This window comes from Tachysurus vachellii, chromosome 22 (genome assembly GCF_030014155.1).
Source record: "Tachysurus vachellii isolate PV-2020 chromosome 22, HZAU_Pvac_v1, whole genome shotgun sequence".
Classification (NCBI taxonomy): Eukaryota; Metazoa; Chordata; class Actinopteri; order Siluriformes; family Bagridae; genus Tachysurus; species Tachysurus vachellii.
Window position 1 is genome coordinate 15,396,659 of NC_083481.1, and position 144,179 is coordinate 15,540,837.

At 39.9% G+C, this 144,179-nt stretch overlaps 8 protein-coding genes and 1 long non-coding RNA gene across 14 annotated transcripts; 6 read left to right on the plus strand and 3 right to left on the minus strand.

Moving 5' to 3' along the window:
• Positions 1-6,902: 6,902 nt before the first annotated feature.
• camk1b (calcium/calmodulin-dependent protein kinase Ib) lies at positions 6,903-41,679 on the minus strand. The gene is made up of 12 exons (XM_060857745.1): positions 41,556-41,679; positions 33,922-34,032; positions 20,939-21,070; positions 16,161-16,235; positions 12,206-12,344; positions 11,642-11,768; positions 11,331-11,406; positions 10,921-11,033; positions 10,537-10,615; positions 9,707-9,794; positions 9,321-9,474; positions 6,903-8,923 (listed from the first exon to the last, which is right to left on the minus strand). Exons 2-12 carry the CDS (start codon positions 34,005-34,007, stop codon positions 8,817-8,819), a joined length of 1,176 nt encoding a protein of 391 aa, XP_060713728.1. The 5' UTR covers positions 34,008-34,032; positions 41,556-41,679; the 3' UTR covers positions 6,903-8,816.
• On the plus strand, positions 22,014-31,757 carry LOC132837842 (uncharacterized). The gene is made up of 3 exons (XR_009647586.1): positions 22,014-22,224; positions 28,337-28,430; positions 30,532-31,757. It is a non-coding gene; the product is annotated as an uncharacterized LOC132837842 (long non-coding RNA).
• A 1,127-nt stretch (positions 41,680-42,806) lies between the features above and the next one.
• On the plus strand, positions 42,807-51,590 carry nek4 (NIMA-related kinase 4). 4 transcript variants are annotated; one of them, XM_060858341.1, is made up of 17 exons: positions 42,808-43,042; positions 43,693-43,959; positions 44,234-44,431; positions 44,826-44,933; positions 45,179-45,333; positions 45,413-45,536; positions 46,764-47,090; positions 47,124-47,297; positions 47,370-47,426; positions 48,886-49,026; positions 49,104-49,250; positions 49,383-49,449; positions 49,777-49,886; positions 50,280-50,371; positions 50,453-50,670; positions 50,906-51,045; positions 51,360-51,590. In XM_060858341.1, the coding sequence occupies exons 1-17, from the start codon at positions 42,956-42,958 to the stop codon at positions 51,456-51,458; spliced, it is 2,511 nt and encodes an 836-aa protein (XP_060714324.1). In that variant the 5' UTR covers positions 42,808-42,955; the 3' UTR covers positions 51,459-51,590. The 4 variants fall into 4 exon arrangements, with proteins under 4 accessions (XP_060714325.1, XP_060714324.1, XP_060714322.1 ...); XM_060858339.1 differs by having other exon boundaries at positions 46,764-47,297; XM_060858340.1 differs by having other exon boundaries at positions 46,764-47,297; positions 49,780-49,886.
• A 38-nt stretch (positions 51,591-51,628) lies between these two features.
• spcs1 (signal peptidase complex subunit 1) lies at positions 51,629-54,107 on the minus strand. Its single transcript, XM_060858343.1, has 4 exons — positions 53,960-54,107; positions 52,651-52,710; positions 52,429-52,515; positions 51,629-51,898 (listed from the first exon to the last, which is right to left on the minus strand). Exons 1-4 carry the CDS (start codon positions 53,993-53,995, stop codon positions 51,776-51,778), a joined length of 306 nt encoding a protein of 101 aa, XP_060714326.1. The 5' UTR covers positions 53,996-54,107; the 3' UTR covers positions 51,629-51,775.
• A 270-nt stretch (positions 54,108-54,377) lies between these two features.
• On the plus strand, positions 54,378-60,473 carry glt8d1 (glycosyltransferase 8 domain containing 1). Its single transcript, XM_060858576.1, has 10 exons — positions 54,378-54,542; positions 56,197-56,278; positions 57,085-57,183; positions 57,277-57,484; positions 57,557-57,665; positions 57,759-57,843; positions 57,947-58,059; positions 58,475-58,641; positions 58,862-58,974; positions 59,209-60,473. Exons 2-10 carry the CDS (start codon positions 56,263-56,265, stop codon positions 59,391-59,393), a joined length of 1,095 nt encoding a protein of 364 aa, XP_060714559.1. The 5' UTR covers positions 54,378-54,542; positions 56,197-56,262; the 3' UTR covers positions 59,394-60,473.
• Positions 60,474-60,924: 451 nt separating this feature from the next.
• gnl3 (G protein nucleolar 3) lies at positions 60,925-66,265 on the minus strand. The gene is made up of 15 exons (XM_060857536.1): positions 66,149-66,265; positions 65,838-65,896; positions 64,911-65,051; positions 64,697-64,816; positions 64,237-64,326; positions 63,974-64,109; positions 63,772-63,875; positions 63,537-63,681; positions 63,340-63,427; positions 62,752-62,929; positions 62,320-62,462; positions 62,049-62,185; positions 61,690-61,880; positions 61,271-61,313; positions 60,925-61,177 (listed from the first exon to the last, which is right to left on the minus strand). The coding sequence occupies exons 1-15, from the start codon at positions 66,159-66,161 to the stop codon at positions 61,068-61,070; spliced, it is 1,698 nt and encodes a 565-aa protein (XP_060713519.1). The 5' UTR covers positions 66,162-66,265; the 3' UTR covers positions 60,925-61,067.
• Positions 66,266-66,953: 688 nt separating this feature from the next.
• pbrm1 (polybromo 1) lies at positions 66,954-82,347 on the plus strand. The gene is made up of 30 exons (XM_060857535.1): positions 66,954-67,072; positions 67,992-68,152; positions 68,750-68,847; positions 69,074-69,221; positions 69,750-69,899; positions 70,002-70,112; positions 70,193-70,261; positions 70,346-70,444; positions 70,749-70,834; positions 70,928-71,019; positions 71,143-71,359; positions 73,034-73,175; positions 73,290-73,384; positions 73,481-73,760; positions 74,239-74,344; positions 74,647-75,286; positions 75,390-75,601; positions 76,194-76,379; positions 76,520-76,677; positions 76,797-77,051; positions 77,241-77,386; positions 77,512-77,669; positions 77,795-77,978; positions 78,316-78,520; positions 78,611-78,812; positions 79,057-79,212; positions 79,611-79,766; positions 80,142-80,191; positions 81,004-81,217; positions 81,562-82,347. The coding sequence occupies exons 2-30, from the start codon at positions 68,015-68,017 to the stop codon at positions 81,732-81,734; spliced, it is 4,926 nt and encodes a 1,641-aa protein (XP_060713518.1). The 5' UTR covers positions 66,954-67,072; positions 67,992-68,014; the 3' UTR covers positions 81,735-82,347.
• A 405-nt stretch (positions 82,348-82,752) lies between these two features.
• Positions 82,753-87,704, plus strand: rpn1 (ribophorin I). Its single transcript, XM_060858026.1, has 10 exons — positions 82,753-83,131; positions 83,978-84,042; positions 84,300-84,606; positions 84,920-85,129; positions 85,252-85,444; positions 85,668-85,767; positions 85,858-85,996; positions 86,248-86,367; positions 86,558-86,803; positions 86,922-87,704. The coding sequence occupies exons 1-10, from the start codon at positions 82,886-82,888 to the stop codon at positions 87,102-87,104; spliced, it is 1,809 nt and encodes a 602-aa protein (XP_060714009.1). The 5' UTR covers positions 82,753-82,885; the 3' UTR covers positions 87,105-87,704.
• Positions 87,705-100,966: 13,262 nt separating this feature from the next.
• Positions 100,967-116,638, plus strand: gata2a (GATA binding protein 2a). Of its 3 annotated transcripts, none has more exons than XM_060857803.1 (6): positions 100,967-101,228; positions 106,082-106,590; positions 107,712-108,283; positions 110,940-111,098; positions 113,851-113,976; positions 115,605-116,638. In XM_060857803.1, the coding sequence occupies exons 2-6, from the start codon at positions 106,365-106,367 to the stop codon at positions 115,905-115,907; spliced, it is 1,386 nt and encodes a 461-aa protein (XP_060713786.1). In that variant the 5' UTR covers positions 100,967-101,228; positions 106,082-106,364; the 3' UTR covers positions 115,908-116,638. The 3 variants fall into 3 exon arrangements, with proteins under 3 accessions (XP_060713786.1, XP_060713787.1, XP_060713785.1); XM_060857804.1 differs by lacking the exon at positions 100,967-101,228 and adding an exon at positions 105,641-105,876 and having other exon boundaries at positions 107,712-108,284; positions 110,953-111,098; XM_060857802.1 differs by lacking the exon at positions 100,967-101,228 and adding an exon at positions 105,641-105,876.
• The last annotated feature ends 27,541 nt before the right edge of the window (positions 116,639-144,179 follow it).

The window sequence follows — 144,179 nt, forward strand, 5'->3', positions numbered from 1 at the left end:
TTTTTTTTTCAGCAGGGAGCTGCACACAAAAACAGTGTACAAAAATCGTTTATGTAAACACCCTCAAACATGCTTTGCAAATCACTTTCTAAAACAGAGCTTATTTTCCATTTAAAAAACCTCTTTTGTTGGTTTTGGAAGAGCTTTTGTTCGGTTTTAATTGAGACTCGGTGAAGCCACAACATTTGTGACTGTATCCCCACTCAGATCATTGATCTGTGTAAAAACCACAACTCCCACTCAGCTGGATTGCAAAACTCCCAACGGTCTCAATAATAGAAAGTGAGTTTGCTATATTTTGAGTTTTGCCTTCACTTTAGCCAAAAAATTCTGGGAAACTCAAATATTCCTTGGTGTTAAAAAAACATTAATTTATTCATTCAATATACATATGCAAGCACACAATAGTATTATCTTCATATGGATTTTCATTTATACAGTTTTTTAATTAAAATATATTTTTAATATAATGTCAGCTAATGGCACTGGAGACTGCTTGTACTTTTGTTTATACATGTATGGTCAGTCTGTGTGTCATGTGATTGGTTTATTTCTCTATGGTGTTTACCAGTTCTTTGTTTGCCCTTGATTATTTTGTCTACTTATACCCTGGTGTTATGTCTTATTGCAAAGTAAGACATAACAAGACAGAACTTAAGTTTGTTTATGGATATGTCTGAGATTACCCTGTCTGCCTGTGCCCCCCGATTCTGCTTTGAACTCTGAATACAAATCTTACGTTGCCCAGACTCAAACTAACACCAGTGGTGCACATTTGTATTCTGAATCTCTCTCCTGCACATTTTTAGCATCTATTATAATTATATAGTACACAGACTCAGGGTAACATGGCTGTTGTTAACCACAGAGAATTAGGTCTTTTGTCCTCGGGGTCATGCGGTTCAGCAAGAGAGTGAAACTATTGCTAAAAAGGAATAAAACTCACTGCATACATTTTGAGATTTGGCAGTCTGATCTCTCTGAAGACTGTTGAAACAAGACGAAACACGTGTTCAGAAAGGAAAATTTTACATAATCATATTGTTACTCAGTAGAGATTAAGTGAGAGCATGAACAAATCAGAGATGAACAGAAAGAAGAAGAGGAGAAATGTCTAACAACTTGACCGAATTAGTTTGTATGAAACGTTATGATGGTTGAGGTAAGATTACTGTGGGAGGGTTGTATCTGAAACCCTATGCTTGTGGGATTCTGATATACTTCAGAATTGTTTTTCTAATTTAACATGGAGGAAACAGACAAATTTTGCTTGGCACTGTGTGTTTTAGAGCAATTCCTCTGTGATGTGAAAATTTCCTGAGAATACAGGATGATCCTGGTGTTTCCCATCTTTATCTCTGGAATCTGGTAAACCGTACTGGGTTACTGCAGAGCTAAAACCACAGCATGTTCTCTCTCTCTCTCTCTCTCTCTCTCTCTCTCTCTTTCTCTCAAACAAAAATGCCTTTATGCTTCAAACCATATAGCATACAGTAGTTAGCATTTGTCTTCATTTTCTAACTTTTAGAACATTGTTCAACATTTAAAAATTAAGTAATGAGAAAGCATTTAGGAAAAATTCATTCTTTATACGCAAGTTTCAGTAACAAAATTAACCATGTCCAGGAAGAAATAACAGCCAATGTTTAATTAAAATACGATATTCGCTTTCTTCTTCATTTGGCATGCTTTCAAGCTCCTGCTTCTACAGTATTGTTGATAACATTGTAGACAACCCTGTTAATAAGTCTTAACAATGCTGTGAATTAGATGTATTTCTAGTAAGAAACAAAGCTTATTTCACACGAACAGTGTGTAACTTCTGAAGTGGACAACAACACAGCCAAGCTGTTTCACCTACAAAAAAAACCGTCTTCAGCTCTGAGACAAAGCAAAAAAGAGAACAGACCACAATCCAACTATACATTAAGTGAAGCACAGAATGATGGGCGGATGAGGAAGAAGAATACAGAAGCTAGAGCCATGTGCAGGGAAATGTATTCATTATTTCTAAAGGCTCTTCCAAAGGACCCTCAAGAAGTTATAATCAGTATGACTTTGCTTTGGATTTAGTTGTAGGATGATGGAAACTCTTTATGCAAAGGAAGACAAGCATAATAAGGGGCAAAGTTTTCCTCTCTTAATACGCCAATGCCAAAGAAAACTGCAGAATTAGCATTATGAATCAGAAAAACTATAATTTGAGTAGCCCTCAATATACCATTTGTTTCCCTTTGGGAAACTCTATGACTATAGAGAGGCAATGAGCAACAATGTGCCAAGTGAGGTCTACCAAAACAGAGTAGAGAATGTCATTTCTTATTTGAAATGTTTGACATCATCCTTTCATCCTTCATGCCTAGTGATTTCATTTCAAGAGTTTTCATGGTAGACAAGCCCATAACTAGAAGAAAGGTGTTACATGGTATTGTTTACCCATTACCAATAAGTCCTAAACCATCAAAAATGGCTATGTATCTATACAGTAAGAGTTAATTGTTTTTAAAACATTTTATACTACAGCACTGATAAATTCTTGATTCTGACATTGGAAGGAGTCTCCAGTATCAGCACTTTGTAAAACTAACGAATTTTCTGCTTTGAGAAAGCAACATGACAAACTGACAACAACAAAACTTGTCTTGTGAATAAAAGTACTGACATGAGCACAGGATAGTCCTTACGATTACAGCAGCAGTACTTTATACAGATACCATATGAAAATGTCTGTGCCATTTCTGTCACACTTCTGTGTCTTCCCTTTCTCACTTTTTTGGAGTAAACAGATTTTAAAAAAAAGCTTTAGTGGTTGAAATGCGTGCAAAAGAGAAAAATATTTCAAATCAGGGAACTCCACCTATATCCCATTGTCAGCACCCTGGCGAGAAGCGTCAAATTCATCTTGCCAGTGGAAATAGTGACAAAATATGTATCATGCATCAGCTGATTATCCCTTGTTTTTCTCTTCGTCTCATCAGGACATTTTCTCCCTGTCAGTGTTTTCAGTGACTCATCTCACTGAATGAGTCATTCAGTTTTTGTTGGCCTGGAGAATGTCCTGTGCAATGGTCTTATTGGACACCCGTATAATACCTGAAGACATAAACACATATTTCACTGTAGCTTAAAGCTTTATTTTTTTGTGAATAGTTGCTTGGTGAAAAGAGTCAGCTTAACAGAGAAAGAGAAAACAGGTTGATTAATCAAACATGGCAGCTAAGACACGCTCAGACAGATCTGACACCTCTGACCTAAAATACAGGTGAACAGTCTAGACAATATCAGAAGCACTCACAAAGCTCTAAATCTTAAAATGTCTGAATGGAAGAGTTCTGCCAAAAGTGATTCCCTTTCCCGCAAATGTAGTCAATCAGCCAAGACATTTTTTATTCAAGCTTCAAGGCTAAAATATCTGACATGTAATTAAAGTTGATAGTTGAAAGGTTTTAGTTAACATTGTGCCAAATGCATGACCAAACCGCACTCACTTCAAAGCATCTCGGTGTACGATGTAATCTCAAATAGATTAGAATGTCTTTTCTGATGCTGTTATCCAGAAAAAAACAAACATTCGTACAGTTGGCATGGTGCAGAAAATGAGGAGCCTGTTAAATCAGAGGTCTTTAACCCTGACTTTACTGCCACTTAACTGACTTTAAATGAAATCCTTTCTGCATCAGTGGCCAAACTGTCATCATTCTTCATGAACGGCACCAGTAAAAGATCAGGCTGGAAATCATCGAAGAACAATTTGCATCAACATTCCTTATAAAAACAAATGATATGCCACACAAGTAGGGACTGCACACTCAAACATAGAAGAACATGAAAAGAAGAGAAAGGATGAGAATTTGCTCTTGGTAAAGAAAAATGAACTATGTAATAAAAGAAATAATGATATTGGCTAATCAATGCTCCACCATTGAACAAGTGTTATAGTGCAGTACGGTACAGTAAGGTTACTATCAGATAACCACAGCGACAGGAGTTGCATGATGATGGCAAGCATTTCCTTTGCAATGCTAGCGTTAATAGTAAACACTAACTCTTAATCCTTAGTCTTAGAGGAACCGTGTTACACTTTTTCCTTCACAGCACCATCTGAAGACGTAGAGAAAAGACTTGTTATACCTTCTTTCTTTCGTATGCAGGATCTGCTCCTCAGACCACACACTGATGACGTTCTCATTTACTTAGCAAACTTTCTGGAACTTCCATTGGATTACCAAGTGAAGTAGGAATATTAACAGATTGTTGATGAATATCACTGCTGTGCAGTCTTCAAAAGGAGATATTTGTGTGTGTGTGTGTGACAAAATAATGGTTGTCTGAATATTCTGTACTACATCTAGCACCACCTACTTCCCTGATTGGTATTCTTAGCATGATTAGGGAACCAATTTACTTGCTTAGAAATGAAAATAACCGTCAAATACAGTACTGTGACCATGGATAATTGTAGCATGACATATTGTAGTGCTCAATGGAAACATTTTTTTAGTTATGTGATTAATAATATTTGTAATGTTGTACTATAGCTCAGCTTCCAAGAAGCCCATTTCTCTACAGAGGTTCAACTATTCCCTGCTCTCAAACACACCTAATCCAAGTAAAATGCTTGACAATTAGATTTTTAAACTGAAACTGGTGTGTTGCCATTACAACTAATTACATCCAAAATACCCCAGCCAGTGATTCTTACCCCAGTGTTACATCATCCACTTTACTGTAGGTGTCACATCACGTATACAACAGACGCACACGGCATAGACAAGGAGTTTTTAATACACTTTTACGTTTACAAATTTTCCAAAAGTACAAATCGTTAGCTTAAATACCAAGTGTTACTTTATTACGTACGAGAATATCCAGCACTTACCCATGATGCATTGCATCCATACAAATAAACAGCTTTTTTGTTTGTTTTTTTGTTTACAAGTCTTACAAAATGTTAACATACAGCTTTGCTATGGTAATAGATATTATTATACAGTACAGTATAATATGCTGCCAGTAGTTACAACTAATTTAGAAACAGGAAGGCGTTTATACACAATTTGAACACAATTCTCAAACTGGCTGATTATAATCATCATAAAATGAAAAGATTAATGGCCATTTTTGTTCATCCTTGCAGCACTCATCTTAACAAGGCCTCATCATCAAGCCCTTCTGCTTTTCTCGTTTTAAATAGAGAACGAAGACTAACTTCTGCCAATAAAAGTGTGCATTCTGTGCTGATTTGTACCGAGGTTGATTCTTGTACAACATCAGTATGGATTCGCAGACAGTCCTGAGTTGCTAATAAAGAACCTCCTATGTTAAGTAATATTCATATATCATAAGTTTACATCTAGTCTTTTCACAAACAGGAAATTCTTAGAAATTGCAGCAAGTCTACAGGGAAATGGTAGGAAAAAAGTCAGAATTAACATTGAAATAAAATAAGTCCAAATTACATGGCAGTTGAATTAGTCTTGAGTGGAATAAAATCTCCAGAAAATATTACACAACCGCTTTTTACAGTTAAAGTTTGTTACTTATAGCATGTGGAAATTTGTAAAAGTTGTGGAAACATTAAGACATCATTTTTAATATTGTACTCGAGTACTCGAGTCCTGAGCCTATTTGACTGGTCGAATTAATTAAAATAAATAACGTCGACTCAGGTGTTCATACTGTAAATAGGCAGAAAAGTTCTGGACACTTTTAAATAATCAAGTCATGTCTGAATAACTCATAAGTGAAGGTTTGGATTTTTTTGTTCATGTATTCCTGGCAAAAAAAAAAACCTACATTAGATCATATCTGCAAATAATCATGTTGATTATAATAGGAAAAGGAAAAAAAAATGCATCATATATAGCAAAGCCTTGAACAACTTTTACATCCAAGCATATCAGAAAGCATACAGAGGACCACACACACACACACACACACAGCATCGCTTTCACCATGTCCATGTCACTGTTGCTGTTTCAGATTTAACCTTTTACCTTCCTGGCTTTAGTAACAATAAACACTCCTTTTTTGTGTGTGTGTGCGAACACTCTAGACATGATCGAGCTCACCATTATTCAGCACGGTATATAAGAAGGTTTTCTGGAAAATACCAGTGTACAGCGCAGTAACTACAAAAGCGCTCAGTCCCTTAGACGTCGTTCTCTTTTTAACCTTTAAATCCGGTGGAAGTTTGGATCGATACGTTAAAAAAGGTTTGAAAAGCAACAGTGCAAGTTACACCTCAATTATACCTCTTCATTTCTCACAAACCCCGAAACACAAGCGAACGATTTCACACAACATAAAATCGATTTTTTGTTTAAGCCCTAGTAAAAATACAGACTAAGCAAAAATAAATCAACTTTGTCACTCTGTAATCAACAAAACTAAACACCTTACATTTCAATATAAGTCTCTCTTTCTCTTTTTTTTTTTTTTTTTGAAACCCTTACATATATATATATTTTTATATATTTGACATATGGATACATGCAGAGAGGTTCTAGTGGACCCAGTCTGACCCAGAATAAAGAGCCAAGGTTATGGCTCAGATTCAATATGGAAATGTGGTTTAAACTGCTTGGACATCTGAATGTTAGACCTTTTAAAAAAATAATCATGATGCATGAAAGAAATTCTAAAAAGACAGAATGATAGACTTTCCCTGTTGTCCCTTTGTTCCAGATATAGACCTTGTGGTTTTTATTAGTTTTGCATCTCAGTTGAATTTCATAAACTGTAATCGTAATAGAATATGATCTTGATATGAATAATGCAAAACAGGGCAAGCTTGTAAAGCATGAAATAAAAAAAAAAATAAAATGTCCTGTACACACTAAAATGTCACACAAATCACAAAAAAATGGTGTATGGGAACAAATCAAATGGGACACATGAGGTACAATAAAAAGTTCTTTAATGCCTTTTTTTTATATGTTTTTTTTTTGGATTGGTTCAATGGTGCAGTACCAAAGTTAGAAATATTACAACGGACCCCCATGTCAAGGAAAAAGATCCTTTCTTCTGTCTAAATATACATGTGGTAGCCTGGGATAATTTTACACACTATACAGTATCTAGCTCTGAAGACTTCATAGAAATAGGTTACTGAGTTGGGGTTTAGGGATTAGGAGGGTTTGAAACAAAAAAAAAAAAAAACGGATACTGATTAAACGGATTAAGACGGATACTGTATGTATTTATCATGTTGTAGTTACTTAGATTGAGGGTGTAGATATAAATATTTAAAAAAAAAAAAAAAAAAAAAACGTGTGACACTAACAACCCTAGTCTCAATCAGAAGTAAAGTTAGAACGGTTATAGAGTCTGGATACATTAAAAAAAAGTGTAAAAGGGGCGCAGAAGCATTTTAACAGCTGTTTACAAACCAGATTAATTGGACGATCTACAACCCTTCAGTTTGGGAAGCAACATCGCTTACATTTCTATAGGAAAAATGAATGCATTTGTTCTCTCTTTACAGAACGTAAAGATCTTTGCAAGATGACAACCATGAAAGTTTTAGTGAAGCCACGGTGACAGATTTTCCCAGGCCACCACATTAACTCTGTATTCAATTTATATGTCAGATAATAAATCCTCTATCATGTATTTAAAACCCCAAATCCTTAGCACAGCGTCATCCCCTGAGTAAAACCATCAGTAAAAGAAACAGGTTTCTATAAAAACGTTTACATGAGTGGTAACAGACATTAAATACACACACAGACATACAAACACACAGACACACACACACGCACGCACGCACACACAGACAGAGCCCTGCTGCAGTGTTTACATTTAAAGCATCCGACACCCAGACAGATCATAATGGCATTGAACAGAGTTAAACACGAGGCGTTAATAACTCGAACATCTGCAACCATGAAGGCACTGAAGACTGTGTCTGACGCGTGAAAAAAGAAAAGTTCCATGAAACAACGAGACTTGGTGTGTTGCAGCACAATAATACATAAAGTCCTATATGGACACAATGTGTACAAGTAAAATTCTGTACAAATGTTTGAAATAATGTCAATTAGACTGTGTGTGTGTGTGTGTGTGTGTGTGTGTGTGTGTGTGTGTGTGTGTGTGTGTGTGTGTGTGAGTGAGTAATATATGCTTCTAAATATGTCCATGTCCTAGTGGGAATTTTTGGCTACACCAAGAAATATTTTATAGACTTTTTCTAAAATCTTTTATAGACTAGATTTTATAGAAATGTCCCACGAGGAAAGGAATATCTGCTGATTTCTATTTTTGTGGATACATTTAGGTGGTTTATTAAAGAAAAAAACACAACTTTTGCTTGCTGAAGTTGAGACTCAGGGTAGATTTAGGTGCAGCACGGCATTAATAAACCGAATTAGATAAATGTGCGTGTTCGTGTGTGTGTTTGCCGATCACACATGAAGCTGTGTTTAGCGTGCAAGCTTAAAAAGATCGGAGGACCCATTTCACAACTAAAAACACACCTAAAACCACTTTTCCAAGACAGAAAGATGAAACATCATGTAGTTTGTAAAACAGAAGATAAAACACTGTCCAATCTCGATCCGTTACTCATAATGCAACTGCGGCATGCATATCTCTCTCTGTCTCCTTCCTCTTGCAGAGCTCACCTCTCTGTAAACAGAAACCCTCTGTTGGCATAGCGACCCCCTTTCCCACCTCAAATTCTTTACACTACGGCGCCACCTAGTGGCCAAGCGCTGGAGTTACTCAATATTCCTGGCCAGACTGGGGGTGAGGCAGGACTCCAGTAGAAACATGGGACAGTCAAGTCATTGGTTGCAGCAGGATGATTGACGGGTTCAGACCCGGCTGGTCGGGTGGACGCAGAAGGCGCAGTTCTGGATGCCGTCGCGCGCTTCCCCTTCGCCGGCGCTTTCTGAGCAGCCGTTATTGTCCCTCTGAGAGGCTACAGACATGGAGACAGACAACAAACACCCCATAACTATTACGATTCCTAAATTACCCACAACATTTTATTACTTTACACTTTAATCTGTTCTAAACTGCTCATTCTTCAATCGACGTGTAGGAAAAAAAAAAAAAAAGTACAAAAGTAGAATTATTTTATATTTAAATTTAAAATAGAAGCCACCCAGACTATTTTACTGAGATTACCATACGTTTCTGTATAGAAATGTAGAGATATAAAAAAAAAAAAAAAACATCTTAGGATGCAGGATCACTTCTTAGCTACACGAAAGTCGCTCCCGTATAAAACTAAAGAAGCAAACAGACATCATCTTGGCAGACTGACTAGATTTGTGTAAGTATATGTGGATGTGCGTTTTTATGGAGGAACTGACTGCTTTGCTCGTCCTCTTCCTCCTCGGTTCCTTCAGGCAGCAGGAGGCGCTCGCTGCAGGGGCTGTGGGGCGACAGCTGACTCTGCCCCTCTTGACTGGTGCCCAGCTGAAGGCGGCGCATGTGCCGGACTACCGCTGTGGCATTAAACGCTTGCTAAGAGAGAGACAGACGAGAGAGAGCTTAAAAATATAAGCTTGTGCTTAGACAGGAAATCTTCAGATCAGCCATGTTTGTCTTCTTAATCTAAGAGGATTATGTTCAAACATGATTCATATGATTATTTGGTTATATTCAAAATCGAGCTCTATTTTGGTCAAAAGTGTCGTGTAGCTTTCCAGGGATACGGTACATAAAAAAATCGGTATATAAACTGTACTGCACCGACCTTCCATTTGCTCTTGGCGAAGTTCTTCTTGATCTGAGCGCTCACAGATTCGTGGATGTTCTTGTCCAGTGCAGTATCACCAGCAATCCTGAAATGAAACAAAAAAAAATCTAAATACTTCAGTTCTTTCCATTGAGATCCAAGTTAGTCATCTGGCTGTGTTCCTGCCAAGGAAAGCGAAAGCTTTAAAGCCACTTGGACGGAGCCAAAACAGAACTGGATCGAGCCGGATTAACCACGCAATCTGTTGGGAGAAAACGTTCAACTCGTTCAAGCAGAACTATTATTTTGTGAAAAGATGTAAGTGTAATTTATAACGTTTTGATCTGGAAGTTGAACTGAAAGGGGATGTGGTAGCTTAGTGGTTAAGGTGTTGGGCTACCAATCGGAACCTTGACCCTCAATTGCTCAGGAGCTTGGAGTTGGATAAAAAATGTAAGTCGCTCTGGATAAGATCGTCTGCTAAATAATGTAAATGTAATGTAAATGAAACAAAAACGGAACTTTTCTTGTTGAAAGCCGAGTGTGTGATCATTCCAAAACAGTTCATTTATTCAGGAATAATCTCTATCCCTTCTCCCTCTATTTGAATATTTACATTTAAACAATGCCCAAGTTCTTTTTGTGCTCCATTTGGACGCTTGTTTATGTTCACTTGGGAAGCAAAGATCACTAAACGTCAAACTGAATTCTGACACAATTATTTCATGATTTTATGCATTTAGTGCTGGGTTTAAATCTGAAATATGAACACGATTATCTTCAAAATGAAATAACTACACGAATAACGGTGACGCTCGAATATATACGGAGTAACATGCATTTCATACCAGGGATGCTGCAGTGCTTGTTCACACGTGTAGCGCCTTTTCGGGTCTCTCTCCATCAGGTTCACGATGAAGTCCTTAGCTGAGAATAAAAATCACAATTCCAGCTCAGTCTACGATGTTAGTGTCTGAAGCTTTTCCATTCTGTCAGCTCTAGTAACACAGAACAGGCTCAGGAAGGAGAAAAAAAATTTGATTAGCTCTTCTCCCAAGGCCTGGTGTAGTAATAAATTGGGGAGTTTGAGAGCTTGTTATTTTTATTATTATTCTTATTATTATTAACGAGCAGTCTGGCAGGTGTTCAGAGGAACAGAGCAAAGTCTGGACAGGAATAACACGGGCTTGATGTAAAGCAGAGGAATCGTGAGAAGATGGAAAAGGTGCTACCTGAATCAGAGATGTCGTCCCAGTACGGCGAGTCGAACTCGTACTCGGCTTTCAGGATCTGCTCGAAGAGCTTGGCATCGTTCTCGTCGTAAAATGGCGGATAGCCGCACAAGCTGACGGAGACAGGGAGAGATGTGAGGATTTAAGAACTTGGATCTTACTGAACAGGACCAGAGACTGAGGGACAGCATGTGATGGATAAAATAAAATAATAATAATAATGATAATAAGAATAAGCCTGATTTATATTTCCAACTAAATTTGTATCATGACTGATTTGGGATGTTCCAGGAGATTAATTTTAATTCTAAACAGTAAACAGATGACAGATTCTTCGATGTGAGTGTTTTCTGTGCTGGTCACAACTAAGCTAGCTGCCACTCAGGATATCAGTCGTATTTAACGCTTACAGTATGTACGCGATGACGCCGATAGACCAGCAGTCCACTGCTTTACTGTACGGCTTCTGCGCCAAAACCTCTGGAGCTGAAGAAAAAAGAAAAAAGAAAAAAAAAACACCTATTAACACTTCACACGTGCACGAGCTCGTCTTGCCGTCTCTGTTTCTATAGTAACAACTTACAAAGGGACTTGAATAGTAGACACAGGGTCCACGTAACCAGATAATACGGATTACGACACGTTCCTGTTTCTATTCTATTCAATTCTAGTAAGTATACGATGAGAGAACAGATACGACGTATGCTAGTGTGCGGCTTACCGACATATCCAGGAGTGCCGCATGCCGTGCTCATGACTATACCCGAGCCCTCGATCTTCGACAAGCCAAAATCGCTGATCATGATCTTCGAGTCCTCGTCCATGCTGTAATATAGCAGGTTCTCTGGCTGGAAAATAAAAAAAAACTGCATAATGATGCATACAAACACATAGTCTCTCTCTCTTACTCTCTCTCTCTCTCTCTCTCGATCTCATTGATCTGAATCATGTTCATGTAGAAGCTTAATTAGTTTATCCATGCACGAGAATTAATCTGTATGTCCTTCACTTTACTTCACTTCATGTAAACAAATGAGCTTGTTAAGCCCACAGACTAACAAGACTAATAACTGTGACCTCCGAAACCAGAGAGGAACATAATCATGTTAATTAGTCACAGTACGCACAGGCTTCTCAGATTTGAGCAGCAAAGGAAGGGGAAGATGGGATCGCCAAATAAAATAGGGAATTTTTACACGTTCAGATCAGACTGTTTGGCTTATTTTCACTCACACACACACACACACATATATATATATATATACACACTTCCTTTTAGTCCCACCTTCAGGTCTCGATGCACTATGCCCATGTCATGAAGATACTTCACGGCGTCCAGGATCTGCTGGATGAGCTTGCTGGCGTCTTTCTCCGTGTAAAAACCTTTTTCAACAATCCTGTCAAAGAGCTCGCCGCCAGACACCCTGCAAAGAGAGAAATATGCTGTGGAAACTGTATGAAACACACACACACACACACAGTTACACTTCAGACAGACTGCATCACAGCATGGACCATTGTGACCAGCTGGTGGTGCTGCTGCCGTCCTTCTCCACTAGGAGGAGCTCTTGTGCTCGTTTTCCACCTCCTACTCTCCACTCACGCAGGTTAAAGTCGACTCGTGTGTGAATCAGAGAAACATTTTATTTCTCTGTAAATCAAGCGTCATTATGTGTGCAATCTGTTTCCCCCGTTTCAATCTGCTTTGGTGAAGCTACTGAGAAATAGAAACACAACCCAACACGCAGTGAGTGTTGCGAGGACACACACACACACACACACACACACACACACACACACACACACACACACACACACACACACACACACACACACACACACACACACACACACACACACACACACACACACACACACACACACACACACACACACACACACACACACACACACACACACACACACACACACACACACACACACACACACACACACACACACACACACACACTTGAACCCTAGCTGAGATAAAAGACCTGGCAGACTCAGCACTTTCCAGCTCGTATGTTAATCCCTTCTCTTCTCCGCCACTAAACTCCATCCGCCTCTCCATCCATCCTTACACACCTTTCCAGCAATCTCTCTACCGTCACCAACGTTTCCATCCATCTTATCTCCACCCCTTTTTCCATCTTGACTGCTCTCTTCATCCCTCTCATTACCCCTTCTCCTTCTCCCCAGCCCCCGAGCAATATCTTCACTGTTCTCTCCATCTCTTGTCCATCTCTCTTCTTATCCCTTGACTGATCTATGTCTCATGCATAACTTTAGCCAAATCTTTCTTTATCCCACCATTCCATAACCTCTCTTTTTTTATCCATCCATCCGTCTGTCCATCCGTCTGTCCAAACCTATCCCCATTTATTAACCCCTTCCTTTCGTTATCCATCTCCTCATCTCATTAATCTCCTTCTACCCTCTGTTCATTGCTCTTGCTATCTCTTTTCCGTTTACCTGCCCCTCATCTTATTCTCTCCGTTTTCTTCATCCACATTTCCCGTCATCATCTCTCCCTTTCATCACCCCTTTTTTATCCATCACCGTCTCCCTCCGTGTCATTTTTCTTCCTTTGCTGCATCTATTCCTCCCTCCATTCTCTCTCCCTCTTCCTCCTTTTATTTAGCTATCCATCCTTGTCTTCCTTCCTCCGTCCATCCCTCGCTTTTCACTGACCTCCTTTTCCCATAAGTTCTAATTATCCTCCTCTCTGCTCTCTATTGTAATCTAAACCTTCACACACCATGTCCACGTGCTGGTTAGTTCTCCCTTTCTCTTCACTCGTTTTTCTCTCCCCTGTTCCTCTTTTGTGACATTTCAGCTGACAGGTGGGAGGACACAGGTGTGGGCACATGCTCCCAGGGCTGCTCAGTGGGCGGGTAATGTGTGCGTGTGTGTGTGTGCGCGCGTGCATGTGATCTGGTGTGTTTGTCAGCCTTTACATTGATTTCTCAGTGGATGAGACAATAGAGAGTCTCCAAGGCACATGTGTAATTAAAGGGCTTTGACATCACACGTAAAAGAGAGAGAGAGAGAGAGAGAGAGAGAGAGAGAGAGAGAGAGAGAGAGAGAGAGAGAGAGAGAGAGAGAGAGAGAGAGAGAGAGAGAGAGAGAGAGAGAGAACTACCATAATTGGTTAACAGGACATGATTATGGCTCTCAGACACACATCCGGCTAGACACACTGTACTTTGCCTACACACACAAAATTTCATACTGATCACACTGTGTGTGTTAAACAAACAAATACAGTCACAAGGCTCACAAACTACACATACACCATCATCATCATCATCATCATCTAAAAAACAATAATATTTTGCACATAGCAACCTCCAATTAGTGTGATCATTACGAGGACGTAATAGCTGCTTTATTTTACTCACCTAAACACTCTCTCTACTTTTTTGGCATTTTTTTTGTGTGTAAGAAGGTATGTATAACAATAATAGGTGTAGTATTAATAGTTAGTATTAAAAATAAACATTTGAGGGCACATTCACACCTAGGGGCAGATCGAAAGCCCAAACCCTGGAGCTGTGATGCAGAAAAACACCTTTATATACAATCCATATGTAATCGGTATCATTCTTCCTGGAGATGATCTTCAGTGGATTTTCTCTCTCATGACTAACTTCTCTACAACTTTATCTGGATGAACAAAGATGGAGAAATACAGAATCCTGCGTTATCAAACGACGACTGGAAAAAGAAAGCTCGAGTCGGAAAGGAGGATTCGTATCCAGCGAGCCTGCTTGCAGGAGAAATCCCAGCTGGAACGTGCTGAATGATGCCACATGGTTTTGTAATGTGTTTTCTTTCGAGATGAAAGCGCTGGCTGGGAGAGTCTTGCTCTTGCTAATGTACAGCTCTGAACTTGACCTTTAGAAAGCCAGAAACAGACAAGCAACACCTTCCTTATTGGTGCTGAGCTATGTGAAGAATATTTACTTGGTTTACATACACTACGTTTACGGCACGATATCACGTGTAACCGAGCTATTATATTAAACAAATATAGCTGTACAACTGACAACAACAACAAAACAACCAACAAAATTAAAGAAAACCAAACAACAAAACAAAAAGGAGACAAAACGCAAAACAAACCCTTCCAAAAGAATCAAAACAACAGAATGCAACAGACTCAAAATAACCAACTAAACAAAACTCACTAACAGGATCATGCTTTCTTTCTTAAAAAAGACAAATAAAGAACTAGAAGTTGCACTGAGGAAAAAAAAAACTGTGTAACCAAAAAGCATTTATCTTATTTTAGGGTATTGTATTGTGTTGTCCATTTCAGCAACCACAAACACTCTGACACACACACACACACACACACACACACACACACACACACACAGTCTTTAGTGATAAATTCTTCCATTCTGTCTTTAGTGATAAATGCAGTCAAGGATCAAAACATAAATATTGTCTGAAATAGGGAGCTAAAAGAAGCAGCTGAACTAGATCATGAGTGGCTTCTTTATAAGTCAGGCTCGCACTCGCTGTCACTCTGGCACTCGCACACACACACTGGCACTCGCTGTCACTCTCGCACACGCACACACTCGCACACACACACACACACACACACACACACACACACACACTCGCGCGCGCGCACACACACACACACACACACACACACACACTCGCGCGCACACACACACACACACACTCGCGCGCACACACACACACTCGCGCGCACACACACACACACACACACTCGCGCGCACACACACACACACACTCGCGCGCACACACACACTCGCGCGCACACACACACTCGCGCGCACACACACACTCGCGCGCACACACACACACACTCGCGCGCGCGCACACACACACTCGCGCGCGCGCACACACACACACACTCGCGCGCGCGCGCGCACACACACACACACACACTCGCGCGCGCGCGCACACACACACACACACACTCGCGCGCGCGCGCACACACACACACACACACACTCGCGCGCACACACACACACACACACTCGCGCGCACACACACACACACACACACACTCGCGCGCACACACACACACACACACACACTCGCGCGCACACACACACACACACACACTCGCGCGCACACACACACACACACACACACACACACACTCGCGCGCACACACACACACTCGCGCGCACACACACACACACACACTCGCGCGCACACACTCCATTAGCCCAAAGACAGACTTCACTTACAGCTGCATGACGAGGTAGAGGTACGATTTGTTCTCATAGATGTCCTCCAAAGAAACAATGTTGGCGTGTTTAATCCTATAGGAAAGAGTAAGAAAGTGGGACAGAGATAAATAATTAACCACGATACACACACCACAAACTGAAATATTTAAGAGTCGTTATGTAAAAAAAAAAAAAACACAACAACAAAAAATTATTTCTGCAACTAAGCCAGGTCTTGTTCCTGTTCGGAATTTAAGGACAAAATAATTCAGGACATGTTCCTCAGCTTGTACACTTCATAACGATCCATTGGACATTTGCAGTTAAACAACAGACTGTGAGGTTAAAATATAGATTTCAGTTATTTCTATGAAAATGAAACACGGCACACAACATTTTAGGTTATTTATTCACAGCTCACTTGGTTTTTTTTTCCCACCACCTGTGAATCAGTGCTTTATTTGTTTAGAGTCAACAGATGATTCATCCGATGTAGATGCAAATTCTCTCAAGCTGAAGATGACATAATTGCTGAAACTGTCCAAATAAAATCCCCACGAGGTTAGACAACTCTCATGAGTCTTGTCCTAGTTCAGACTGAAAAGAATGACTGACTGTATACAGCTAAGACAGCGCTGAAACCTTTAACACTGGATCTCTAATCCACCACAAGACAAAACAATACATAAGGAACAATAACAGCAGCTGGAGTTCTGTAACTGAAATATTTAATCAGATACTCTACAAATCTCAGTAAAATCCCCCCCCTCGCACCGGCTCTCTCGCACCGGCTCTCCATTAGCCCAAAGACAGAAATATTTAATCACATACTCTACAAAGGTTTTGACCGCCGATATTCATATTGAGTCGTCTGTTACAATAACGACATCCTTACAATTAATCTCTGATTAAAACATCTCAGTAAAATTTCATACTTTTATTAATTATGCATAATAATGGATAAAATCTGATCTCTGGTTACTAAATTGACTGATTCCGCAACCAGGATGTATCTACACCACGAGGTAAGTGATCATGAGATATGTTCTGGATTAACAGTGATCCTGATCTGTTATCTGTTGTTTAGTTTCACTCCAATTCTTCAGTCTAAGCGTTTCAGCTAATTACCGTCCTTCGCAAGCCGCTATCTTTCTTGACGTGTTTCTATTATAAATGTTTTTATTAATGATCTACAGAGGTGTTGGCATCACAGTCCACCTCTTCGTTCCTTTCTCTCTCACTTCAGCTCCAGTCAATAATAATTCTCTTTTGCTTTCTCTATACCTGCTGGGTTAAAAGTGAAAGAGAGAGAGAGAAAGAGAGAGAGAGAGAGAGAGAGAGAGAGAGAGCGCACTATGTGTGGGTTCTCACCGGGTTGCCTTGTGGATTCCCACACACGCCTGAGGCACATAACACGACCGACACATGCAGGTGAGTCACCAGCCCACTGAGCCTTTCATTCCTTTCTCTTTCTCACACACACACACACTCGCACTCATTCTCTAACTTTTCCTCCCCCCAGGCACCGGTCACGTCCTGTACATGCTGTCAGTTCGCCCTGTCTTTCTCTCTCGATTGCTCGTTGACTCTCCACCCCCTCTGTGCGTGGGGTCCGGGTCGACTCCACAGGTGGTGGGTGGTTTGAGGCACGGCACTAAGGAACTCAAACAATATTCCTTTATAATACATGCAGAGGCTTCTTTTCTGAGGTGACAAAAATGAAAGAAAGACAGATATAAAGATAGACAGAGGCAAAAAAGGAAAGCGAGACAGACCGACAAACTAAAAGAGAGAGAAAAAAGAAGGTGGCCAAAAGACAGAAAGACTGACAGGGGAAAAAAGAAAGACAGACGAACTACAGAAAAAAAACAACAGACTGGGATAAAAAAGAAGGAACGGTAAGAAGGCAAATAGAGCAAATTTATGCATAAAAATATAAAGGAAAGGTAGAAAGACAGAGAGATCATCTGAGAAACAAAAAAAACAAGAAAGACAAAGAAAGAAAGGCAGAAAAAATAAGAGACAGGTAGACACGAACAGACAGACAAAGACATACAAGGAAAAATTGAGGAAAAACAAAAGTGAGTCAGAAGTAAGAAAGAAGAAAGATAAAAAAAGAAATATTAAGACTGACATTAAAAAAGAAATGGGAAAAAAAAGGAGGAAAGACAGACAAAGCTTTGTGGATAATGAGCTCTAACTAAATAAAAGGCTTAACATAATTATTCATATTCTGTGTTAATTCTTTCAAATCCAAGTGAATCTTCTGGAAATGTTGTATAAAAGCTTCAGGCCAGAACAACACTAACATGTTTTTACAAACTGTCAAAAGGTTTAAGGCTGGTCAGTCTGTTTTGTTGGAGATAAAAGCCTACGTTTTTCCAAGCAGAATAAGAATTCTGTAGTAATGGTGATTCATGTAATCACACTGCACATTTTCTTTAAGGCACAAGGTGACAAACAATTCTCTAAACACACGAAGAAACAGGACAGAATTAAACCCAAATAAAACGTGAATCTAAAATAAGAAATTAAAAGCAACAATTTATGGCTTATGGCTAATATTTACTTTTGCTTCATTGATTTATTTTACTAAATTATTAGAAATATCAAAGATGCACTTTTGTGTGTCAGAGAGTCACATTCTGACAAACCTGAGATTTCAGACTTTTTAGTAGTCTAACACAATGCACTAGTGTAGTTCAACAAAAAATATTGACAAACATCGCATCCACCTACCTTCACTAAAGAGTACTATACTATACTGTGCCGTACCATAAGACAATATTTTATTATACCATACCGTTCTTCACTGTATTACACTACACTGTGCTAGACCATTACAGACTATACCACACTACACCTGAGTATACTATATCCATACCATACTACACCTGAGTATACTATATCCATACCATACTACACTATAATACAATACCAGACTACACAGTATTACACTACACTGTACTAGACCATAACATACTATACTACACCTGAGTATACTATATCCATACCATACTACAGTATACAATAACACAATATACTGCATTATACTATACCAGACTACATTAATACAAGACTAACATACTATACAACACTACATTATACCATACTACACTATACTATAATATAATAGACCATAACATACTATACAACACTACATTATACCATACTACACTATACAACACTACCTTATACCATACTACACTATACTATAAACCACAACACTACATTATACCATACTACACTATACTATAAACCATAACATACTATACAACACTACCTTATACCATACTACACTATACTATAACCCATAACATAGTATACAACACTACGTTATACCATACTACACTATACTATAGTATAATAGACCATAACATACTATACAACACTACCTTATACCATACTACACTATACTATAGTATAATAGACCATAACATACTATACAACACTACCTTATACCATACTACACTATACTATAAACCACAACACTACTTTATACCATACTACACTATACTATAACCCATAACATACCATACAACACTACCTTATACCATACTACACTATACTATAAACCACAACACTACTTTATACCATACTACACTATACTATAACCCATAACATACCATACAACACTACCTTATACCATACTACACTATACTATAAACCACAACACTACCTTATACCATACTACACTATACTATAACCCATAACATACTACACTATACTATATTACTATACTACACTGTCTCGTGCAATGTCAATGTACAATGTCACGATCACCTGATGGTATGTTTAAGCATGTGGTGCTGAAAACTAGAATAAGACAGAGGTCTCAAACTTGTTTTATCAATTGGTCTTTATACATCTTATTAGATTAGATTAGATTATTCTTTCTTGATTGATTAATTTCACCCCCGACAAGAGTATGGACATAAATGTGAATATCAGATGTGACTGTGTCACTATGAGGTTCCACACAATCACCTCAAGAGATGCTGCAATCTGGAGAGTTGATGCTATAAACATGAGAGACTAATTTAAAAAAAAAAAAAAAGGAACAGAAAACAAGGAAGCAATAAGACCGAACTATGAAGCATGTCCTTGTATAAATGTGCAGACGAAAGGAAGGTGTTCCTCTATCACACGTTCGTTCACATCCCTCTCTGATCTCCAGGTCAGTGTAGCGGCAGTAACCCAGGCAACGCGTGCACACGCGTCCTAAAAATAGCTTTAGCACCTTCAGAGCAAGTCTTTTTCCAGAGTGCCTGGTGAATCCAGCGGTTCATATGGGAGATCCTTAAACCACCGTGACTTCAGCAAGTGTGGGCGCGGCAGTGTGTATATATAGGTGAAATTGTTTTCAAATTTTTTAACATGTATTTTATGTGTGCTGAGTGATAAATACACGCACATAAAAATGTACCTTTGAACACCGTCCATAAAATCCCCTAAATTATATTTATACTCATAACTGGTTAACTGAATTTTATTATACCCATCATTATTAATGTTTGTTTTGGCCTGTGAATGATGCAAGACGTTTCAGTTTTCAGATGGTTGGACTACAAGCAAGTCTGGTGATGCATCACGGTATTGACAGACGTGACCTCTTTTTAACATTGCCTTTCCACCGTGATCTCCCAGGATGCAATGCAACTACCTGAACTGTAATTTCATTGCATAAAACTATTTATTTTTTTTTTTATCTAAACTGACATGTTTGGCATTGGGGTGCGTGCGTGCATGTATATATATATAAATATATAAAAGAGTAGTATAATGAAAATAGTTACTTGTGAAGAACGGCGATTTCGTTTTCAATGCTGTTCTCTTTCCCTTCTAGAGCTTTCTTCGGAATACACTTTATTGCCACCAACTTCAATGTTTGCTTTTCCTCGGCTAGGACGACCTCGGAGAACGCACCACTGCACCACGCACATCCAGAGAGAGAGAGAGAGAGAGAGAGAGAGAGAGAGAGAGATTCAGAGTTAATAAACAAATCATCACACTTATGAAATATGAATATATGAATATGAAATACTGCAAGTTTATTAAAACAGTTTTACTCTCAAAAATAAAGATGATCGTTACCCTGATCTGCAAACGCTCCTGTTTCTAAAGACAAGAGTTCTTTCAGTCTGTTTAAATAAAATTAAATCTTGCTTTTCTTGCAACTTTCTACAAATGTATAGCAATAAAACAGAAGTCCTTCTCGTTGGCTCCAAGTCCACCTTAGCCAGTGTTGATAGTTTTTCAGTAATATTGATAATCCCACTGTTTTTCCTTCCCCTAAGGTAAAGAGTTTGGTTGTCATTATAGATAGAACTCTATCCTTAAAGGCTCATTTTAATAATGTTACTCGATCTGCATACTTTTCACCTCCGCAATATTAATTGCCTCCGCCCAATCTTGACACAACACAGTACTTCCATGAATGCTTAGAGCATTCAGTTTCCCTGCTGACATCAGAAGTACAGACTCTTTAACAACCTTTAAATCCAGACTCGAAACCTCACATGTTTAGAAATGCATTTTCCATTTAAACTTTTTTCTTTGCTTTTATTATTCTGTTGTTTATTTGTACGTTTTATATTATGCTGTGTGTTTTAAATGTATTTTGTAAGGTGACCTTGAGAGTTTGGAAGGCGCCCGTAAATAAAACGTATTATTATTATTACTACAATTAAATCAAATTGATGCAGATTGCGAGCGATTATGGGAAAGCACGGACCCTGACCTGACAGCTCAAACTATTTCCTGGAATTTGCTGCTTCTGTTTACACACGTCTGAGGATTTCCAGTGAAACGATAGATCTTGCATAACATGTTTTTTTCCCTGTGTCGTTTCCCCCCAAAGGGTTTGTCACAACATAATGGACCCTTTAAAGACGGGAGAAAGAGGGTGGTGGTGGTTGTTAAACAAACCAATACAGTCACAAGGCTCGCAAACTATATTTGAAATGAACAAAAAAAAAAAAAAAAAAAGAGAGGAAGAAGAAGATGTGTGAAAGGTAATGGTCGCAGTACAGGTCTGGACAAGCATCATCTGTGGATGGACAGAAGACAGGTTGAATCACAGGTAACATATGATGATTCTCACCTGTGGTTTATTACCACAAGCCTACTTAATTGTGTCTCTATGTCTTTAGTGAGAGAGAGAGAGAGAGAGAGAGAATTACAGATGGAGCTCAAGACACACACACACACACACACAAGAGCGTAAACTTAAACCTGATGAAGCGAAACTGCATCCTGAAACCGTTTCCTGTCTTTGTCCTGTTTAATTTTTTTTCTTATTTGTTTGCGATATCTGTTTTGAGGTTTAGTACTCTAGTTAATATGGTAAAAGAGTAGCTGAGTTTCGGGGCCAGGTTGAAGGTCGTGGTGTTATTTTTGGTGTCTGTTTTTTATAGATAAGTTTTTGTGTATGTGTGTGTGTGTGATCCTTGAGAAGGCCACTGAGAAGAGAACTCGTACTGACAGTTCGGCAAATACTGAGAATACATTACGAGCTCATGGCGCTCCGATACTGATAAACTGAATCAGCCGGGTCAGATTTATTTTATTATTTTATTTTTGAGTCACACACAGTTTCACAAGAGGTCTTTGGCAGCTATAGAGCAAAAGCATGCTACAGCAAATAAGTGAATTAATGCGTGCCCTAACGTGTGCATTCAGCTGCAGAGAAACCTAGAGAATGTGTGTGGTCTCTCGAGTGTCATGGTGGACTCTCTAGAGAGACCTGATTCAGCCAAACATAGCCAGATGTGCTGGCTCGAGAAGGCTCTGAAACACAAACAAGGAGAAGAAAAATGTGTAGAGGAGCTGAAGAAAAACACTTTCATTTTAAAAAGGTTAATGCCTATTTTTGTGCAGAGTTGGTGTCCAGACCCTGTTGCTAACGGCAACCTCCGGCAAACACGATGCACTCTTATTACCTCTTAAACGAGCTGCTCTCCATCACCAAGCATTTCATATACACACACACAATAATGCACATTGAGAGAGACGTGGAATGACAATGATATACATTTAACCCTACAAACAATAATGACCTTTATTTCTATGACAAGATGATATGATTTCTATGACGATATGACTGCACACGATCCTCCGTCAGCAGGAATGCCCGGAGTCTCTCAGGATGCACAAACACCCGGGATTAGTCCTCGCGTATACCTCTTAACACGAACATCTGCGACTGGTCAGGTCTTTCCAACAAGGACATCGATATTCAAAGTAATCATGTGAATGTCAGAAATTAGTTTAAAGCCGCAGCCACACTACCGTTCATCACTGACAGCATTATATATGAAAAAAAGCTGACTGATGCAGCTCCTGAGACTGAAACGAGCCAGGAGATGAACTCCACAGAGGTTGCAAGACGAAAGAAAGAGGCATAGAAACTGGAGAGAGCTAGAAAAAGCAGAGAAACTGGACATACAGGACCGTCTTACCGGCTGGGGGTGTCGACATTTTCCTACATTTACCAGAGACTCTTAATGCCAAAGATAACCAAACTGATTGACAACACTGCTTTTGTATTTGATTGGGCAGAAGAAGTTCGGATGATTACGTTTCTAGAACAATACTGAAAGACCAGCTGATAAAGCTCTCGTCCTGATAAATCTTTATTGTTTCTATACTAACGTCTCACATGGTGATTTTTACATCTGACACTCCGCATAGTCTGGATATAAACAATTTTCAAAATAAGAACTTATATTGTTTATATTGGAAATACTGGAGTTTCTCATATTATAAACGTCAGTTGGAACTCTGTAGATCTTGTATCGTTGCCGAGGCCAAGTCAAGACGTCTTAACGGAAACTACTTCCAAATTAGAAAGTTAATACTTTGGATCAGCGTTTGTCGGAAGAAATGGAAAAAAATAAGGTCCATCAGTTCCATCGAATGTAAAAAGGATCAACAACTTGTAGACTAAATTAAAAGCAGTGAAGGGAATAAATTCTGTCCTTGATGTCCACAGCCAGCATGTTGATGTTGTAGGAGCCAAAAACTAGCCATAAGCGAGATAAATTTAGTTTCCTTTGCAAACATTCTGATACGCTCTTTCCATCAGGATAGTGGAGCTGAGCCGTCGGTTTGTTTCTCGGCTCTCTTGCAAACCGAGACGCATTTTTTTCCAACCCACGAAGAGTGAGAAAGCCAACATCAGCTCAGTTTTTCCATCAGGAAACCTCCTGATCTCAACATTGGAAGACGTTTGAGGGCCGTTGTATTAGTAAAATCAGAATCTTCTCCAAAAACTCTAACGCAAATCCCTCTGTCATTTCCTTCCCTTTCATCTCTGTGCATCTTTCTCAATCTGGTTATTCTCCTCTACACTGAACAAGATTAGCATGCTTATTTAATCTCTCATCTTCTATTCATTATTCTTTTAACAGCTGTAACACTTTCAATGCCTGGAAGCATGCAAGCTGAAGCTTGAACAGCGTTTTGTGCCAGACAGGAATTTATGAAACTCAAATGAAACAAGCAAATGACAAAGACACAAAGGCATTCTGTTTTTTGCATTTCTGAATTCTTATCTGATCGGATCTGGTTGCTGAAGCACACGATCATAGGCAAGTAATTCAGTAAACAAAAACAAAAAAAAGGGTGTATGGTCACTTCTTCCAAATCACAAATCACCTAGACAAAAACAACGCTCATAGAAGCCATGGACAAGAAACACATGGTTCGTTGCAAAAATAGCAATCGACCTGAGATCAATTCACCAAGACATCCAAGAAACTCCCCCTCATCCACACTATGTGCCTGCCGAAGAGCCTCCGCTGCTCCTCCTCCACTTCCTCCAAGTTTCCTGCCCAGAAAAACTTCCACCACATTCAAGTTTTAGCCCCTCGAACTCCCCCAACTCCGCCCCAGCTTCTCAAATGCCACCAGCCCTCAGCCTTTGGCTTACTAAATTCCCTCTATTTTTATTCACGCCTCTCCCGGTATATACCAGACTCTGTATATATCCCAGCACCCCCTTTCACAACCACAGAGCTGAGCAGCATTATCCACTCCCCCCTCCGCCTATATGACCTCCATAAAGAACAATCATTCAGAACGCACTTCCTAGACATGCGTACACTCAGTAACATCTCAGTCCAGGTAATTCACCTCACGCCTTCATAAATGTGATTTATTCCATTCTTCAAATGTATTTAACAGCTGTATGCCTGCTGACCTGGGACCAGTTAATAGGAGGCAGTATTACGGAGGCATTCCAGATTCCACCCACAGGAAACCCACGATCCGATGTGTACGTTGTTTCTTCAAAGGATTAGCAATAGTAATTCCTACATATATACGGTCACCAATCCAAAGCAAGAGTACAAACTTCACTTTAGCCAGTTGATGAAATAAAGGAAGCGGTTAGCCGCATTACACCAGGGCAAGGTGCCTTTCTAATTTTTCACCAGACAAGAACCATCGACTTCACAGCAAAGAAAAGGAAACGTTCGCTTGAAGAACACAATTGACTGTGGCAGCTTTTTGCCCTAAAAATACTGCACTGTGCAACAAAGGAATCATTCATGGGATGTGAGATGGGATGTGAGATTTGTACATTCTCGCTCACTGCTTTTTCCACCACTATCTCACCCCAATCTTTCAGAGCACGAGGGAAGGCAATCTGGCTTTATGGGAAATGATAAAACATCTAATTGAGAACCCTTTTTGATAAGACTTAAAAGAATTCCCAGACACACAGCACACTTAGCCCAGTAGTCATCAGTCACAAAGATAAATTCTATCAGATGCTGGAAAAAAAATACTTGTTAAAAGCAAATCTCTGCATTAAAATCTCAGGACTTGGACTGTAATTCATCAAGTACACAGTTATGCATCATCCATATAATACAAGCGTCTTTGTACAGTAAGAAAAAAAAATGTGACAAGAAGAGTAAACAAGTTTGAGTTAGCCAACACGTATATATAGAGTATTTGGTACATAAAACCTGCGTATTTTTGGCAGTTTTGAATAAGGAAATTACATCAGCTTGCAACATTAAGTTCTCTCGAAGTCTTCAGCAAATCCCTCTACTAAGCAAGAGCTCACGAATGTAACACACTTCTATTTAAGAGACAGTGAAAACCTGTCACCATTTGAAGGGCTGCTCCAAAATTAGATAGTAAATTTGGTCAATACAGAAGGCATTAAAAAAAAAAAAAAAAAAAAAAAAAACACTCCTAGCGCAGAAGCACCAAGCTACCATTGGGCAAAATGTCAAAAAAATGACACAATCAAAGTGACTGACTACTAAAATGAATTTTAAGTATTAAAATACAACTACTGCTACCACCAACCAACCAAACAACCAACCAACAAAAAACAAACATCACCTCCATATAACAAACACCAAAATACAAAAAAATACAATGCAACATTAAAAAAAATTCTAATACTATTTGTATCTTTTTTAATCCAATAAAATCATTTTAGAATCTAAAATGTTGGTCTTACAATAATAAACACTGTGTTTTCCCCCCCACCAACAAAGCCAGTATCAAACCCCAGTGCATCATAGATTACTTATCACTTGGACATTTCCTCATCATGTCAGAGGGAAATTAACTACAGACTTTTATAAGTAAGACTCCAAGAGTGGTAATTATCTAATAGTAATAAATTAGCATGGCATATAAAATAACATGATACCTCAAGGACACATATAGCAAAAAAAGACATACCATAATGGGATCCTGAGGTTTATCATGAGGTCATATAAAGGCCTGATGACCTTCACGGCAACTCTCACCTCAGTGAGGTCAAAATATTCCAGTTTTAACTGTATATCAGACAAGACGCCAAGCTATGGAAAAACAGAAGGACAACATACTACAGGCTACAATCAGCTCAATGCAAATGACTTGTGTTACATCGCTACAGGCAAATAATAGTCAGACCAGATACCGATGTGGTATCAAGCTGTTGGGTGGTGCAGTGGTACAACATGAAGTGCTTCACAGCTCCAGACCCTGAGCAAAGTTTATTGTCTGTCTAAAGCTTTGCATGTGTTTTATTGGGTTTCATTCAGGTTTGTTGGTTTCATACCAACCGTCAAAAAAAATCACCAGAAGATGAAATGACATTTAGATTTGATTTCATTTAAAATCAAGAAAGCACATAAAATTGTAATGCATGATTACAACTTTTTAGTTCATGTTCTTTAAATTTCAGTGTACAGTTTAACTGCATTACATTATCCTTTCATTTCTTTGGATTTCACCTAACTGTTAGACATCAACCTCACTGCCAATGCAATCTTTGTGCATGAAGCAATTACTAAATACACAATCGACCCCAATGCTACAACCAAACCCACAACTTGATCATCAATATGCACTCTGGCTTCAACCCATCATCCAATCAGCACACAGGATAATCACAATACTACATTACTTGCCTCAAGGAAAAAAACAATATCATACTTTTCATATGCAAATTACCCAAACACTTGCCTCTTAAAAGCACTATTAAAAGCACTTTATAATAAGCTCTTTCAAAATAGCAAAAATTCTGACACAGCTAATCGAAAAATCAAGACTCGGCACAATATTAGATATTATTCTATGTAGTGCACTACAAGTATAATAAAAAAAAATATACGTTACACTTTAACGTAGTGCACTACATCTTCAGTCAAGGGCCATTTAAAATTCAACCCATTCTCTTGTCTAGCTGGGGTCAAGTAATCTCATGCACTACAAATCTCATGTGCTACAAATTACAGTATGTGTGTGCGTGTGTGTGTTACATGTTTACTGGACAAAACTGCTTCTTACACCACGCTTCCACCCACAAAATTAGATCCCCAAAAGGACTGCAGGCGTTTCAACAGAAAAAAAACCCTAAAAAAAAAAAAAAACTCAAATTTCAAAATCAATGTCTGTTCTAAAACCAAGAAAACATTAAAGGTTACAAAATCTCCTCAGCATTGATTGAATTTGTACCTAGAAAGCACACATATGTTGCTTTAAAATGTATTATAGAAAAATCTCAGATAAATAAATAAATAAATAAATAACAAAAAGGACCGGTATTTCACTGGTTCCGTGTTTCCCAACAAGTTGTAGGTTTAAAACCCCGGATAAAATAGCAAGACACAAATGTAAGTAAGAAGTCAGGTGTTTTTGTGTTTGAGAAGTGTTTCATTTGTTTTAATTTGTTGTTCTAGGTGAGGTGTGAGCAGGAGGAAGGTGTGTGCATGCATGTGCAGACGTGAGTGAGGAGGGAGCAGGTGTCTTTAGCAGCCTGGTAAACACAGGAAGGTGTCTATGTATAATTTAACCATCTATCCATACAACCCCACACACACGCTAGAACTTACCTTGTGCTTACACAAGCACTTATAAAACAAATGCCTTATTATATACACGGTGCAGCTAAATGGAAATTTATTTCCAACTCTAAACACTTCTCTATAAACACATATATATATATTTTTAATAGTCTGTTTAATAAAGCATCCCATATTGTTCTTTTAATATTCATGAGCCGGGACTGTATGCACATCTATCATCCTGTCCAGCCCACATAGCGCTGTGAAATAAGAGCTAGAGTAATATAATACTCCTCTGTGCTTCCCCTTTCCACAATACTGACACTAACAGGCTCAGAAACTTTAACCGAGAGACGGACTTTCACAGCCAAGCAGATCCGTACTGTTTAACTACAACACTGGTTAAGTGACAGCTTAGAAATGAGTGTTTTTCAGGAAAGTTGAAACTGGAATTTGTAACAACGACAAAACATCTGGCATAAAACACGACTAGACGTGTAAGAGAAAAATAATCAATGACAGTGACGTCGTGCGGCTGACATGAAGCAAGCTTACTGTTACCACCCTGGGGTTAGTTATTCTCTCACACATTTTGTAGTTACTTCTGAAACAAATTAGTTCCTGTTATCACTTACAGGTTAAATTTTTTTATAGTTTTCTTTTTTTAAATCCTCTCATGTAAACAAGACCATTTCATAATGTTACAAAAAGTGTTGACACTTAAGATTTCCTCCATCAATACTTTTATTGTATCCCAAAAGGTAAATATATAACTTATTTAAAAAAAAATTTATTATTAAAAATATACTATACTAATATTACTAAAAATATATTTTCATTTTATTTTAAACAGTTTCTTTTGTGAACCTCTACAATGTACAGTATTTCTTTTTCAAACTGTTAACTGTTAATAAGAAGACTAATAAATAGTAAATAAAAATATAAATTGCTTACTTAAATTAAACATATTCAATTTTACATCTCTAGGTTTTTAAGGTTCATTTTGAATTTGTGCATTAAGTAGATTCATCATAAAGAGGTGGATTAAATCGATTTAAGTCTGTATTATAAATTAGATTTGTTAACAATTAATCACATGGACAAAATATTCTCGTTTATTTAATATATATATATATATATATATATATATATATATATATATATATATATATATATATATATATATATATATATATATATATATATATATATAAATAAAAGTTTAATTTCATATTATTGTAACTTATAATAAAAAGACACAAAGGTGGGTTGTTTTTAAGCTGGGGATTCAGGATATGGTACCAAGAGACTATATTTAAAGCAAAATATAAAATACCACTCTTAGCTTTGTGAAGTGAAAAACAGGTCACAGCACAATAAAGAGCAACAGCCACGCAGAAAGGAAAAGATCCATACTCCATATTGATTTTCAAATAATTCTAGTCCTGACTCTCGCCAACCCTCATCTGCAACGCATGCTGGGAATAGTTATAGATCATGCCACATCGCTGTGTTACTATAGGGAGTTCATTAGTCGATCCAGAGTGGTGTGGCCCAGCGAAGAAAAGCAATCTTCTGATCACACTAGCAAAAATCAATACTTTAGATCGTAGCGGTGTGGTTGGCAAATCAAACTGGTTCCTAAACGACATTCTTTCAGTCGCATTTCGATTCATTTTGAGAAGACTACATGAGAAATCTCAGATATTTTGAGGTAGTTAAGCAGCAGCGGTTTTGCAGCAGCTTTTCAAGCAAGTCTTCAAGTCTTACACAATCTTACATCATGATTACAGTCAAACCGAAAAAACCATGGAAACAAATTGTCATTCATGGGTCATAACCGCATAATAGAAAACTCTTTTTGTCTGCAAAGACGTGATTCGATTCAATGCTATAATGCCATCTTTCTAAGGATTTGTACATAAAAAAAGGCATATGCATTTCCACATTGGATCAGTAGCTGCGTTTTTTTAAATGATGCTAAGGAAGACCAGACCAGCATCTATAACTGACAGAGAGAGAAAACAGATATATTTGCTACTCTGAAGCAGTGCTGGAACTCATTAATTATTTTTCTGTTTTAATTACAGAAGCTGGGAGTCAAGAAACCCAGAAACAGAGCCACACAGCCCACTGCCTTTGGATACTGCTGCCCCTAAAGGACAAAAGCACATTTGTTAAGTCATCTCTAAGCAACACTGGGGGCGAAAATAAAAAAAGAAAGTCTGCTTGACTCAAGATCATCCACGATCGTTTTACATGTCTTACTCAAACATTTACACAATGGAGTCATTATGATGGTGATAAATTTGTTTAATGATGGTGTCATAACTCTAGCAAGGAGTTGGGAGGATTTTGTAGCTACAGTATAAGACACTTATCAAATACGAGTTTACGTTCTGCGGTCGAGCAAAGTTTATCCATGGTATACAGAAGCCACCTACAAACTAAACATTAATGTCATGAGAACAACCAGGTCATGTGAAGTGGGATTTTTCTTGCCATCTTTTCACACGCAAGCACACATGCATTTTTCCTTTAAAGATATTTGCATACTGCATGACGGTCCACTTTTTCGTGCTCCAAGCAAAGTGTTGTTTTTTTTTGGAGAAATGGAAAGTCATGTGCAGCCAGTCACCAAAAAGCCAATCCTTGTTTCTGTGATGAAAGCGGTGTGGGATGAACAAGAGACTCCATTTGAAATTTAATGAATGTGTCGAGGGATCGCGCTGCACATTAATATGAATTAGAGATGAACAGAGGAAACCTGGAACCTCACAACACTGTTAAGGACCATTGAGTTATCTATTGTTGTGGAGATGAGTAGACATAAGAGGACAGACTTTGGTTTAAATCTGGTTTGGTTTAAGTCAGGAAATAAAAGGTATGAGACATGTACATTTTACTGTAGTTCCCAAAGTTCAAGTCCCATTGTGTCTTTTAACTAAATGTACAAAAATGACCTTGTACCTTGAAAGCACAGTGTTTTGGATTTTATGTAGAGTGTACTTTGCAAGAAATTGAGATGAAGAGGTCAGTTTTCACTAAGGTCAACGGTTCATTTACATTTATTCATTTAGTCAATGTTTTATCCGAACAAAAGAACTCGGGATTTGAGCTCAACCTTCTGTAAGGTCATACCACTGAAATCCCACTTTTATCATTTGCTCCATATCATACAATAAACCTAAGTAAAGAAGTGCAAGTAAATGATGAACCTGGAACTATAAAGGTTCCTGTAAATGTGAAACTAAATTAGAGTGTGTAAAATGTCAGAGGGGGTTCCTGGAAACTGCCCCTATTTGAACAAAAATTATGACCAAAAAAAAAAAAAAAAAAAAAAAACTCATTTCAACGAGATTAAACCGAGCCTCGCAAATGCTCACACATTTGTCGGCGAGATTATTAATAGAAAATAAAACTTTGTTTCCATAGCAACTGTTTTAGTCCATATGGAAAGTGTCTGCTCCAGTTGCCAAGACAACCAGCCCACGATGAACTCGGAGCTAAGCGAGGCGGGGAGAGCTGGCGATGCTTTCCTCACTGTGCATGGAAGACAGGAGGGTCGGAAAATTCAAGCGTGGTGCGTGTTGGGCTTGTGAGGTTGTAAGGATGAACGCATGCCTAGGCTTGCACTCTGACATGGAACTGAGGTGTTGGACTGAAAAGTAAAAAAAAAAAACCATTTTGTGAACAATGGTACAAAGTTCATTGGAAATATCTTTCACCAACAACTATGTAGTCATGTGTAGAAAGGTTCTTGGTGATTAGAACTGTAAAGATATTACAAAGCATAACTAAAAGTTATGGCCCAGTGTTGGTACAGTTCAAGAACCCAGAAGGTGACAGGTTAACTCCCAGAACCTTTGTTGTTTTTTTTAGCAAGGCCATTAACTCCTCAACTCTATGGATGAATTATTCTCACATTCTATATCCACATACATATGCATCTGGAATGAAATATTGTGACCCCAGTGCCATGGTGGAAGCTGTTATTTTGGACAACTCTTTAGCTTGATCTCTCCCAGGACCTTCCAGTAGAGCATGCCTCAACATTACTGCCTGATAACTGCACGAGAGTGGCTCCTCTGTTCTGGGAATGTCGGCTTGGGAATACTAGAAATTCCTCACAGAGGTCAGCTTGCTTTTCTAGATACCAGAGGAGTTAACAAAGACTGGCCACATATGGCTGCCATTAAAATAAAAACAATTACAAACTCCAGAGTGATCTCAGGGTCTGGTTGTTTCTGTATTAATGCTTAAGACTGTTGTTGTGTCTTTAATAAGAAGGGGATTCTTTTTCTCTTCTCCACATTTGAGTGTCTGTTGCAGATAATAAATAGGCAACTAACGTCAGCAAAGAATATACGAACATACAAACCGGAAGCGAAACATATTCAACCAAGACCTGCAAGGTTTGGTAGCATGTTATCACAATATGGACCAACTGTGCTGACCAAAACAGATGAGAAAACTGTTAAAATCAATAGACTCCTCATTACACGTCACTGAATAATTCATTCAAGCTGCATCAAAAGGGATATGCTAATATTCTATACAGTTGATCTAAATCACTATGCTCCTCTAGATTATTAACATATGACTATGAACTATGACTTTACTTTGGTGCTGTAACTATAAATTTTGTGCTTTTCACCTGAGAAAGGAAAACACAATAAGCTCACAGTTCATGCGATTTAAGTTACGAGAACACTGTTGCTAAGCAACTGGCCAAGCAAATGCTAGCTAATGACAGAGGTTCAATTTAACTAACTAGCACTTCTTTATACAAACAAAGGAATGGATGAACGACACTGGAAATAAGACAAAAATATTGGGAATGTCAACATTTTCCTCAGATGTGTTGGTAAATTACCAAAAAATAGCCTGTCTGTCTAAAATTACACTAATCATCCTTAGCATGGGCGCTGCTGTATTGAAAACATAAATGCTGTGTCATAACTCTGTCAGAATTCACTGACAGAAGATTTCGACTTCAGATGTGATTAATACCACAATAAAGGAGTAATTACGGTACAATAATCTAAAAAAAAAAAAAACACAGTATATGTTTATAACATGTAACCATTACACAGGTATTATTTAATGCTCTGCTTTTGCTGTGGTGGTCATACTCTTGGACTGGATTTTACCACAGATTTAAAAAAAAAAAAAAAAAAAACCTATGAAAAGAAATATCATAATTACAGTGTAATGACATATTGAAAACCGTGGACATCTTTTGCACCAAAAGTCCACGGTTAATTTTCATAACAGGATTTGTGTACGCAAATCAAGTAAATTAAATGTCCAACGGTAGGAATTTTTAAAGTGCTTATATCTCTCATCACCATGTTGGCTACAAGCTGATTAAGTGTGAAACTAAGTGCGGCAGAAATCAGGTGGAAATCCCTAGTAACAACCACTCACATTATACATCCATAACTTAACAAGACTGCATTAAGAACGAGAAAACTTACGTCCCCAGCACATCCTTGAAGTCGTAGATCTCCTTGATGTCAGATGTCTTTTTCTTCCACGAGTGTCCATCTTCACCCAGGGGCATCTTGTTACGGTCAAATATCGCGTAGCTGTAAGATAGAAAGCAAAGTTATTGAATGCGTTATTGTGTCTTATTAACTTACTTTGTGAGGGAACTAATTATTACAGCTATTATACTTTGTACTATTAAATTTTATACCAAGATTTTTGGTAATCTTTAAACCGGTGGGGGATTGGGGGGCTAGTCAGTCACATTATTCCACCACATGCATGAGGAACTGCAGGAGTACAGAGGTTAAAAGTTTAAAACTCAAATGCATTTTGACAATTCCATAGAATCAAAAGGTGGCAGAATCTGGGCATTTTTATGGCGCCAGCACACGGGTTAAAGTGCACACTGGAGAGGATTTATATTAAGCATATGGGGTTTTTTTGGCTTAGCCAAGTGCTTAAGGTTTCATAAGTGAGAGAGAGGCCCTGTTCAGCTCTTAAGCATAAATAAACAAGATCTAACAAATGTAAACTGATGTTACCTGAAATAATTCTTTGCAGTCGTTTTAAATTTAAATTTCTCTCAAAAACAAAACACAAGATTATGACAATTTTTAAAAAGAAGCTCAGGCAATCCTATGATAATGTTACCTTTATGAGCATTCACACTTACTTTTTTTTGTTATATCTGTTATATTTAAAGAACACCGATCATTCAAATATGGTACACATTCCAAATGATTCCAATCTTAAGGATTGCTTAAGAATTATTATTATTTAGGGCCTGAGCACCGAATGGTGCGAAGCCCTATTGTTTTTCCTCGGGAGTATTATTTAATTATTTATTTATTCCCACACATGGGCCAATCGGGGTCAGAGACGTGCGACGCCAGGCTCGGGCAAAGGCTGGAATACGGGCGTGGCAGGGGGGCTCTGTAGCGCCCACTGTAATGCAAAAACAAACATTGGTACACAGATCGGGCAATGATGTACGCACATGTACGAGAGTTGGTACGCATATAGATCTCATCGACCCGAACAACTTTCGCGCTCTAAACCATGAGCTCCGCCCAACATTAGGTCGGCCATTTTGGATTGTTTTATAAGTGCATGCGGTGAACTTTTAAATACTCCTCCTAGGGAATTCATGCGATTGACATCAAATGTGGTGAACATGAGGCCGAGACATTGCACTTGCTAAATTGCGAAGGGATTTTTGATATCTCGAACGGTGCTGCCATGGCGAGGCGACAAAGTTATGGCGGAATCAGAGAAACAGGAAGTGTCTAATATCTAAAGCAAAAAATGTCTTATTGTGATGACACGCGGTGTGTATGTTCGGCCAAGGATTCCGATCGCATCGATGTGCTTATTGTGAGTCCCGGGTATAGCGCCACCAACAGGCCCCAGGAAGTGTGTCAGTCACAAAGGTGGATTTTTTGACAGCTGCATGCGGTAAACTTTTAAATACTCCTCCTAGGGGATTCATGCAATTGGGACCAGACTTGGCCACCATGACGCAGAGATATTGCAGATGCGAAATTGTGAACGAATTTGAGATATCTCAAAACACTGTTGCCATGGCATCGTGTCAAAGTTTACTTTTATTTCAGGCATATTTAAGGCTTTTGGCGTGCTTAGATTAACTTGAAATTTGACGCATACATCACATTTGTCGGCTGTTAAGTGTGGACAAAAAGGTCAGACAAAGGTGTGTCTCTTAAGTGGCTCACTAGCACCCCCATTTGTCTAAAATGTGGGGTTTCATTTACCTACAGTCCCCAAATGGGTCAGTAACAACATAAAATAGTCCACTGATATTTACCCACTTGATGCACTTGCCCACCGTGCATTATTTTCTGGGAGGCACCGTATAGCGATAAAAAAACGTGCGAGGGCCCGTCGTCGCTGCTTGCAGCTATATTATTCTTCTTCTTATTATTATTATTATTAATATTATTAATATTAATGCTTTAAAAGTATTTCTAAAATATTTCTTTGGTTATTAACATCAGTCGCTACATCGATGCGTAGCTTGTGAATGCTACTTGTGAAAGTGTAAAAGCAATTTGAATATTTGTGTTTTGGCATTTACAAGATCCAGAATGTTGTACATGAATTTGACACGTGAAAATCCTATAGCCAATAATAATGATATAATAATAACAAGGGCAAGGTTATAGCTGGGTTGAAAGGAATCCTTTTCTTCAGTCTTAGTTAACTTGGTTAATTTGCACAAGTATTTTATTAATTCAAGACTTGTACTGTGGCGTTCAATGATTTTAAAAACTTCCCAAACACTGTCCTGATGAGAGATAAATTGCTCTAATATATATAAGCACTTCCTTTTAAATATCAGTCTGTGTTTTCCCTAAAATTTCAGGACACATGATATGCAAATGGTTGGTCAAGGCTTATTATTTTCATGTAATCAAATGTTTCACAGTTTAATAGAAACCCTGGATTTGCTAAGCTATAATTATAACTTGCTAATTATAATTTTGTGTTTTTGACAACCATCACCTGTTCAGAAATTCTCAAGAATAGGCAGTACCACTTCAAATGCCTTCCTGAGAAACCTCATTAGCAGACGCCATCAGCCAACCTCATTACAACTATTACCAAGCGTAACTCGACCTCAGATTTGCTATCAAAATATCTGCAAAGATGGAATATACGGGCCATCACGTAATACAGTTAGGATCAATGAGCAGTCGATCAATGAGCTGAATGACTGAGCTCCTCTTCACGATAGTCTCGCCTCCACACACTTTCCCCACCAGAGCTTCCCTATGAGTTCATCACCCATTTAAAAAATGCATTAACTCCAGGATCAGAGAGAGACTCACAGGCCACTGAAACTTATTACAGATATAAAAATGACTGCATGCTCAGAGACTACTCACATACCAAGAATATACATGATGGTGTTGGTGAAATAGTGAAATTTATTATGCCATTCTAGGTCTACTTCACTCCCTGACCTCCCATACACACCAAACCTAATGAAATCACAAATGCCTTACAGAAAAATCTTGTACATGTCATTATATTTTCCATCTAATCACTAATACGGGGGGGGGTGGAGTTGTGCTGTGTAGAATATGCGCATTGCCTATTTTTAGGGCATTACGATGGCACAAATAGTGGGCGCATCAGTCATCACGCACACACAACCTTTCAAAGGCAATAATGGGAGGGCTTCTCAGACCAAAATAACCAGCTTAATAACAGTCTGCTTTTCAGGACTCTGGAGATAGATGCTGTGGGAGATGTGCCAAAGTCTGCTTCTTCAGGCCTACACTTGCAGACCCAGGATGTAGTTCATGAAGATCTCCTGTTAGCGATGATCTACAGTTAATGATGATCAAAGTCTTGCATGGCTTTGATTGCCTCGCTAAACACAGTATTATGAAGATGCAAAGGAATTTGTAAAGGTCTTCTTTTCTTATCTTAGACACAGCAGCACGTTATCTCCTCTTATGCTTCTTTATTATCTTACAGGAGACACTTTTAATCTTGTAGTGAACTTAAAATGGAAACGAAGGTCAAGCTGAAGATGTTAACTGACAATTCCGGTCACATAATTACATTGTTTTGCAGGATCTCTTTGGGTTGTAATAGCCTTTATATTAATCTACATTAGGAAACCTTAGAGAAAATGAGTCCTTATTCTTACTTTCCAAAGGGAAAGACTTTGCCTCAGGCGTTCGAGCACCGCTCCAAATGATTCAGGGATGCACAAATCCCATCATTTTTTCTATTCTCATTGACACAAAACTCATACCAGATACAAAATTTTGTCTAAGGAAGCTGCTAAAATGATGTGCAAGGAAATAATGACTGATGTCTTTCCTTTTCTGTTCATGACAATGTGCCTTTGTAATTGCCTTCAGAGATTTAATTACAAAGGAACAATAATAAAAAAACAATCACGTTCATTGCATCCGTTTGACATTCATGCTGATCAACACGTTACTATTTAAAATAGTTGCCACCTGTTTCCTCCTACATCTAGATGCAATTTGCATCGCCATATGACAACTGAATACTGCTGCATGGATAAGATCCTGTTAAACACTATTATCTGGATCTGGAAGCCCGTTGCATTCATTTTCCTATAGCTCTCAGGTCTCAGATGTTCAGTAGGTAGAAATAGTGTCTTGGTGCAGAACAAAAAGTAAAATAGACATCTAGGGTTTCACAGCTGATAAAAAAAAATAGTGAGCCAGGAAGTCACAGACTAAAAAGGTTGAAGTTGACAAGCCGTTTCTGTCTTGGCTGACCGCATGATGTGAAGTTTCACTTCCCTAAAAAAAAAAGCACAGTGGTGCAAGCTAAAGGCATGCATCATCGAGTAATGTCTTACTAGATTTTATCATTTACTTTGTTAAAGGCAAGACGTAGTGAATGAGTAAAGAATGTTTAGTCTGCGGGGTAAAATCCATCAAGCAGTCCTGACAACTTGACTGAAAGTATGTAACTCGTCTTGCTGAACTAGAATGCAGTGAACATTATCCTTCTGTCATATCAGGACGATATAAGACTCGATAAAGTCTGATTTTTATGTGCTGCTTCAGTAACGACTAAGATCAATTCATCGTAATTCGTTCTTCTATTAGTGCGGACGTCCACCGGAAGTTTAGGGAATTGGGGTCACTGGATCATCATTATTATTTTACTGTTTCATATATGGATATAAAGACAGCAAAGAAAATAGATTAAAAAATAAGCAGGAATGCCATGCTTTCTATTCCAAAGAAGTTGGAAGTTCATTTCCATCGAATCATAAAATGGTTGTTTTTAACACCCCAAAAGCCAAACTCACAAAACCTGATTAAAGGAAATAAACTTCCTTGAAACTATCTTCTTTCTGGAATGTTGGCAAGCCAAAGACGCTTATTTTAACAGCCAAACACAACAAAGAATGTAACACATGATCAAATTTCGAACACACCTGAACATGCAAGATGATGCCAAAGATATTCGCCGTCATCGTAGTCGTTCTTTACAAAATTATAAACGCTCCTTTGGATGTTTTCGAGCTAAACTGAGATCGATGCAACAACCTGATCCTTTAACAGGCACGTAGACATTTGATACACTCAAAAACATGTAGACAGGTCAAAATGCTTTGGCATGGCTCACATTGGGTTTATCCAAGGAAGAAAAAAAAAAAAAAAAGCGTGAGTGCATAGTGTGCATGCACGGTGAAAGGTCATAAGGGAATAGATGGGCACCGGTCAGTGTGGACTTAAGGAGGATATAAAAGGAGAGCAGTAATTAACCACCCAAATTCGGACAAATGGGGAAAGTCGTACCCAGCATGCAGCATTCAGTATAGTTGGAGCTCATCATAAAGAGAAGATACTCACTGGTGTCCCATGGCTGCTCGAAAGACACAAGAGACACAGAAATCACACCTCAAACCTGGGTGGATATATCTTTATATAAATCTATATATTTTTTATTTTTTTTTTACTAAAAGGTGGAACGCTATTGAAGTCCAAGTTGGGTCAATTTAAAGTATATTACAGAGATTACACCCAAGTCATTAGGCTGAGATGCTATCATGCAGAGATGCTAACAGGAAAAACCTAGCAAGTAGAAAAAAAAATTACCACAAAACCATGAGAGGGTAATTGTTTCCCCCCCAGCTGTGTGCCAAGCAACCTTAGAAAACAGCAAACAGACCAAAATACATATAGGGGATTTCTACTGCCTCAAAAACATTCCCATGTCAACGTTCACTTAAAGTTAGCGTGACGTAAAAAAATCCGCTACCAGATGCAATCGTGTCTTTGTCACGATGTCCCAAGCCCTTTCCCCTTCACTGAATTTCCTTTTCTGCTGTGTGTATTTTATTCACATTTAATCTGAAAGTTGTTTTATCTAAGAAAGTAGATGTCGTTATAGCACGAGACCATGTAATACAGTATGTACATATTGACACCTCTGTCATTGTGACCCGAGAGCGAGAAGAAAAAGAAAAAAAAAAACAACAGTAATTGTATCCCCTGTGTAATTTTCAGTAGTGAAGAGTGTCTGTCTGGTCTTTATTAATATCGGCTCTACCGCTAAATTCAGAATAAACCTTTGCCATATTTTGTAAAACCTCCTCAAATACAGAGGACATTCTTTCTTAAAACAGATACCGTGCATGACCCAGCAGTAATAACTGCTTAGGGTCTTCATGTTCATCCAGAAAATCTTTTACCACACCACCTGTGTGAAATATGCTGACATTTCCCTTGGGTTATGTAAATTGAGTTTGTTATTCTATCCATGTTTCACATCCATTTCCCTGAACTGCAACCAGACTATTGTTTATTAACAGCCTCATAAACATAGCAACCAAATACACCACATGCTCATTAGCAGTACATCATTTCCTACATATTATATAGAGCATGGGAAGGTGATGCACATGTGTGTGTGTGTGTGTGTGTGTGTGTGTGTGTGTGTGTGCATGTAAACCCACCCCCACAGCATTTTGCCCAGCTTCCACTTTCAGGTCCAAAGTGCACGATAATGACCCTTTTGCGGCACTAATGAGATGGTGAACGGCTGCCACAACAGTACAACTTTTATGACTGTTGCATCCGATAACAATCTCTTCCCGCTCATGTGACATTTGCAAAACACTTTGCATTAAAGCAAGATTAAAAGTACGCTTAGATGAGAGATGTTTTATATCAACTAGGCAGAAAAGGAAGTCCAGCTTCTGTCATGTCAATTATGCAACCGGACAAAAAAAAGCTTAATTCATTTCCTTGATTACGTTACTGAATTCAACAATGAGCTTCTTTAACGTGTCCTTTTACATGACACGAATGTTATGCATGCCAGACCAGTCTATACAAAATCTGATAATAGCTGGAGGTCTAGTTGCAAGCATTTGGGACAGACTGACAGAGTGACAGCTCAAGATAAAATGCAGACAGAAAACTGGAATGCATCCCTTCCACATCCCTTTTACCATTCTTCTTTCCAGAAGCACTGGCTTGCATTTATTTGACCTTTTAAGGAGTTGTCAAGTTTTAGGAAACTCCTGAATGCTTCATTTTTACCTGTTTTTCCTGAATGCTTCCACCAGCTGTCAGTGTTAACATGTGGCATTATATCGGTCATTTAAGTCATGCCTTTTGCTTAACAATCCGAGTAGACCATGTTAGGATTAACCGCTTCCCTTAGTGCATTCATAAATCTTTCTTCTTGATTGTAATGTAGCTGTGTTTCCTTTCATGAATGGCAGTTTAGAAGAGGATCAGCCTACATCAATAATCCTCATCTGCTACACGTCTGAATCGCTAAGCATTTCATATGAGCGCACAAACGCTGAGAAAAACCCCGTGCACGGGTTCTAAAAGCGATATAACGGGTTATAAAGCATGCTTATTGATTATAAGCACTGCAGTGATCTGACTTTAGGCACATCCACACGGCGCGTGCGTCTCTCTTCCTCTATACATGGATCTGCACGGAAATTAATCCATTCAAAAACACCAGACTAAGATTCCCTTCCATATTTGCGTTTGATTTCACCCGTGTGTGTGTGTGTGTGTGTGTGTGTGTGTGTGTGTGTGTGTGTGTGTATATACCGGACAAAGCTGCTGCCTACCTGAACGGCGAAGATGAAATGAGTAGAACTGACGTGCACGCGCTCGGCCCGCTATGTGTGCAGTGCAGCGCCGCTTCCTCTCACAAGTCCTCCAAAAGCAGCGCACAGCTGACGTCACAGCGTTCGATATAAAGGGGAGAGGACGTGAGGCGTGGCTTATTGACTGTTAACCAATCACAAAAACGTCCTCAGGTAAATCAAGACGCGATTGTGATTGGCTGACATGCATGGGATTGGCTGCCGTTTTTAAACGAGTCTCTTAGCACTAATAAGAGTTGCCAGGTCTTAAAATGACTTGTCAGTTATTCGAGAATGTTTTTTGCTTTCTTTTTTGTTTTATCTGAAAATGACATAATAATAATAATAATAATAATAATAATAATAATAATAATAATAATAATAACAACAATAATAATAATAATAATAATAATAATAATAATAATAATAATAATAATAATAATAGTAATAACAGCTATTATTTTATTATAATAAAGCTAGAAAAGGAATAGAAACTGGGATCATTCATTTAAATAGCTTTGAATGCATCCCACACTATATCAATGCTTTATGTTTTATCAGTGTTTTCTGTAATATTCAGCTAACCATGTATGTGAGATGTGGTTATGAATAGAAATGTAATGTAATGGTGTCTCAGTGAAACAGAAAGAACAGTAAATATTTACAGCAGGTTGATGTAATGATCATAGTTTTGCTTTATATGTTTTTTTTTTATTTATTAACACAAGACCATTTTAAAACCTTTGGAATAGTGCAATTTAATTCCCTAAGGAGTATTATGTGCTATTGCAATTTATTTCACGACAACAATTGAAATCGTTAACTGTGAAAAAAAAAAATAATAATAATAAAAAGTTATGTTCGTGGTTATTCTGTTCATATATAGTTATCTTATCTTTATGGTTGTCAGATTTCACCTTAATCAAATAAATTGGGATTATCTATAAAGAATCAACTTTAACTGCTTTTTTTATTCCCCTTTTACCTGACTTTTTCATAGACGGTATTTGTGACGCTTGTATAAAACGTGTATTTATTTAGAAATTGCGTCACCTGGTGTTGAAAACGAGCTTTAACACCTTAATCGGTTTAAGTAGCCACTGTAAGCATGCTCCAAAACTAAAGAGGGTGCTGTGAAAAATCTCAACTACGGATTGATCCTATAGTTTTAATGCTCACGTGGTTACGTTGCTTGGTGACGAAAAAGCCTGGCTTTGACAATTTCCTTTAGCATCGCTGACACACACAAAAAAAAAAAAGTCAAAGTTTGAACTCGGGCACTATAAATAATAAATAATACTCGCTCGTGCATCAGTTGAAACTCGTGATTAGTCGATCGATCAGCTATGTAAACACTAGGATTAGAGACTTTACACAGAACTATGGAGAGCTATGTTTTTCTCCGAGTGGTGGGGAAGGGGAGTTATGGGGAGGTGAATCTGGTGCAACACAAATCTGATCGCAAACAGGTAAGATGAGATCGGATAGCTCGAGTCTAATCATCTCTGGTTGGTGTGTGTGTGTGTGTGTGTGTGTGTGTGTGTGTGTGTGTGTGTATGTATGTATGTATGTATGTATGTATGTGTGGGTGGGTGTGTGTGTATGTTTGTGTGTGTTTGGGGTGTGTGTATATATGTGGTAGGAATGCTTTGTGTTGTCATGGCTCTTTAACTTACCTGGTGCAGCTCAAATAAACATGTTGACAAGGTCCAGCTCACATCATGCAAAAGTCATTAGTTTAGAATTTGCATAATGCAGAAAAAGGGATCATCTGGATCTAATCTAAGATCATGTACAAATTTCATTTGCTTTTCAGGATGACAGAACAGTATTGCATACATTTTTGCTAGGATAGAAGTGTTTTTTTTTTTTTTTTGCTGAAACACAGAACAGCATGTGAAAGTTCTGTGTTTTGAGTCAGCTTTATACTCCATGGCATTAAAATCATCTGATTACTGGATAAAAATGATTCAAATCTGATTGAAGAATGATTTTCAGTACAGAGTAGATGTACTCAGTTCTGCTTAGGGAGATCCCTGTTTATACAAGCAAAAATGTTGTTGTCTTATGTTACTTATAGTGGATTATAATTTATGTGCGTTTTTTTTCTCTCTCTCAGTACGTCATCAAGAAGCTGAACCTAAGGACATCGTCGAAGCGAGAACGTCGGGCGGCTGAACAGGAAGCGCAGCTTCTCTCACAGCTTAAACATCCCAACATCGTCACCTACCGGGAATCATGGGAAGGAGAAGACTATCAGCTTTATATAGTTATGGGTTTCTGTGAGGGGGGAGACTTGTATCATAGGCTGAAGCAGCAGAAGGGTGAGCTGCTGCCTGAGAGACAGGTGGTGGAGTGGTTTGTCCAGATCGCCATGGCACTGCAGGTAGGCGAGCGTTGCTTTTAAGTTTATGCTGTTTAAATACACATAAAAATGTCTGTCTTGAAAAGGCTGAGGTCGCAGATTTAGAAATGATTGTATGCTTTTGATACTTGGTTTCTTTGGTCCAGAAACCAAGTCTCTGTGTTAATAACATAACGTTCAAACAACTTCTGACCAATCAGATTTAAGAATTCACCAGCATGCATTATACAGTCAGACCTACTCAGTTATTATCAGGTAACACAGTGATTTCTGATGTTCTTCTTCTTTCTCATAGTATTTACATGAGAAACACATCTTGCACCGAGATTTGAAAACGCAGAACATCTTCCTGACCAAGACCAACATCATCAAAGTGGGCGATCTGGGCATCGCACGGGTTCTGGAGAATCAGAACGACATGGCCAGCACCTTGATCGGAACGCCGTACTACATGAGTCCTGAGCTTTTCTCCAACAAGCCGTACAACTACAAGGTATCGCGTGTAACATGTACACCGAACGATTTGTTTGTATCAGTTAAACCTCCCATATTTCTGCACAGTTACTGACTGTAGCCTATTTATTCCTCCCTTGTTCCTGTCAATCAGCAGAAATGGACCACTGATAAGAAGCAGGTATTATATGAGCGGTGGTTCATTGCCAGGATAGATAAATCAACTAAAAATATCCAGCCGAGAGCAGAGATGTGGTTAGAATCTGACACTACTGAAGAGTAGATGATGATTAACAGACACAGTGCAAAGAAAAATAACTTATTTTCTAACCAACGAGGTAGAGCATTAAAACCTAAACAAGTTGTACAAATCCTAATTTATCAGGAAGCCGTTTCCTTTACGATTAAACGTTAAGCGGGTTCTCTTTGTGCAGTCGGATGTTTGGGCTCTGGGCTGCTGCGTGTACGAGATGGCGACTCTGAAACACGCCTTCAATGCAAAAGACATGAACTCGCTGGTGTATCGCATCGTAGAGGGAAAGGTAACTTCTGTACCATTCTAGAATAAATTTGTTTCTGATGATGGGACGTTTCCATGGCTGCTCTTTTTCTATTTATTCTTGTACTGAAAGAAATCTGTAACAAAAAATAAAATAATGTAGGAGTATAACCCTGTGGTTGTGTATTGTGCCTTTATTCTCTGTGGGAAGTTCAGGAGGCAGTAATTAATGCTGGGACTAATTACTGGTACCTCGATCCATCTCGGCTTCTTGTTCTTCTTCCCCAGTTGCCTCAGATGCCAGGTAAATATGATCCTCAGCTTGGAGAGCTGATCAAGCGAATGCTGTGTAAGAGGCCAGACGACAGACCCGACGTCAAACACATTCTACGACAGCCCTACATCAAGCAGCAGATCGCCGTCTTTTTAGAGGCCACCAAAGAGTAAATATGTTCATCATATTAATAAGCTTTCGAAAACTTTATGGAGTGTGTCCATTGCTTATAAATAGGTGTTTGACAGGAAAACTGCCAGATCCAGAAAGAAGGCGAACAGCAAGCCGAACAGAGAAACGCCCGCACTGCCTGTGGCTCACAAGCAGGAGCCTCAGTGTGTCAACTCTGAGCTGAAATGCAGAGGCAAAAAGGTAACACACACTCCAGAGGTTTGTATTTGGGTTTCGGTTATTGGTTTAGCTATAAATTATAGCTAGCTGATACAAATGATAGCACAGGCTTGTGTACTGGTCAACTGCTTCAGTCAAATAGCAAAGTTAAGTAAGGAATAAAACATTATCATTTTATTACAAAAGCATCTCCGGTGTGTTTTCTTCTTCTTATACAACAGTGATTTGTCAATGATTGCAATTTTGTTTTCTTATTAAAGAATATACACATGGTCATTTTTGTCCATTTATATATATATATATATATATATATATATATATATATATATATATATATATATATATATATATATAATAGATAAGATACTTTATTGATCCCAGAGGAAATTCAGTCATCCAGTAGAGAAATAAGATTATAACAAATACAGTAAACCCCCACCACACATGCACACAGCCAAAGACTCCCCCAAAACATGTGCAAATGAGGGCTGTTTGGTTTGTCTTTTTTTTTTTTTTTTTTTTTAAGTTGGTTGGAAAGAGGGAGCAAGGTGGCTTAGTGGTTAGCACGGTCGCCTCACACCTCCAGGTTTGGGGGTTCGATTGCATGTTCTTCCCATGCCTCGGGGGTTTCCTCCGGGTACTCCGGTTTCCTCCCCCGGTCCAAAGACATACATGGTAGGTTGATTGGCATCTCTGGAAAATTGTCCGTAGTGTGTGAGTGCGTGAGTGAATGAGAGTGTGTGTGCCCTGCGATGGGTTGGCACTCCGTCCAGGGTGTATCCTGCCTTGATGCCCAATGACGCCTGAGATAGGCACAGGCTCCCCGTGACCCGAGGTAGTTCGGCTAAGCCGTAGAAAATGAATGAATGAATGAATGAATGGTTGGAAAGAAATATGTCCAAAAATACCGTCCTGTGTCCTAAAGATGTTCCTATTGTGGAACAGTTTTAAGTCTGACTCCTACAAAGCGCTGACTCTGAAGACTCCTTCCTCCTTCTTTTACAGAAATCGTCACCATAATAACAATAGTATATATTATCTTTGTTAAATGACTATAGAATCAGCCTTTCGTGCAATCACTACTGTCAGAGCTGCTGTTATAGAATAAACATCCACATGAGAATTCAACAGAGCTGAGGTATAGGGGCAATAGATATGATGTGTGGATTGATATACATAGATTAGGGAAAAAGTGATGAATGGAAATCAATAATATTATAAGTATTAATGTGCAATTTTATTTTCCAGTCTGAGGAACACCACTACTCTCAATCCAAACATCACAACGGCATAAAGGACAATATTCTCCCAAACCCACCCCTCTCCCCAAAATCCCCAAGCAAGGACGTCCTAAACTCGACAGGCCAGAACCTAGTAACCATCAGCAACATTGACATTGACATCCAAACTCAGGAACACAGAGACAAGCTCCGGAAAGTGAAACCTCCTCGACCTGCAACTTCCGCGGTCAAACGGACAGACGAGAATAAGAACCAGGACTCTGCGGTTCCTCAGCCACACCCCAGAAAACAAGCTGTCGGAAAGGACGAACGCTCACTAGTTTCACAGACTTCGAGCGGAACGGTACCGCCGAACCTCGCGGAAAGAAGCGAACCTGTAAAAGACAGTCGAGCTCAGAACGTTAACACGTCTGTGGAGGAGGATACCATGAAGCTGCTGCAGCAGGCAGCGATGGAGGACGTAAAAACCGACAAGCGAGATACCCCAGAGGCCAGAGAGGAGCAAAAAACAAAGGCAGAGCACCGATCGGGAGACAAAGGGGTATGTTATACGCTGTAATGACATGAACAGTCGAACATTTATAATAAATCATTAACACTCTCTTTTCTTCAGACTAATTTGGAATCCACTGACAAGCTGCTTGAGCCATTTATTCCAGTGGAGCTGCTGGTAAGAAGAGATTTTGGTCTATTTTCTGAAAAATAAATGTTACTCAGATCACACTTAAAGATTATTTTCTTTTATATTTTATCCTTTTCTAATCTAGCCACAGGGGTAACAAGCCAGCGACTTCTAGGCCGGTCCCAAGCCCGGAAGAATAGAGAGGGTTGTGTCAGGAAGGGCATCGGTCGTAAAACTTGCCAAATTTAAACATGCAAGACGTCCATGAGAATTTCTGCTATAGACTGTAGCAGTGATGAAAAGACATGAGGCAGAGATGGAGGTAGCAGAGATGAAGATGTTGAGGTTCTCTTTAGGAGTGAGATTGAGATGGTTTGGACATGGACAGAGGAGGGAGATGGTTATATTGGTAGAAGGATGTTGGAGATGGAGCTGCCAGGTAAGAACTCAAGAGAAAGGACAAATAAGAGATATATAGATGTGTTAAATGAGGACATGAAGGTAACTGGTGTGAGAGTAGAGGATGCTGAGGATAGAGTAAGGTGGGAACTGATGATACGCTGTGGTGGCCCCTAATGGGAAAAGCCCAAAGTAGAAGAGCTAGCTCTTAAGGAAGTTTATCGCAGCAGTCCATTATGATTTATCTTAAAGCCAAATTGTGATCATAGCATCTTGTCACAGATTTTAATCCATTCATCGTTATTCTAGCTGATGTGGAGGGTCTGCCATGCAAGTCCCTGTATGTGCAACAATTTATAAATGAGTTAATAAGAATGATCATTTTATCACTTTATTATTGCTGAATATGAAGGAATTTTATTTATTTATTTATTTATTTATTTTGGGGGGGGGGGGGGAGGAATGGGGCACGGTGGCATAGTGGTTATCACGTTCGCCTCACACCTCCAGGGTTGGGGATTCGATTCCCGCCTCCACCTTGTCTGTGTGGAGTTTGCATGTTCTCCCCGTGCCTCGGGGGTTTCCTCCGGGTACTCCGGTTTCCTCCCCCGGTCCAAAGACATGCATGGTAGGTTGATTGGCATCTCTGGAAAATTGTCCGTAGTGTGTGATTGCGTGAGTGAATGAGTGTGTGTGTGTGTGTGTGTGCCCTGTGATGGGTTGTCACTCCGTCCAGGGTGTATCCTGCCTTGATGCCCACTGACGCCTGAGATAGGCACAGGCTCCCCGTGACCCGAGGTAGTTCGGATAAGCGGTAGAAAATGAATGAATGAAGGATTGGATTGTCATTTAACATGAATTTCAGTAGCCGTGGAAACACCGGGGTTTGATTGACTAGAGAAAACATTCAATGTACAAGCAGTTGATTTATACCTGTGTAGGTCGATTCCTTGCTTCTCACCCTTCCTGTATTGCTGCATTTATTCCACTGCATCATTTATAGCACTGTAAGACTAACACATGCTGCTTTAGCTTGATTATTTTCTAGTCCAGTCTATAAACACTGTTCATTCATGTGACAAATAAAGAAATTCTGATTGTATAACAGCAGCTTCACAACCCAGAGCCTCTGACAGCTCCTTCAGAAAACACCAAGCCTCCTCTTCAACCTCCTTCCTCTTCTTCTGAACCGTCCATATCCCGTCAGCGCAGACAGAGGAGGACAGAAGCGGACCATAGTGAGAGCAAAGTAAGTGACGAACGTGGAAGCCACAATCGTTTCCGTTTATTGATTAGTTTTTAACGTAGTTTTTCAACATTTTTTAGATTAAACCTGCCGATTCCAGGCCTCTGCCTCCACTTCCGGAAAACTCTCCATCCTCAGGCATAAAAAAGAGGGAAGGAAGTGAAGCTGAGATGGTTAAACACGCTATACGCTCCCAGTCTGGTCACCAACAGGAACCTGCACCACAGGTAGGACTCGTGTCAAGGAGGAAAAGAAGAAAGATTGACCTAGGAGGACACAATAAGGGAATTAAGATTAAGGGAAGTTAAGGGAATTGGTATTGGATTTTTTTTCTTCAGCCTGCCGTGTTTCATTTGTAGAATCGGCTATTATCAGCCCGAGAGAGGAGGCGGCTGAGGCAGTCACGAGACAACCAGAGTGAATCAGGTATATAAACATTTCGGGGCAGTTTGTAAACTGAATTCAAATAATCACATCTATGCACACAGTCTATTAGCAGACTTGTGACTTTAGCTGAAAGTGAAACCACAGAACTGCTGAATTCTCAATTCTGATTGGCCACAGCGTGTTGTTGAGTTTTCTATTACAGCAGCTCAGACAGTAGTTTTAAGACAAATCACAGGTTTGTATTAGTCTCCTTGTTCTTATATCAGTTCGAAAGCAGCAACTTAAGCAGGGTCGTACAGTGGAGTCTCTTGTGCGGATGTTTTGCAAAAGATGACCTCTCGTTAAAGATTCTCGTCTCAAATACAGCAGCTCCAGCCATAAGAAGGGCGTCGTGTGACGTCGCCTCGTTAAACGCCAAGCACGCCGACCAGTCTGACTGCCCGAGATCTGCCAGCGTAGCTGCTCTCACACAAAAGGTGGGTTGTTGAAACAATTCTAACTTCCTGTATTTGCGAATTCCTGTATTTTTTGAATTTTTTACACTGCCTTCGCACAAAAAATGTGAATTCCTTTTTTTTGTTTTATGTAAAGTGACACCGAAGATAAATTTGTAATTTGAGAAAAGTGACAAATGCAAAGTGAGCAAAACTATCTACCAGCACAAGACCATGTTATAATATAAATATTATAATGCATACATGAATTATATATATTTTTTTTGTTTGGCTCCATTGTAATTGTTAGTTCCATGTGGCTGCTATGTACAGTTAAGACAATGGGAATTTCAATAATCTGATATTGGATATAAATAGTTAAATTAGCTCTAGCTTTGTTACCGGGACCCATTCATGATCTCTGTCCTGAACCAGGAGAGAAAATCTTCATGGCGCCACTCGGATGAGGAGGAGTGCAGCTCATCGACCAGCTCCACCGAGCGCTCTGAGGGAGACTACAGAGAGAAGTGAGATGGGAATCTCTGACATGATTTCAAACAATATATAAATCATCTCGCTCGAGCTCTGAATCAGCTCTCGTTCCACAGCAAAAGCGAAACCAACGAGATGCAGGACCTGGTCCAGATGATGACGCAGACGTTACGAATGGATGCCAGAGACATCACGTGCGAGCAGGAAAGCTCGAAGTGCAACTCGGCCGTGCTGCCTGAGTTCAAACTGAACAGGAAGTACAGAGACACGCTGATGCTTCATGGGAAAAGCAGAGAGCAAGAACGCAGCCTTCATCTCAGTGACTTCCGCTCAGGTTTGGTGCATGACATGATGACTAAAAGAGAACTGATCACTTCTCAGGTTAGACTTCTAGCTGTATTCTAGCTTTCCTGCCGTTCCTTTCTGAGTAAACAGCGGATCATCTTCAAAAACATTTATCACAAAAAAAAACAGAATATCAAGTTTACGTCTCTGCTGATGTACAAACTTTAGAAAGATTAATTCTCCTCTCTATGTGTAGCTCAGGCATCCAATCCCTCTGTCTTTAGATGACTCTTTAGGCCCGGCTAAGATCAGGAGAGCCGTGGAGCACTTGCGTACAGACGTGGTTAAAGGACTCGGAGTGAAACTCCTGGACAAAGTCCTGGACATCATGCAGGAAGAGGACGAGGACGAGGACAAGCGTGAGGCAAGAAGCAGACACCTTTTCCCTTCTTTTACTCAAGAACCTTCAAACAGTTTTAATAAAACATCTCACACATTTTCTCTCTCACTCATTGTAGTGTCTGGGATTATTTTTCAATACGATTATATTCTAGACAACAAGTGAAGTAAACAGTCGTTATTTTTATACTGACTAAATTTGGATTTAAAGACTTGACCTAAAGGAATATATTCAGAATGATTACTGGTTTTCTTCATGCAGCTGTACCTCACTATTGGGGCTTAATATCTAGAAGACTAGAAAAGTTAAGGTTTGTTCGATTGTGGTTTCTCTCCCAGGTCTTGCTCCGGCAGCAGATGGGGGAGGACAAGTACAAGACGTATGCCGTTATGGTGCGACAACTAAAATTCTTCGAGGACGTCGCGTTCAAATGCTGATAAACCGACAGACGAGCGAACGCTGATCGTCATCTGTATTTATGCAACTGACCAGCATTTGATTTCTGTTGTATGATTTTACACGTCGAATCAGTTCTATATTTGAAAGTTGAACTTGTTCTTCTGACTGCACGATATATATTATGTTTCTAAAATTAGGATGATTTATATAATAAACACTTTTTTCATATAACACAAATAATCCTCTTTATTAAGCACGTGTGGAATTTTACATGAAAACGATGCTGAAACCGCAAGTCGTTTCCTCTTTCTGTAAGTTCACAGCGCGGACGCGTCGCACCGCAGCCGAAACGGTTCTACTTGTGTTTTTTCTTCTTTAAGTTCTCCTGAGGTTTCTCACGGATCTCAGGAGTCTCCGGGATGATCGGCTGCCACGTGAGAGGGTTTCGTCTGTACATGGGCCACGGAGGCAGTGTGAGCTGCAAACAAAAAACACCAAGAATAAAGGGGGGTGAGAGAGAGGGGGAGAGAGAGAGAGAGAGAGAGAGAGCACTAGATTAAATGAAACAAAACTCCCAAAACACATTAAAACCATTAGTTATCTTTTCATAACAAATATAAAAACTACATCTAAATCTCATCATGTTTCAACTAAACACACCAAGAAAAACAGTTGAATTTGTTCAACACGTGACACGACATTATACAGCTGGTTACAAAACTTTGTCCCCCCGTACGCTTTAGGAAATACCAAGACGTCGCTGTATCCTGCCATTACGCTTTTGAGATACATCTATCTACATTTACAGCAATTGAGGGTTAAGGACCTTGCTCAGGGGCCCAGCATCAGTGGCAACTTGGTGGACCTGAGATACGAACCAATGACCTTCCGATCAGTAGTCAGACACCTTAACCACTGAGCTACCACATCCCAGATCCTATCTCAGAATCTGAACAATTAGATTATATCTATGTACTAAAGGAAGAAAACTGACACAAAGCTGCTTACCAAACAGGAGACGGCGAATCCGGCTAACATTATATACACAGTCCAACCAAACTGCTCGATAATAAAACCGTAAATAAACCCAATGACCTGGAAATGGACAAAACATGTGAGACAAACTGATATTAACATTTATAATATATTTGTGTGTGTGTGTGTGTGTGTGTGTGTGTGTGTGTGTGTGTATATGTGTGTGTATGTAGAGAGAGAAGGATTGTTACTTACAGCTGAGACCAGGATGACACCTTGGAAAATCTGCTCTGCAAGTTTCTGACCTTTATAATCCTAAATAATCCACAAAGACAGAAAATTTAACGCATCTGGATGCATTTCCATATCAAATCAAACGTCAAACTATTGTCAGATTCCTGGATAAATCGGATCGATCGACCTATTTCTTTTCTAAACTGTAGTACTAGTGTTATTAGCGGTAATAAACAACTAATGAAGGTTTATTTCAGTTTTCTTTCCTTCATTCAGAACCACCAATTTATCTAGAACGCTAATATGCAAAGCTGAATCGCGTTTTAAAGCTCCAACCGCATGTAAAATCACATCACGACAGATTCCTAAGAAGATTTTGGTTTCCTGATATAAATCAGTATCTGTGTCATCACGATGAGACGCCAGACTCCTTTATAAACCACGCTAAGTAGAATGAAAAAACGTGAAATCGCACAAATTTGTACATTTTAAATTCAGATCCTAAAATAAATGTGTAAATTTGTAGATGATGCGTGTTCCTGAAATTTGACATTTTGATTTATTTACTTTATCTCACACCTTCTTATTGCCCAAAAGTCACTTTTCCAAATATATATTTCACATGCTATAGAATTTTTTTGTTTAATTATTTTTATTATTATTAATTATTATTATTATTGTTGTATATTTAACGTGCCAATGTTTTACTTAACAATATAAATGTATACGTAGATTTGTGGAAGACTTTCTGCACTTTTCTGTTCATTTTTTTCTCCTTCACAATAAAATTAATATTTTAATACCAACATGATGTTTTTGATTCATGTTATTTTGTTTATGCATCTTTTTTTTTTATCCCATATGGAAAGACACGCATCTTTAATTGACCGAATTTAATCTAAAAAAAATATATTTAAAGGCTGCAATACAAAAAAATAATTTCGAGAACATTAGCAAAACTGGTAAAGATTAACTTTGAAAATGATCGTTTTAATTAAAATTAAAAAAAATATATATATACCCGAATATTCACGGTGCAGGAGATACTTAAAAAAGAACGATTTGGCAACCATATGTTAGCATTAGATGTTTCTAAGACTAAAATTAAATACGTTTTTTTATATACATATATCGCATTTGGTAACATGCTGTAAAAGTCTGTAATCGATGTCACTTTGTTCAAATAACGATATAAATTTACGTAATAAAACATTTCGCGTCTCGGTTGCTAGCTAACGGCTACTAGCTAACGGCTGTTAAATATTAATGAAACGGTCAAGCATGATGAGCTAGAAAAGTAACAGATATGTCTAAACAAAGCAATGCTTACCATGTGAGTTGGAACAGAATTAAACATGGAAAACATTTTGAAATAGAAAAAGAAAAGAGGAAAATAGTCTAATAAACAGATCGAAATATGAAGGATTTCCGGTTACAAAGAAGGCGTACGTAGATTTGAGAAGGACCCGAGTAAAAGTGTTGAATGGGTTAAAACTGCGCCACGTTTACGCATAAACAGCGACAGGGTGTCTTTTTTTACATAAACTTTACTACAGTATTTCTATTTAAAATTCTGTTTAATTGCGATATTAATATTTTATTCACTCTGAAACAGAATTTAATACTGTATGTTTTAACTAAACAGTTCATCTCAAAAGCTTTTTAAATCTGGCAGTTAGATGGACACCTCATATGTATTAAGATCGGGTGAGGATTTGTAGATAATACGGATGGAACGGAAATCGTTGGTTTCACTGCTCGCGTGTCAGGAGATGATGTCATGATCTGGTGGAAGTTGTGTGCGGGATTTGCCTGTTTTCCAGAAGAAAAGTGTCTCGCGCCGCATCGGCTCAGGATTGCTGATGTTGAGTTGGCATTTTGGGTGAAAACCCCAGAAGACTCCTAAAACACAGGTAAAGCAACGAGCAGTGTCACAATTCTACGTGTAGGCTTATGTTTAAAACTAGTGCTTTTTAGATTAAGCGTGCATTTCGCATACTTCTGGCTCAACAACAACAATAATAATAATAATAATAATAATAATAATAATAATAATAATAATAGTCCCTGATTAATAAAATAATAAATAATACATTTAAGGTTCATTGGTTTTCATAAGAACCAGTCATCTTTTGCATTGATTCACAATAACTTCTTTTCTGTTGCTTATATTACTGTCATTCCGTCTATTAATTTATGCATAAAATAGCATTGGTGCTTCTGGTGCACTTATTTACTGTGCTACATAAACTATATGACACTTCAGAATTAACCCCATATATACATTATTATGTACTACGGCATGACACTGCAGCTGTGCACAAAGCGAGCTGCATGAAGACGTGGTGTGTTCAGGTCGGAGTCGGATCCCTGACTCTGTCTCGACCCCATTGAACACATTCAGCATGAACAGGAGCCTTTTAAAGTCTCTTTAACACCCTACAATCAGTGTCTGATCTCACTAACGCTCTTGTTATCTTTTGGCAAGTCTTCAAGTCAAGTCAAGAAGCTTTTATTGTCATTTTAGCCACATATAGCTGTTGCAGTACACAGTGAAATGAGACGACGTTTCTCCAGGATTGTGGTGCTACATAGAACAAAGACAGGGCTAGGACTTAGTAAATTAGTCCTAGATACATAAGGTGCATCTGTGCAACCTGGTGCAAACAGTGCAGGACAAAAGACAATAAGACAGTGCAGGGCAAAAGACAATAAGACAGAAAGACAGTGCAGGGCAAAAGACAATAAGACAGAAAGACAGTGCAGGACAAAAGACAAGAAGACAGAAAGACAGTGCAGGGCAAAAGACAAGAAGACAGAAAGACAGTGCAGGGCAAAAGACAAGAAGACAGAAAGACAGTGCAGGGCAAAAGACAATAAGACAGAAAGACAGTGCAGGACAAAAGACAAATAAGACAGAAAGACAGTGCAGGACAAAAGACAGAAAGACAGTGCAGGACACAATGTAGTGCAGGAAAAAAGACAGTGCAGGACAAAAGACAGAAAGACAGTGCAGGACGAAAGACAGTGCAGGACAAAATACAAACAAAAAATAGTGCAAAGAAAAGATATGACAATACACAAAAGCAGCGCTGACCAGCGTAAATACTGTATGTCCAATCAAAATTGCGTGTGCAGAAATACTAGAATGAACACATTATTATAGCAGCAGTTACATGAGGTCGACTGCAATCGACTGAAATGTGAGATAGAATGTGCAAAGAGCAAAAACAGTGTGCAAAAACAGCAGGTAAACAGTTTGATATGATGGTGCTGTAGACATGGATGTAAATTGAAAGAGTGTATTTGGTGTGAGTCATTTGCAGTCCATACAGTTGATTGTGTGTGTGTGCGCATGTGTGTGCGCATGTGTGTGCGCACGTGTGTGTATTGTGTGTATGGTCTTCCCACTAGACTGGAGCGTATTATAACAGTAAGTCAGTCTGTTCAAAAATCATGTGTGCACAAACATTTGGTTATATAGTGTGTTCTTGCTGTTGTGTTGCTGCAGCATGGATTGAATTTGAATTTGGACTGAACTTCATATGTTGGTCCTTTCGTTTTCAGGGCTGAAGTTCAGCTGTAGATGTGATGCAGCGTCCTGCTTAATTTGCAGGTTGAATATAAAGCAACATGACGCTCAGGAGAGGTAATCACCAAGGAATTCTCACCGTTTCCTTCATATTTATTTAGGCCTCAGCTTTGGTTGATCTTGATGTTTATAAATTAGCCTAACTGCCAATTTTTTTCTTCCCGCTTTATAAAAGGTTAGTGGAGAGAAATATGTCAAAGCCTGAAAGCAGGCGTGTGCTGAAAATAAGTTGAATGTTATTATTTTGAAAAACTAAATCACACATAATTATGTAAAAAATCTGAAAACTAAAAAAAAAAACACGATTTGTTTCATATGAAGCATCTGTGATGTTCAAAAAACGGTGCAATTTTTGATGCCAGGATTCTATGAACTGCATAAATGAATTGTTTGTGAAAGAGTCGACACCCTTAAATAATTAAATAATGATACATAAACACTGGTTTTTACTGGTTTTTATTTAATTTTTAGTTTTTTTTGTATTTTTATAATTGAATTAAGTAATGCTTGAGTCGATTAATATGAGTTGAGTCGATTAATACGATTCGCTGAACAAAAGAACGCATGTCTGAACAACATGAAAGTATTAAATAACTTGTTGAAAGTCAATAAATCCAAATTTTGCGTATACACTTGTCCAAAGTCACTATAGACAAATTTGGAGCTTGTTACTCACAAAACTGTGTGAATCCTTTTCTGTATGGGGCGTCTCTGACAACCAAAAACAAACTTGTGCATAATCTGGTTAATTTGGTATCATTTGGTTTCTAGTGAATTCCAGGTCACTGTTGATGCTCTTACAAACGTTAACCATGTATAAATTTAAAAAGGTTTTTTTTGTGTGTGTGTGTTTTTAATTTCAGTGAACGTAGTGATCCTGGTCCTGCTCTCGATCGCCTTTTTAATCATCGTGCATCGAAATCTGCTGAATCTCAGCGACTTCCTGAAGCAAGATGGTTCAGGTACTAATTCGTAAGGACTCTGAGTCATTTCTTTCTGTTCAAACGTGTACGCTTTTCTGCACCGTGCTGTAAAAAGTCGTTTTTTTCTGTTAGACTCAGCCCCGGGTGCGATCCTGCCCTTTGAAAGCGGGTTCTTTGCGGAGCGGAAAGTCAGGACCGGGGAGGAGATCCCGGTGGTAATCACAGCCTCCGAGGAGAGACTCGGTGCCGCAGTGGCCGCCATGAACAGCATCAACCAAAACAGCAAAGCCAACGTGGTTTTCAGCGTCGTGACCCTCAACGAGTCTGTGGAACATCTCCGGTGAGGGAAGAACTCGTGTTTGTGTTTGTGTGTGTGTGTGTGTGTGTCTAATGTGTAGTTATCATGTGTCAGGACTTGGCTGAGCAAAACAGACATCAAGCACAAGATCATAACGTTCGAGCCAAAAATCCTGAAGGGAAAGATTTCCTTTAATCCTCAGCAACTGGATTTGGAAAAACCGGTAAATACACACATCTCTCTTCTCACTTGTTCGATACACGTCATTGAAACTCTTCATCTTAGATCACACGTGGTGTTTTTTTTTCCTCGCCAGCTCACTTTCGCCAGGTTTTACATGCCAAACTTCTTACCTGACACGGAGAAAGTGATCTACTTGGACGATGATATTATTGTACAAGGTTCACATTAAACTCACGTCCACTTTAGTTTAGCGTCTTATTGCTCGGGTAAAAATAAATAAATAACTAAAATAAAATAAAATTGTGTTTTTTTTGATTAAAGGAGACATCCAGGAACTTTTTGACACCGGTCTGAAGCCTGGCCATGCTGCCGCTTTTTCGGAAGACTGCGATTCTGCCTCTTCTAAAGCCATCGTTAGAGGAGCAGGAAACCAGGTAAATCTCATTTGTAAAAACAACCTTGAGGCTGTGTTAAAGTCTCATGAAAAGAGATGAACAATTAATAAATCAGTCATAAAGTAAAAACCAAGACCTGTGTTTTGGTTGTCATGGCAACCTTATTGACGAGACTAAAATTAGTGCCAAAAATGGCTTGTTTGGGCACCGAGCTGTGGCGTCGTGTCCTCGCGTCTCGTCTAAAATACGTACATTTTTCTTCGTTTACTTTCCTTTAACCACATGTTCGTGCTGGAATTATTTATATTCCCACGTACGTGTGCTTCCGATTCTGGAGGGGAAGGGGGGGGATGGAGATCACGCGTAATGCAGTGGGATTTGGAAGAAGTAACGTTTAGACTTGGTAACTGTCACCGAAGTCCTGGGATTGAAATTCTTATTTATTTTTAAACAGAACAGTTATATTGGTTTTCTGGACTTCAAAAAGGAAACTGTTCGGAAACTGGGAATGCGAGCAAACACGTGTTCTTTTAATCCTGGCGTCATCGTGGCGAACTTAACCGAATGGAAACACCAAAACATCACGCAGCAACTGGAAATGTGGATGGAGCGCAATGTCAAGTGAGTGGGTCATAATCGCTAGATGCTACGCTGGAAGTTTATACATCTGTAAAAGCTCTAACGTCTTATTAGGATGAAGGAATTTAGTCTTATGAAGAAAATGGCTTGGTTATGATTCTTCTTCACATGGCGCCGACGGCAGATCGATTCCATTTCACAGCTGAACCGTTCGCTATTTTCTCCATTTTTATCTAATGATTCTGTTCTTCCACTCCATCAGGGAAGGTCTTTACAGCAACATGTTAGCGGACAGCTTCACTACACCGCCGCTACTTATAGTGTTCTACAAGCGTCACTCCAGCATTGAGCCCATGTGGCATGTCAGACATCTCGGTAAGTGTTTCTGATCCTAAACTGAGGAACTCATTGGATCGATTTTAGCTGAAGAATCGCTTCAGGATATGCTGTTATTGGTAAATAATCCCGTCACGTTACCATATCGTTGATTATTTTCCCATAACAGCACAATCCTAAGTGTTATATTCCGTATTCCATCAGCCACTGGTATAGAAAAGCATTCGGAGCTTGATGGAGCCGTTTATTTCAAACTTGATCTGATGCTTTCAGGAGCCACCGGAGCTGCAAATCGCTACTCTCCACAGTTCATCAGCGCCGCTAAACTTCTCCACTGGAACGGACATTATAAGCCGTGGGGTAGAGCCGCGTCCTACTCCGGCGTTTGGGATAAATGGTACATTCCAGATCCTACGGGTAAATTCCATCCGATCAGAAAACACTCAGGAGACAAATAAACTTTAGACTTGGAAGTGTAAAAATAACATGACCCGTAACTAATCTTTTGCACAAATATTTCGGTTTATTAGGACGACCTGGATTCGGATACTGAAAAGGATTGTAAGGATTTTGCAATGCTACACATTTTCGATGCTTTTCCAGCATCTGATGATTTTTAAGCAGGTCCAAGATTTATTTATTTTTTTTTCCAATTGACAGCATGCGGTATATAGTTAAAGCAATTTGGCTTGAAAACTAGAATAAAGTATTAGCACGGATTTAAACGCGACATACGGATGGAAGCAGGCGGGAAATCAGATCAGTTTACTTTAAACATACTCAGTATTTCATTTGATTGGCATCTCTGGAAAATTGTCCCTAGTGTGTGATTGAGTGTGTGTGTGTACCCTGTGATGGGTTGGCACGCCGTCCAGGGTGTATCCTGCCTTGATGCCCGATGACGACTGAGATAGGCACAGGCTTCCCGTGACCCGAGGTAGTTCGGATAAGCGGTAGAAGATGAATGAATGAATGTTTCCATTATGACTTCTGTGCACAGTTACACTGAATACACACTTCACCTGAACTCATCAGGTGGTAGAAACGGACCTCGAGACGGCACGATGACAGCCAGCGTCTTAAAACGGTATCAAACGAATACGTTCCGTTTAACATTCCACCAACACCAGGGGAAAATTGATTACGACTAACGGCATGAATCCTGAGAACAAGCCTAGGACAAAAACACTAAAACGCTACCTCAATCCTTATTGCCTACACTCTAAAGGTCCAGCATTTTTCAGATGGCTTTTTCTTTTCATCCATTTAGTTACTTATGCAGTTGGGTCGCAGGGGATTTTTGCGAGGTACCTTTCCAAGTACAGAATAAAACCACTTAATTTAGATTTTTGCATATATCATTTTTAAGCATGTGTTTTGTTTTTTGTCTTCAGTGATTTCTAGCACATTTCACTTCTTGACCAAGAGTTATTTCCATTTCAGCCTCACTGTTACTTCTTCGGAAGCGTGTGATCACATCTGTAAATAAGAAAAGCAAATAATTCTATATTTACGTATTAAAAAGTCTTGTAACATTATTAATTTGTTGTGTATTTATCGGTTAACTCTAGTGAAGAACAATAACAACACATAAGGAATAAAACCCAACAGCATGTCACGGAGTGGTGTTAGAGGAAAATCACAGCAATCTAAAGAAGATTTTTACCTGCATCTTGTTACTCAGAAACCTCACACTAAAGAATTGACACTTGAGTCTTTACATAAATCATCATCATCATCTTCACGAAATCTTTCCCATAAAGTTTGGTTCTTTTAGCAAATCACATTTACATATACAAGCTGTTATACAAAATGACCAATCAGCATTGAAAATGCAACAGGTCTGAGATAGAAACTGCATTTTGAAGAAATAACACTACTGTAGGTGCCATTATTATTTCAAGCACTTGTTACAATAAAGGTCTGCTTGCATGGTTGTAGATTTGAACCGGCACTAGTTTGCAGACGTTTAAAAACGAGAGTCAGGACTTAAAGTAGAGAAAATTAAAAGTTTAATTATCCATCATATATACAACTGGTACAGACAGGCTGACAGATGTGTTTTCAGCCAGATGTTTCAAAGGATTGTAGCTCTGTCATAGATATACCAAGTCGACACACTGGCTAACATCTTATACAAAGTCTGTGCTGAAATCGTAGGCGTCGTTATCGTCCTTCTTCTCCCCAGCCAACAGATCAATGTTGACAGAAGCAGTGTTTTTGTTTCCTTGCTTCTGTTTACCTACGTGAGACAAGACAAGTGACCGTCGCACCTCTTACTTAAATTTTCCCAGTTAACAGAATGTGATAGAAGATAAAACTCTTCACTACTTACATGTTTTCTGACTTGGGGTCTGCTTTGATACAGGAGTCTCGATCTAAAATGTTTCAAGAAAAAAAAAAAAAAAAAAACATGATGAGACTGAAGAAGCCATAAACAAAGACCGGTCTGGTTCCGTAAGGTCAAGCAGCAGTGATGTAGCAAAGATTGGTAATATTGATGAGTTCAGAGTTGGATTAGAAGGTCATCAAGCATATATGACACAATGGATTCATCATGACTCATCACTTCTAACGCGTCTGTAAACTAAAATTGGAGGAATTAAAGCGAAGACTTTAGATGACTTCCAGTTTATTTAACCCAAGATTTATGCACCAACTATATATTTGGTCATTTTTCTATTATTGTTTGGCTAAAAAATTAACAGTTTCACCCATTATGTGCATTTGCTCTCGGTCTCGTTTATACTGTACCTCCTCAATGTCCTCCATTTCTTCCGTTTCCTCAACCAAGATGTCCTCTTCCTCCTCCCCATCATCCTCATCATCTTCCTTCTCCTCCAGTGTGTGTTTTTCCTCTGGGAGTTCACCGACATTCAGAATTCCATCAGTCATGCCCTTCGAGTTGAGCGTTATAGTGGTCAACAGTTTTGGAGCACACAAACCTAAAGGGGGAGGGGGCAAAAAAAAAAACAAACAAAAAAAAAACCACTACATTAACATCTATAACAAGCAGATTTGGCAAATCAGCTACGAAGCAGTAATCTTTCTAAATTCAGCACAAGATAACGATTAACTAAAATGAGAGACGGAAAACAGGAGACGAAACGTACGTTTAATAATCTGTTTGGTGTGTGATTTTATAGCATCCAACTCCAGACCCGTGTGCATTTCTGTAACCATGGATTTAGTGAGGTGTGGAGGGAGGCGTCCTGTCTCTGGTACTGTAGTACTGTAGTTCAGTTTCGCTCTGGTAAAGAAACACATCACTCAATTTTTGATATTATTCTGTACTCCATGACCAACATGTAAACACATGATACTAGTAATGAATAACAACAAAGCATTATTGAGTAGTACTTGTTGTAAAAACAAGCAGCTCACCCGGTCCAGTCCTTGAGAAACAGTGTTGCAGCCTGCTCTGTATTGGGCAGCAAACCTTTCTGTAGCAAGCCACGCTTCTTGGCGAATAAGGTCAAGAAATCCAGCGAGTTTTTGTACTTGGGGACGTTGTAGTGCAACATGATCTGAAGATGAAACGGATATGACTTAATGATTTATCTGGAAGCAATGATATAATTTAAAATGTTACCATTTTGTTTAAGAACTGGACTTTGTAAAGTATTCCCATTTCTGACTGCAGATGAATGCCGCTTTAAGTGTAGACTTTATGAGAACGGAAACCTTTAACATTTTCTGTGTTTATAGAAGAGAGACAACTTCATAGACTAATAATGTGCTAAGTAGATTTAAAAAAAAAAAAAAAAAAAAAAATGAAAAGAAAGACAAGCACGTCACTCATTTGTTTCTACTCACCTGCTGCTGGTCGCACTGTTTCAACAAGGCCTTGACAGTTTCGAGAGGATTCACCTCTTTATCATCTGCCTGCATGCTCCTCAGAGCCAGCTTGTCACCAGAGTTACATGGAGCTGCCACTATGGCTGGGCTGTCGAGCATCTTCACCTTTTTGGAGACATGTACTTCCTGCATACACCTGGATGATAACACGACAGTACATTCTCAACCCCAGCGCTTTATTTCTTGCTATGTTTTAAAAAATGTACACTTTGAAGCTCAGTGTTGGATTGAGTTCAGACTCCATGGTCATGGTCAGATCAATACAGTTCATCACGCTTCATAAGATTTGTGCCCTGTGTAAGAAATAAACAGCAGAGGCTCCCAGTCCAGTTCCAGTCACAGACTCCAACAAGCTAATTTCGTCCCTAATAAAAGTGTGCTGGGAAATTAAGGGGTATTAACAGTAATTAATTCATGTGTAACAAGAAGTTTGCTCTGAATGCTCAGAGTCAGTGTTGAACAATGGTTAATCTGTATGCGTGTTTGTGCTTTAGACTGAATTGGGAGCCTGTGAAGTTTAGCCAAGACTACTATAAACAAACTCACTTGGTCAGTCCTCGCTCTACTCCAGCGTTACATGCTCTGATGCCTTTTAAAGTGTTGATGATGCTGCTCTTTCCAACATTCGGGAAACCTGAACGGATGCACATCATCGCCGTTTAAACAATGCTTATTTTCGAATGTGTCACCTCAGGAATCGAGAATCAGAACGCGAGATTGAGATGTGAAATTCACCGACTTACCGACGACACCGACTATGAGCATAGTCTCCGTGTCTTGGGTGCTGGCCAACAGGTTGAGTGTCTGCATGAGAGAATCAGAGCCTAAGGACATTGTTGCTCTGCTGTAGTCAATGCGATCATTGGCAGCTCTCTTCTTCTTCTCAAGCTAGAACAATCCAACAAACAAACGTATTATAGTCATCAGCAGAAATACTCCAGAGCTCCAAATGGGCACGAGTTTCTGGTTTAAACATACCACAGTCTTGTCCTGGAGTTGTACGGATGATTTGAAGAGAAACGTAGGGCATTGTGCTTGAAGATACTGAACCCATTTCTCCAGAATGTTTTTGGGCACAAGATCTAACGGTAGAACGAAAAAAACGGCTCAGGGATCTTTTTTTTTTTTTTTTATTTCTCTGTTATCTCAAGTCTCATTGTACAGCACACTAGTTACATACCGATCTTGTTTAGTATAAACAGCAGCCGTTTCTTTCCCTCGTGCCTTAACACGGCTTCCTCCAGCTGAGGACAGCGGCAGCCCATAGGGTCCCTGGCATCCAGGACTTCCAATATCACATCAGAAGCTTCAATAACCTGAGCAGGACAGAACACAGTGAGCACAAACAGAACACAAGTGACCGTCCTGATGTAGAATTTGCCTCCTGTATAATAACAAAATAACGGTTTTTAAATGGTCAAAATGAGTCGGTGTCCATTTTACCTTATTCACTTCACTGCATCTGAACTTCTTTGAGCTTTTTGCTTTGCCAACAGCCGCCCTTTTTTCTCTCTGTGCTTTTACTTTCTCCTGCTGCAAAATGCAACAAGGACGAACGCGTTAATAAATCACATCAGTAACATCTTACATGGCAGAGAGCACAAAATCCCTGCATTCGTGTGACCGGTGTCGCTTGTTACTGGAGACGTCGCTCTGCCTTGTAAACGTACACAGACAATAAATGGTGTAATGATTGATTATTAAAAAACTGCATTTGCAGAACATCTGACTGGCGCAAAACAAGTAGCCACATAGACAATTCTGATAATAAGGGCTTCAGAAATACTCTTGATTAGAATTGATTAGAAGCCTCTCTTATATGTGCAAACTGGGAGTGAATGGATAAATCTTTTACAAAAACATTGCTTCACAATACCCTTTAAATAGAAAAACGACAAATCACCTTTTTCACTCTCTGTTTCTTTGCCGGCGTGGCCTCACTTTTTTCCTCTTTGCCCTTCAGTTTTTTCTCTGCTCGCTCTTTCTGCTTCGCTAGTCTGTTCTTCTCCTTCAGCTCTTCAAGCTGCACCATGCAAAGAAACCAAAACAGAAGGGTCAGATGTGGAAACAGAATAATACATAATTGTAAAAGAGTCTAACACGTCATTCTGGTGCACCTCTTGCTTTCTTTCCTCTGCTTCTCTGAGGACTTCCTCTTTAAACGGCGCGCTGTTTGGGACACCAATGTCCTTCTTGATCTTTCGCCTGATTCCGGTCTTCTTCCCCTCTTTTCTGAGTTTTCTGTGATGCTCTCGAACCTACGAACAGGAGAAAGTAAAGATCCAAAATGGGAAATCTAAACTCTAATGTACGTCACTGGTCATATAGAACTCAATTTATGAGAGGAGAACGTGTTATTTCATACCCTAAGAAGTGCACGAAGATATCAAAAAAGGGTGTATTTGTGGTGTGAAATAAAGCAAAACATACTGAAACAGTAGCAGAGGGAAATAACCATTGAACTAACTACATAACCACATTGTGTGTGTGTGTATATATATAGAGCGAGAGACAGCAAGAGACAGCGAGAGCGAGAGACAGCGAGAGCGAGAGACAGCGAGAGCGAGAGACAGCGAGAGCGAGAGACAGCGAGAAAGAGACAGACAGCGAGACAGAGACAGACAGCGAGACAGCGAAGAAGAGACAGCGAAGAAGAGACAGCGAAGAAGAGACAGCGAAGAAGAGACAGCGAAGAAGAGACAGCGAAGAAGAGACAGCGAAGAAGAGACAGCGACAGCGAGAGAGAGACAGTGAGAGAGAGACAGTGAGAGAGAGAGAGACAGTGAGAGAGAGAGAGACAGTGAGAGAGAGAGAGACAGTGAGAGTGAGAGAGACAGTGAGAGTGAGAGAGACAGTGAGAGTGAGAGAGACAGTGAGAGAGACAGTGAGAGAGACAGTGAGAGAGACAGTGAGAGAGACAGTGAGACACACAGACAGACACACAGACAGACACACAGACAGACACACAGACAGACACACAGACAGACACACAGACAGACAGACAGACAGACAGACAGACAGACAGACAGACAGAGACAGCTTACCTTTTTCTGGATTTTATAGCGTTTGGCGCAGGACATGCGCTTACTCGCCTTTTTTAACTCTTAAAAAAAAAGACAGAATTTTATGTATTTCATGATTAGCTTCTTAGCTTAGCTTCATAGCTTAGCTTCCTAGCTTAGCGTCTTAGCTTATACTGCATCACTCACTCAAACTAAAAAGAACAAGAAATATGTATGAAATGTATAACGCTTCACCAGACAAAAATAAATAAATCTAATATTGTTCATCCTTCAATTAGCTTTAAATATGCCATTTGTTACTGTAATAAACAATGTATTATAACGGTACTTACTTGGTCGTTTCATGGTTGTCGTTGCCACGCGCTTTCCTCACGTGCGGATTCTCCGTGCTTAGTTGACTAGTTCTGCTTGTTTCCGTTTCCGCTTACGCTCGCGCTAGCTGACTCCAAACGCGTGTGTTTTACGCACCTGTATTGCGCCGAACTCCGCCTCTATAAGATCAGGTTTGGTCTACAAGCAGCACTGAGCGTTACATTCCCAGGTTTATTATTCAGTGCACATAAATATTAAAAATAAAAAACAGACTCTACTTTGCATTGCTCGAAAAAAAAATCCTGTTCTCTCTCTCTCTCTCTCTCTCTCTCTCTCTCTCTCTCTCTCTCTCTCTGTCTGGCTGTCTCTGTCGTCGTCCCCCCCCCCCATGATTGATTGTAAATGTATCTAAAATGCATCATTTCTTGCTGTTTTTTTGTTATTAATATGACACTGTTTGCAAATTGATTTTTTTTCTTCTTTTATTATATTGCAACTACTACTATTCATTATAATAATAATAAGAAGAAGAAGAAGAAGAAAAAGAAGAATTTTTATTTTTGGATAAAATTTTTACATTTGGAACTAAAAGCCAAATACTTGATATTTATATTAAATTTAATAAAGGATAAAAAAACTACACATTTTAGAGAGAAAAAAGTAAATCTAACACGTATTTGCACTTTATTTATTGCCGTTGTTTACGAGTAATAGTTGCTATGGTGATAAACGGTTAAGGACTTCCCAAGTGCCCAATCACACGTCGTCTTGTCTGCACGGACAACTTTAGCCAATACGAGTGCAGGAGGCGGGACCTGTCGGTATACGGGTGCGAAAAAAATAACGCACTCCAAATGGTTAATTTCCCCCCCACGTAATAAATCAGTCAGGGTTTTGCGAATGTTTTGCCTACATTCGCAAAGAAGGCTGAAAAGAAACTGCAGGTAAGGTCGTGTTGCCCCGAGTGAGTTTTTTCCCCACCACTTTAGCTGTTCACGGTTAGATATCATCTCCGGTGTTGAATAGAAAAGCGCCGGTGAAGAACAATCATCGGCTAACTGCTAACTCGGCTACGTCTGAAGATGCACACTAGCGTACTGGATAGTGTGCGAGTAATAATACAGTAGTTAAAAACGGCGCGGTGCTTTGACGTGCTATGTAGGACGTTAGTATGCTGTTTTGGACGCTGCCTTTGTGTTTGTGTACCGTAGCGACAGAAGACCTGTCATCCAAAGCCTTCATCTCAGCCGCACATAACGGTGCTGCATCACTAATTATATCAGCAAAATCCGGGTTTATTCAAAGGTTTATGAGTATTTTCTGTGCATGCATTTATCTCTGCAAAGTAAATATGCATACATGCGTGTTTGCAGCCTTATACGTGAGCTGTTATGGTGTGTATGACATATAGATTAGATTTAGGAAAACACATCATATTCAACACAGTGTAAAGACACACTGCACTACTTCCTAGTTAAAGCACTGTATAGTCACAACAAGATTAGATGACCAATACTATAAGGATTATATTTACTGATTTCATTTGTGCCTAGAGACCAAAACAAAGAAGATGTGGGACAGAAATGAGCTTTCTCCCTAAAGGACATAATAATCTGGAATTCGAGCCGTTTATAACTCTTTATAAACCCGTAGGAGACAATTGAGGTGGTTAAGACACCTTAGAAGGATACCCCATGGTATCGTTCACGTCTTGCTGGAGATATTAGATATCGGAGTTGACTTGCAGACGTCTGGGGATCCCCCGGGAGAAGCTGGAATGTATTCAGCCTGTTGCCTCTACGAGCCACGTATTTCAAGGATTTTTCATTTTAGTGCCTGAAGTTTTGTTCGTTTTTCATCTAGGAACCTCCAGCTTCAACTCCACCATGGGCTCTAAGCGAAGGCGGGCCACGTCCCCGTCCAGCAGCGTGAGCGGTGGAGACTTTGAGGACAGCCAGCCGGGGCCGACCTCCTCGTCCGGCCGCAAGAGAAGAAGAACAGCAAACATTCCTACGGTTGATCCTGTGAGCTCAGCTCAAATCCTATACAATATAAACCATGGATTTATTTTTCCATTATAGTTTAGAAAGTTAGCATCTCGTAAATCTTATCCGTTTACAGCTACATTCCATGTTGTAGACTAAATCATGTCAGTTCCCATTATCACGTTCTCTGAAAGACAGTAAGTCAAAACAACACGACTTATGTTACGGAGTAACCCAGAAAGTCAGGAAGACTTTCCTGTGGTGGAAATCATACTATTTACAAAGCGCTGACACTGGATCTACTGGATCTGAATCTGAATCTACCAAAATAGATTTCTTTCTTCTATATAAACTGGTGATTTGATCTACTCTCAGAGCTGCTGTTATGGACAATTAAGTAAAACCTTCTAGCTAATCAGGTCCAAGAAATCAACAGATCAATCTGTCAGATGTTTCTGCACATGAGAGTGCAAGGTCTTTATGGGCATGTGTGGTCTTTGTACAATCCGTACATCTTTTTCCAGTATTAAACTAACTCTGTTCTTAAGCTCTGTTCTAGATTAGCTTCATTTTGGCAAATAGCTGCTTGTTTCCTTTGTGTTCCATGCACTGTTCTGTCTGTTTCCTACCCCTCAGATTGCAGTGTGTCATGAACTTTACAACACTATCAGAGACTATAAGGATGAACAAGGCAGGATGCTTTGTGAACTCTTCATCAGAGCACCAAAGAGAAGGTGAAACACACAAAACTGGTTTATCAGGAACACTATACTCAAAACAGCCTCAATTTAATGTTTCAAAGATTCAACCCATGATTGGCTGATTAGATAATACCCTGGATGAGGAGGTGGACAGGTGTTCCTAATAAAGTGCTCAAAGTGCTCTCTAAACAGTCTGTCTGAGAAATCTAAGTGAAGAATTATTAGTGTATAATAATCCTCAGCCATTTCTCCCCCTAAGGAACCAGCCTGATTACTACGACGTAGTGACGCAGCCTATAGACATGATGAAGATCCAGCAGAAGCTGAAGATGGAGGAGTACGACGACGTGGAACAGCTCACGCTCGATTTCCAGCTCCTCTTTAACAACACTAAGACCTACTACAAGGTAGCTCATCGTTCTACACAGAGTTTATTAGCTAAACTAATAAATATATATCACATTAAGATACCATTCACGTTTGGTCAAATGCAGATTTATTGGCACCCTTTATGAAATAAATAAATAAATAAATTATATATATATACATATATATATATATATATATATATATATATATATATATATATATATATATATATATATATATATCTCATATTTTTAATAATAATAATATTAATTATTAATTAATAAATATTTAAAATATATAAGGTGTAAAACATATTTTGCCCTTATACTCTATAGGTTGAATAATTTAAAGTTTAATCAAAATCATATTATATATTATTGTTTGATTCTGTTATATTGTGTTAATATATTATGATATTATGATTTTAATTAATTGTGCATTCCAGGTTGGGCGAGTGAGTACTGGATATATTTTCTCATTCTCATTTTTTAATATGGGACATAAAATGATGCGCTATGATAAACAAACAAACAAACAAAAAGTTAATCCTCTTGTTTTATTCCCAGCCCGAAACCCCAGAGTACCGAGCTGCATGTAAGTTATGGGACCTTTACATTCGCACCAAGAACGAGTTTGTGCAGCGAGGAGACTACGACGAAGACGACGATGATGGTGACGACGCTCGAGAGACTCCAGGAGGCGCCATGGAGGACGAGGCGAGAGTGGACAGAAAATATTTTCAAACTGTGTTTGTGATTACGTGAATAAATCTCTCTTGTGTGAGCTGGAGAAATAAATTGTGTTCACTTGTTCCTCAGGCTGCAGCAAGTCTTAAGGAGGTTTTGGAGCAGCTGCTCGACACGGTGTTGAGACACACCGAACACGGACGACTCGTCAGCGAACTCTTCCAAAGACTTCCTTCTAAAATAGTAGGAATAAACCTAACATATAACATACATGGTTCTATTTTCAGAATATATTTTTACTGTTTTGCTTGTTTCATTTGCAGCAATATCCGGATTATTACACTATTATCAAAGAGCCGATAGATCTCAAGGCCATTGCGCAGCGGATACAGGTATCTCTAGTACAAATGACATGCCAGATATTTGACAATGTTCCATTTCAGCATTTCATGAAATGAGATCTGTTTCCCTTCCAGATTGGCTACTACAAAAGCGTGAATCATATGTCTAAAGACATTGACCTGCTAGTCAAAAACGCTAAAACGTACAACGAGCCTGGTTCTCAGGTCTTCAAGGTAATGTATAAAATGCGACACTGTTATAAGCAAGGAATAAAATGCCTCCCTGAACATACTATTTTTACAGCAATGATGATGTGTTTTTCTTTGTTCAGCGACATCTGTTTTTAATCTGTTTATTAAAAGGCTTAGGTTGGGAATGTTTGCCATACAAAACCCTGTGAAATTTGTTGTTACTATAGAAACGGTACCATATCAGAACAAGCAGCATGTGGCATAATGTATAATTATGAATCAGCTACACGGATCGTTAACTTCTTCTCTGAGCGTAGCAGAATAACTTGTCACGATGAACCCACAGGACTCGAACACGATCAAAAAGATCTTTTCCCAGAGGAAGATGGAGCTCGAGCACATGGAGCCTATAAAAAGCAGCATCCGTATCAGGTCAGCCCTGTCAGACATGTTTCTTTTATTTCTGTAAAGCAAAAAGCAGGCAGACAGAGCAGTAAAACTATTGTTTTGTTTTGGGCTCATTAGGAACAGAAAATCCGTGCATGGAGACAGACTCTCTTCGATTACCATGGCTTTACAGTACGGCTCAGAGAGCGATGAAGACGGCATTCTCACCGGTACCTACCTTTTGTTACTGGTTATGACTGGTTTACAGTTACAGCAGGGTATAAGTTCAAATGTCAAAAGTTTCCTAAAACTGCCTGTCTGACCAATTCTTTGCTGCTATTCTTTTAACTAAGGCTCGGTGCATTATGACGAGGGCGAATCAGAAGCTGAGAGCATCCACTCCAACATGGACATGTCCAATCCCATCTTCCAGATGTACGAGGCTATACGAGGAGGCAGAAACAGTCAAGGGCAGCTTATAGCTGAGCCTTTTCTTCAGCTGCCCTCCAGGAAAGACTACCCAGACTACTACCAGCAGATTAGCCAGCCCATTTCCCTCCAGCAAATTCGGTATGGCAGGGCTACACTACCCACATGCATGTGCGTTAGCTCGAACCCTAACCCTAACCCTAGGAACTAATGCATCTACTTACAACAGTTATATTTTAATACTTATAGTTCATATTCAGGGATTCACTAGCATGCATAGCTGTTGATTGATTGATTGATTAATTAATTAATTTATTTATTTATTTAAAGCAATGCTATGTAAGACGTCTTGTCTTTGCTTTGTAAAGGGGACTAGAGAGCAAACAGCAGCAGCGCTAGACCGGCTTCTGCCACCAGAGGGCTCCAGATCACGTCAGCTTAATTGTAATCAGTTGCTACTAGCTCCACCTGTGCTTTAGTTTATTTTAAGGAAAGCGCCCCACTTGGTAATTGCTTAGTATTGGGTCAACCATCTTCCATGTTGGTTCTCATTTCTCAGCTGGTAATGGTTGGTAATATTTTTCTGGGTAATTTTTCTGGGTAATTTAAGTGGTTTCTCTAAGCCAATGCACAAGCACTCTAATATTTCAGGTTATGTATATATTTATAGGTATTCTCCAATTTTAACAATGGAAATCAAGACAAAGCAGCTTTGTAAATCCAGATATGCATTTAGATTTAGATGAACAACCATGGGAAAAACTTCCTGAGATCACATGTGGAAGAAATGCTCAGAAGGACCCATCCTGTTCTAGTGCCATTATGAGCCACCCATCACCCGTCATTGACTGTATGAAAAGTATAGAAATCATACACTGCCCAGAATTATCATCAGTAAGCACCAGAGTCATTTTTAATTTCATTTTTATCTCTAAATCTCTAGGATCCTAAGTTATTTACTGAGTAATGAATACTTGAAAGTGTTTGAAGCAAGAAATCAACCACAGAAATGTTTAGGGCATCTCTGTGGTATCAACCACAGCACGTTAATGGAAAACTTTTGGCTATCCATGTCGGAAAACAGCATCCAAACATCTGCGAACAAGAACAATGTGTGCCCACAAACCTTCCAGATCTAAGCTTTTACGTAAGGGAGAAGCCATTAACAAAAGACACGACTAAATATAAACACTGACTAAGCTAAGGCTAAGCTATCGATGCCATGATGCATTGAATACGAATTGATTGAAGCAATACGAACTGAGAACCAGCAGTAGGAATTGAGAAAGTTACACATCTGATAATTACTGATGTTTTTGGGTTAAAAATGTTTGGGTCTTACATCCATCAGCCTCTAATTTAAAAGTACTCAAAGTCAGGAGCACTACACACCAGAGCTTTCACACTGGAAGTGAATCAGTGCCGTAGATTAGTAGGAGTCAGATTTTGACTTTCACTTGACTACTGTTCAACATTGGCCTTTTTGAAACACTATTGATCCAACTGTGTTCCCGAGATCCTACTGAGATCTTCAACCTCTTAGATATAAATTTACACCAATTTCCTTATCTTTAACCTTTTTAGTTTGCACCTTAGTCTTCATTTTCACTCTTTTCCTTTAGACTGACAATCTCTTTAATGACGGTTTACCGATCAAAGTGGTCCATGTTCAGAAAATCTGTTAATAGTACACAAGTGAAGGCCAAATTAATATCTTCCATCTGGAGCTTCTGAACCCTGGGGGTGGGTGAATACTTATGCAAACAGCATTTTTTACATCTAGATTTTCTTTGAAGCTGTTCTTCCTGTATTCAGCGATAAGATGAAGAATAACGAATACGAGAGCGTGGAGCAGATGGACGCTGATCTGAATGTGATGTTTGAAAACGCAAAACGCTACAACGTCTCCAACTCCCACATCTACAAACGGGCTCTGAAACTGCAGCACATTCTTCAGGTTCTGTCCTTACATTTTTTTTTTTTTACTCCCTTTGGGTGTAACATCAGTCTTGGCTCATCATCAACCTGACTGACTCGAATATGAATGTAAATATGTTCGTTTGGGTTTTAGTTGAAAAGGAAAGAGCTAGGAAGAAGAGAAGAGGAGGATGGTGATAGTATGCTGTCCTCTACTCTGTCAGATGGCAGCATCACCAAACGCAAGAGGTATGATAGACAGAAATCTGGTTAAACAATTCATTTCCATAAAGCAGTGCACACTTTCTTTATTTACTTTAATTTTTTTCATTGAATGTCGCACAGTTATAAAAAGAACACGAAGAAGAACCGTTTGAAGACTTTGTACCAGGTCGTGACCGAGGCTCGAGAAGCGGGCAGTGGTCGTCGACTCTGTGACTTATTCATGGTCAAACCTTCTAAGAAAGACTATCCAGACTACTACAAGATCATACTCGAGCCCATGGACCTGCGCACTATAGAACACAACATCCGCACAGTCAGATACGCCAACGAGGACGCCATGCTGGAGGACATGAAGCTGATGTTCCGCAACGCGAGACACTACAATGAAGAGGGCTCCCAGGTGGACCGTAAAGACTAAAGTCTCAGTTTAATCGGCTTTGATAGGAACAGAATTGGGAAAAGGAAAGAATAAACGTTATGAGGCATGCTGTCATTAACGAGGCTGTGTGATGCGGCTTTACACCAAGAGGTGTTGAATAACAACACAGCAATTTGGCATTGAGCCCATTGTAGCTTTTAGCCTTTTATAACCAAATCACTTGCTCACCAGCCTCTTGGCACATCTTATCTGAAACCCAGAAAGTGCAACGTTTTCACTTTTTAAAGCCTTTCGTATGGCATGAATCTTAGTGATTGTTACCTACAGACAAGTACATATACTTTCTGATCGATCAGAATTGAGAATTCAGCAGCACTGTGTTAAGGACACACTAATATATGTGTATGCAGTGTTGTGGTCACTAACAAAAAATTAAAAATAAGCCTGTTTAATAATGAATTTTTGGTTGTCCTAGTCTTACATACTGGTTTATCTGTAGGTGTATAATGACGCTAACACTCTGGAAAAGATTATAAAGGAGAAAAAGCGAGAACTCGGGCCTGCGCCAGAAGATGATGACATCATCTCGCCAAAACTCAAAATAAGTATGTTTCTTGGACACGTTAAAAAAAGAAAGAAGCCAGACGGTGTACTGTACCTTCTTTTTTAGCCTTTGTGTATTATTAGAAGTCTAACGTTTTGTAGATCAACTACACACCACTGCAGATACACTGAACAAAAATGAGAGCATGGGTTTGTCTTTTTCTGGCCCAGAAATAGATTTCAATAGTAGCTGATATGTATTTAATCTCGTACAAAGCAAAATGCATTAAAACTCCTCTTTAAATGATTTTTCTTACTGTTGTTGACATCATTATAGTTGAGATTATACTATATGTAATTCCAGGAAAGAGCGGCATCTCCCCAAAGAAGTCCAAATACCTGACGCCTCTGCAGCAGAAGCTGAACGAGCTCTACGAGGCGGTAAAGAACTACACAGACAAGCGAGGCCGTCGTCTCAGCACCATCTTCCTGCGCCTTCCGTCCCGAGCTGAACTGCCAGACTACTACCTGGCCATCAAGAGGCCTATAGACATGGAGCGGATCAAAAGCCACATGCTGGCCAACAAGTACCAAGACGTGGACGCTCTAGTGGAGGACCTGGTGCTGATGTTTAACAACGCGTGTACCTATAACGAACCCGAGTCTCTCATCTACAAAGATGCTCTGGTGCTTCACAAGGTCCTTCTGGAGACCAGGAGGGACTTGGAAGGAGGCGACGACTCTAACGTTCCAGACGTACCTCGCATTATCCAGGACCTCATTCGCAGTCTCTTCTTTTCAGTTCTGGGTCACCAAGATGACGAAGGTCGTTGCTATAGTGACTCGCTGGCCGAGGTCGCAGCTGAGGACCCGGCCAATCCAGACAGGCCTCGGTTGAATTTCGAGATCATAAGGGCTAACGTAGAGAAAGGGCGCTACAAGAGGTTAGATGTCTTCCAGGACCACATGTTTGAAGTGCTTGAGAAAGCCAGGAGAATGCATAGGTAAGGTTCCGTAATGACTAGAGACTCTCTTTTTTTTTTTTTTTTTTTTTTTTGATTTTTTTATTTGTTCAGAGTGCTGATAAACAAAGGGGTTCTGTCACAGGACGGACTCCGAGATCTTTGAGGATGCGGTGGAGCTGCAGCATTTCTTCATCCGGATCAGAGATGAACTGTGTAAGAACGGAGAGATCCTGCTCACCCCGGCACTCAGCTACACCTCCAAACACCTGCACAGTGATGTGGAGAAGGAGAAGAAAGAGAAGCTGCCCAAGGAGTTCGAGGAAGACAAGCTTAAAAGGGAGGAGGAGAAAAAAGGTACAGTATGATAATCCATTGCCTTACAACGAAACTAGAATCTGTGTATTTAAATTTATATGAAATAATATCAGGGGGGGCACGGTGGCTTAGTGGTTAGCACGTTCGCCTCACACCTCCAGGGTCGGGGTTCGATTCCCGCCTCCACCTTGTGTGTGTGGAGTTTGCATGTTCTCCCCGTGCCTCGGGGGTTTCCTCCGGGTACTCCGGTTTCCTCCCCCCGGTCCAAAGACATGCATGGTAGGTTGATTGGCATCTCTGGAAAATTGTCCCTAGTGTGTGATTGCGTGAGTGAATGAGAGTGTGTGTGTGTGCCCTGCGATGGGTTGGCACTCCGTCCAGGGTGTATCCTGCCTTGATGCCCAATGACGCCTGAGATAGGCACAGGCTCCCCGTGACCCGAGGTAGTTCGGATAAGCGGTAGAAGATGAATGAATGGATGAATGAATGAAATAATATCTGCAACTTTCTTGTGGATAAGTACCAATTTATCTTGGATCATACACTCATGCTACTTAAGATACGATCATATGATCTTCAGTAAAGAGACAGTCAGGTATCATCACTATTTCTCTTAAACGTCCCACACCAGAAGCAGAGAAAAGTGAGGAATCGTCTGCCGGGACTTGGCAAGGAGGTCTCCAGCGTACATACAGTCAGGACTGCAGTTTTCGCGACAGAATGTATCACGTAGGAGACTACGTCTACGTAGAGCCTGCTGAAGCGAACCTCCAACCTCACATCGTCTGTATAGAGCGCCTCTGGCAGGACGACACAGGTACTACATTCGCAGAACGTGGGTTACATCAGCAAAGCTATAGGAAAGGGTTTGAATACTATTGGGCACGCTGGAATAGACTAAAAACTCGATTTTTAAGATTTCAGATCTATGTTTCTGAATCTTTTTTTTTTCTGTAGGAGAGAAATGGCTTTATGGCTGCTGGTTTTACAGACCCAATGAGACCTTCCATCTCGCCACACGCAAATTTCTGGAGAAGGAAGTCTTCAAAAGCGACTACTACAACAAAATTCCTGTTAACAAAATCCTGGGCAAATGTGTTGTCATGTTTGTTAAGGTAGGGTCTTTGACTTTGGTTGTCTAACCTCGCTGATAACTAAATAGCAGAACGCTGGTCCCTTTGAAGGTTTTCTCTATCTGTTTATTTTCCCTGCTGTTGTTTTTCTTATTATTCAGGAATACTTCAAGCTCAGCCCAGAGGGCTTCAGAGCCGAGGACGTGTTCGTCTGTGAATCCCGTTACTCGGCCAAAACCAAGTCGTTCAAAAAGATCAAGATGTGGACCATGCCTCTGAGTTCGGTCAAGTTTGTCCCCCGTGATGTGCCGTTGCCGGTCGTCCGGGTGGCCTCTATGTTTGCTCCCAAACCCGAAAGCGAAAAAGCTGCCGAGCCGACAGAAGACAACAAAATTATGACCTCGACAATCGATAAGGTGAGAATCAGAAATGAGAGACGGCAGAACCGAAGATGCACGATTGTGCCATGATCAGAAGGTTATTTGTTGTTTGAGGGAGTTATTTAAATAGTGTCCGAATTCAAGGAAGTACGGAGGGCTACACAGAAGGAACAGAAATCACAAGTGACCGCAGTGTGAATAATAAAAAGTCTGATTTGCATGCAGGAGAGGGAGGACGTTCCCGTGGAAATGAGCAACGGTGAGCCGGCCTGTCAGTATTATGATCAGCTCTGCTACAACAACACGTGGCTCAAAGTAGGAGACTGCGTCTACATCCGCTCCCACGGCCTAGTGCGCCACCGTGTGGGCAGGTAGACCGTTAACACGGATGCACTTTATGATTTTTTGTTTTGTACATTCAAGGACGTCCCTGGTTCTGCTGTATGTGGTTTCTTATGAACCTCCGTGCAATCAATACGTGTTGGATGCCTTGTAGGATTGAGAAGATGTGGGTGCGGGACGGGGCCGCCTACTTTTTCGGGCCGATCTTCATCTATCCCGAGGAGACCGAACACGAGCCCACTAAGATGTTCTATAAAAAGGAGGTGTTTCTAAGCAACCTGGAGGAGACCTGTCCCATGACCTGCATTACTGGTATTCTTTACTTCTCTGCCTATGAGCTATACAAGTCAGCTTTGGATAGTTAGAAGAAAGTAGAACCAATTTTTTCATTCTAGAGAAAAAACGTTTGTCTCACACCCAGTTTGTCTGTTCTTTAGGGAAGTGCACGGTGTCCTCGTTTAAAGACTACCTGTCGTGCCGTCCGACCGAAGTGCCTGAAGATGACGTGTTGCTGTGTGAGAGTCGTTACATTGAGAGCGAGAAGCAGATGAAGAAGTTTAAAGGGCTGAAGCGATTCTCCCTCTCTGCCAAAGTAGTCGAGGATGAAATCTATTACTTTAGGTCAGTTCCCTACGTTATGTAACTAATTAAAAAGTCGATGTGTTGGGAAGCCGTTGCAAGGCCGGAGTTGTTGTTTCTTTTCTACCTACGACAGCGAATCCTTTAGTGTTTTATTAAATTTGATTTGCAACTTTTAATTATTAAAGAACTTAATGTTCAAGCCTGAACCAAAAAATCCTAATCTGACTGTTTCAAAGCACTGACACTCCTTCCAAAAATTCTAAACAAACATCTTGTAGAAAGTAACTGAAACATTTTCTATAGAAATTCCAGCTTATTATAACACGTGCATTAATACAAAGGCTGCTGTTGTTGTGTAAATAATGCTACGAGACAGGAAGCTGATCGTGCCTCAGAAGGAACCGTCTCCTCTGCTGGACAAGAAGATCGAGGAGCTGGAGGCCAAGTTTGCCGACATGACAGACGAAGAGTTGGAAGACCTGGGTGAGGACGATGGGGACGGTTTGGATGGCCAAGGAATGTCTCAGCTCCAGGCGCCGCTACATAGCGATATGGACATGATGTCTTACACGCCGATACAGGTCACTGGAGCATGTTCAAACCAAATCAAATCAGTGAATAAATAAATAAAATATATAATGCTGTACATTGTTCAACTTTTCGTCCTACAGTCCACACCAAAATCCTTTAAGGGCCTGTCGAAGAAGGAGGGCGCGAAGAGGAAGATCAACATGAGCGGTTACATCCTGTTCAGCAGCGAGATGCGGGCAGTGATTAAGGCCCAGCACCCGGACTTCTCTTTCGGCGAGCTCAGCCGACTCGTGGGCACCGAGTGGAGAAATCTGGAGTCGGCCAAGAAAGCAGAGTACGAAGGTGAGACGGCATTAAACGGTACTTCTGCTAAACACAAACAAAACAAGGAGATAAAGCTTTTCTCCAGCACTGCATCTATTATACTACTATAAGTTTCCTTTATAGTCAGTTCCAAAAATAGTGATTGAGTTGACGGTATGAGTTTCCAGTGCACATGCATTTTTACAATTTTACAATCCAATGTGAAATCCAGATCAGAACATTTAAGATAAAACACTTGGGGTCAATCATGTATGTGTTTCAGAGAGAGCAGCCAAAGTGGCGGAGCAGCAGGAGCGCGAGAGAGCGGCTCAGCAGCAGAACTCTCCGAGAGCAGGTACCCCAGTAGGGGCGCTCATGGGGGTGGTTCCCCCTCCGAGCCCTATGAGGATGCTTAACCACAGCATGACACCTATGGCAGGTAACCCCTCTCAGCTACGCTGGTGGAAACACCACACTGGTGCCACACAGAGCTGCAATGAGAAGCCTAACTGCTAACTCATTTCCTTTTCATTCCAGTCTCCATTTTCTATAATTCACAATTAATAATTTGCCTCCGACTGACTGTAATATTGAATGCAGCATCATACATCCACCGTGTTCCAAATCTCCAAATCTGTTGCATGTGCATGAGCTGTATCAAAATACGTATGTAACGCTTAGCTGTTTTAACATGCCTGAGACAGTTTGCTTTCTTTTGTTCGACACAGAGTATGATTTCCTTCTCCATACTTAGCTGCATGTCTTACTGATGCATGTTTTTTTTTTTTTGTGTGTGTGTGTTTGTGTTGCCATCTTCCTTCCTTTCACTCGCCTGAGGCATGATGGGTAGCCTTCTTTGGCCACCCATGCTGCCGCTGCAAGGTCCAGATGATGGCATTGTTAGCATGGCTGGCATACCGCCGCATTTCCTGCCTCTCTTACACCGCTATCTCCCTCCGGGCATGTATGGCTTCCCTGGCATGCCGTACCCGGGTAAGGACAGCCACATGCCCACTCCAGCTGTGCAGTTGCTTCCCGTCTGCCTCTCGAACTCAAACCAGAGGGGCTACCTGTACCATAGGCTCAGGTGCTCGAACTGACCGGCCCGAGCTGGTCATGAGAAATAGCTTCTGTTGAGAATAACTCCACAAAAGAGGGCTGTAGTAGCTAGTATCAACAATATATAACAATTTAATGTGCTAGTCAGATATTTTTTCAGTAGCATACTTTAGGCGTCAGACATTTTGTAAATCTGTGCTGCAACTAGCACCGATTGTGTTCACTTTAGTAGGAGGAGCTAGTTGCAAATACACACCGAATCAGTGCTTTTATTCACTGTGTGTGTGTTTGCTGAAAATGTTTTTCCAGGTATGAATGGAATGGGCCCTGGATCTGCAGCAAACCCTTATGGAGCCCAGGTAAAGTATACAGACATACAAGAAGTGCACAGAGATACAGTATGAAGGAAACTTTTGTTTGTCTACAACCGAACCTCAGACGCAGCCTGATCGTCAACAGACAATAAGTACTTTGTTAGTAATATACAACATGATATTTTATGGCCTGTTAAAGCCACTCCAAAGTGGGGATGAAAAAAAGAAGAGAGGGAAGAAAGAAAGTAAGAAAGAGAAAATTATTGTTTATTAGCCTAGTTATGTTATTTTTTTTATTTAAAGGGTGAGGCTTCATACTACACTATTTTTTTCATTCGTTCATTCATTCATTTTCTACCGCTTATCCGAACTACCTCGGGTCACGGGGAGCCTGTGCCTCAGGCGTCATCAAGCATCAAGGCAGGATACGCCAACCCATCACAGGGCACACACACTCTCCTTCACTCACGCACTCACACTACGGACAATTTTCCAGAGATGCCAATCAACCTACCATGCATGTCTTTGGACCGGGGGAGGAAACCGGAGTACCCGGAGGAAACCCCAGAGGCACGGGGAGAACATGCAAACTCCACACACACAAGGCGGAGGCGGGAATCGGACCCCCAACCCTGGAGGTGTGAGGCGAACGTGCTAACCACTAAGCCACCGTGCGCCCCTGCACACTATTTTTTTAAATTGTGAAAAAAAGACAAGGCTCAAAGCACCACACAGACACAATTAAGATAAATGTAAAGTCTTCTTGGTTGTCATGGTAGCAAAGGTAACTAATGAGGATTTCAGGAATTTCACTGGTGCACATTTCAGAGCCTGTGTGTCTCTCTGTGCCTCTATAGGCAGGTATGATTGGTGCCAATCAACAGGCCCCACCCCCTTACCCAGGACAAGGACAGGTGGGCCAGCCCTCCCTCCAGCAACCATCCACCCCAATATTTGTGGCTCCTCCACCGAAACCACAACGGCTCCTCCACTCTGAGGCCTACCTGAGGTACATAGAGGGGCTCAACGCGGAGTCGTCTACGGTCAGCAAATGGGACCAGAGTCTGTCAGGTGAGGATTTAAGAGATCATTACAATGTACACGTATAGAGAGCGTGTTGAAAGGGGGTTTAGTGAGAGCAGCCGGTGATTAAGAGTCCTAAGATGAGCACTGGAAAATCTTCATGACTCCAGCAGCAAGTGCACTACCTCGGTCCAGATCTTCTGTACTTAACTGAAATGATCCACCAAAACCAGGGTGACACTGGGGGAAAGCCAGAACAATTGCATCATTATTGTTTAATTGAAAAATATAGTTTCTTTAATATAGTTATTTATTTGCCACTTAAATTACACACATTAGAATTACAGTGTGAGCAAAACGTCTTATTTTTTTGTGCGTCTGTGCCTTGTCAGCTCGAAGGAAAGATGTCCGCCTCACAAAAGAACAGGAGAGCAGACTTCCGTCTCACTGGCTGAAGAGCAAAGGGGCACACAGTACCATGGCCGACGCCCTGTGGCGCCTGAGAGACCTCATGTTAAAAGACACGATAAACATCAGACAAACGTACAACATCCAAAACATTTAAACATGCACCTGAGTGCCACAGTGAGGCCTGCTAACAGATCCGATTCGACTCATCGGGTTTAACTGGATGAGTTCAATCGGGGGCTTCGCGTGAAGATAACACTCCAGTGTGGCACTCTGAGGTCTGACACGATCCATTGAAATGATTCATTCCTTTTCATCAGCTAACACAAGAGTCACTTTTAGAGTATGAATGTTATTTTGTAAAACGTCCACCGTAGTCCTCCGTGTCCGTGTGTGTGATTCGACTCCTAGCACTTTGAACGAATTTGTGTTTTAGTTTGTTATTAACTGTTGTTCTAACATAAGAGATTTTCATGAAATCTTCTGTGTTTGTTCATGCCTTCATTTTCCATGCACCATTTCTAAGATAGAGACTTTCATACAGTTGTGAAACAGTCGTCGATGACTTTATGTCCTTGTTTAGGAAAGTAAAATTGTCTTATTGTTGCCTGTAAGCATTTTGAAATGCAGCTTTAGTTCAGTATCGTGGTTTCCTACAAGAAGTAGGTGTTTTGTTTTGGGGTTTTTTCACAAAAAAGTGCGGTCTTCATATATTTTCATTTAGGTGAACTTCATAGAGCGAATATCATTTGCCGCTGAGTCCGTGCTTCAATAAAACTGCCATTCTCAATACTTTTTGCTCTTTCTTTTTTTAGGTAACAATTTAAAAACAGTTTTAAAAGGGGACATAAGCAGTGCATCTTTACTGTTGTAAATTGATTACAAAAAAATTGACACATTTGATACATATTTGTCCTCTTGTATATCTAAAATTCTGCAAAACTATTTGTACCAAACAAAAAGAGAAATTTGCGTTTATAATTTCGTTTATTTTGTTTATTTTTGCGTCAATGACTGCATTAATGAATGAATGAAGCGTCATCCTTCCAGCAGTCCTACCCGTATTCAGAGGAGTCCGGCCTCCTGCTCTATGATTGGTTAGCATTCCCAGTCTTAGCAGGCTTGTCCAATCAGTGACACGCGTGTGAGCGCTTAGAGCTAGCCAATCCCAGCCCGGTTTGTTGGACTACGGGTGGGAAAACAACAGCTGGCTGCAGCAGCATAGGACGGACAGGGCCTTTCTGCACTGCGCCGTCTCATTCATATTTCTGTTGGCTAAAAGAAATTTGGTAATATAAGCATTCAAACATGCAGAGAAGAGTGATGACGCTGTGTTCGTGTCGCTGGTTGTTGTTTTTCGGCGGTTTGCTGTGTGGAGTTTGGGCTGACGGCTTGGTGAATGAGGAGGTGAAGCGGACGGTGGATCTCGGCTCGCACCTCGCTAAAATATCCGCAGAAATCCTCCTGGCGAACCACGGGAACTCCGCAGCGCAGAGCTTTATCCTCGCCCTGGAGCCCGAACTCGCTCCACACCTCGCCTACGTCGGAGCGTCCGTAAGTAGCTAAGAATATCACTGAAAATCTGTAACGTTACAGCAGATCCAGGCTGAAACAATGGCTGTGTCCCAAATACCCCCTTATTAAAGATAAAGTTCACTACATAGGGTGTGGGCGCCAGTATTACTGACCCACCTATGTAGGGAACATGAATGTATTTGAAACACAACCGAAGCCGTTTCGCTAGCTTACTAGCTACCGGTGCTAACTCGACTAAATTAGCTCGTAAATAATCATATTAATGACTGATTTCTACCACAACCAATAATTTAACCACTTAACCACATTTGCATGTAAAACTTTTACAACGCCAGATTATCTGTTTACTAGCTAGTGTTTACTCTTTATTAGCGCTAGCTACTTTAGCTAAGTTAGCTAATCGTTAATGCGTCGTTAAAACACCGTCCAAGCTTATATAATAAACTTGACTGGACGGAGGGTGCAAAATATTAATGCTAGAAGTTTGTTTTTATTAATTTTATCAAAGAAATATTATTTACTTTGTGTTTGACAACGTTAGCATTAGCGCGTGCGTTTGCAGAGCTCCACTGTGAGCGTGACACGTAAGCGCTGTATGAAGGAGACACTTCCGCGTTCTTATTGCACGCGCGCAGCAATTTAGCAAACTATACAGGAAAAATAACATACTATAACCATAATTATAATGTAAACAGTCACATTGTTAAAACCAAGTGTTTGTTGTTGTTTTTTTTTTTTCTTTTATAATGCATGTGCCTTTAAGTTATTGACGTCGTGTTCACCACCTGGGATCAATCTGAAGTGACTTCCTGTTTGAGTTCAATACAAAGTGCACACAATTTTACACTCTCCTGTTATAACCAGGTAAAAGGTGAAGAGGAGGAAGATGAAGCTTTAGAATTGAAGGAGACGACCATTAAAGGACAGAGGTGAGTGATGTTCCCCTGCTTTTAGGGAGATGAGCAAATGCAAGCTCAAAAAGACATTAAGGAGTCACTAAATGTCACCATAAGCAAATCTGCATATATGTCTGTTTGCATAACAGGGTATTGCTTGAAGAATGTGTTTTAGACAGAAAGGAAATTGTTGTGGATAGAACAACTGCTTAGTTATGCCTGTCTGAGCTTTTTAACACCATGTCAGTCACACTTTTCCTTCTCGCTCACTGTCTCTCGTTCTCTTGCAGCGGGAAGTTCTTCCAGGCACAGCTGCCCTCTGCTCTGGCAGCCGGCGCTAAGCTGCGTGTGAAGGTGGAGACGGTGTTCAGCCACGTGCTCACTCCTTTCCCCACTCACATCACGCAGGCCGAGAGGCAGCTGGTGGTGTTCCAGGGCAATCACTACCTGTATTCGGCGTATCCTACCCGTAGCCAGACCACCCGCGTGCGCCTCGCCTCCAAAACCGTCGAGAGCTACACCAAGCTTGGCAACCCGAGTAAAAACGATGAGGTGATCGAGTACGGCCCTTTCAAGGACGTCCCTGCATTCAGTCAGGTAACCAGGATGTAATGGAGCATCTCATGGCTTTTTATTGTATTTTCTTGTTCGTTAACTTAGTTCTTTCTTCCCCTCCCTCTTCCTTTCTTGCACTTTCAAACATAAGTTTATATTTTACTCCAAACAAGATTCTATTCATCAGCCACCTGACTATATTGATATATTATCATGCAAGGATTTCATTCATTTTGGATACATTTTAAGAAGTATGTGTGTTTGCTGTCTGGGAATCCTACCTAGTTTGGATTGTAGAATCTTTTATGTTTAAGACTGAGTGTGCACCTGTTTTGCTTTATTTTTTACACTGTAGGACACCATGAAGATCCACTATGAGAACAACAACCCATTCCTCACCATCAGCAGCATCACACGCACCATCGAGGTTTCTCACTGGGGCAACATCGCCGTGGAGGAAACTATCGACCTGAGACACACAGGGGCTTACCTGAAGGGACCGTTCTCTCGCTACGACTATCAGAGACAGTCTGACAGTGGCATCTCCTCCATCAAATCCTTCAAGGTTTGATCTGGTTCCGGATGGTTGCTTACCATCTTAAATGATACTGCTTTACATGCTATCTTTTGAGAGGGCTGGTATTTTTTTTTCTGTTTTCTCCCTCGCTCAAATTCCTCTTCTTCCAGACGATCCTCCCTGCCTCTGCCCAAGACGTGTACTACAGGGATGAGATCGGGAACATCTCCACCTCGCACCTGCAGGTCCTGGAAGACTCGGTTGAGGTCGAAGTCCGTCCTCGCTTCCCCCTGTTCGGAGGGTGGAAGACGCACTACATCATCGGCTACAATCTGCCCAGCTACGAGTATCTCTACACCTTGGGTGCGTCCTTCCTCATGATAGCTTCAAATTGCTGAGCTTGCATCACACAACGTTTTTATTAAAAATCGTAAAAACAAAAAAAATATATATTAATTTGGACCCTTGTAACAATTGTCAGCTGTGCCTTTTAATATTCTCGACTTTTAACTTGACTCTTGAATATTCAAGAGCTTATTAATATTTTTTTTATTTTTATTTTTCTTGCATATTTTTTGCTCCGCAGGTGATCAGTATGCTTTGAAAATGCGCCTGGTCGATCACGTGTATGATGATCAGGTTATCGACCAACTTACCGTCAAACTCATTCTTCCAGAAGGAGCAAGGTATGTCATGTTTGTGTGTTTGCGTAACAGATCAGCAATTCCCATCCTAATGTTTAGTAAATTCCACACAAAATCTGCTATTTTCATCAGGAATGTGCATCTGGAGACTCCATACCCCATCGAGCGGAGTTCTGACCAGCTGCACTACACCTACCTGGACACCTTTGGCAGGCCTGTTCTGGTGGCCACTAAGAAAAACCTGGTGGAACAGCACATTCAGGACATGGTGGTAAGGATATGGAGTATAAATGAAAGGGCACACTTTACCAAACGTCTCCCATTAACGTGACAGTGATGCCAAAAGTCTCGTTTCATTGGGTCAGATCGTTGGGATGTTGAAGTTTCCTATAAGTTTAAGTGGTTTACAAAGAATTTTTACAAAGAATAAGTTACAGCTGTCAGTTTGTAGTTTGTGCGGTTTTGCATCACTAAAAATGATTCTCCTAGTTTTTTTAATTTTGTGTGTTTTTACCTTTCCAGGTTCACTACACCTTCAATAAGATCCTGATGCTGCAGGAGCCTTTGCTGGTGGTCGGAGCATTCTACATCTTGTTCTTCACCGTCATTGTTTACGTTCGTCTGGACTTCTCCATCACCAAGGTGTGGATGATTCCTTCCGCTGCAGTATTAGTACTAATCTAATTACATCATCTTGTCATGTGATCATGTGGAAATGGAGAAAACACACGTGCTGCCTCCAAAGTTACACATCTCAGGAATACAATATCATCCAGATATCGGTCCTCTTTGGATATTCTTCTTTAAACAAGCTCCTTTATCTCTCCTCTAGGACCCTGCAGCAGAGGTACGGATGAAAGTGGCCTCCATCACAGAGCAGGTCCTGACTCTGGTCAATAAGAGGCTCGGACTGTACAGACACATGGATGAGGTAGTGAACCGCTACAAGCAGTCACGTGACACCGGTGCCCTCAACGGGGGTCGCAAGCATTTGGAAGCCGAGCATCGCACCCTCACTAATGATATCACTGGCCTGCAGGCCCGCCTTAAATCTGAAGGATCTGACCTGGCTGAGAAGGTACAAATTAAACTGATGAACAATCCTGGAACTCGAGGTCACACGAGTGAAATTGTTGAAATTTTGTTTATTTATTTTGCTGTGCTGGAAGTAACTTTGCAAAATGTTGTTCTCTCAGGTGGCAGAGATCCAGAAGCTGGACGGCCAAGTGAAGGAACTGGTGTTGCAGTTCTGTCAGGAGTCTGAGCGCCTCGTGACAGGGAAGATGAAGAAGGACGCATATGTTACGTCTGAGAAATTGCTGACCGGCAAGAGACAGGAGCTGATCTCGCGCATCGACGGCCTCCTCGACGCTCTCTAAAGCACACGAGACGCATGCTGTGCCGTTACGCACCTAGATACACCCCCATGCCCTCTCATCCACACACACTCACGTTTAACCTGCGTGACCACTACCGGCCACCTTACAGTGTGTGTTGTGCCTTTTTCATCCTATAGGCTGTGTAAGAAGGGTGTGCACATACACATTTACTCATCTGTCAAAGATTTTCCTTTGTTTCTCATCGCCAGGGAAATGCCTCAAGTCCTGGGTTTTATATGCAGTTTTGTCCATTTCACGTTTTGTTTGTTTTTTGTGATGGGATCCTTTCAGGAGAGAGCTGTTTTTTTGTCATATCTCCTGAAATACTTCTGTCCTTCTGCATTCTTGGCACTTGATCTGTTATCTATGTTCTTTCTTCTGCCCTGAAACAAATCCAAAAATACTGAAGCTCTGAGCAGCACGGTTGTGAAAATTTCTTCCCTATTTTTTTTTTTTTTTTTTTTGTATAATTTTCCATTTTTGTAAATGATGTGGTTTCATACCATGAGTTTAGTGGATGAACACAAGAGACGTGTGTGTTGAGGATGAAGGAAATGTCCAAAATTTGAAAATTGAAAATAAACACGTTGTTATAAATTATAGTCTTGTGAATTTTTTTGAATAACAGACATTACATGATTAAGCATGTTTGGTAGATCTACATACATTATTAATTTGTTGGTAGTTATGTTTAATATTGAGGAGTTTTTTTTTTTGTTTGTTTTTTTTTTAGTCCTTATCTTCTCTTATCCTTTTTAGTAAGTTAATAGCGGCGGACTTGTTTTGCAGCCATGACACAAACTGGCAAATTGTTAATGGATAAAAAGACAAAAACATTCTATTAGGTGAGTTGGTGAAGCTTAGTGGAAGGAGTCTCCAGTGTTAACAAAAGTACATTTTCTGATATTGGAAAACCTTCAGGATGGAGGTTCTTGTGCTTTTTCTTCAGTAATATAAGCTGCGTGTTTTCACAATTTGATGTTAAAAATGGTTTAAAAATAGTTTCCACAAACATGTACTCTTGAGAAATATTTATTCAAGGTATTTTTATTATTTTTATTCAATTTCATTGCCTCTAAGCCTCCGTAAAGAATATTGTCGTACATAATAAAAAGAACATCAAATTTACTTCAAGATTTTATGACGTAACAAAACAATTTCCCACGATTGGATTCATTTACTTGACGTTGCATATCATCACCACAGGGTGTCGCCAAACAGCCACATAAATGCCCCTGTAAGCTAAAAACAAAGACACGGATAAAAATGTCTCAGAAAATTCAATGAAAAGTTTATTTCCTTAAATAATTTCTACAGTGTACAATGTCATTATGTAGTAGGAAGTCTTTGCTTAAACTAAAATATATGTTAAATGTTACATCATTTATGTGTGAAGAGAATTCTCGAGTTCTGTCTGGAAACAATCCCTAATATTTGTGTTATAGTGATAAGCATCAGGTCTGTGATTTAGTCGAAAGCTATGTTTAATCCCAGTGCAGCCAAATCACCTTTAGGTAATAAAGAGCCTGATATTTTCCTGATTTCTGCCACTTTGCCTTCCACATGCACGTGTGATGGTAATTCCTTGCCGTGTTTGTCTCTGTGTCTACAGTTACACTTCCAGTTAAGTCCTAAAAGCAGTTCTAATGAAGGCAGGGGCCAGTCTGAGGTCATGGCTTTCCCCATGAGGTCACGCTGAAGTCATTTCCTGGGCCGAAATAACAAGATCCCTTCTCGGTTCTGTTATTAACACGGACATATTGTATACATGCCATAAGATAATCAATCCACAGAATGATTCTACACACCAGAGCAAATACCAAGCACTGATGCATTGGGAAGGTGAAAGCACACAATAGAGTGCAATATTGTTTTCTTTTTCTTTACTTTTCTTTTCTTTTCTTTTCTTTTCTTTTCTTTCTTTCAGTCTAAAGGGAGGGAAACTGTCTAAAACCTTCCTTTTCACACATCAGCGGAGATGTTATGGTTATGTCAGAATAGCTTGTTGTTCAAGTGCATGTGCAAGTGTTTTGAACTTTTCGTATGTACAAACAGTGGAAATTTGAGGGAAAGATCTGCGCAGATGTCGAGTTTGATGTGACACATGTATTCAAATTCTCAAAACCACACACAGTTTTCGGGACCCCTTTGCTGTGTTTTTTTCCCCCAGCGTGCTGTCATGTCTTTTTTTTTGCACATGTGAAAAGTGGGAAAATGCAAAATGGAGCATAAAAAAACACCCCAAAGCAATTTCCTCGTAAATTATAATACAATCCAGTGACAGAGCTGAGAAAACTGAGAGTCTTGGTAAAGGTTCAACGAGATTTGAGATTTGAACTCACAACCTTCTGTTTAGTAGCATTAAAGGAAGGGTATAAAGATAACTGAAGGTTTTATCTTTTAAAGGGAATCTACTTGCAGCTATGTCCTTCACATTTTCCCAACATAAAAACAAACAAGCAAACAAAAACGGTGTTAAATGTAAATGTATATTAAGTGTAGTTCTATCGTATTACTATAGGTTTACTAAGAAAATGTTAGATACATAGATAAATAGATAAATACCTGCTTACAAAAAAGGGTTCTTTATAAGTTCTTGTGATGGTTAAGGTTTAAAGTAAAGATTACGTGCATCTTCCCAGGTAAAAGATTCACTCTGCAGGTACTTCATGGGTTCCACTAGGCCACAATAAAAGTCCAGTATACTACCATTATTTCTGAGTGGGTTCTGAGTGTGTATTTATTCACGTGTGTGCTGATTACTAGATTAAATAGAAGAGCTTGAAATTTGTTATGGATGTTTCTCTCTCTATCTTACCACCAACTTTCACCTTTTGCTCTTTTTGTTTGTCTTTCTCTCTGTTTTCTCTCTCTCTGTCTCCCCTGCTGAGTGGCTTGTGCCAGAGTTGCGGTTGAGCTGTTGACCAAACCGGAGCTGAAATTCTGTTTAAACCGGAATCCACAAGCAGCACTGTATCCTGACGTGGTGTACTGTGAAAGCTGCCATGCACACATAGAGGTGTGTGTATGTGTGTGTGTGGGTGTTAGATGAGATTGGGGAGCAGGGGGTTACAGGTTAGATGAAACCATGTGGTCGTGCTCAGACACACACACACAGACACACATTCTCTTGTGCATTGGCTTGAATGACAGCCTCTTAAAATGTGAGCTCAGAGTTCCAGCAGTCTAAAAGACAACTAAAATACAAAGCAGAGGTTCGAGCTGGCTGGTGTTAATTAGTGATAGAGAAGTTACAATAGAAAAAAGCACAGAGCAGAGCTGGACTGATTGATTGGGCCAACCAAGGCTCACCTGCAGGCCTTCTACACACACACACACACACAACAGACGTACACATGGGCACACTACCTGACAGCCTGCAGAGAACAGTCAGTGTCAGGGAACAATATCCTGCACTGTGCACCTCGCAACTGAGCGCGCTCATAAATCACCACGGTGACAGAGCCACCGCCCTTACTGTCCACACTCCACATCTCACACACACACACACACACAGACACACATGCGGATAAACGTGTACCCATGTGCAGGCTTTCGAAGGACCTACTAATGCTGGAAGGAAATGTCTTTAAGAAAGTCTTCAGCTTCTTATGTTAGGCTATTTTCATGCCTCTATATCCACTTCTTGTAGTATTTTTATCCAATTCTGCTAAACAGACTGTCAGTGTGTCAGAAAGGCATCCAGTAATGTTGGAATTGAATATTTAATTTAATCCGTCCAGTTCTGATGCTTCCAGCTGGTCAATTTTCAAAGGACCTCATAATCCTGTGCATCAGCTCTGGTCCAGAGTAAGAGTCTGGAGAAAAATGGCGTCATGTAAAAAAAAAAAAAAAAAACACCAAAGTGCTGGACAAGGAGTGGGATGTGTACAAAAGTTAAAGTGAAATTCAGCTAGCATAATACAGTGCAGGGGGGCACGGTTAGCATGTTCGCCTCACACCTCCAGGGTCGGGGTTCGATTCCTGCCTCCGCCTTGTGTGTGTGGAGTTTGCATGTTCTCCCCGTGCCTCGGGGGTTTCCTCTGGGTACTCCGGTTTCCTCCCCGGTCCAAAGACATGCATGGTAGGTTGATTGGCATCTCTGGAAAATTGTCCGTAGTGTGTGATTGCGTGAGTGAATGAGAGTGTGTGTGTGCCCTGTGATGGGTTGGCACTCCGTCCAGGGTGTATCCTGCCTTGATGCCCGATGACGCCTGAGATAGGCACAGGCTCCTCGTGACCCGAGGTAGTTCGGATAAGCGGTAGAAGATGAATGAATGAATGAATGAATGAATGAATAATACAGTGCATGATAACACTGTAACACACATTTATTGCTATGATCAGCTGTGAAATTTCAGCTACAGACATTTCTTGCGTTCATAATACCGAAATTAACAGCAATTTAAAATAGATTTCCAAAACCTAAAATTATTTTTGTGGTACATCAAACTAAATTGCTAAACTTAATTTCTGTAAACTTTTTTGTTATAAAAACCCCTTTAAACATTTTTCGTTTTAAATAAAAGCCACAATCTAGCTGTGATCTAAGACTATTAAAATGTTAAGATATTATCTGTTCTATTTATTAACACCGCCAATTGAAATTATAATGAATCATTTCCAGAAAAAAACAAAACATTTTCAAGTGTATGCAGTGTTAGGACTGCTGTGGGACAGGTGTGTATTCTAACGCTAACCCAATGCTAACATCCTTCTTGAAATACTCATTGTACACACAAGTGGTTCCGAAAGTAGGGTCCAGTGCCCACGGGGGATATTAAGCATAGCCAGGGAATCTTTATTAGAATATTATGATACACATTTGTATAATGAGCTTATAAGGTGAATAGATGTAGAAAGGCTTAAATTCTGAGGGCATCGCTAGGATTGTATTTACAGTTAAAGTGAGTTCCAAGCTGTGAAAAGTTTCAGGACTGCAGATTTCCAACTGGATCAAGCAGGTAAAATTCTGGAAGCATCACTCATCTGTGTGCAGGTGGACATACTGTATGACCCCTAAATGTCCACACTCAGAGCTCTCGTCTGTCTTATCCTGGCTTCTCTTTCTCTCTTTTCTCCTCTGCTCTCATCTTTCCCCCGCTACACACACACACACACACACACACACACACACAAAGCTGCAAAGCTTTCAGTGCATTCTGGCACTTTTTTTAAGAATGCGTAATTTGGCCTCGTGCTTATGAAAAGTGAGCACGATGGTTTGGAAGTGGAGGCCAAAGGCATGACAATGGGCTCTGTGAGCAAAAGCCGATCTCCACCATTCCACCCTGAAAAGCACTCAGAGAGAGAGAGAGAGAGAGAGAGAGAGAGAGAGAGAGAGAGAGAGAGAGAGAGAGAGAGAGAGAGAGAGATAGATGGAAAGGGAGAGTTGAGACATAAAAAAAATGAGGGCAGGAGTGACAGAGGGTGAGGGAGGTACTTACAGTCCTGGAAGAGAGAGGGACAGAAAGAGTGAGAGACATATACAGAGAAAGGATCAGGAAAGAGAAAGATGAAAGGTGGCCACTCTCTCCCTCCATCCTATGAAAGAGCAAGAGAGAGATAGAAAGGGATGAAAGGTCAGGTTGGTGTGTGTGCCGTGCAGGTGGGCAGGTGTGATCAGGGCGGTAAGTGACAAGCGGACGGCAGCGTCTGAGGGACACAAAGGCATGGTCTGTTCCACCCTCACAGCTGCAGGGGGCGGAGATGAGCACGGCTGACAGACAGACAGCCGCTGCAGAAGACAGGGTGGAGGGAGGCAGAAAGATGGAAGGAAGACGCTAGTGGAGAGACTTCAAACGCAGGATTGGGTCCTGGGTGCCGAGAGATGCATTCTTTCCGAGAGAGGACACGTGAGGGGGATGGGAGGCAAAAGGAGATGGATTGATATAGAGAGAAAGGTGGAACATCAATGAAATTGTGTGTGTGTGTGTGTGTGTGTGTGTCCACTGATGTTCATGAGGTACCTCTGACGTAAAGTATGAATGAGATTGGATCCATTACATATGTGATTATTATTGGGTCCCACCTCTGCATATATTTGCATATTTATAACCATTTGCATAAAGAAGGTCAGGGTAAGGTGTGTGTTTTTGGTGTCCAATTGAACAGAATAAGCCTAATTTTTTTCTTCTGGTCATGTTAAATTCAGTAAAAAAGGTTTTAGAGATCATTCTCAGGTACGACGATGAACAAGTGTTAGTGAACAACTAATGCATCCTAAATTCTTTTTTAGCTTTCTGGTGAAACATTGAAGCATGTTGCTACTGAGGCAGCTGCCTTCATATTACACCATGTATTTGTTTGCGTGTCCTTGTGCACATTCATTTTCACATCTTCGTGGAGTACGGTCCAAATCTCCAGCTAACAACCTGTGGTTTCCACCACATGGCATCCCATCAAAGGCTCTCTGCACTGTGGCCTCCACAGGGAGCCTCCTGTCTCTGTTGGTCCATCTCTAGTGAAAGTGTGTGTGTCAGATCCCGTTCTAATGTTTTTTAATGTGTGTGAGTTATTCTTTGCCTCAGCGGGAATCAAGTTCAAATATCCAGCTTCCTGTCAGAGTATCCTGTGACTTAGCCATCTGAGGACAAAAGCCATTTGAGAACCAGTCCATTACCACGATATTCCTACCTAATTTAGACCATTCCTAAGAGTATATGGTCATTATAGTACAGAATCTTACAGCATTCTTAGCTCATATTGTAAGATATACAGTAACTCTACTGAATGCACATGTATAGACTGTGACCTTCTTGCCAATTTGCCTGGCAGAGTGAGATACTTCTTACCTGATGATGCTTCCACATGCTTGATTTTTCCACTAAGTGGTTAATTAAATAGATTCATTGCAGTATGACATTTATTACTAAAAAGCCAGTAAGGTTTAACTTTCCTTAGCAGACATCCTTCTCAATGTCTGTTGCTTAAGGAAATTGTCTTTAATTACTAGGGGCCTCAAGCGTTTGCATGCTTTGCTTGCTTTCTTGGTTCGCCTGTGTTCCCAGCATTTCTGTTCAGCTGCACCAGGACAGACACACACATGCACATACACACTTCCTAGTACTGATTAGAGGAACAAGGGCACTTCCCATTGGCCACAAATCTAACCTTCTTCATTCTAGAACAGACGATTTCCCCCCACTTCAAAACTGATAGGAAACCCAGATAGTCCAGTGCGCTTAACGCTAAGAGCGTCGTCCTTCTTCCTGCACTTTTTCAAAGATCTCTCTATCACTCGTGTACTTTCACTTCTTCATTCCCTTCCTCTTGCTCCAGCTGTCCGTCCTTCCTCAAGCCGTTAACTCTTTGACCTCCACCTGCGTGAGAAACATTTAGAGGTGATGCCAGGTGTGCTGGCAAGTAAAGTGATGACGCCCACGACCAGGGCAGCTTTGACGCCTGAACTTGGCTATTGGGTAGGAAGTTGCCTCCTGTTATTGCTGCTTCCTGTCTCGTGCCCTCTCCTGTTTATCCCTGTAATGACCTGCCTGCTGGTCGACCTGACCCGATCCTTTAATATCTGACCCCAAACCCCTGAGACGACTTTAACAGCCATTTGCGCAGATGCAGGGGAAGTTTAATGGTCTCTTGTCCTGCAGTCAAGGGCTGGTTGTGCCTTCTTTGCTACAGATCCAGATTTGTCTGTGATTATATTTTAAGGGTGATAAATGTGAGTAAGCATTATGGCCAGTGTATTTCCTTATCTTGCAATGTTCTACTATACAACATTACTATAACATTTACTAACTACTATTCGCAAAAGATTAACTTAAATAAATTGCATTCAAATATTAATGGAGATCACTGCCATACACCGGCATTGTTTCTGAAGCAGGTTTTTAAGTCTCTGATGTTTATTATAGTGTGTATTGTTACACAGTTGGGATCTTTTATCAACCACACTTTTTTGAAATATGGTGCAGTTTATTTCATTTCACACTTGTTAAAGCACCTATATTTTCAGATGTGCATATTATCCTAATTTGTTATTCCAGTACTGCCAGAAATTGTTCATGCCTGTAAGAGTACGTAGTAGGAGTTCAAGAATTTGTGAAATACTTATACTTCACACATTTTGAGAGATCTCCAACAGGAACTGGATTGAAAACCTGTGTGTCTATTTGGCACTGTGTACATAGTGATGCAGCCAGTTTAAGTATGGAAGTGATTGAGATGGATTCTTTGGAGAATGATTTTGGGGAACCTTTTTTTTGGAATGCACCACTGTAGAGATGTTTTTGGCAGAGTTCTTTGGCAAGGATGTGGTGTTTTTTTTTTTAAGGTTAATGCTGGAGGTGGGACTCTGGAGAGAGAGAGAGACAGAGAGAGAGAGAGAGAGAGAGAGATGGGCAGAGCAAAGGAGGGAAAGCAATGTGTCACCTGCCTAATCAGAAGAGCCTTTTTGGAAAACAGAACCGCAGAGCTGAAGCTGGTTGAGAGGAATGCCAGCAGGCAGCAGGAAACGATCCACGAGCCGCTTTCACCCTCTCCCCCACCCAGCGTCCACTTCCTGCCAGAACTCCACACACTTCCTTTGCAGCCATTGGGAATCCCAGCTGGGACATTCCAAGCATGAAATGTAGTCTCTATCTCTCTCTTTCAGTGTGTCACGCGCACTTACTGCAGGCCTCTGTGATGCAGCAATTCATCCTGTATAGACATGCACTACTAGTAGTCTACATCTTCAGTGTTGAACGACTTTATGGACTGATATCTACATTTATTCTCAACCACTAGAGGTCGCTACACTACAAAGCACAAGAGGGTGAACGGTTTCCATCAATTCTTCTGCTCTTTAACATCATTACTGATGTGGTTTTTTTTTTAACTCTCTGATCACGCACAGGCTTCGTAACTCGGCCCCGAAACTCGCCGCACTGAAAGCAATTATTCTGATGAAATCAGCTGAAATTAAACGGTGCAGAGACGCAGGCAGGGCGCGCGAGCACTCGGGAACGCGCACGGAAGGGTGAAAACAGCGCGCTTCATGACTTTGTGGTTGACCTTTTCGGGGGAAAACGAGCTAATCCCCCTGTATAATGGACTCGGGCGCCGATATGGAAAAGTGCGGCGCTGTTATCGCGGTTGCCATGGAGACGATCGGAGCTCGCACGCCGGGAAGATGGCGCGTTATTAAACGAGGGAGTTTGTGTATATTGGACCGGGCGCTTTTTTTGTCATAAGTGTCACTCAGGGCTGCGCTCTGGTACCTGCTCCATTATGAATGGGAACCTGTTTTCTTTCCAGCATGAAAAAGGGCTGAGGAGCACAGTTAGGCAAAGAACTAGTTTTTTTTAAACTCACTGAAAGAGCAGGTCTAAAAAAAAATGAACAGTCAGAGATCTCTTGACACAAATAGGCAAGATGAAGCTAATTATTAAAGATGCCAATTAACTCTGCAGATATTAATTAGGTTAGATCCAACAAATAGAACCAAAACATCCATGGATTAAAAATGTTACCTGGTATAGAAAATTGTTAAGAATGAACAACAACTATAATAATAATAATAATAATAATAATAATAATAATAATAATAATAATAATAATAATAATGCTTAAAAGGTACCATGTAGCCTACAGAACCCTAAAAAAACAAAATCAAAGGAATCTGTTACACCATAGAAAATATGTATACTGTGTATATTGACTGCTGTGGTTGAACTTATATAGAAAACAGGAATAACTATATAAATTCTTAAAGTGCTCATTATTAAATAAAACTTTCCTATGTAATGTTTCCCCTCAATTTACCATCTCTGTATAGTGGAGGAATTCACTCAGGCCTGTGTGACTAATGAGCAGTGAAGGCTGAACGTCTAAATGCTTTTGGCCCAATGTGTGCGTATCCGTGGCCAAAATAAAACAACCCAGAGTTTTGTAAAACAGACTGCTGCTACTGAGGCTTTAGACTGCAGACTTAAATCTAGAGTGCACATCTTTGTGCCACAAATACAGCCACAGTAGCTTCATGTGGTCCTAATAATTATAATAATTATAAACCTTGGGAAAGTAAATGTTATTCTATTCCAACCAGAGGCATGTCTAATACATTTTGATGCCCATGGTGTTCATTATTTTAGTTTCCTAACAGTTATATTAGTAGTTCTGGGCACAAAAAGGCAATGCAAAGCCCAAATCTGAACATACTGATTAATCCTTGTACACGTGAGAAAACTTTGAATGGAAAGCCAGTAGTCTGCTTTCTTTATGTCTGTCAAATGAGAGTTAAATACGTGCTTTTTTCCCCATTTCATAATAACTATTCAGATTTTTCTTTTCATTCTTGAGCCGCCTAATAAAACATGGTGAGCAATAAAGCAGTCACATGAAGCCATGCAGGGAACAAGAAGAAGCACAAAAGGAACAAAACAGCAAACGCGGCGATGATTTGGCTGATATGGATGGAGCGGATAAACAAGGGAAAACAAGCGCTCTGACCAAACGGGCTAATTTCACCCCTAATGCAACACGCTACAAAATCTAATGAGAGGCGGGAATCAGCTCACAGATAGCTATCATCTCTGCGATATGAACGACGCAGAGCGCATTCATATGGTAAGCGGCGAGTGTGTGCGCGCGCGCGCAATGGCCAATAAACCCGCTCAAAACAAGCTCATATTGGCCCGTTTAAATGTGTAAATATTTCTGCCCATGTGTCTCTATCAACCTGCGCGATCTCACCCCCCTTCACCCCCCTCTTTCGAATGATGCATTAGATGCGCTGAATGTATTTGTTGTGCCGGGTTTCAAAAGGCACCGATAATCTGCGCGGGTGAGATAAGAAACACCAATTTATCCAGCGCCTCTGCGGAGCCCCGCATGCAGCTCTGTGCGCTCCGACACCTCCAGCGCCGAGCCGATAACGATTAGGCCATTTATTATCGGCTCGGGGAACAAAGATGGCCTCGCACCGATGAAATATTACCACCGGTTAATAATGAAAAGAAGAAGGGCCCCGGCATCTGATGCGTGCATATATAAATAATAACCGTGGAAGGCTGTAATGCGCATGGAAAAAATCCAAATAAATAAATAAATAAATAAATAGTAATTAAAATGGCAATAATTCCAATAATAACATTTTGTGACCAAGTAAAACTAATCAGAAAACTTTTTTGCAACAACGTTCACACCTACACAAACCCGCTTAGCTGATAACAACGTAAATCCTTTTTATTTATTTATTTATACTTTTTTATTTTTACAAAAATTTTATATTTAGTTCATTTTAGAACTATATGGATATGGATTCTTCTTCTTCTTCTTCTTCTTCTTCTTCTTCTTCATCATCTTTTTATTCTTCATCTTCTTCATCATCTTCTTCATCATCTTCTTCTTCTTCTTCTTCTTCATCATCATCTTCTTCCTCTTCTTCATCGTCATCATCTTCTTCTTCTTCTTCTTCTTCTTCGTCATCATCATCTGCTTCTTCTTTCGATGCACAGGCCCTGCTTTGATGGACACGGTAAGATGGAAATGTCACTGTGTGTGGGACATGAGGAAAAGAGCAGGCAGAGCAGGCGAGCTCAGCACAGGCACCTTTATTAGTCTAAAGTGTCTGCGCCTCTCTCCGGTTTTATGTGCTGCTGGAGCTGCAGCTGATAAGCCCTTATCGCACGCGCATCGTGACGGAGCTTCTTTAGGCCACGGCGGCGACCTGAGCCGAGAACAAGTTAGCATGACAAAAGACTGCATTAATAATCTAAAAAAAAATAGAAGAGGAAGTGGAAGATCAAAAAATGGCCTAAATAAAGTGGAGCAAATGTTTTAATCGACCAACACACAAGTATAACTTTTCTATTATTATTATTAGTATCATTATTATTATTATTGTTATTATTATTTTTATTATTATTATTATTATTATTATTATTATTATTATTATTATTATTATTACTATTGTTGTTGTTGTTGTTGTTGTTATTATTTAAAGCTGTAGCCATGTTTCTTCCAAAAAACAAGCATGCACGATGATGATCATGATGATTATTGTTGTTGTTGGTACTTATTTTGTTATTTCTAACTACTATGATAGTGCAACAGCTGATGAAATGCATGCATGTGTACTAAACTTTTTTTTGTTGTTGCTTTTTTTTCTTGTGAATAAAGTGGTCTTTTATTTACCTTTATCTATTTAAAGTAGATTTTAAATATTTTATATGATTTTATATCATTGGACCGTGATTAACTATTAGGGTAAACCTTAAAAGCTGCACATGCACATTTCTAGATGTACTAAAAGGATACTTGAATAACAGTAGATTAACATCCTTTCAGGGAGAGTGGAAACAATGCATTTATTAAAATTGGCTGTTGACGTTTAAAGGGTTTAACACTATGCCATTATTTAATTCGGATGTTGTGTAGCTACACAATTAGAACTGTTGCAAAATGCGCAGGGTTTGAGGTGCTGGATACAAATCTAATTTTATGCACGTTCAATAAAAAATTTGAGCCCTCGTACTTGGCCTCATGTTGGCAAGATCTAGATAACTGATAGACGAATTGCGCGTTACACCTCTACAAGCCTCATTATTCTTGTGCAGAAGTAAAAGTTTTAAGCACTTGGCAGAAGCTCTGCTATCGAGTGGCCAAATAATTGTCTCTGTCCTCTTATCTTTCATTTTAGCCTCGTTGAAGAGACGAAGAAAAAAGAAGTTAGGGTTTTTGGATTGATACTGATTTTTATCGTAATCCCTGGTTTTACTGTCGGGGTATGACGGACTCTTCCGTGGTGTTGACAACCGATTTGGCATTCTCCACGAGGACGAGAACTCCAAACACAACCAGGCGCCATTAAACACGGCATTAGCGATTTAGTGCATTTTTTACAATTGAATTAATGCTGTCAGAGTTCACTTTCTTCCTCTCTTCTACTTCTTTCTCCGTAGGGACGCGATGAGGCGGTGGCGACGGCGGCTCGCGGCCCTGCACCTGCCTCGCGCAGCCACACGCTTGCGGAGCCCCGGACGGTCTCGTGCCGGAGATTTGGCTTTGCTGCAGCGGCTTTGCATGTTTTAAAACTTGGTGTGATGCGTGTGTGTGTCTGTCTGTGTGTGTCTGTCTGTGTGTGTGTGCGCGTGTTTTCCCCCTTCTCTTCTTAATAAAAAAACGGGAGAAGGAGGAGGAGGAGGTAGGGTCAGCCGCGAAGTCGCTTTATTTATTTTTTCTTCCAGCCTCTCACTTTATCGACACGATCAAGCAGGGGATTGAATTAATTAAGCCAGGGTCGCCTTCTAATGCAAGCAAAAGATATACATATTCAAACCACTTCACAAAGCATCTGCAGAGCAGGGAACAGGGGCCAAGTTGATGCCCAATCCACAATGCTTTACTACTATATCCCTCTATCGCCATATTTATTCCGACCGGTTCTATTAAATAGGGGACATGATATCTAAAAAAAATGCATTCCAAACAGCCCATGTAGATGTGTGAATCCTTTGCAAAACGTGGAGATTTATCCGCAGCCTAGCCATTACATGTATAGCAATGTGCATAGGCCTGATGAGATGAGATGCGTGAACGGAACAAAAAACATGCCAGGAGTTTTGAGTCTAGATTCAAGTTCGAGCCAGCAGTGGACACTTATTATCTCATATATATATATATATATATATATATATATATATATATATATATATATATATATATATATATATATATATATATATATATATATATCCATCCCCTTACAACTAAACCAGAAAGCAAACATAATAATATACCACCGTATTAACCATAGGTGGCGTGCTATTTTTTTATACTGTTTTGGACGAAGCCTCAGATTGGCTGACGCGCACGGCTACGTGTCTGCAGCCCTATACTTTATTCCTCAAGTTTACACACACACGCAGAGAGAGAGAGAGAGAGAGAGAGAGAGAGAGAGAGAGAGAGAGAGAGAGCAAATACAGACGAACAGCCTAAACACAACTACGAGTCAACGGAGAGGGCTCGTCAGTTTGTTTTATTAATTTCTCTGCGGCAGTCAGGTCTGTCCCTGCCAACCGAGCCGAAATCACTGCACTCTGTCCAATACGCAACCACGCGGCGCACGGACTTTGCCTGCACGAACGAGAGATTTCCCGAAGACGCAGGACGCAAAGAAAAAAGCGGGTAAGAAAGTACAGACTACATGCGTTTTCCTTTTTAAGCGAATTATAGATTAGTAGCTTCAGCACACTCATACACACACCGGTAACAAACTGATTTAATGAGCTGTTTGCCAGCGGTGGCTCTTTGGGATTACAAGGATGAATCGTTTTTCGGTTTATGCGGTGTTCTAAGCAATGTGTGAATGTTGAATTTGCTGTGTTGTTAAATGGTGCAATAATAATAATAATAATAATAATAATAATAATAATAATAATAATAATAATAATAATAAATCAATTATTAATTAAAAACAACTGTATTCATTAAATTAAAAATAACTGAGTTATTATTATTATTATTATTATTATTATTATTATTATTATTATTATTATTGCAGAATAATTGTTACATTTTTGGCTTGGGATGAATTATGAATTATGGGCAATAAATACAGAGTCTATTATTATTATTATTATTATTATTATTATTATTATTATTATTATGTTTAATTTCTCACAATTCCATATACCAAATATATTATACAACTATAATAACTGTAATAAAAACTATAATTAAGGACGCATTTAGAATTAGCAAAAATGCAGCCAATATTGTTTGCTGGTGGTTTAACGTGAATTATATTACATAGGAATAATAGATAGACAGCGTTGTCTCTAATAATATGTCCAGATTTTATATCTCTAATTGAACCTTGGGATTACCCAATAGAATGGTTTATTTATATATATATATATATATTTATTAAAGGATGAAACCTACATTTACCTATTTAGTATGCAATTCTTACTTATTAGCGAGGGTGCGCTTTTGTGCACAACTGCATCACCACTGTCATTTCTGAAGCTCGCTTCACCAGAATATACTTATTTGTTAAAGACTGCAGATTCTGTTGAATATTTGCAAGTGTTATTTCTACTGTGGAAAAATACATGTTGCATAATTGTAATGTAATGCAACAACACATGCAAGCATGAATTGGCTGCATGCGCGTGAAACTCTACAATACTTGACTCAGCCCTTTATAAAGAGCAAAGGCATTCAGACAGAAAGGCGAGCTGTCATCACGATAGAGATTTATAACCTCATTTCTAATCAAAATCACAATGCTTTGGAAACTTTTGGTTTACTCGTTGAGACCGCGCGCGCAAGCAGACGACCATTAGCCGAAAAAAAGTGAAAAGCACAAGATGGAGACATTGGGGCAGGTTATGGAAGGAAAGGAGGGATTGTAGGTAAACGTCTCGAATAGGTGAAGAGGAGAGAATGATAGAGAGAGAGAGAGAGAGAGAGAGAGAGAGAGAGAGAGAGAGAGAGAGAGAGAGAGAGAGACTTCGTCTTGCTGACCGCCGTTGCCCTGTCCCAATCTAATTATCCGTAAGTAAAGGACAATGCTGGTTCAGCTGCTCTGAGTCATTGCCCCATCTCCCCGTGTCTGCTTATCTTCACAGACCCTCCTATAGTACCCCCCTCCCTTCTCCTTTAACCCCTAGGAGAATGATAAACGCGCCATGTAGGGGTCGCACCCCTTTTTGTGGCACCTGTTAATTATAGGGACTTTCCTCTACTACGCATTAAACACAGGTGAACACCAGGTAAAATTGGACCTTGATGACATCATTACAGACCGGACGCGCGTCGTATTTCTGAGCTACAGCAAACGTGTTGCCAGGAGAAAGGCTCAGCGTATGTTGCACATTAGAGTCTTCACTCGTATAAAAGTGCCCTTGAGATCGTCTTATCCGCTCCTCCATGCAGAAGATGCTGAGATGCTGAGTTTTTTTTTTTTTTGTTTTTTTTTGAGAACCCCCTTCATCTTTGTTCTAAGCAGTGTTGATACCTGGTGGATTACTAGCAAGCGTTTAGCACAAGTCTGCTTCAAAGAGGCCTGCTGGGAAGATGAGCTGGGTCAGGGTCACTCAGGTGAGGAGGGTCATTAGCATCATTCTTGCTAAAGACGATAGTTAGGGCAAGCATTTCACGTCACTAGTACATCATATACTATGTAAAGCGCTTAATCAGCTGTTATAAATCATTAATTAATTACCAAAATTAATTTCCATTATCACTAGCATTTTGGGGAAAATACTAAGAATACTCCTACTTTTGTTTTTGAATTAATAAACTAGTGTGCTTTAGATGGCGACTTGCTGTTCAGCCCTAAAAACAGAATTTATTCCTTGATGTTTTTGGTATTATCTCTGCGGGACAACTGGCTGCACACATTCTCCTAATGCCATGTGAGTTTCAGTAAACAGCACGATAGCCCAAACACCCTTTTAAGCAATATACTATTTATTAGTTTTAGTCACTGACATTCCGGGGTGTTGCACATGTGGCCATGAAAACAAAGGGATGTAGGCATGGTTTGTACATATATATATACATATACATATATATATATATATATATATATATATATATATATATAGGGTGGTTTGTTGGAGTAGGTTGGAGATAGAAATTAAGACACACAGACACACACAAAATATCACACACATCTACAAATGTTCATGTTCAAGGATGACCACTATAAAGCTAACCAGCATAGATGCAGATATATGAGCAACACAGCATGCAACTGGAATGTGAACTAAAGAGCTCTTATGGCTAACTAAAACATCATGGATACACTCACTGAAAACGGGGCGAGAATTTTTTTTTAAAGTCCCTTAAATAAAGTCCCTCGCATGCGCCCAGATTCATCTTCTCTTAGATTCTCTTGTAGTGACGTCAAACGTGGACGGCAGATCGGTTGCTGGGTTCCAGTTATTATCTGTCAATCATCTTTTTGCTCAGACAACCTGTGACTTCTTACACTTTAGAGGCCGTGTAAATGCCACCATTTGTGAAGGAAAATAAAAAAAAATGAAAGTGAATGAATTCATGACAAATAATTGGTTGATTCTGATTTAATAAAGTACGAAAATTCGGTGAAGCAATGTTCCAAATCTGCAGAAAACAAACAAACAAACAAACAAACAAACAAACAAACAAATAAATAAATATGGTTGAAACACCACTGGAGAAGCTGTGCAGTCGGGTCGCATGCAGGCTTTAGAAAGTGTTTGCAGTGCCCCCTTTGATCCAGAGGAGGTGAATAAATAATTAATAAAGTCAAAGTGTTAGTACAAGATGTCAGAGACCGCAGAGTTACAAAAGGTGCGAAACTGAAGAGCAAGGGCGAACAAAAGGAAACGAACTGGGCTGGAGTTACCTGAGAGCAGGCAAGCGAGTAATAATAATAATAATAATAATAATAATAATAATAATAATAATAATAATAATAATAATAATAATAATAATAATAATTTATAGAATAGATCATAATCTGGTGCACTACTATTTTCTGTAATAAATGTGTGTTAAATACAAACAGCTTTTTTTTTGCATTTAGGAAAGGTAGCAACGTTCGTGCACTATCCAGATTTCCCGAATTATATTTCAAGGTGGAAGCCGTATATTATTTTCTTATACATTATGTAGCGATTCTTCAGCTGACATTTTTCAAAGTTTATCTAAGGTCTTATCAAGCTAATTGGCGACGCTGTGTCTTAATGCCTGTGGTGGTCCAGCCTGCGCGTTTCACCGCCAGCGCGAATTAACGAAGCCTTGCTAATGGCCACCAATTGGCTCTTGTTTCGGACAAGCCCATGCGACCTGTCGGCACCAGCCAGGCAGAGGGGGAAAGGGGGCTGACTATTAAGATGCAAAACGACGTTTGATCGCTCGAGATCGCCTGCGAAACAACAATGTTTGCGCAAGAGGAATGCAGCGACTACTAATTAAAAACAATTAGACGCTCGAGACAATGGCGCCCACTTTAAAGGCCATAAAGCGCTCCTCCCCATATTAATGCCCGGGGTGTTAGGACTGGTGTTTGTTTGCGTTACAGCTATACGTGAAAACGACATTTGCGTTTTAAGCACGTCTTAATGACGGCACGATTAAAACCTTTTGAATATATGACTTTACAGCACTAGTAATAGACTTAATATCCAGTGTTCTTTCAGGCTCTTTGTTATCTTATGTTAACTTGATATAAGATATTTTTCCTATGATACATTTATCATGATGTTTTAAACATACATGATAATACATTTGGTGCATTGAAAATATAAACTACTATGCTTTATTAAAACTATGAAATACAAATTGAAGAATATTTCCTTTGCATAAAAAACAGAATTTCGTGGTCAATTTCGTTGGTGTGTGAAAAAGCATTACATATGCAAAGCGTGAAGATATAAGAAAGAGTATATCAATATAGCGCGTAGTTGATTGATGCTTCTCTCAGCGCTTCATAGGCCGCTTTGAGCCTATCATATCTATCTCGCTCTGTTATTGGTCGGCGGGAGGTCGCCACCAGTCAATGACTCCGCCCACACTCGCGTGATATGGAATTTGCTTGCGCCAGGTCCGACAGAGCGCGAGCGCGAATCATTAAAAGAAACACAAGCAGCGCGCAGGACGGAGACACAACACAACACTGAAGAGTGCGCGTTCAACAACCGAAAAACACAACAACGCTTAAACCACGATACAAATGTCAAGATGCAGCTTGGGGATTAACTTTATTTGCAAACGGACTAACAAGAGATAAAGAGAAAAAAAACAGTGAAGGAGGAGGAGTGATATGCAGCCGTGTGCAGTACGTACCTCTTGGGCCAAAATAGTTTTTATTCTCGTTCAACTAAAAAGGTTTTTATTAGAATATTACATTTCAGGCTATCAGTGTCGGGTATTGTGAATAAATAAATCGGCATGCTTATTTGCAATGTCAAAAATTATGTGCAAAATGAGCTATTTTCATATGCACTCATGTGCTCTACCTGTATGTTTTTTTGTTTTTGCAGGTGTATCTGAGTATCTGAGGATTCTTAGCATATCATCTTCATCATCCAAACGACAACCACTATTTACAAAGTGTAAAGGACATCTTTTCTACCACTCTTTGGGCCGTTTTTTTTGTTTCGCAGTAGACTAACCACAAATACTTTGCATTTTTGGAACTATAGATGATATCAGCTTTTAGAAAGCTTCCCTAATACTGCAGAAAACAATATTTAGATTTAATTTAAAAAAAATTAGGAAATTTAGATTTTTATTTACTGACAAGTCTGCACGGAGGCTTCAGGAATGGAAGTGGCTGCAGATCAGTCTCGGTGGATGGCGCATCATCACGCGGTGCTCAACGGCCAGCACCCGGACTCACACCATCACGGCCTCACACACAACTACATGGAGCCTATGGCGCCGCTTTTGCCCCCGGACGAAGTGGACGTGTTTCTAAATCACTTGGACTCGCAAGGCAATCCGTACTACTCTAACTCAAGGGCAAGAGTGTCCTACAGCCAAGCGCACGGTAAGTTTTATCACAGTTTTATAACCTATAAAATTTTAGGCTTTAAATATATGTTTTGTTTTGTATATATACAAAAAAATTAAATCTATAAAAAAGTATATATATATATATATATATATATATATATATATATATATATATATATATATATATATATATATATATATATATATATATATACAAACAACATATGTGATTGTAAATATAGATATTTTTTATAACAACAAAAGAATCATATTAGTGTATTTGACTCTTTTTACCACGAACATTTGCATGGGATTACAGTAGCTTAATCTTTGTTCTTCATCGACTCTTTAACCAGACAGAACTAGAGGGTATGTGTAAACAAACTTAATCCTAGTGACAACTTGTCTGCATGCTTTTTGCTCTGCGATCAGTTGTGAGCGATGTTGCTGCACATCACTTACTGCATAAGGTTAATTATTATTATGTTTGCTTTGGATAGAGCTAGAAATTATTCTAGCTCGCTGTTATATATTGAAGTTGATGATGCTGTCCTGCCATCGCTATGAAACGTAGCCTGAAGTTTAAAACGAAATAGAACAAAAAAAATCTTTAGAAAATGATAGGGAGGAAAGGGAAGTTCGTGTCATTTCTTCTCTTGGCTGTTGGGCTAGAGAGAGAGAGAGAGAGAGAGAGAGAGAGAGAGAGAGAGAGGGGAGAGGGGGGCATTTCCCGGATACAAAATAAAAAACGAAAAAAGTCACTGATAACAGTCTTTTGTTCAATTACCTGCTGTAACTTGTGCGAGGAGCAGAAGTCGGCTCAACGGCGCTTTTATAAAAAAAAAGGTATATATACTTTTTTTTTTTTATTAGTCTGATGTGTAGTAATTTCCAAAAAGACTACGTTCAAGGCGTTGGCTTTCATTTTGACTGGACTGTAGGCTAAACATTTGGATAGTTAGCCACTATTAGATAAAGTTCGGAGAAGATGTCGAGTTTGTTTTATGCGGGAACCGAATCAACAGGTAGGAAACGGGGCAGGAATGTGTGAGCTGCCGCAACTCAGAAATTGACAGTTATTGTTCCCAATCAGTGATGATTTAAAGTACTTGTTGATTATGAAGTAATGTGGGGGAAAATCAATTGTGTTTACAGCTCGATTGAGTGGGAGTCCGGTCTGCCGTCCGCATCTCCTCCACAGTCCCGGCCTCTCGTGGCTGGACGGGAGCAAGGCGGCCCTCTCAGCGGCGCACCACAACGCCTGGGCTGTCAGTCCTTTCAGCAAAGCTGGGCTTCACGCCACCAGCGCCAGTTACGCTTGCAGTGGCGGCTCGGCCAGTGGGCCGGCTTCCGCCTCTCTAGCGCCGGCGAGCCACGCGAGCCCTCACCCGCTCTACAACTTCCCACCCACGCCTCCGAAAGACGTGTCGCCAGACCCAGGACCGTCGTCTCCCTCCTCCTCCTCGGTCACCAGAATGGACGAAAAAGAGTCGGTCAAGTACCAAGTGGGTGACGGTATGAAGATGGAAGGATGCAGCCCTCTAAGGGGCGGCCTGGCCATGAGCGCCCCACAAACGCCGTCCACGCACCACCCGATCCCCACGTACCCGACTTATTCGCTGCCCGCGGCGCACGACTACGGAGCCGGACTCTTCCATCCAAACCTGCTCAGCGGCTCGTCCTCTAGCTTCGCACCCAAATGCAAGAGCAAGGCACGCTCCAGCTCGGGTGAGTTGCATCAGTATTTACTGTACAAGACATGGAGTCAAATTAACATTTAGTATAACAGGCTTATAATTCAAAATGTTTTTTTTTGTTGTTGTTGTTGCTATTAATAGAAAATTATTTTTGGACTAAAGGTTTTCTGTCTTCCAGAAGGGGTTGTAAAATACGTTTATTAAAGCAGGTATCAGAAATATAGAGCTATGTATAAATAACGCCAACAAACTGGTATATTTAGGATACACTTGATACGTTTTTCTATGATTTGGGTTTATGTTTAATATGTGGCAGTTGTAGATCATATCGAGACACATGGCCAGCTTTTCCCTCCTCAAGGCCCTTCTTGAGAAAAAAAAACTTCACTTGTTGACAGTGATGGGTCCCATCCAGATGAGTCATTGCTAAATGAAAAAAAAAGTCACCAAGTTAAAAGAGACACATAAAGAGGCTTAACATAGATAAGAAAAGACAAAAGGTTGCATAATGGTTGGACAAAAATAACTAATTATTAACTATTAATTATTAATAAATAACTAATAACTATTATTAATAATAATAATATTAACAACAATAATAATAGGCGCCAAATCACTAAACCATACATTTAATCTGTCCAGTCGGAGATGAAATAACAATTAATCCAACTAATTTAGCGCTAGAAGTGTTAATTCCACACTAAGGTTTTTTTAATGTCCCCTAAAATAAATTTAATGTGAAGCTAAGTCTGATGTTATTTTCATGAAAGCCCTAAATCAATCAGTCAAGGCGCACACGCGCGCTTTTCTCCCGGCTTTGAGCCTCTCGTTTTGTTTTCGCTTGACCGGGCTCCACTGCGCTTTTAAAACATGCAGGAGTCACGACGCGCTGGCTCCTGCCACATCCTGTGTACCTTTGACTGAACAAATCACGACCTGCACCCCTCCCTCGCGACCCCAAAGCTAACAAACCGGGACCTGGCTCACGAGTCTCGCGCCTGTTGCTCAAAAGCGTCAGATTCAATTGCATAAGATTATACACTGCAATGTTTTAGTGTTAAATGAAAGGGCTTTACATGCAAGTAGGCTGGACTTGTCAGTAAACATAAATTTACTAATAAATTATTCTTTTAATAACTATTATAATAGTATTTATAATAACAATGTGCAGGGTTATTTGGCTAAGCATTAACCTAATGCAGTGGACTGTGTAATTTCATAAATGCACTAGATAGCATAGTTTTTACAGATCTACTATCAGTTTTGTGTAAAATGCCATGTTCATCCCTTCTTACTTCCTGTAGTAAAAGCTAAGATGTGTGTTCTGGCACAGTCTGCTGGTAAGGTGATCTGAACAATGTGAGTTGGACAGGAGCCTGTCATCATTACAAAGCTGCATATGTAATTTCCATCAAACGTGGACAACCCCATGAAATCCTTCCCTCTTGCACATTTTTCTTAAAGCATCTGAATACAATATTAGCTATTAAAAAATAGGGCACCAACAAAAAATAGTTCTGGTAGTCTAATATTACATTTCTGATCTGAGAGTTTATCTATCTAGTCATAACAGTAAATCTGAGTTTAATCCTACACCTGTGAAAAACAAAACCGTTGTGGAATCTAAGTCATCTCAGGGGTCAGTATAATGAAACTCTGTGTTTGGTCATATTTGAACGACCTCTATTCTGAGATGGCCTACAGCACAGGGCCCAACCCACCAGCCCTGTGGCCATTTTGTCCTAACCCTCCCTACGACCATAGGTTATAGCTCAAACACACCGATACCGCTTTGTCTGCTTAACAGGAGTGGTGACACAGAGAAATGCAGCAACATGACCGAATTACTAAACATACACTTCAAAAGGAGCACCACTATTGTCCGGGGCGGAGTGTTTCTCTGGTCTGGGTGGGACAGCTTGTCCCTCACATTAGAAAGAGAATAATAGAGGCATGATTCCTGGGAGAGGCAGCCATGAGAAGAGAGGTGGAATGAATTAAGGCACATATCTCCAATAAGGTTTAGATTTAAAAAAAATTTTGCAGCTATTTTCTTATGTAAATATACATGAGAATGGTTCCAAACAGTAAAGCTGACAAAGCTAAATTAGAGCATGGAAACTCCCAAATTGTTTAAAGTATATAAATAATGTGTGACATCAGTGACTAAGGTTTGAGTCTACAAGCCATAAACTTGCACTGTACATGCTAAGGTTGAGTATATGGCAAACTGACAGACACAGAGATGTTCAGCAATAAATTATGTAATACTGTTTCGCAATGGGCTCCTTGGGTTTTAGACACTCGCTGCTGCTCTGCCATGCTTTAGTGGATTATTTTACACGTAGGTGTCTATGTCCATTCTGATTCTTCCTGATTCACCAGGGCTGAGCGACAGACCTGGGGTCAGCCAAGCACGGATGTGTATTGTTCTCATCATTCTTTGAGAGAGATTTTATATCATGAGGAATAGCTTCATGCGCTATCGATGGGAAAGGTCAGATTACATATTGGCTAATTAACTTGGACAGCGTACCTGACCAGATTGCTCCTTTATGCACTCCTGTGTGCCTTTATTTGGACCCCCTATGCCTTTTTGCAGCCTCAGATCATTTCAGTTGATTAGTATATGGATGCGACGTGAACTGCTTAATTATATAAAATTCCCTTTGGTTTCCCTCCATCTGAATTCTGCACAGAGGGCCGTGAGTGTGTGAACTGTGGTGCGACCTCCACCCCTCTCTGGAGGAGAGATGGAACAGGCCACTACCTCTGCAATGCCTGCGGCCTCTACCACAAGATGAACGGTCAGAACCGGCCACTGATCAAGCCCAAACGCAGACTGGTGAGTAGCACATTCCCAGCATAGTCTCACACAAACACACTCACACATGAGGGCTAAATAGGAGCCTGTAGCAGAGAGAATACACACAATTCCAGGAAAGTTATATTTTCCCTATGATCTTCCTGGAATTGTTTGTCGCCCTCACCCCCCGGTGATCCCCTACTCTGCATGTTACAATACTGCTACTATTGCCATTGTTGCTGCTATCATTATTGCTGCTAGTTCTGATACTGTTACTGATACCAATGCCCACGATGCCTAACCCAGCTTAATTAGCACCGCAGCACGGGGACAGGAAGTAGTCTGCGTAGACTAACCTGTCCATGCTTCCAAAATAGGACCGATATTCACAAAATCTGTAGTTCTTCTAATATACTGTTAAAACATATACAGTTTTTATACATTAAATAAATGTTAGATATAAGTCTTCTGGGAAATGTATTTCTCCAGATATAATTTAGAAGAATTTTACGCTTTTTATATTTGCTGCTGAAATATATAACATATATTATCTAAAGGTATGAGATTAAAATAAATCCTATCTTTAGTCATCAGTCCATTTTCTTCACAAAAGCTTAGCTTGTGGAAGTATTTTAAAAAGGTGGCTTTGTTTTTTTAATCCTGAAATAAAAAAATAAGTACAGCTGTTTAATAGTTTTTATTGCCTTTCCTCTTACATTCAAAAGATAGTAGGGAGGAACTCCTATTTTATGATCAGGCTTATTTTATGCTGGCAAAATTTAACCCACCATCTTAAACAAAAATCAATGCATGAGTAACCCAAGGGAACGGATTTGGAGTTTTAAAGCGATTCACAGAGCGGATTTAACATGTTTGCGACATTTGGAGTTACTTAAACTGTTTACATACCTCACACACACAAAAATTACAGTAAGAGTCAGAGAGAGAGAGAGAGAGAGAGAGAGAGAGAGAGAGAGAGAGAGAGAGAGAGAGAAAACCTTTCCCAGCCGACCCTGTTTTAATTGAGTGGTACAGTCTTATTTCTTATTCCATTAGGCGGCTGTTATAATTGAATTTGCACTTGCCTGAGTGACCGTCAGAAGGGAAGATGCTCGTCTCTGAGTTTCTCTAATGTCAAGGAATGAAAAGTGTATTAGGAAATAGTTTCTAGTGAGGGAAATGATCGTCTACACTGTACAATATATTTCAAATTAATAATGACTAACATTTATTATGAATGATTTATTATGAACATTAATATTAGTAGTAGTATTAGTAGTAAAACATAATGTACCATTAAAAATGTTTAAGGTACTTAATTAGACAGTAAAACAGTTTAGAGTAAACCTGTAAAGGTACATTTGTATGGAGTTTTGTTCTAGAGTTTGATTATTATTATTATTATTATTATTATTATTATTATTATTATTATTATTATTATTATTATTATTATTTGCCGTGGCCTCCAAATAAAAGATGAAAAATCCCATAAGCCCATTTTTCCATGGAGTCAGGGTACACAGCAGCTCGCGCTTTGCGTTTTTTGGGCCGGTGTGTTTTCGGAGCCCTTCCCCGTTCAAAGGCCGTCCAGTTGTTTCCTATCCGGATATGTGGCCAGGCCAGATAAGGAAACCACGGCTCCCGGGTGTTTCCGTCTTCAACAAACCCCAGTGAATTTTGTATGGACCCGCCAGGCTCGGCAGTGGAAAGCGATTAAGCAGAGGCGCGCGGGAGCGCGCGGTGCGGGTCGGCGAGCGGAAAATCCCCGGATTTAGGCGCTCGCGCGCTCTTGTTTGTCCTGCTCCGTTGGCATTTAGCGTCGGAATGCATGGCGTGTTTTTGTCGCTGTCTCTACATTCTTAAATGTGAATGAAAAGAGGCATTTTTTGTCTGGGTCTAAAGAGTCATTTTGTCCGTTGAGGTAATAGGAATAGTCACGTAAATTGTAAATGGAACAGAAAGTGCGCAGCCGGCGCGTACCAGGCTGCAGGGGGATTGTATTGTGCGCCTATAAATGTTTCTTATTATGTGTGAAAAATTGATCTGTAATGGACACAATGCGAACAGAGACACGGCACCCCCACAGCGCTACACTCAGGATCAAGAGAAATAATGCGTCGAAATGGGATAAACTAATGACGGATCTGGTAGCTTAAATTTACTGAAATGCGACATTTCATGAAATGCAGAGCCAGCAAATCTTGCCAGACGCAAAGATGGTGCAAATTGGAAAATTGAATTAAGCTTGCATAAATGCACAGAATATATTTAATTAAGCCGACTCCGCTATAAGCCATTTCGTATGTTTAGCTTTGATGCTGTTTTTTTGGGACAGTTTTGAAAGTCTGCCTGCTCCGAAGTAGTCATAATATCCATCATCCCAGCGTTTCCAGAAAGATCTTTATCATGTGTCAGGGTTTCCTCCAGAGTAAGGCCTAGCAAAATGTATTTCATTTCCAAACCAGAGATATAAAGTATATTACATATATCAGAGGAACATGATGGAATGACGTAATAAAAAGCAACAACTGTTTTCTTTACACCGACTCTACATGTTTTTAAAGCAACACATTATGTAGTTGGGATATATTTTTGGAAGCAGACTGTGATTGTGAGTTGCCTAAAACACAGTCTACTAAAACACTGTCATGATTACGCTTTCTGAAAAATAATTCATTCAGAAGAATCATTGCAATTTTCTCAGTAGCAACACTACACAAATATCACAATACTGATTAAGAGCTGATATATTGCTCAGCCCTAACCTTTTGGTGTTTGCTGTGGTTCACAGTCGGCAGCACGACGAGCTGGAACCTGCTGTGCAAACTGCCAGACCACTACGACCACGCTGTGGCGACGCAACGGCAACGGAGACCCGGTGTGCAACGCCTGCGGCCTCTACTACAAACTCCACAACGTAAGTAATTAACACAATATCAACAAACACAACACTATCGCACAGTACAGTACTTTGTAGGGCCTCTGGATTCAAAACCATATGATTAAGTATGTCTAAACAGTTCTCCATCAGACCCCAGTCGTCGTTATTTTGACGTACTCCTTACTTAAAGCAGATGCAACACAACATGCATCTCTAAATTCATATTTACAATCAACTCAAGGCCACAGTTTTTGGTTTGGATATTTGGAAGGAGGGTTAATTGGAACCTCTGTTTTTTTCATGACATGTGGAAGTTGTTCTAGTTTTAACAGGAGTATTGTAATGGAAGTGGTTGCTGGCTATTTCGTGCATTTCATTACTTGCTTTCCCCAGGTCCTGAAAGTAAAACCTTATGTTTTGCCCCTTCTTGCCATTGTTAAACAGGAAAGCCAAGAGACGGACCAGTTGACATGTAGTTAGCTAGTTGAAGTTTGGTTACAGATTACCAGAGGCCTACTTGATCACAAAAGAAGGCTAGAGCAAAGGCTGGAGCCCAACTTTTTTCTTTGGTCCTTTAAAATACACACATTTTCATAATGTATACTATGTGTTTCTTATTTTATCGTCCTCAAATGATGCCCTAAAATGTGACAGAACGCTCAAGCGAGTGTAATAGAGTGGGTTCACAAATTGTCGGTCCAAGACTCTAATGTTAATGAAATAGTCATTCAAAAATCATAGATTTTCAGCTACCAACATTTTCTTCTGGTCTTGTGTTAATATTCAGTCACTTCCACAAACACACACCATCTCATCATAAAAACGAGTGAGTTACAAGCACGGTTCATGAGGCTCCACGTCTAAAACACAGCCATGGAAAGGCCAAGCCGACTCGGTCAGAGGGGCGGACAGCTTTTATCGATTTAGGAGACGGGAAGGAGACTATGGGGACGCAAAGACTGCTTTTTCCTGTCAGGCAGAAGCCGCTGACCGTTTCTTGCTTTTGATTAATCCCGCTTTGTTTCAATGGGAGGCGTTATTCCCAGGAGGGAGCGGAGCATGGGACGACCATTCACACACACGGCGTCTGTTAAACCAATTCAGTGCCGTCTGAAAGTTCGCCCCTTTTTTATGTTAAGCTTGGCTTCTATTAGGTGCTTTAATCCGATGAATAAATAATTTTCAGCCTAATCAGACAAGCGCGACAAAACGGCTGGGCCTCTTTCGGGATGGCCGTCTTGCTGACTGTATTTATAATTGCTCTTGACATCCAGGTTGAAGAAACAAAATCAGGACACGCAACACAGCAATGGGTATTGTAATAATTGAGAACAGCGCTGGCCTCAGAGGCATTATTATTTTTATCTTTTTTCATTTTATAATTGAGAATGGCATCGGTTCAGTAGAACTGCTAAATGAAATCCCTTGTTCAGAAAGCTGCAATTAAATGCATCTTATTTCTCAAACAAGGACTCTTTTTCCATGTTAATAAAAGTCATACCTTGCAGGTTATTTATATAACTGAAAAATGTGCTGAATGTCCCTGCGGGCACAGATTGAAATGGATACCTTCACCAATCTAACATCCATCTCCTTCTGACTCTTTCTCTCTCTCTCTCTCTCTCTCTCTCTCTCTCTCTCTCTCTCTCTCTCTCTCTTTGTAGGTCAACAGACCACTGACAATGAAGAAAGAAGGCATCCAGACACGCAACCGCAAGATGTCCAGCAAGTCCAAGCGAAACAAGCGTGTGTCTGACGGCTTTGACGAGCTCTCCAAGAACATGCACGACAAGACGTTGTCCTTTGCAAGTGCAGCAGGTGCCATGGCTGCCCACATGCCCCACATGGGCCACCTGCCTCCCTTCAGCCACTCGGGCCACATGCTGCCCACGCCGACCCCCATCCATCCATCGTTCAGCCACCCACACCACACGGGCCGCTCGCCGGTCTGGGCCGAGCCTCACTGAGGATCCCAGAAATCTACAAACCTTCTTATTCGACCTCCGTTGGTTGAGGTTGTTTATTTTTATTTTTATTTTTTTGTTTGTTTTTTTGTTATTTGTTTTTTTACACAAACAACCACAAGTGGAAAGAGGACATTTTTCTTGTTCATGAATTCTCACGTCCCCTGAATCACAGACATTGCGTGAAAGGAGCGAGGACGTTACTAGCATTCCTTTATTTTGTACTGAGTCACTTTGGTACTGCCTGGAAAGACAGGATGTGAGTTAGAGCAGAGTTTCTGTGTGCGTGCACCAGTCTTATGTGTATGTATGTGTGTGTGGCTTTTGGACTCTGGATCAGAGAAAAACACAAGAAAACAAAGATTGCTTCTTTAACGCCTAACATGCTGGGATACACACACTTCACGGACACGCCTGCTTCTGAACACACTCTACAGACATGACTAGCAAGCAAACAGATGTTTATAAAGCTCGATTATTATTATCGTTATTGTTATAATTGTTATTATGATAATTTATTTTCACACTTTATTTCTTTTTTTTTTTGCCTCTCCTCAAAACCGTATGTTTATTGTTATAAATATTATTTGATTGTTATTATTAAAACTAAGGAAAAGGAACAAAAAAAGAACACTGACTTATCTTAGCCAAGGTGATATTGCTGAACTGTACGTTTCTATCATTTTCCATTACACAAATAAAGAAATAAAGTTTTAATACTTATCATCCAATAATTTCTCTCATATGTGTCACGAGGATATATTTCATACAAACTAACTTTTTCAAGTAGATCTCGTTAGAAATTCATACAAATTTGAACGTGGTTAAATTTCATACTAATGACATTGTATAAACATAACATATAAACATAACTCCGCCCCTAACGCCGTAAACTTCCATATAAACAGAAAAATCCTTCACGAGAAATGTAAAACAACATTTTTTTTCACAATAAACTGAAATTAGAATGAATTTCGTACAAATATAGTCTTAAACGAATACAAACGCTAGCTCTGCCCCTAAACCTAACCTTAAACGTAAAAATTTCAGAAATTTGTTACAAATATGCAGATCTGAGACCATTTTGCAGCAAATCATCATATCTATCTTAAAATGGTTGCAAATTTGAGTTAAACGGATGCAGCTTGTTTGGATTTGAAACAATTTCATATAAATATTGTCATTAATATAACTCCACATCTAGCCTTAATTTTAAACGTCGCAGATTTTTATCCCTGAGACCATTTTGGATCATGAATTTGCTTCATATGTCATATGCAAATTTCGACCCCTAACCTTAACCTTATTTTATACAAATGCAGTCATTAAAAATGTACAAATCCAAACTTAAGTTTAATCTTAGAAATTTGTAAACCTGAGACAAATTTGGATAAAACTTTGAAATCTCACCAAAAAACTGGAAGAAATTCTATAGAAATAAGTGAAGCCCAGTTGGATTTGGATTAATGTCATATGTTCATGGTTAAAACAAAAGGTACTATTCCGCCCCTCAACCTAAGCTTAACCCTAGATATTGTTTATTTTCTGTGAACTGTTATGAATTTGCAAATCTATTTGTCCATTTTGGATCAAATCTTTTTTCTCCCATGAAATATGCAATGTAATTTGATTAGGTTTGGTTCAATTTCATACAAATATATACAAAAATATTAGTTTTTTTTTTTTTTTATTTGTAAACCATTTTGTCTCAAATCTTCAAATCTCATGAAAAAGCATTTGAAATTTGCTAAAACAAGAAATGCATTTTAACCTTTTACCTACAAATAGAGTTATTTTAAAAGAAAAGTACAAATGCTAACTCCACCCCTAACCCCAGCCTTAATCTTTGTAGTTAGTCCTAGAAATTCGATTCATTTAAATTGTTCCGTAATTTGTAAACTTGTGACAACTTTTGGAGCAAATTTTTAAATCTGATGAAAAATGTAGATGAGTTGTGTTTTCGAACCCGTTAAGGATTTGCCAGTTTAACACTATTATTACTCGTTTTTTACTCAAGCATTCAAGCATTCATGCAAAAGAAGAGCTTAATCACAGAGACCTGAAAACACCCTGTCACGTTGACACAAACTGACACACTTATTGTGGAGGGAATTCCATCTCACTTAGTGTGGGAGTGTGTATCCTGAGCACTTCTGTGGAAGCCTCGGGGTTTTTCAGTCTGACTCAGACCCGTGTACTAAACATAATGTATGTGAAGATTTCTTATACAAACACACACATACACACACACACACACACACACACACTCACACACATGCATACACATTGAGAAACAAACACACATCCATGCATTCTCCTCTTCACTTGTCCAGTCGTCTTTCTCTCTTGCATGTTCCTCTGAAAGCACAGAGAGGAGTGAGAGGAAGGACAACCAATCTGTAGAGTGTATGAGAGAGAGAAAAAGAAAGCGAGAGAGAGAGAGAGAGAGAGAGAGAGAGAGAGAGAGAGAGAGAGAGAGACCGGGAAACAGAGAAACAGAGAGACAGAGGAAGGAAAGGCAATCAGGCCAGCCGTGAGCAAACACGTGGGGGGCTGTTGGGCTCAGCGCTCTTCTCTCTCCCAGATGTGCTCGCAGCTGAGGCTGCAGGAAACAGCCCTTAACCGGCTCTCATTTAGAGAGCATTTAACCCAGAGGAGCAAGCAAAGATCTGCCCGGGCCAGTGGCTAATCAGAGAGGCCAAGAGGAGAGACGTGAGGCCAGGCCAGTTCTGCCATCTCTCTCTCTTACACACACACACACACACACACACAAACGGAGCATACAGTAAGTAAGGCCTGTGGATTCCAGGCACTTGGGTGGGGTTTACAGCAGCATGCGTTTTATGTAAAACCTGTACAACCATTACATCGTATGATTAAATTCATTCTTCATTTTGAACCTTGAGTCTCAATTCGGATTGGTCAGATGCTGTAGTTTTTTTTGTTTAAGCTATGATCGTTAATTGCCTTGATCTGCTTTTGTTTCTATAGCAACAGAGACGTATATAGAGAATGCTTCATATAAACAGCGTGTATTTGTTGATGTGTTGATGATTTCTTTACAGTCAAAAGTTACTGGTGTATTTTTACATTTTCTGCTTCATGAGAGTCTGGTTAGTTTGTCTTATTAAATTTAAAAGAAACTAAGGGAACGATCATTTATATCTGCATAATATGTGACGACGGAAACACGTTTTCTCTTCCTTCCTTTTTCTTTTCTTGTTCCTTATTATTCCTTATTATTCTTCTTAATCATTAGAATAAAATTCTGGGTATATTGTTTTCAGTGTACTGTGTGATTCCATGACTTGCTTTACAGCACAATGGGGGAAAAATCACACACCCCTTTGGTTGATTATTTCCTTGGTTTTGTTCCATGTTTAATTCCTTCCTTATCCAATATGAGCTCACACTTATGCTAATAATTTTTTCCCCAAACTCAAATATGTTCAGCAGTTGATCAGACAAGACATGTTTGGTGTCTAATGTTTGCTTTGGTGCTATCAGACAAACACTGAATGAAAGTCTGTCTTACCTGAAAATCTATTCTGTGAATATCTGCCTTAACCTGAATCCAATCCTCAGCAAAGATATTAAGAACTACTGATGTGGTTTGAGTCGTGTTATGACTATTAATTGTTAAAATGTGCAAACACAGCATGAATAACCTATTATACAACATACAAAAATTATTATACGTGACTAGGGTACTGGACAAAATGAAGCTTCTTAACATACATGTACATGAAATTCTCTGCAATTAAGTAGTTAAGAGTGAAACATGGTGGTTGTAGCCTTTTGGCATAACATTTTAGAACTTAACAATGTTTGGTATCATTTTATTCAGAACGTTGTTTAGATTCACAACAGAGACAAATATGTTCTGTAGCAAAATAATGAAGTTACCCAATTGGAAACGGTTTTAGGAACTGTGTGTTATATTGTGCGAAATGGCTATTTAAAGATTTGACATTTAGCTCCTGATTAGAACTAAACAAGGGAGGAAACCAGCAAGGTTGAGAAATGGTGACTCACTGGTTAAGCTTGACACTTTGATTGGGGTTCAAATCCCAGAACGGCATGACGCCCAATCTTTATAGCACAGTTATTTTTCTGAAGAACACCTGCCAAATGAGTAATTGTTTTTGGGGGCCTCCCTACATGCAAAGGGCAAAAACACTGCCCAGTTAATGCAGTTAATAAGCAAGATAAGCTTATCTTATCTATCTACGATATCCCTCATAACCCTACAATCGTCTGGCGCTTCTTTAGCTAGCATTATTAGCTAGCATTATTAGCTAGCAACTTGAGTCATTGTTAGCGTCAATCCTCTATATTAGTTTAACAATTTGAGCTAAACAATAACAAAGAGGATTGTGTAATTTGTTTAAATATTGACTCATTACTGTATTGTGTGCTATTTCCTAGCACCTGCTGCCATGTTTGAAGATAAAGCTTATTAACATCTGTGACAGTGTTCAGGAAACAATGCATTGCTTCAGTGGAGCTTGACGACAAAACCCAAATGTCATATGCCTACACAGAGAAGAATCCAACTGACAGAAATCGAGCTCTTCATCCACACACGAATCGTCACTGGAATCATTGAACTGGAGTAAAATCTGAAATTGTGGTAGCAGGCCTGGATCTTTCATTACTGTAACAGTCTCTATTTCCCTGCTTAATCTTTGCTTGTTAGAGTTTTTCTTTTTGTGTTTGTCGTGCATGTGTGTGTGTGTGTGTGAGTGGTTCCATTTGGCTGGACTCCCAGAGCATGCAATGTCCACCGGACTCGAGAGAGGCCCCTCCGAAGGGAAAGAGCTGTCTTCCCCAAAATAATAAAAGGATCTGTCCGCGTCAGAGAGACGGCAGAGGGAGAAAGAGCTGCTTTATTCGTCACTGAAGACGAGCCACTGTGACGCTCTCGTATGGTGCCCTCCGTACATGTTTGTCTATTTGTCTAAGGCTTTATCAGCTTTCTGGATTCCTTTGATAATTCTATACTGTCTTGTGAAGAAGCGGAACAAATAGCAGCAAACACACTTGCATTCCTGACCCGTAACAATACGTTACCTCCCTAATAAAGAGACTAAATCATGACTAATAAGACTAAGCGCTGCTCTTTTTTAATGGCTGTGTAATATAGTGCAGGGAAACTTATGATCGCCGCTTTAGGAGCTGCATGGTGGCCTCTAGTCTTCTTTTCCATGAGAGCTTTATTAGAGCTATTATCGAGACAAGCCTCCTTCTCCTCCTCCTCTTCTTCTTCTTCTTCTTCTCCCTCACCCCCCTGCGTCTTTACCTCTCTTCTTTTCATCCTCTCCCTCTTCCTACATCTCCCTTCATCTCTCTGTGTTCACTCTCCCTCCTCGCTCTCATGTATTTGTTTATGTATTAAATTGAATTAACAGAATCAAAAGGTACGCCGGCCGTCCCCACACAGAGCCGAGTTATGGAGCTGGAGATGAAAGATAAAAGCTGAGGAGAGCACGGTTCAGCCACGGGTCTCTCCCAACGCCCGGGGTCACACGCCTGACCTTGGAGGACTGCTTTAACGGAACATGCCCTCCCTTCTTCTATCTCTTCCCTCTGTCTCTCCCTTTCTCTTTCCATCTCCCCCACAGAGGAAAATAAGAAGGCATATCCTTACTCCAGCACGGTCGATGTCACTTCCTCTCCTGGGTGTTTAAAAGTGCAAGCGCTTCAGCTTTTATGTCAACATGTCACATCTTTGTACATTTTTACCTCATTTGCCAAAAAAGAAACGTGGCTTTTATTTCTATGTAAAATTGCTCACTCGCAATGATGACAAATGTTTATTGCTTGGTAAAAGAAAAAAAAAAGTTTAAATGTAAAAATTGTGTTTAATATAAGAGAATTTTGAGACAACCTTGCATTTAATGAGAAAGATTACAAATAGAGAAAAAACGAGAGAGAGAGAGAGAGAGAGAGAGAGAGAGAGAGAGAGAGAGAGAGAATAAATGCTGGCCCTACTACAGACATCACTTGGCTCTTTTTCGGGTCTTTGAGAGGCTTAGCAGCTTGGCTCAGATGAGGCAGACGGATACACACACACACACACACACACACACACACACACACACACACTACATTGCTGTGCAGAATTAACTGGGTATTATTAGCTGAACTTCCTCTTTTCAGGGGCCACCGAAATTCATAGAAGCACAGTCCCTTGGTAGTGAAATGCCAGCCAAGGGGAGGAGTTACAGCGACGCTGCTCAATAGCTTGAGAACACTGTGTAGCGGGTCACACGTTCCACAGGTACAAAATGTGTCCCTTCTTTTTTTCCTTCTCTCTCTCTCTCTCTCTCTCTCTCTCTTCATACACACTCTCACAAAAGCAGCTGTATCTCCAACACAACGCAATCCCTTTCCCTAAGAGCTTTACTTGAGAAAACCAATTATTCCATCTTGAACTTTTCTTCCCCTGTCTGAGGGACCACAGCAAGGCCATGAGAAAAGCACCAACACTTCTCCTAACTTCCCTCCTCACTGTTATTCCTCCCAGCTTCCTGACCTTCTTTAACACTATTGTTTAACACCAGAGAAGCAATCGCAGCCAATGTAAAGCCTAGACGGAGGTTAGCGTGAGTCGCATGAGCTCAAGGGCGCTGGAAATTTACCTTGGTAAACACCGGGATATTGTTCTTTCCCTAGTGCTTAATTTAAGCAAGCTTGTAATGACCTTCAACTGACCAAGGCTGAGAGTGTTATGCAGCTTAGAGAAAACTTTATACACCAAAGTATGACCAAATTCTCCAAAACTGTTCGGTCAGAAGGTGTTGATTTTTTTCCTATTTTAACAGCAGATCTGACAGGTGTTCCTACTAAACTGTGACATATAAAAGAAATGTAAAAACGTGTCTAATGATATGGTTGATATGTCAGTAAAGTGGTCTGGAAGGTGATTATTATTTTATTTAATGCTTCTCAGTCACTGCGACAGTCAGTAAGCATAAGACATGTAATGATTTTCTGACACAGGAAAACCTTAAGGGCAAAAACTGTTACATGACAAGCTGTATTTTTTAGAGCTCTAACATCAGAGATAACATAATATTATATATATATAATAAAAATTTACAGTAATATTTTAATTAGTAAAAATTGGTTTAGGTTGGGGGCACGGTGGCTTAGTGGTTAGCACGTTCGTCTCACACCTCACACCTCCACGATTGGGGGTTCGATTGCCGCCTCCGCCTTGTGTGTGTGGAGTTTGTATGTTCTCCCTGTGCCTCGCCGGTTTCCTCCGGGTACTCCGGTTTCCTCACTCGGTCAAAAGACATGGTCGGTTGATTGGCATCTCTGGAAAATTGTCCGTAGTGTGTGATTGCGAGTGTGAGAGTGTGAGTGAATGAGAGTGTGTGTGTGTGCCCTGTGATGGGTTGGCACTCCGTCCAGGGTGTATCCTGCCTTGATGCCCGATGACGCCTGAGATAGTCACAGGCTCCTCGTGACCCGAGGCAGTTCGGATAAGCGGTAGAAAATGAGTGAGTGAGTGAGTGAGTAAATTGAATTGAGTAAATTGCTGTCAAATATGAAGGATAAAACTCTTCAGGATGTCGTTTAATTATAAAATAAATAACTCTCTTAGTAACACTTTGAGGTACGCACATAGATATAGATAAAGACATTAATGATTCCATATACCTTCTTATAAAATAAACTATATTCTCTAATTCTTTGTTAAATATTTTGCTGTAGTTATGTCCATGTTATACTCCAAAATCTTTGAAACTTATTCTTTCAGTGTGTTACTGTTAGCGGGTCTTTTTTTAAACTGAGCGTTTCCTGTAGTCATGCTAATTATGGTGCACATCAAGACCAAAGACCAAATGCCACTTTACTTCCTTAAAACATAATGAGAAAATGAGAAAAAAGTTTTCACACTATTTTAATGATCAGTATTCATTATTAATATAAATGTGCTTCAATTAACAGTCAAACATTGAAGTAGTACAGGACAAGACATAAAATTTAGCATTTTCAATATCCTGACCTCTAGATCACCCATATCATGACCACCACCAACACCACTACCACAGCTGGTGCTAAACCAAAAAAAGTGTCTATAACCCCTCCCCAAATAGCAAAAACAGGAAGTGAAAATGACAAGAAGGAAATATTTGCACTGCATTATTATTATTTCCACCCGAGCCACAATTCTACTAATATGTTTTATATTGATGAAGGAAAGCTTCTGAGAAACATTCAGTTAGTCGTCATGCTTGGTAGGACAGAGATGCATGTAGGTCATACACCTGCGTATGTTTCTGTGCATGGACTGTCGCTTTTAGACAGCAGCCTGCCGCGGTGTGTCACAGCAGAGAAGTGAAAAAGAGAAAAAAGGATAGTGAGATAGAGTTTCACATGAATGCTGGTGGTTATGAGCCACTTTTATTGCTTCTTGTGGTTTTTCATATTGATGCAAGACCTGCAGTGTTGTGAAAGTAACTGCACTTAGGAGAATTTCAATTTGGTGTCTACTTAAGTTGTGTTTAAACAACAGCTAAATGAAAATTAGATCTAATTTCTGGTAAAACGACTAAAACTGGATGCCAGTGTATCTATATCATTCCTGCTTCTTTACTATGTACATTCCAAATTTAAAGGTTGGGGTAAAAGGACAGGGGCAGTTATGATACAGAACCCGTAAAGCAGAAAGTGTTAACATCCTAACAGTGGCAGCTTGTTGGTGCTGGGGTCGTCTGTATGACAGACAGAGATTCTGTCCACTATACTTTATAGCAGTGAGCTTGAGTGTAGATTAGATGGAAGAAGAAGACTTTTCTGATTGCAATGCTAGCTGCAAGGTCAGATTTCATACCTGGGATGTGCTGAGCTGTCTGATCTGAAGGTTAGATCATAAAAGCTAGCACTAAAACAATTCCTTACCAAATGGAATTACCACTTAACATTCTCAGAATTGGTGAGTATACCACTTATGCTATACCTAGCCTAGAGCTTTACACAATGTAGGCATAGCCCAATTTTATTGTCTAGTTTGATGCTCATAGTTGTGCTAACTAATCAGTTGAGATGAGTAGAAAGAATAGAGACATAAAATACTAGACCTTTTATTCAGAATGTATAAAACATTCTACACCACACTGTGAAACTCACCTTGAGTCTATTCAAGCCCAGGAACATTCTTAAGTCTCATCCGTTGAGGTAGCTAATTATCGAAATGCATATTTGTACTAATCCTGCTTTAGAGAGTGATCATATAGCTAACCATAATGTAGAATTAGTTTTAGTAGTAACGTTTTGGGATACATTGCAATTGTGCTAGCTAATCATCTGAAAAACTAGCAGAAAAGATAGAACTGAACATCGCTGCATCAGAGAGTGATCTTATAGCTAGCTGCAAGGTACAAACAGCTTTGCAATGTTCTAACGTTTCTTATTGTTAATAAATATTTGCTTTAGGCTGTTCTCTTAGTTGTGTGAGCATTAATCAAAAAATGTTATAGCATTTTATGATTTTAACACATGAGCAACCACTTAAAATAATCAATTTATGAAATATTGAATGGCTTTCGAAAGCATATCCTTTACATAATCTTTAGTGTACTGTATAATCTTGAGCTACTGTCTTCTTTGTTTGAGAATCAACAACTAAAGAACAGTAACCGTTGGGCAGAGGAGAGAAGCAATATCAGTGAGGATGAGACTAGGATTGAGAGCTGTCTCACCTGTGGGAATTAACTTTCAGCAACTCCTACACCATTAATCCATACCACCTGAGATGGTCTCACCATTCATGGCACCCTCCCAGGAGGCAACGTATTCAGGCCTTCCTGTTCTTCTCTAAGGCAGACAAATTCATCCCTGCTGTCTGTGCACAAACACTCGCATTCATCCAGCTTCCCATTGAGAGAGCGAAAGGGGCAAGTGCTAATGCCAGAGCAGGCTCAGGGGAACCACAGTCTGGACAGGCTCTCCCCATCCGCACCCCATTTGCTTTCACAGGCAGGTAACTAGAGAGGGTGAAGCCAGGCCAAACTGGCCCACAGCCGGACGTGGGTGGTAGAGGTATAGAGAGAGAGATGGAGAGGACCTGGTGTCTGTTGCTAGATCTTCCCCATGAGGCCTCAGTGGTAACCCGGATCCGAACAGACAGAGGGCAGCGGATCTCCTCTGGGACATTGGATAACTGAAGAGAATCTGGGCCTCAATGTTTCACTTATTCAATGATGCAAGAGAGAACAAGAGAGCTAGAGAGAGAGAGAGAGAGAGAGAGAGAGAGAGAGAGAGAGAGAGAGAGAGAAATGGTGCACTGAACAATAATGTCCCAGACACAAGTGAAGTCTTATTGCAGGGCAGATTTGGAGTAGTTTCTCTGTTTGCCCCTAGCCCACATGGACCAGAATTCAAGCTTTGGGTTTGATCAGAAAGCCTGACATACCAAGATTGCTAGGCCTCATTTGATAAAGCTTTGGTCTCTTATTCCTCTAGAGCGAGCATTTGTCCAGTTTAGCGCAACATCCACCTTATTTACACACGCTTCTGCTTTTTGTTGTGTCTCGTCTACCACCATCTTGGCCCTATGAATCTAAACATCCAGGTCTTGAGTCATTTCTTTTGCGTTTCCCTGAAATCATAAACCATGGAATGCTTTTCTTATATAAGACCTGAAAGGGTTTTGAAGATTCAAGGCAAGCACAACTGATCTACTGGATTGGTAAGAAGATAATGAATAATTCATTTTTGCAAGGTCACTGGAGCAACAAGATTGATGAATTCAGCAGTCACTAGTTTATCAATTCATTTGTATTTAAGCCTGTGGTTTTAAATTCAAATCAATTTGAGCCACGTTCCAGATTTTGACTAGACGGAGAGCTCATGATGCTCCTACAAAGCCATGGGATTTAGTACTTTACTGCCATCTTTCAGCTTCACAAGCCTTTCTCTCCTGGTCCAATAGTACGGTTACTGTTGGTGCACGCGATGCGGCCATATTCCTAGGTCTGTTTAAGCCTAGCAGATGCCAAGTTCTTAGTCTAGACTGATCAAAGAGTATAAGGAGCTCTTTTGAAGCCCTAAGATGTTATTGGCACATTGCAGACCAGATTCTAGCATCATAACCTCTCATCTTCTAGTAGTACAGTTATGGTTCTAGCATGCAATAGGGCCAAGTTTGGACCCAAGACTGGCAGGCATCAGGTTGAAGATGGTTAAATGATTTGAGAGGATCTCAGATCAGAGATTTAACTGTCATCCTTTATTTTGGATTCTTCCATCACAAGCTTTCCTCGTTTAGACCAGAATCATTTTTATGGTTCCTGCATGCAAGCAGACACCATGTTTATGTTCTTTATTAGGTTGAGACCTTTATACAGCTTCAAGATTTGAGACTTTACTGCCTTCCTTCGTCTTATATACACTCACCGCATATGTTTCTGCTCATAAGACACCAACAGTTCTTACATGGGACAACTATTCATTTCAAGTCAATTCAAGTTTATTTGTATGGCACTTTTTACAAGTGACATTGTCTCAAAGAAGTTTTACAGAACATAAACATAGAAAAAAGGTTAATATAAAAAATAATATAAAGATTAATAGACACCCTGGATGGAGTGCAGGGCACACACACTCTCATTCACTCACGCAATCACACACTATGGACAATTTTCCAGAGATGCCAATCAACCTACCGTGCATGTCTTTGGACCGGGGGAGGAAACCGGAGTACCCGGAGCAAACCCCCGAGGCACGGGGAGAACATGCAAACTCCACACACACAAGGCGGAGGCGGGAATCGAACCCCCAACTCTGGAGGTGTGAAGCAAATGTGCTAACCACTAAGCCACCGTGCCCCCCTGAAGATTAATATTAAATATATATGTATGCATTTATCCCCAATGAGCATGTTTGAGGTGACTCAGGCAGCAGGGGCAAGGAAAAACTCCCTTAGATGGTAAAGGAAGAAACCTTGAGAGGAACCAGACTCAAAGGGGAACCCATTCTCATATGGCTGACACTGGAGGGTGTGATTATAAATATACAGTCTGACAAATGTTGTATTGATGCAAAAGATCACATGGAGTTCACATCTCCTCTATAGTAGAGTCCAACTGGAGCTGGTAGATCTCTAGATGCCTCAGGATTCTCAGAGTCGGCCTCATCTCAGTGGAGGTCCAAAATTTTCATCGCACGGAAGACGATAGCAGCTGGTACAATTTCTGCATGATTTGGGATGGGTAGAAAGAGAGAAGTAGTGGAGAGGGATTAACATAGCTGCTGTTCATAATATTTGCAAGTCTGATGTAATAGTGCACAATATTATGGGATGTATTATGTGTACGTCTGACTAAAGAGATGAGTTTTTAATCGACATTGAAACTGGGAAAGTGTGTCTGAGCCCCGAACACTATCAGGAAGTCTATCCCAAAGTTTTTTTGAGCTAAATAAGAAAACGTTCTACCACCTTTAGTAGACTTAGATATTCTGGGAACTACCAGGAGTCCTGAATTTTTTTTTATCCCAGAGAGTGCGAAGGATTGTAACGTGTTAGAAGACTAGTTAGATACATGGGAGCTAAACCATTAAGGGCCTGGTAGGTGTAAAGATGATAAAATTGGGGTTATATGATCATATTATCAGCTGCATTTTGGACTAACTGTAGCCTTTTTATTAAAGATGCAGGACAACCACCTAGTAATGCATTACAATAGTCCAGTCTAGAGGTCATGAATGCATGAACTAGCTTCTCAGCATCAAGTACAGATAGGATGTTTCTCAGCTTGGCAATATTTCTAAGGTGTAAAAGACACCATCTTCAATTTCTAAATTGGATTGGAAGCATAACCATGTAAATATTTAGCTTGGAAATGTTCCTGCATTTGAGAGGACCATGTTCCTTGGTTGGTTTAAGCCTAACCCTATGAGACACCAAGCTCAAATTCAAGATGGTACTGGAAATGCATGGAGCTGTTGTGAAGCCTTGAGATGTAAGATCTTTCAAATTGGATACTTCCGTCATGAGCCTCTCCTTTGCTAAGCTAGTAGCACGGTTACGGTTCCTGTATGTGATAGGGCCGTGTTCCTATGTCTGTTTGAGTTGAAGCCTGGCAGACGCCAGTCTCTGTAAGATTAGCATGGTAATCAGTGATGCTGAGGGTGCTGGAAGAGCAGTATCTTTTCCAAGATCGCTATGTGAACCTCTCTGCGCTGTCTTGCTCGCTCTGTGGGATGTTGCAACTCCAGCATCTCGTGGGCCTTATCTCCCTGAGGCAGATTGCAGAATTTGATATGCATCTGCAAAATGGTCGGAAATGACAATCTCCAAAAAAATATGTGAGCCGAATGATGTGTCTCAACATCACTTCTCAGTCATTTTCTGTCTCTCTCTCTCTTGCTCTCTCTCTTTGCAGTATGCTGATCTCTTTCAACTGTTAATCTGTCATTCCAAGGTGAAATATACTCGGCATGTCTGCATCCGCATATTTACTCGAAAGCAACAAGCAAACAAACCAATGTGGTTGTACTTGACTTAACCATGTGTAGATGCGCTTGTGTAGAAGAACCAGAGTGTGTGATGGTACTGGAGCACTGCAGGATTGTCATCAATAAGATGTGATCTCCTTTTCCAGCATGAACATCGCCACCGATAAAGGCTTGTCCTCGTCAGCATGACACGCTGGCTGAACGCAGATTTGGAGAAGGGCCTTATCATGGGCCCTGTGGTGTGCGTTTAGGACTGTATCAGTGGAAAATCTCATATGATATGAGACTATGGAGGAGCGAGAGGGAAAAAGATGGCACCAGACGTTATGGTTAGTGGTTAAACGTACGTGGTAGTGACCTCTAACCGAATTTAATGCGTTGATAAGAATCTCCTTTGATTCGTCAATGTTTCATGTAGGGTTGGAAACTGAATCACAAAAAAGAATTCTTAAAAAAATAATCTTTCACACATTTTTTACTGATTTTCTTAGTAAAGATATATGGGTTGATAGTCTACCCACGATGCAGTGTGAATCTGTGAGCTTCTAATGGTTTGATCGAATGATCTGTTATTACTAGGATGACAAGTCAGCCTCTTGTTTTCCCACACATCTCAAAAAAAAAGAGCCGTAAATGTATCTGTTAAAAACCTTTTTGTTTGACCAGGTTAAAGTAATTATTGATGTTCAATGAATGCATGAATAAAAAAAGCAAATGTGCTACATATTTTATTTGGCAAACATAGTAATTATTCCTGCATTACTATGACTGAGATATAAGTGCCAAACAACTCAGGTATTGATAAGATTCACTAGAAGCATTCGAGTCACTGTTGCGCAATTTGTGATAAATGAATAATAAAATGTATTACTATTCATGATTCCATTTAATATTAAATAGTATCATGAACACTATTAAATTAGTAGGAAATAGTCTGTCTCTGTTTTTCAGATATGCAGTCTGAATATATCCCTTAATGTGTATTTCAAATAGAGTTGGCTCAAAGAGTCGACTCATTCGTGAGTGTCGCATGGTTGAGAGTGAGAATGTACTCTGAATGGGACACCAGTTCTTTAGGGCACAATCCACACAACATGTTTTTGCTAGAACAGGTGAAACACTTAGGATCAAACCAGGAACCCTGGAATATTTAGAGAGCAGAAACCCAAAGCTTGTGCATTAGGGTTTTGATGATTGCTTAATCTGTCACCGTTGCACTACTTAGAAGAAATTTCAGTGTCATTTTGAAGAACTACAGCAAAACACACACTCACTCACACACAAACACACACACACACACATTGAGAGGTTTTTCTGTTGGACCACCCTTGCTTAGTCATTGTGACCATTCACTTGAGATGTCACAGCAATGCCAAAGTAAAAAGAACAATATTTTGAAAGGAGTATTAATGAAGCTCTCAGAATCATTTGACATCAATAGGAAAGGCGAGGCTGGAGGGCACTGCCAACAGTTCAAGCTTTAATTTGACTTGAAACATGCTCTTATAAAAGGAGAAATAAAAAACATTTCTGCAGCTAAGTTTAGGAGAACAGCTCCACAAACAAAAGGAAGCAAGCTCGTCTTACTGGCCCTCTCCCAGCCATAGCATGCGCGAGGACAGCCACGAGTACACTCGCCCTGGGGTCAACTGGCAATGACATCATCAGTCAGTTAGGTCATGGGGGAGAGTGCGCACACCAGAGGGTCCACACTGGACTGCACAGAGAGACAGAGAGAGAGAGAGAGAGAGAGAGAGAGAGAGAGAGAGAGAGAGAGAGAGAGAGAGAGAAAGTCTATGGCTTTTGATTTGTTTCTTTGGCAGAAGAACAAAACTGTAAGGAATGCAGGCATGAAGGGGAAAAAGGAGTGATTAAGGGATACAAAAAAGGGTGAGAGAGAGGGAAAAGAGGAAGAGTGACGGACTTGCTGAGTAAGACTGTAAAGCTTGTTCCATTTCCACTAATTCGAAAACTCATTCCATTCCAAATAGACTTAATACTCCCGCCCAATATAATAAAAAGTATAACGCATTGTGTTCTCTCACAGGGACGTCAGACATTTTTACGAAGCCGGTAAAATTTTGTGTCGATAAATTCATTCAAAACTTATTTTGAACCGACACAAAACAGAAGATGACAGATTACAGTATATAGCTTCAGGTACTGACATTCTTTGGCGTTTCCCCCTTCTTCTGATAAACATACTAACTTGGAGGCGGGGCTAAATTGCTTATGGCCATTTATGGTATTTTCTGCCATGGATCTATCATGATTGTGAGCAGGATATGCTGAATGAGTAAAAATGATTGAGTGGTTAAAAATGACAAGAACAAATCTGTTAGATTTATTAGACTAATTCATGTAAATTGCAAAATGTAAATCCCAAAATGCATATTGTATTAAAGTTTCTTGATTTAATTTGCATTCAAAGAAAACAGAGCATTATTTTTTGTTTTTCTTGGCTTAAAAAATCTATATATTTGAAAAAAGAAAAAGCCAATATTTGGGGCTGCTACACGAATGGCTATTTGTGGTTATATGGTTATATATATATTAACCATTATATTGTTAATTACCACCACTTGTTACAATAGAATATTTGAGATGTCATAAAGACTAAATGTAAGATTTTTCTTTGCATAGACAAACTACATATTTCACTATATATTCCATTTCAAAGTCATATTTTCCACTAAGCAGACATCCTTATGGAACTCGAGGCTTCAGCACTGAGACTAGCATTTCTTTAGCCTGCATGGTTTCCTGTTATGTCTTTCCAGGGGTTTGGAGAGACGTGGTTGTTTTGGGTGTTACACTGTTTTGACTGCAAGACCCCTGGAAGCCTAATTGTGTGTTCATAGCTAGGTTTAAGTGTAATGCTGCATTGGTTCAGGAGATAAGATAGTGTGGTTGAAATGCAAGATAAACAAGGCGTGTGAAAATCTAAAAAAGTGAAAAGCAGGCCTGTGAAAGCAATCTTCATTTATCTGTAGCTGGCTCTCATTCATACACAGCCACATCATTATAATATCCCTCTCTCTCTCTCACACACACACACAGAGAGACAATGTGTCAGGCCCATTTCACAGCACGCCATCAACCTTGTGTGTGGCCAGCAGGCAGAGATCAGAGTGGCACTGAGTAAACATTAGGACACAAGCTTGCACCCTTACTCTGATTAATGAAGCGAGAGTATTGAACATGACAGCCCAGCAAGGCCTGTGAGAACCAGAGCCATGCGCTGAGAAAGACCGCTCTGTTCTCTCACTCTGTCTTCTTCCTGGCTCTCCATTGATCAATCCAACCAATTGACGTTAAAGGGCTTTGCTCCTTCTTGCTCAGTCCTCATGATTTTGTCTGAAACGTGTGTTGTGACTGTATGTTGGTTTTTGAAACTTTGTAAGAAACATTCAAGTTGGTTTTTGAATATTTGTAAGAAATTTCAAATCAGAATTTATTTGTTTTTGTAGAGCTATGGTTAAGCTATTGTTTCACCAGCCATGTGCTATGTAAGAATTAAAACATGACCGTTACAGGAAGGTTGCATTATAGGAAAGCTAGCACAATGAAGTTCATTCATTTCTAATAACATCATGTCTAGACATTTACTTCTCTTACATATAACAGCAATTCACTCATTAAATAACTATCAGGTATCACTTACAGCATCGATAAACGGTCTCTTGGGGCAGTTGTGGCTCAAGTGGTTAAGTCTCTGGGTTGTTGATTGGACGTTCATGGTTCAAGCCTCAGCACTGCCATGCTGCCACTGTTGGGCAATTGAGCAAGGAACCTATCCCTCAGTTAAGACCCCAACCTCCTCGGCTGGGATATGTCAAGAAAAGAATTCTGCTTTGGCTTATATGTGGCGATAATAAAGGGTTCTCATTGGAAATCGATAGAGACTAATTCTATAAATGTTCATTAAACATCTCCTAACTCAACAAAAACACACAGGTCATTTCAGACCAGGCTCCTATTGTTGAAATCTCAAATATTCCTACTCACTGGATCTTGCTCAACACCCGTGATGCTGCAGTAACTAAACGCTGAGGAACCTGTTTACCGTTTCCATGTCATTATCGATACAGTAAAACCATTTTAACGTAAAGGGTTTAAATATCATTAGCCATGTATCCACTAGATACAGAAAATGTTCTCATATTTATACTATATATATTACATATTATAAGAGTATTAACTATACTATACTGTGCAGTCATGTGACTTCCTGTCTGTCATATTCAGAGAAGACAGTGAAAAAAACATTTACCTCAGATGGCTTCGTTTTAATGTTTTTTTTCCAATACAGGAGTAAAATGTGTACCCATCTAAAGAAGTGTAATACACTGATAATAGTTGACTTTTAATAGTCAGCAATGTAAATAAAATACACTCTCTATTAAATATGTGATATGTATATCAGTAGATAGAGTTTTGCTAGCTGTGTGTTAGCATTAGCATTTAGCAGCTAGGTGCAATATTAGGAAGAAAATATTGTCACAATTTTACAGATTTTGGTGCTAATGTGCTAATTTGAATGTAAGAAATCTACAGGGATCAGTTTTTACATACATTGGGCCTCATTAATCAAACTGGATATAAATAAATGTTTTTGTAAATCTTTTAGATTAACATTTAGACAAGGAATATGACATTTATAGAAATCCACTGACATGGCACCCTATAGAAGGGGTTTAATCACCATTAATATGTACTTTTGTCCTTATTTTGTAATCCACATTGACTTTTATGGAGTTTTGTAGGCATGGCTTAAAATAAAAAATGATCAGCTATGCTGTAAATGCACTTTTTATTTTTCACCCTGAATATGAAGAAAATCATTACTGGGAAGACTCTTTTGGGAATTTTTTGTTTGGCCTACAAAGGCTTTCACAAACTTTAGAGAAAGTTAAATGATAAAATGAGACATGTTGTTTGTATATAAGTGTGTATGCATAGACAGGGATACATAAAGCCATGTTGACCCAGACTGCAGATTTGAGGCCACACACACACACACAAACACACACACACACACGCACACACAGCACACGCAGACACACACAGATACACACACCGCCTCAGCTCAGGTCATGTGTCATCAGCATTAATACTCCATTGTGTGAAGGAAAGGAGTTTGGCTGGAAACTTTTCTTGTCATGTGACTCCAGTCAGCACCCCAAGCCTCCCGGCCCCCCTGTCGTCGGTGCCCCCCTCCTCTTGCTGGCGCCTACACGGTTTGTTAGGGGTTGCCATAGGCCATCATGTGAGCTGGACACCATTTGCCAAAGTCACAAAACACACGCACACATGCACACACACACACACACACACACACACACACACACACACACACACACACACACACACACACACACACACACACACACAAAGACGGATCAATCTCTCCTTCATTTTATGTACATATTAACTGGCATGTGGCCGGATCTCTTTCGTCAGGGTTGAATCAGAGAGCTGGTGCTAATCGCAACAATACAAGGCATTATGCGTTTCATATCACAGGTCCCTGTGTGTGTGTATGCACATGTGTGAGTGCGTGCATGTGTGTGTTGGCCTGTCACACCTCACCGCCAGCTGCCTCTTTGGATCTCTTTCTCTCTGACACAAAAAAAGTTTTTTTAATTTTTACTAAATATAGTGAAATTAAACAGAAATGCAGAAAAGTAAGACAAAGAAAGACAAGTAAAGACAAGCAAATTTTGTGCTATATGGAATTAAGGTGTTCTGTTATAGATGATGAATTACATTCATTACATGTTTGTGTGATTACTTACCTTTTATCTAGACTCAAAGTCTCTCATTCTGTTTCTCAGTATCTCTTGTTCTGACTCTCTCTCTCTCTTTCCTACTCTCTGTCTTACTGTATCTCATCTCTTTCTTTCTCTCTGTTTAGTTTAGTTAGTCGATTAAATTCACACCAGCTGTCTTTTTTTAATGGAAATGTTTTTTTTGTTTTTGTTTTTTTTTTAGAAAAACTGTCAGGCAGATTCTTATTTGAATCGAAAATAGATAAAGAAGATAGAAAATAGATTGTAAAAAAGAAGGTTTGTACTTGTACTCTCTTTTTCTTTATTTCATTCTCAGTCCCTCTTTCTCTCTCTTTCTCACTCTCTCAGACAGCTTCCCCCCTTCCCCCAGACCTGGCCCTTTACTGGATGTCTGCCAGCCAGTGTAACCAAAGACGATACTGGTTCTGCCCTTCCTAGAAAATTTAGGAAGCCATTAGCGACATCAAATCATTACTTTAGGACAGAGGGGGAGAGAGGGAACCAGGAAAAGAGAGAGAGAGAAAGAGAGAGAGAGCGAGAGAGAGGGACAGGAAGATCAGGTTTCTCAGTGTTTTCATGCGGCCACTCCATTACAGTAATGTGCTGAGGCCCATTTAACTAATGCAGAAAAGCACATTGATACCCACAATAAACAGCATTACACAGTGAATTAGAGGCCAAGATGGCACAAATAGAAATGCGCTCACTCTATTTCTTGTTATATCTCTCTCCCTCACACACACACACACACCACACACACACACACACACACACACACACAAATATATGAAACTCGGAAATGTTGATATACATGTAAACAAAAAGGGACAAAAAATAACACAAGGGAGCAGCAACAATATACATCATTAAAAGAACTATTCTAACTAACTATTTTCAAATCAAAATTTTGCCCAAAAGAAGGAATTTTGCATGTGTATCACAACCCACTGCCATGAGTCACAAGGAACTATGGCCACAATAAATAAATAAATAAATCAATGAATTAATTTTGTGTCTTTCATTGTGTTTCATCTTCAGCAGAGCCTAAGGTTCCTGGTAGTTAGGGCTCACAGCACTGTTCACATTGTGGAAAAAAGAATCAAAAGAGTCAAATGCAGAATCAAAGAGTCAAGTACATTGGAATAGTACACTTGATCTAGCAGTTGTTTATGGTATACTCTTAAAAAATGTTTCATTAAAGTCGATAAAGTCGTGTCAAATTTTGTCTCATTTAAATAAGAGGATGAAATTTAGTTAATTTGTTCATTCAGTCTTTGTAATTTGCAATTTATTTATTCCAGAGAAAGACATGAGAATTCATCCCAAATGTGATGCCAGTTCATCACATGGTACATGCACACACCATGACTTAATTTAACGTCGACAGTCTGTCTACCTACTTGCCGTTGATCAGTTGGAGGAAACCGGAGACCTCAGTGGAAACCCATATGTTCTGGAGAACATGCGAATCTTTACCCATATAGTAACTAAAGCACAGGTACATGTGGCCACAGCCACCTGCGATCAGATTTAAAATGATATTAAACTGTTTTTTTCCTCGTCTTGTCATGATTGTTGGCAAAAATGAATGTCACCAACATGCCTTTTACCAAGGTGCAATGATGCAAGTGGTTTCATTCATAGTGATTTAGTGGTTTGCATGTTTGCCTTGCACCTCTAGGGTTATGGGTTCAATTCCGGTCTCCAGTTTGTTGGCATGTTCACTCTGTGCCTTGGGGTTTTCCTCCAGGTACTCTGGTTTCCACTGCCAGTTCAAAGACATGTGTTTGGTAGCAGATTGGCATCTCTATTTTGCGTGATGGGTTGGCACTCTGCCATGCCTTGTGCCCTGGGAGAGGCTCCAGATTTCCTGTGACCCTGTGTAGGATAAGTGGAACAGAAAATACATAAATGAGTGCCGGTTCCTGTTTGGGCCTGTTCCTGCCTTTGGATGAATAGTGGAAAATGCACTAAGATAAATATTGACCATCCAGAAAACTTAGTCTTCAGTTTGGTTTTGATGCTTGTGTTTAGGCCTAAATGTAGAAATTTGGGCCTAAAGACAGATCCTAATCCTTTGTCTTTATAGCCTTATGTGTTTTACCCCACACTCTAAGCAAAGCATCCCAGAAATCACAGCACACAGGGGCCATATGCAGCCGGGCCACAAATTCGATTACATACGTCAACAAACAAACAGCTCTACTCAACCTGCTTCCTCACCTCCCTCACACTCCACTGCTCATTCTCTCTCACCTTGCCCCTCTCTCTCACCCTTACCCCTATGCTAATCCAGTTCAAATGTAAACAGGTTTAGGTCTTCATTCCACACTTAAACCATATCAAATGTATCAAAGCCGGAGCTCAGCGGCGTCCCTGGCTACAGCGAGGTCACGCCGCGGCTACACGGGGCCACACACCCAACTCAATTAGCCCGAGAGCCAAGCAGTCTGTCTGTCCAACACTACCAGTATGTGTGTGTGTAAGTGAGCATGTGTGTGTGGATAGAGATCGGAGGGATCAGCGCTTGTAATTGTGTGTGAACAAACGTGTGTTCCAGTGAGTATGTTTGTGTATTGGGTTAATAGGTCGGAGCATGGTAAGAAGAGCAGGCAAGTCTCGGATTCTGCATGTGTATGAGCGTGTGTGTTTGTGTGTGTGTGTGTGTGTGAGACAAAAGCCCCATGTTAACACTATGCCTTAGAGGAGACTATAGCTGAATAAAGAAACACATATATTCAAAGGGTTGCCTGTCGGTCACAGCTATACTGAAAACACTGTATTCAGCTTCATATCTCTCAGAGCACATTGGAATCAATCTTATCTTCATACTAAATTAAATCACTGAGCATAAATGTGTATTACTGAGAATGCGTATTAGAGAAATAAGAATGGGACAAACAGTAAGTTCTACCCCATCAGCCACACCAGCTTGTAAATATATATATATTACTATTAAAAAAAAGCAATATATATATATATATATATATATATATATATATATATATATATATATATATATATATATATATATATATATATTTCAAGGAATTTTTTTAACAATTTATAGCGACAGTTAATGTCACAGAATAAGTCTTTATTATTATTCTTAGTATAGTAGCTGTAAACAATTCATGAAACAATTCAATCAATTCAACAATTCTAAAGTCATGTTACAAAGAAATTCCTGAAGCATTTATCTTTATTTTAAAACCCTGACACTGGTGACTCCTTCCAAAAATGTTAGAACTTGAAATCTAATGACAGAAAATATCACTGTATCATTTTGAGTGTTTGGCCTTTGACATCACGGTTGATTTCAGAAATGTGTTAAAGAGAATGTTGGCTGATTGCTAATTAGTTGTCTCAGGTGTGTATCTGTGGGTAATGTTTACTGTTGAGCTACTCAATGCGCATCCAGTTCACTCATCAGTCTGCTCTGGGTTCTTCTTGGATTGGTTTTTTGATACTAAGGTAGGTTTCTGTTGTTTTTTAGCATTAGCATTGTCCCTAGCATTGTTGTTGTCATTCTGTACATGAACTGTAGACTCTTTTGTAGAGACTCTTTCGTTTGTAGACTCCAGCCATGATAATTAGTACAATAGTTGTTATGAAACTACATTGAAGGTGAAAGAGGTGAAAAAAAAAGGCAAGTGATTATTGCACAAACCTTTAAGGCACTCTGAGAGCTCTGCATTAGATTAACATTATTATTTTTTTTTAGCTGCAATGGATTGAATGAAAATAAAATATACAGATGAATGAATCAATGGTTTATTCCAGGTCCCCCACACTGTCCAATAGATCACTGAATTGTCAGTGTGGGAATGGACCGATCCAGTGTGCCCCATTCCCATTGTTTGCTCCCAAACTGATAGCCATCACCTTTCCGAATTCTCAAGAGATTCTTCACGTCCCAAATCGTTTTTAAAGCAACTGGTTGTATATACAGAACTGTGCTGATGAAACTCCCAAGAGTCCTCTTGTCATGGAAAGGTAATTTCCATTGAACCGCTGAGCCGTGATTCTGATTTGAGAGCATCCTCATGAGTCTGTTCACACACCCTTGACCCTCAGTGTCCTCCAAGCTCATTACTCTTATTGGAGCACAAAAACGTGGGAATATGGCTCAGATATGGGACGTGGCTTTATCTGATTCCTCAGAACCTTCACCTATTGTAACGGACAAACACATACAAGCTACACACAGAATCCCCCCAAGACCACCACCATCCAGCCAAGCCAAGCCGATGCATATTCCCACCAGCAACATTCCCAAACTAACACACACACTCACACACTTTGTTTTGGGGCCACAGCGTTAATACTGTGTATGAAATCAGCAAAAACCATATCTATATAAATTTTTCTATGTCCCTTTAGATTGAACTATTTTATTTTTCACCAAAAAGGCATAAAAATATTAACACACCTTCCCCAATACAATGTTTTCACTATTTTAAGAATAAATCCATTCAGGAAAATAAATATCTTCTTTTTCCAGCATTGCGTGATTAAATGTATACATGTCCAATATGTTCCAAAATGTAAAAGCAGGTCATGGCAACAAGTTTCTTATCCATCGCTTGGGGAAGGGACGTGTAGGAGGTTTGGGGGCGTTTCTAATTTGCATATTCATTGTATGTTAATTTGCATTTCATGCCCTATTGTAGGTGCTTTAATACAAACATTCTTATGGTTTTATTTTAAAACACAAGTGATATTGAGTCAAAATACATCAGAGTTTTATGTTGTGCCTCGTGTTTTGCTGTTCTTGCGTGTCATCATGTATATCATGTAAAATCCAATTTGTTGCAATCCTCTGAAAAGGCTCCAGGCTCTTCCACTAGTTAAAATATGGTTATATAACAGAGAACATCCAAGAAGTTCCAGATGAGTTCCTGTCATCACTCTAAACAGTTGTTTCATCACCAACCTCATTTTTCACAAGAAAACTTGATTATTAGATTTTTTTACATCTCATCACAGAAAAAGATTCACCTATATAAACAATGCAATTTAAATACATTTTTTTATTAATTCCCTGTATTTGTGGAAACAATCATGTCTTAGGAACAAGTAGCACTTGTATAAACCTTGAGGTTATTGTCAGACCAACTGACCAATCAGAATTGAGAACTCAGTATTGGTGGTAGACAAGGCATGTCCAGTTCATGTGAGCAAGACAGAAAAATGTGGGCAAGACTGGTGTGTGTGTGTGTGTGTGTGTGTGTGCTAAATCATTGTAACAGATTGAATTAGTCAGGTATTTCAGCTCCAATCGCCCTGTGTCCTGTCCATCACAGACAGATTTAATTGTGCCGGTTAATTAATAATTGCGTTTATCGAGGGGACATCGGATGCTGGGACAGGAGAAAGCCTTGTCAGTGTAATTGGGGGTTTGATTAAGCGCCAGAGGAGAGAGAGGAAGCTTTTAGTCGGCAAGGTTATCAAAGTCTTTGCCTTGTCTGTCATTTACCGCTCCTGTTTCTTTTTTCTCTTTCTATCTGTCTATCTTGCTCTTTTCATCCATCCACCTGTCTGATTCTCTTTCTCTTTCTCGCGGTCCATCTTTATTTCTGTCTTAATCCTTTATCCCGTCGTCTTACATCTCTATCCAGATTGTTTCCTAGTGGAAATACTCAGGACATGTACATACGTGTACACACACACACGCACACACACGCTGCTTTAGCTCAGATCAGCTCCGCCTGTTAACTTCAGTCTAAACAGGTAGCAATTGAGATTGATCTATTGATGCTTATTGGCTGAGCCAGAAATACTAACACAATTACCTGCAGCCCAACTCATTCCTGCTGTGCGTCCATCTTCATCAACACAAAGCCTGAGGGGACGGTGTGACTGGCACACACACACACACACACACACACACACACACACACACACACACCTCGCCATTCTTTCTGCTGCTTTACTTCTTTTCTCTCAATCCGACAATCTCTTCATCTCCCCCTTTCTCTCTTGACCTTTTGGCCTCTGCCTCACTGCCCCCTTTGCTCTCTGGCTCTCTTTAGGGAATTGCAGTAACGGTAAAACGTCCCTCTGCGCCATTTCTCCGCAGTCCGTTGCCAAGCTCGACGTTGGAGCTTGTGTATATTTAAAACTCGTTCAAATGCACCAGTGGTGGTGCTTCCGTGACGATAACAACGGCTGTCTATTTCTCTTTATTAAACACACACGTGTGCGAATTTGTAGCTACAATTGATCTATTGATAAAATTAATATCAGACATACATATCAGATTGACCAGATGATCAATAACAAACAGGAATTATCTCAGTTGCATAACATTCTCAGTTATAATTCCATCATACAACAACATATTTGTTCCTCGCTGAATTTTCACCAGAAATATTTTGACTGAAGACTCGTGGCTGTGTGTGATCTGGAAGGCCTCAAATAGGACAGTCACACCTTCAGGTCCCAGACAGAATTCCCGAGGAGAGAGAGAAAGGCGACTGTGTGTGTGTGTGTGTGTGTGTGTGTCTGTGTGTGTGTGTGTGTGTGTGTGTATGGGTGACCAACCTTGTGTGTAAAGATGGCATACAGCTCGTTTAAAACAGCAGAGGCAGAAGCACTGTGCACATTTCACGTCAATTGGATGTATTTACACACCGCAGGCTGACCTGTTGAATACTGATCTCTTTATCAGCACAGAAGAAGCTCCAATAATGCAGCGTTTCTATTGAGTGGAACTGAAGCTCCTTTATTAGTGAGTCAGATTTATCTGATATTTTGTCATTAGGAGATTGTGCTCAAACAAATATAAAATTATTAAAATTTTAGATTAGTTGGACTAATTTCAAGCTTAAAATCATCTTGTATTGCAAATACTTTGCAGAAAGAAATGCTACAAATAAGCAAAAACATTCTTTTTTCCAAGCTAACAGGAATTTCTATCACTTGAAGTTTACTATATATTTTTATTTTACCATATAAAATATTATTATTATTATTATTATTATTATTATTATTATTATTATTATTATTATTATTATTAATGCAATGTATTTTCAGCTTTAATAGCTTTATTTAATTAAAAATATATTATTTACTGATTAAAAAACATTTTATGGGTTTTAAGCCAGAGTCGATAAGACGCTTCTTTTATTTTAAAAAATGATTTAGGGTTATTGTAAAAGTAATATTTAATCCCTAAAGTCTGAGCTGATTAGTCAATTATTTAAGTTAAATGAATGATTTAGTACTGATTACTTATTTGAAAATAATACGTATACTAACATATTTATAGGGTATATAATATATAATAATTCAAGCAAGTCTAATATTTATATTATATATAAACCACCACAAAGCCAAGCTCAAAGACTGAGTTTATTAGTGATTTATGTATTTATTTTTAAATATATAGATTTCTCTTTCACCCCCAAGAAACATCATATTGCACCCTTAAAATCTGGTGTTATTATTTAATAGTTAATTCTGAATTCATCGGTTACTGAGGACCAATGATAAGAAGAATATTTTCACTCTGATGTTCCTCTGTACACAAAAGGGACAAAAAAATGAAACTAGACTGTAACAACAGTCTACAAGCAGAAGAAACCTTCTGACATGTTTTGCACCTCCAGTAGGAAACCCCCAGATAGTAGGTTATACTTTTTTTTGGTAGAAGTGAATAAAGGTCTGAAATATCAGGCCTGACTGCTGAGCTGAATTTTCTCCTCCTTTTATTTTCACTCTTTTCAGTCATAGCAGTTTCTTCCCGATCACACAACAGCCACCAGGCCTGGAGGCTCAAGGCTACCATGTGAAGCACTTCACAGTTTGTTGTTGTTGCTGTAGTGTTGCTCCAGCCATTAAGACCTCCCTCAGTTTAATTTTCCTCAACCTCATTGACATCAAATCAAAATGGCTGCCCAAAGTATCAACAGTAAACAAAGTAGCCTAGTGGTTAAGGCATTGGTCTACTGCTTAGTAGGTCATGAGTTTGAATCCCAGGTCCACCAATCTGCCACTGCTGGGCCCCTGTTCAAGGCCCTTAACCTTCAATTGCTCAGTTGTATAAATTTAAATAAATTGTAAGTCACTCTGGTTAAGGGTGTTTGCTAAATGGCAGAAATGTACATATTGAGAATGAACTCTACATCACTCGTTAGGCGTCCATATTTTTTCCCCAATGTTATTGAGGAAGGTTTAAAAATAATGTAGTTCATGATGTAGCTACAACTTCCATCTCCCGAGGTAAGTTGAAAAGGATTTAGCCTTTGCTTTGTCTCTACTTGATGAGATCAATGAAGCGACGCTTCAATCCTTTAATCACTCACAATTGAGAACAATTGTTGTTTTTTATATTCACTGGGAACTGACCAGCTGTATGTAGTTAAAATGAGAGTAAAAGCTTCTTGAATCGACTTCATATTATGCTGGGGAATGGTGGGTGGAAAAAAAAAGGCTGAGGAAGAAGTAGAGGAAAAAGATCCACGCATTCTTTTATACGAAGGATGGAGAGATGAATTTAAAGATAAAGCGAGAAGAGAAGTAAAGATGGAACGGCTTCTTTTTATGGGAACGTGTCACTGCTCTTGCAAATATCAAACACGTATACAGTTAATGCTGAACTCTGATCAGTTTCCTTCCTTCCTTCCTCTCTCTCTCTCTCTCTCTCTCTCTCTCTCTCTCTCTTTCTCTCTCTCTCTCTGTGTTTCTGACTCCATCACTTGGTCTCTGGCCTTTAATCCGGTTCCGGCGCTCATCTTTTATTCCCCTCATTCCTCTCCGTATTTCTGTCTGTCGACGCTCGTGAGCTTTGCCGTGTCTCGCCGCGTCCTCTGTCTCTCAGGCTCCTTATCGCTGCATATAGTGATAAACTCGTTCAAGCGTGAAAGCCTTCAATGCGGCACAATTTAGCCTCTGCGCTGTTCGAGCAATCATGCTATTAAAGTCTCCTGTGATCAGGGCCATGTGCCTGGGACACAGATTAACAAGGTGTGTGTGTGTGTGTGTGTGTGTGTGTGTGTGTGTGTGT

What these genes read in the sequence shown, in the direction of transcription:
- glt8d1 (XM_060858576.1), top strand. An exon ending in GAGTCTGTGGAACATCTCCG is followed by an intron (nt 57,485 to 57,556) that starts GTGAGGGAAGAA and finishes ATCATGTGTCAG; the next exon opens with GACTTGGCTGAGCAAAACAG. An exon ending in AACTGGATTTGGAAAAACCG is followed by an intron (nt 57,666 to 57,758) that starts GTAAATACACAC and finishes TTTCCTCGCCAG; the next exon opens with CTCACTTTCGCCAGGTTTTA.
- gnl3 (XM_060857536.1), bottom strand. An exon ending in AAATGGAGGACATTGAGGAG is followed by an intron (nt 61,314 to 61,689) that starts GTACAGTATAAA and finishes GAAACATTTTAG; the next exon opens with ATCGAGACTCCTGTATCAAA. An exon ending in GACCCCAAGTCAGAAAACAT is followed by an intron (nt 61,178 to 61,270) that starts GTAAGTAGTGAA and finishes TGTCTCACGTAG; the next exon opens with GTAAACAGAAGCAAGGAAAC.
- nek4 (XM_060858339.1), top strand. Translation starts at nt 42,956, where the DNA reads ATGGAGAGCTATGTTTTTCTCCGAGTGGTGGGGAAGGGGAGTTATGGG. An exon ending in TGAAATGCAGAGGCAAAAAG is followed by an intron (nt 45,537 to 46,763) that starts GTAACACACACT and finishes TTTATTTTCCAG; the next exon opens with TCTGAGGAACACCACTACTC. An exon ending in TAGCTGCTCTCACACAAAAG is followed by an intron (nt 49,887 to 50,279) that starts GTGGGTTGTTGA and finishes GTCCTGAACCAG; the next exon opens with GAGAGAAAATCTTCATGGCG.
- spcs1 (XM_060858343.1), bottom strand. Translation starts at nt 53,995, where the DNA reads ATGTTTTCCATGTTTAATTCTGTTCCAACTCACATG. An exon ending in ATTCTGTTCCAACTCACATG is followed by an intron (nt 52,711 to 53,959) that starts GTAAGCATTGCT and finishes TGGATTATTTAG; the next exon opens with GATTATAAAGGTCAGAAACT. An exon ending in GTGTCATCCTGGTCTCAGCT is followed by an intron (nt 52,516 to 52,650) that starts GTAAGTAACAAT and finishes GTCCATTTCCAG; the next exon opens with GTCATTGGGTTTATTTACGG.
- gata2a (XM_060857803.1), top strand. Translation starts at nt 106,365, where the DNA reads ATGGAAGTGGCTGCAGATCAGTCTCGGTGGATGGCGCATCATCACGCG. An exon ending in GCAAGGCACGCTCCAGCTCG is followed by an intron (nt 108,284 to 110,939) that starts GGTGAGTTGCAT and finishes TTCCCTCCATCT; the next exon opens with GAATTCTGCACAGAGGGCCG. An exon ending in TCTACTACAAACTCCACAAC is followed by an intron (nt 113,977 to 115,604) that starts GTAAGTAATTAA and finishes CTCTCTTTGTAG; the next exon opens with GTCAACAGACCACTGACAAT.
- pbrm1 (XM_060857535.1), top strand. Translation starts at nt 68,015, where the DNA reads ATGGGCTCTAAGCGAAGGCGGGCCACGTCCCCGTCCAGCAGCGTGAGC. An exon ending in ACACTAAGACCTACTACAAG is followed by an intron (nt 69,222 to 69,749) that starts GTAGCTCATCGT and finishes TTTTATTCCCAG; the next exon opens with CCCGAAACCCCAGAGTACCG. An exon ending in CCTCTGGCAGGACGACACAG is followed by an intron (nt 76,380 to 76,519) that starts GTACTACATTCG and finishes TTTTTTCTGTAG; the next exon opens with GAGAGAAATGGCTTTATGGC.
- camk1b (XM_060857745.1), bottom strand. Translation starts at nt 34,007, where the DNA reads ATGCCCCTGGGTGAAGATGGACACTCGTGGAAGAAAAAGACATCTGAC. An exon ending in TTCAAGGATGTGCTGGGGAC is followed by an intron (nt 21,071 to 33,921) that starts GTAAGTTTTCTC and finishes TGCGTGGTGCAG; the next exon opens with TGGTGCGTTCTCCGAGGTCG. An exon ending in CTCTACCTCGTCATGCAGCT is followed by an intron (nt 12,345 to 16,160) that starts GTAAGTGAAGTC and finishes CTCTCTTTGCAG; the next exon opens with GGTGTCTGGCGGCGAGCTCT.
- rpn1 (XM_060858026.1), top strand. Translation starts at nt 82,886, where the DNA reads ATGCAGAGAAGAGTGATGACGCTGTGTTCGTGTCGCTGGTTGTTGTTT. An exon ending in ACGACCATTAAAGGACAGAG is followed by an intron (nt 84,043 to 84,299) that starts GTGAGTGATGTT and finishes GTTCTCTTGCAG; the next exon opens with CGGGAAGTTCTTCCAGGCAC. An exon ending in TGGACTTCTCCATCACCAAG is followed by an intron (nt 86,368 to 86,557) that starts GTGTGGATGATT and finishes TCTCTCCTCTAG; the next exon opens with GACCCTGCAGCAGAGGTACG.